Genomic DNA, 144,179 nt, shown 5'->3' on the forward strand with positions numbered 1-144,179 from the left:
CACTACACACCCTCTTGCCCAGCGGTTCCATCCGTGTCAGACACTGCTGCGGAGCCTATAACGTCATGTATGATCTGTGACTATCATACACACTACACACCCTCCTGCCCAGCGGCTCCATCCGTGTCAGACACTGCTGCGGAGCCTATGACGTCATGTATGATCTGTGACTATCATACACACTACACACCCTCCTGCCAAGCGGTTCCATCCGTGTCAGACACTGCTGCGGAGCCTATGATGTCATGTATGATCTGTGACTGTCTATCATACACACTACACACCCTCCTGCCCAGCGGTTCCATCCGTGTCAGACACTGCTGCGGAGCCTATGATGTCATGTATGATCTGTGACTATCATACACACTACACACCCTCCTGCCCAGCGGTTCTATCCGTGTCAGACACTGCTGCGGAGCCTATGATGTCATGTATGATCTGTGACTATCATACACACTACACACCCTCCTGCCCAGCCGCTCCATCCGTGTCAGACACTGCTGCGGAGCCTATGACGTCATGTATGATCTGTGACTATCATACGCACTACACACCCTCCTGCCCAGCGGTTCCATCCGTGTCAGACACTGCTGCGGAGCCTATGATGTCATGTATGATCTGTGACTGTCTATCATACACACTACACACCCTCCTGCCCAGCGGTTCCATCCGTGTCAGACACTGCGGCGGAGCCTATGATGTCATTTATGATCTGTGACTATCATACACACTACACACCCTCTCCTGCCCAGCGGTTCCATCAGTGTCAGACACTCCTGCGGAGCCTATGATGTCATGTATGATCTGTGACTTTCATACACACTACACACCCTCCTGCCCAGCGGTTACATCCGTGTCAGACACTGCTGCGGAGCCTATGACATCATGTATGATCTGTGACTATCATTCATACACACTACACACCCTCCTGCCCAGCTGTTCCATCCGTGTCAGACACTGCTGCGGAGCCTATGATGTCATGTATGATCTGTGACTATCATACACACTACACACCCTCCTGCCCAGCGGTTCCATCCGTGTCAGACACTGCTGCGGAGCCTATGATGTCATGTATGATCTGTGACTATCATACACACTACACACCCTCCTGCCCAGCGGTTCCATCCGTGTCAGACACTGCTGCGGAGCCTATGACTTCATGTATGATCTGTGACTATCATACACACTACACACCCTCCTCCCCAGCGGTTCCATCCGTGTCAGACACTGCTGCGGAGCCTATGATGTCATGTATGATCTGTGACTATCATACACACTACACACCCTCCTGCCCAGCGGCTCCATCCGTGTCAGACACTGCTGCGGAGCCTATGATGTCATGTATGATCTGTGACTATCATACACACTACACACCCTCCTCCCCAGCGGCTCCATCCGTGTCAGACACTGCTGCGGAGCCTATGATGTCATGTATGATCTGTGACTATCATACACACTACACACCCTCCTGCCCAGCGGTTCCATCCGTGTCAGACACTGCTGCGGAGCCTATGATGTCATGTATGATCTGTGACTATCATACACACTACACACCCTCCTGCCCAGCGGTTTCATCCATGTCAGACACTGCTGCGGAGCCTATGATGTCATGTATGATCTGTGACTATCATACACACTACACACTCTCCTCCCCAGCGGTTCCATCCGTGTCAGACACTGTTGCGGAGCCTATGATGTCATGTATGATCTGTGACTATCATACACACTACACACCCTCCTGCCCAGCGGTTCCATCCATGTCAGACACTGCTGCGGAGCCTATGATGTCATGTATGATCTGTGACTATCATACACACTACACACCCTCCTCCCCAGCGGTTCCATCCGTGTCAGACACTGTTGCGGAGCCTATGATGTCATGTATGATCTGTGACTATCATACACACTACACACCCTCCTGCCCAGCGGTTCCATCCATTTCAGACACTGCTGCGGAGCCTATGATGTCATGTATGATCTGTGACTATCATACACACTACACACTCTCCTCCCCAGCGGTTCCATCCGTGTCAGACACTGCTGCGGAGCCTATGATGTCATGTATGATCTGTGACTATCATACACACTACACACCCTCCTGCCCAGCGGCTCCATCCGTGTCAGACACTGCTGCGGAGCCTATGATGTCATGTATGATCTGTGACTATCATACACACTACACACCCTCCTGCCCAGCGGCTCCATCCGTGTCAGACACTGCTGCGGAGCCTATGATGTCATGTATGATCTGTGACTATCATACACACTACACACCCTCCTCCCCAGCGGTTCCATCCGTGTCAGACACTGCTGCGGAGCCTATGATGTCATGTATGATCTGTGACTATCCTACACACTACACACCCTCCTGCCCAGCGGTTCCATCCGTGTCAGACACTGCTGCGGATCCTGTGATGTCATGTATGATCTGTGACTATAATACACACTACACACCCTCCTCCACAGCGGTTCCATCCGTGTCAGACACTGCTGTGGAGCCTATGATGTCATGTATGATCTGTGACTATCATACACACTACACACCCTCCTGCCCAGCGGCTCCATCCGTGTCAGACACTGCTTCGGAGCCTATGATGTCATGTATGATCTGTGACTATCATACACACTACACACCCTCCTGCCCAGCGGCTCCATCCGTGTCAGACACTGCTGCGGAGCCTATGATGTCATGTATGATCTGTGACTATCATACACACTACACACCCTCCTGCCCAGCGGTTCCATCCGTGTCAGACACTGCTGCGGAGCCTATGATGTCATGTATGATCTGTGACTATCATACACACTACACACCCTCTCCTGCCCAGCGGTTCCATCAGTGTCAGACACTCCTGCGGAGCCTATGATGTCATGTATGATCTGTGACTTTCATACACACTACACACCCTCCTGCCCAGCGGTTACATCCGTGTCAGACACTGCTGCGGAGCCTATGACATCATGTATGATCTGTGACTATCATTCATACACACTACACACCCTCCTGCCCAGCTGTTCCATCCGTGTCAGACACTGCTGCGGAGCCTATGATGTCATGTATGATCTGTGACTATCATACACACTACACACCCTCCTGCCCAGCGGTTCCATCCGTGTCAGACACTGCTGCGGAGCCTATGATGTCATGTATGATCTGTGACTATCATACACACTACACACCCTCCTGCCCAGCGGCTCCATCCGTGTCAGACACTGCTGCGGAGCCTATGACTTCATGTATGATCTGTGACTATCATACACACTACACACGCTCCTCCCCAGCGGTTCCATCCGTGTCAGACACTGCTGCGGAGCCTATGATGTCATGTATGATCTGTGACTATCATACACACTACACACCCTCCTGCCCAGAGGCTCCATCCGTGTCAGACACTGCTGCGGAGCCTATGATGTCATGTATGATCTGTGACTATCATACACACTACACACCCTCCTCCCCAGCGGCTCCATCCGTGTCAGACACTGCTGCGGAGCCTATGATGTCATGTATGATCTGTGACTATCATACACACTACACACCCTCCTGCCCAGCGGTTCCATCCGTGTCAGACACTGCTGCGGAGCCTATGATGTCATGTATGATCTGTGACTATCATACACACTACACACCCTCCTGCCCAGCGGTTCCATCCATGTCAGACACTGCTGCGGAGCCTATGATGTCATGTATGATCTGTGACTATCATACACACTACACACTCTCCTCCCCAGCGGTTCCATCCGTGTCAGACACTGTTGCGGAGCCTATGATGTCATGTATGATCTGTGACTATCATACACACTACACACCCTCCTGCCCAGCGGTTCCATCCATGTCAGACACTGCTGCGGAGCCTATGATGTCATGTATGATCTGTGACTATCATACACACTACACACCCTCCTCCCCAGCGGTTCCATCGGTGTCAGACACTGTTGCGGAGCCTATGATGTCATGTATGATCTGTGACTATCATACACACTACACACCCTCCTGCCCAGCGGTTCCATCCATTTCAGACACTGCTGCGGAGCCTATGATGTCATGTATGATCTGTGACTATCATACACACTACACACTCTCCTCCCCAGCGGTTCCATCCGTGTCAGACACTGCTGCGGAGCCTATGATGTCATGTATGATCTGTGACTATCATACACACTACACACCCTCCTGCCCAGCGGCTCCATCCGTGTCAGACACTGCTGCGGAGCCTATGATGTCATGTATGATCTGTGACTATCATACACACTACACACCCTCCTGCCCAGCGGCTCCATCCGTGTCAGACACTGCTGCGGAGCCTATGATGTCATGTATGATCTGTGACTATCATACACACTACACACCCTCCTCCCCAGCGGTTCCATCCGTGTCAGACACTGCTGCGGAGCCTATGATGTCATGTATGATCTGTGACTATCCTACACACTACACACCCTCCTGCCCAGCGGTTCCATCCGTGTCAGACACTGCTGCGGATCCTGTGATGTCATGTATGATCTGTGACTATCATACACACTACACACCCTCCTCCACAGCGGTTCCATCCGTGTCAGACACTGCTGTGGAGCCTATGATGTCATGTATGATCTGTGACTATCATACACACTACACACCCTCCTGCCCAGCGGCTCCATCCGTGTCAGACACTGCTTCGGAGCCTATGATGTCATGTATGATCTGTGACTATCATACACACTACACACCCTCCTGCCCAGCGGCTCCATCCGTGTCAGACACTGCTGCGGAGCCCATGATGTCATGTATGATCTGTGACTATCATACACACTACACACCCTCCTGCCCAGCGGCTCCATCCGTGTCAGACACTGCTGCGGAGCCTAAGATGTCATGTATGATCTGTGACTATCATACACACTACACACCCTCCTGCCCAGCGGTTCCATCCGTGTCAGACACTGCTGCGGAGCCTATGATGTCATGTATGATCTGTGACTATCATACACACTACACACCCTCCTGCCCAGCGGTTCCATCCGTGTCAGACACTGCTGCGGAGCCTATGACGTCATGTATGATCTGTGACTATCATACACACTACACACCCTCCTGCCCAGCGGCTCCATCCGTGTCAGACACTGCTGCGGAGCCTATGACGTCATGTATGATCTGTGACTATCATACACACTACACACCCTCCTGCCCAGCGGTTCCATCCGTGTCAGACACTGCTGCGGAGCCTATGATGTCATGTATGATCTGTGACTGTCTATCATACACACTACACACCCTCCTGCCCAGCGGTTCCATCCGTGTCAGACACTGCGGCGGAGCCTATGATGTCATGTATGATCTGTGACTGTCTATCATACACACTACACACCCTCCTGCCCAGCGGTTCCATCCGTGTCAGACACTGCTGCGGAGCCTATGATGTCATGTATGATCTGTGACTGTCTATCATACACACTACACACCCTCCTGCCCAGCGGTTCCATCCGTGTCAGACACTGCGGCGGAGCCTATGATGTCATGTATGATCTGTGACTGTCTATCATACACACTACACACCCTCCTGCCCAGCGGTTCCATCCGTGTCAGACACTGCTGCGGAGCCTATGATGTCATGTATGATCTGTGAATATCATACACACTACACACCCTCCTGCCCAGCGGTTCCATCCGTGTCAGACACTGCTGCGGAGCCTATGATGTCATGTATGATCTGTGACTATCATACACACTACACACCCTCCTGCCCAGCGGCTCCATCCGTGTCAGACACTGCTGCGAAGCCTATGATGTCATGTATGATCTGTGACTATCATACACACTACGTACCCTCCTGCCCAGCGGTTCCATCCGTGTCAGACACTGCTGCGGAGCCTATGATGTCATGTATGATCTGTGACTATCATACACACTACGTACCCTCCTCCCCAGCGGTTCCATCCGTGTCAGACACTGCTGCGGAGCCTATGATGTCATGTATGATCTGTGACTATCATACACACTACACAACCTCCTGCCCAGCGGTTCCATCCGTGTCAGACACTGCTGCGGAGCCTATGATGTCATGTATGATCTGTGACTATCATACACACTACACACCCTCCTGCCCAGCGGCTCCATCCGTGTCAGACACTGCTGCGGAGCCTATGACATCATGTATGATCTGTGACTATCATACACACTACACACCCTCCTGCGCAGCGGTTCCATCCGTGTCAGACACTGCTGCGGAGCCTATGACGTCATGTATGATCTGTGACTATCATACACACTACACACCCTCCTGCCCAGCGGTTCCATCCGTGTCAGACACTGCTGCGGAGCCTATGATGTCATGTATGATCTGTGACAATCATACACACTACACACCCTCCTGCCCAGCGGTTCCATCCGTGTCAGACACTGCTGCGGAGCCTATGATGTCATGTATGATCTGTGACTATCATACACACTACACACCCTCCTGCCCAGCGGTTCCATCCGTGTCAGACACTGCTGCGGAGCCTATGACGTCATGTATGATCTGTGACTATCATACACACTACACACCCTCCTGCCCAGCGGCTCCATCCGTGTCAGACACTGCTGCGGAGCCTATGACGTCATGTATGATCTGTGACTATCATACACACTACACACCCTCCTGCCCAGCGGTTCCATCCGTGTCAGACACTGCTGCGGAGCCTATGATGTCATGTATGATCTGTGACTGTCTATCATACACACTACACACCCTCCTGCCCAGCGGTTCCATCCGTGTCAGACACTGCGGCGGAGCCTATGATGTCATGTATGATCTGTGACTGTCTATCATACACACTACACACCCTCCTGCCCAGCGGTTCCATCCGTGTCAGACACTGCTGCGGAGCCTATGATGTCATGTATGATCTGTGACTATCATACACACTACACACCCTCCTGCCCAGCGGTTCCATCCATTTCAGACACTGCTGCGGAGCCTATGATGTCATGTATGATCTGTGACTATCATACACACTACACACTCTCCTCCCCAGCGGTTCCATCCGTGTCAGACACTGCTGCGGAGCCTATGATGTCATGTATGATCTGTGACTATCATACACACTACACACCCTCCTGCCCAGCGGCTCCATCCGTGTCAGACACTGCTGCGGAGCCTATGATGTCATGTATGATCTGTGACTATCATACACACTACACACCCTCCTGCCCAGCGGTTCCATCCGTGTCAGACACTGCTGCGGAGCCTAAGATGTCATGTATGATCTGTGACTATCATACACACTACACACCCTCCTGCCCAGCGGCTCCATCCGTGTCAGACACTGCTGCGGAGCCTAAGATGTCATGTATGATCTGTGACTATCATACACACTACACACCCTCCTGCCCAGCGGTTCCATCCGTGTCAGACACTGCTGCGGAGCCTATGATGTCATGTATGATCTGTGACTATCATACACACTACACACCCTCCTGCCCAGCGGTTCCATCCGTGTCAGACACTGCTGCGGAGCCTATGACGTCATGTATGATCTGTGACTATCATACACACTACACACCCTCCTGCCCAGCAGCTCCATCCGTGTCAGACACTGCTGCGGAGCCTATGACGTCATGTATGATCTGTGACTATCATACACACTACACACCCTCCTGCCCAGCGGTTCCATCCGTGTCAGACACTGCTGCGGAGCCTATGATGTCATGTATGATCTGTGACTGTCTATCATACACACTACACACCCTCCTGCCCAGCGGTTCCATCCGTGTCAGACACTGCGGCGGAGCCTATGATGTCATGTATGATCTGTGACTGTCTATCATACACACTACACACCCTCCTGCCCAGCGGTTCCATCCGTGTCAGACACTGCTGCGGAGCCTATAATGTCATGTATGATCTGTGACTGTCTATCATACACACTACACACCCTCCTGCCCAGCGGTTCCATCCGTGTCAGACACTGCGGCGGAGCCTATGATGTCATGTATGATCTGTGACTGTCTATCATACACACTACACACCCTCCTGCCCAGCGGTTCCATCCGTGTCAGACACTGCTGCGGAGCCTATGATGTCATGTATGATCTGTGAATATCATACACACTACACACCCTCCTGCCCAGCGGTTCCATCCGTGTCAGACACTGCTGCGGAGACTATGATGTCATGTATGATCTGTGACTATCATACACACTACACACCCTCCTGCCCAGCGGCTCCATCCGTGTCAGACACTGCTGCGAAGCCTATGATGTCATGTATGATCTGTGACTATCATACACACTACGTACCCTCCTGCCCAGCGGTTCCATCCGTGTCAGACACTGCTGCGGAGCCTATGATGTCATGTATGATCTGTGACTATCATACACACTACGTACCCTCATCCCCAGCGGTTCCATCCGTGTCAGACACTGCTGCGGAGCCTATGATGTCATGTATGATCTGTGACTATCATACACACTACACACCCTCCTGCCCAGCGGTTCCATCCGTGTCAGACACTGCTGCGGAGCCTATGATGTCATGTATGATCTGTGACTATCATACACACTACACACCCTCCTGCCCAGCGGCTCCATCCGTGTCAGACACTGCTGCGGAGCCTATGACATCATGTATGATCTGTGACTATCATACACACTACACACCCTCCTGCGCAGCGGTTCCATCCGTGTCAGACACTGCTGCGGAGCCTATGACGTCATGTATGATCTGTGACTATCATACACACTACACACCCTCCTGCCCAGCGGTTCCATCCGTGTCAGACACTGCTGCGGAGCCTATGATGTCATGTATGATCTGTGACAATCATACACACTACACACCCTCCTGCCCAGCGGTTCCATCCGTGTCAGACACTGCTGCGGAGCCTATGATGTCATGTATGATCTGTGACTATCATACACACTACACACCCTCCTGCCCAGCGGTTCCATCCGTGTCAGACACTGCTGCGGAGCCTATGACGTCATGTATGATCTGTGACTATCATACACACTACACACCCTCCTGCCCAGCGGCTCCATCCGTGTCAGACACTGCTGCGGAGCCTATGACGTCATGTATGATCTGTGACTATCATACACACTACACACCCTCCTGCCCAGCGGTTCCATCCGTGTCAGACACTGCTGCGGAGCCTATGATGTCATGTATGATCTGTGACTGTCTATCATACACACTACACACCCTCCTGCCCAGCGGTTCCATCCGTGTCAGACACTGCGGCGGAGCCTATGATGTCATGTATGATCTGTGACTGTCTATCATACACACTACACACCCTCCTGCCCAGCGGTTCCATCCGTGTCAGACACTGCTGCGGAGCCTATGATGTCATGTATGATCTGTGACTATCATACACACTACACACCCTCCTGCCCAGCGGTTCCATCCATTTCAGACACTGCTGCGGAGCCTATGATGTCATGTATGATCTGTGACTATCATACACACTACACACTCTCCTCCCCAGCGGTTCCATCCGTGTCAGACACTGCTGCGGAGCCTATGATGTCATGTATGATCTGTGACTATCATACACACTACACACCCTCCTGCCCAGCGGCTCCATCCGTGTCAGACACTGCTGCGGAGCCTATGATGTCATGTATGATCTGTGACTATCATACACACTACACACCCTCCTGGCCAGCGGCTCCATCCGTGTCAGACACTGCTGCGGAGCCTATGATGTCATGTATGATCTGTGACTATCATACACACTACACACCCTCCTCCCCAGCGGTTCCATCCGTGTCAGACACTGCTGCGGAGCCTATGATGTCATGTATGATCTGTGACTATCATACACACTACACACCCTCCTGCCCAGCGGTTCGATCCGTGTCAGACACTGCTGCGGATCCTGTGATGTCATGTATGATCTGTGACTATCATACACACTACACACCCTCCTCCACAGCGGTTCCATCCGTGTCAGACACTGCTGCGGAGCCTATGATGTCATGTATGATCTGTGACTATCATACACACTACACACCCTCCTGCCCAGCGGCTCCATCCGTGTCAGACACTGCTGCGGAGCCTATGATGTCATGTATGATCTGTGACTATCATACACACTACACACCCTCCTGCCCAGCGGCTCCATCCGTGTCAGACACTGCTGCGGAGCCTATGATGTCATGTATGATCTGTGACTATCATACACACTACACACCCTCCTGCCCAGCGGCTCCATCCGTGTCAGACACTGCTGCGGAGCCTATGATGTCATGTATGATCTGTGACTATCATACACACTACACACCCTCCTGCCCAGCGGTTCCATCCATGTCAGACACTGCTGCGGAGCCTATGATGTCATGTATGATCTGTGACTATCATACACACTACACACCCTCCTGCCCAGCGGTTCTATCCGTGTCAGACACTGCTGCGGAGCCTATGATGTCATGTATGATCCTAGACTATCATACACACTACACACCCTCCTGCCCAGCGGTTCCATCCGTGTCAGACACTGCTGCGGAGCCTATGACGTCATGTATGATCTGTGACTATCATACACACTACACACCCTCCTGCCCAGCGGCTCCATCTGTGTCAGACACTGCTGCGGAGCCTATGATGTCATGTATGATCTGTGACTATCATACACACTACACACCCTCTTGCCCAGCGGTTCCATCCGTGTCAGACACTGCTGCGGAGCCTATGACGTCATGTATGATCTGTGACTATCATACACACTACACACCCTCCTGCCCAGCGGCTCCATCCGTGTCAGACACTGCTGCGGAGCCTATGACGTCATGTATGATCTGTGAATATCATACACACTACACACCCTCCTGCCAAGCGGTTCCATCCGTGTCAGACACTGCTGCGGAGCCTATGATGTCATGTATGATCTGTGACTGTCTATCATACACACTACACACCCTCCTGCCCAGCGGTTCCATCCGTGTCAGACACTGCTGCGGAGCCTATGATGTCATGTATGATCTGTGACTATCATACACACTACACACCCTCCTGCCCAGCGGTTCTATCCGTGTCAGACACTGCTGCGGAGCCTATGATGTCATGTATGATCTGTGACTATCATACACACTACACACCCTCCTGCCCAGCGGATCCATCCGTGTCAGACACTGCTGCGGAGCCTATGACGTCATGTATGATCTGTGACTATCATACGCACTACACACCCTCCTGCCCAGCGGTTCCATCCGTGTCAGACACTGCTGCGGAGCCTATGATGTCATGTATGATCTGTGACTGTCTATCATACACACTACACACCCTCCTGCCCAGCGGTTCCATCCGTGTCAGACACTGCGGCGGAGCCTATGATGTCATTTATGATCTGTGACTATCATACACACTACACACCCTCTCCTGCCCAGCGGTTCCATCAGTGTCAGACACTCCTGCGGAGCCTATGATGTCATGTATGATCTGTGACTTTCATACACACTACACACCCTCCTGCCCAGCGGTTACATCCGTGTCAGACACTGCTGCGGAGCCTATGACATCATGTATGATCTGTGACTATCATTCATACACACTACACACCCTCCTGCCCAGCTGTTCCATCCGTGTCAGACACTGCTGCGGAGCCTATGATGTCATGTATGATCTGTGACTATCATACACACTACACACCCTCCTGCCCAGCGGTTCCATCCGTGTCAGACACTGCTGCGGAGCCTATGATGTCATGTATGATCTGTGACTATCATACACACTACACACCCTCCTGCCCAGCGGTTCCATCCGTGTCAGACACTGCTGCGGAGCCTATGACTTCATGTATGATCTGTGACTATCATACACACTACACACCCTCCTCCCCAGCGGTTCCATCCGTGTCAGACACTGCTGCGGAGCCTATGATGTCATGTATGATCTGTGACTATCATACACACTACACACCCTCCTGCCCAGCGGCTCCATCCGTGTCAGACACTGCTGCGGAGCCTATGATGTCATGTATGATCTGTGACTATCATACACACTACACACCCTCCTCCCCAGCGGCTCCATCCGTGTCAGACACTGCTGCGGAGCCTATGATGTCATGTATGATCTGTGACTATCATACACACTACACACCCTCCTGCCCAGCGGTTCCATCCGTGTCAGACACTGCTGCGGAGCCTATGATGTCATGTATGATCTGTGACTATCATACACACTACACACCCTCCTGCCCAGCGGTTTCATCCATGTCAGACACTGCTGCGGAGCCTATGATGTCATGTATGATCTGTGACTATCATACACACTACACACTCTCCTCCCCAGCGGTTCCATCCGTGTCAGACACTGTTGCGGAGCCTATGATGTCATGTATGATCTGTGACTATCATACACACTACACACCCTCCTGCCCAGCGGTTCCATCCATGTCAGACACTGCTGCGGAGCCTATGATGTCATGTATGATCTGTGACTATCATACACACTACACACCCTCCTCCCCAGCGGTTCCATCCGTGTCAGACACTGTTGCGGAGCCTATGATGTCATGTATGATCTGTGACTATCATACACACTACACACCCTCCTGCCCAGCGGTTCCATCCATTTCAGACACTGCTGCGGAGCCTATGATGTCATGTATGATCTGTGACTATCATACACACTACACACTCTCCTCCCCAGCGGTTCCATCCGTGTCAGACACTGCTGCGGAGCCTATGATGTCATGTATGATCTGTGACTATCATACACACTACACACCCTCCTGCCCAGCGGCTCCATCCGTGTCAGACACTGCTGCGGAGCCTATGATGTCATGTATGATCTGTGACTATCATACACACTACACACCCTCCTGCCCAGCGGCTCCATCCGTGTCAGACACTGCTGCGGAGCCTATGATGTCATGTATGATCTGTGACTATCATACACACTACACACCCTCCTCCCCAGCGGTTCCATCCGTGTCAGACACTGCTGCGGAGCCTATAATGTCATGTATGATCTGTGACTATCCTACACACTACACACCCTCCTGCCCAGCGGTTCCATCCGTGTCAGACACTGCTGCGGATCCTGTGATGTCATGTATGATCTGTGACTATAATACACACTACACACCCTCCTCCACAGCGGTTCCATCCGTGTCAGACACTGCTGTGGAGCCTATGATGTCATGTATGATCTGTGACTATCATACACACTACACACCCTCCTGCCCAGCGGCTCCATCCGTGTCAGACACTGCTTCGGAGCCTATGATGTCATGTATGATCTGTGACTATCATACACACTACACACCCTCCTGCCCAGCGGCTCCATCCGTGTCAGACACTGCTGCGGAGCCTATGATGTCATGTATGATCTGTGACTATCATACACACTACACACCCTCCTGCCCAGCGGTTCCATCCGTGTCAGACACTGCTGCGGAGCCTATGATGTCATGTATGATCTGTGACTATCATACACACTACACACCCTCTCCTGCCCAGCGGTTCCATCAGTGTCAGACACTCCTGCGGAGCCTATGATGTCATGTATGATCTGTGACTTTCATACACACTACACACCCTCCTGCCCAGCGGTTACATCCGTGTCAGACACTGCTGCGGAGCCTATGACATCATGTATGATCTGTGACTATCATTCATACACACTACACACCCTCCTGCCCAGCTGTTCCATCCGTGTCAGACACTGCTGCGGAGCCTATGATGTCATGTATGATCTGTGACTATCATACACACTACACACCCTCCTGCCCAGCGGTTCCATCCGTGTCAGACACTGCTGCGGAGCCTATGATGTCATGTATGATCTGTGACTATCATACACACTACACACCCTCCTGCCCAGCGGCTCCATCCGTGTCAGACACTGCTGCGGAGCCTATGACTTCATGTATGATCTGTGACTATCACACACACTACACACCCTCCTCCCCAGCGGTTCCATCCGTGTCAGACACTGCTGCGGAGCCTATGATGTCATGTATGATCTGTGACTATCATACACACTACACACCCTCCTGCCCAGAGGCTCCATCCGTGTCAGACACTGCTGCGGAGCCTATGATGTCATGTATGATCTGTGACTATCATACACACTACACACCCTCCTCCCCAGCGGCTCCATCCGTGTCAGACACTGCTGCGGAGCCTATGATGTCATGTATGATCTGTGACTATCATACACACTACACACCCTCCTGCCCAGCGGTTCCATCCGTGTCAGACACTGCTGCGGAGCCTATGATGTCATGTATGATCTGTGACTATCATACACACTACACACCCTCCTGCCCAGCGGTTCCATCCATGTCAGACACTGCTGCGGAGCCTATGATGTCATGTATGATCTGTGACTATCATACACACTACACACTCTCCTCCCCAGCGGTTCCATCCGTGTCAGACACTGTTGCGGAGCCTATGATGTCATGTATGATCTGTGACTATCATACACACTACACACCCTCCTGCCCAGCGGTTCCATCCATGTCAGACACTGCTGCGGAGCCTATGATGTCATGTATGATCTGTGACTATCATACACACTACACACCCTCCTCCTCAGCGGTTCCATCGGTGTCAGACACTGTTGCGGAGCCTATGATGTCATGTATGATCTGTGACTATCATACACACTACACACCCTCCTGCCCAGCGGTTCCATCCATTTCAGACACTGCTGCGGAGCCTATGATGTCATGTATGATCTGTGACTATCATACACACTACACACTCTCCTCCCCAGCGGTTCCATCCGTGTCAGACACTGCTGCGGAGCCTATGATGTCATGTATGATCTGTGACTATCATACACACTACACACCCTCCTGCCCAGCGGCTCCATCCGTGTCAGACACTGCTGCGGAGCCTATGATGTCATGTATGATCTGTGACTATCATACACACTACACACCCTCCTGCCCAGCGGCTCCATCCGTGTCAGACACTGCTGCGGAGCCTATGATGTCATGTATGATCTGTGACTATCATACACACTACACACCCTCCTCCCCAGCGGTTCCATCCGTGTCAGACACTGCTGCGGAGCCTATGATGTCATGTATGATCTGTGACTATCCTACACACTACACACCCTCCTGCCCAGCGGTTCCATCCGTGTCAGACACTGCTGCGGATCCTGTGATGTCATGTATGATCTGTGACTATCATACACACTACACACCCTCCTCCACAGCGGTTCCATCCGTGTCAGACACTGCTGTGGAGCCTATGATGTCATGTATGATCTGTGACTATCATACACACTACACACCCTCCTGCCCAGCGGCTCCATCCGTGTCAGACACTGCTTCGGAGCCTATGATGTCATGTATGATCTGTGACTATCATACACACTACACACCCTCCTGCCCAGCGGCTCCATCCGTGTCAGACACTGCTGCGGAGCCTATGATGTCATGTATGATCTGTGACTATCATACACACTACACACCCTCCTGCCCAGCGGCTCCATCCGTGTCAGACACTGCTGCGGAGCCTAAGATGTCATGTATGATCTGTGGCTATCATACACACTACACACCCTCCTGCCCAGCGGTTCCATCCGTGTCAGACACTGCTGCGGAGCCTATGATGTCATGTATGATCTGTGACTATCATACACACTACACACCCTCCTGCCCAGCGGTTCCATCCGTGTCAGACACTGCTGCGGAGCCTATGACGTCATGTATGATCTGTGACTATCATACACACTACACACCCTCCTGCCCAGCGGCTCCATCCGTGTCAGACACTGCTGCGGAGCCTATGACGTCATGTATGATCTGTGACTATCATACACACTACACACCCTCCTGCCCAGCGGTTCCATCCGTGTCAGACACTGCTGCGGAGCCTATGATGTCATGTATGATCTGTGACTGTCTATCATACACACTACACACCCTCCTGCCCAGCGGTTCCATCCGTGTCAGACACTGCGGCGGAGCCTATGATGTCATGTATGATCTGTGACTGTCTATCATACACACTACACACCCTCCTGCCCAGCGGTTCCATCCGTGTCAGACACTGCTGCGGAGCCTATGATGTCATGTATGATCTGTGACTGTCTATCATACACACTACACACCCTCCTGCCCAGCGGTTCCATCCGTGTCAGACACTGCGGCGGAGCCTATGATGTCATGTATGATCTGTGACTGTCTATCATACACACTACACACCCTCCTGCCCAGCGGTTCCATCCGTGTCAGACACTGCTGCGGAGCCTATGATGTCATGTATGATCTGTGAATATCATACACACTACACACCCTCCTGCCCAGCGGTTCCATCCGTGTCAGACACTGCTGCGGAGCCTATGATGTCATGTATGATCTGTGACTATCATACACACTACACACCCTCCTGCCCAGCGGCTCCATCCGTGTCAGACACTGCTGCGAAGCCTATGATGTCATGTATGATCTGTGACTATCATACACACTACGTACCCTCCTGCCCAGCGGTTCCATCCGTGTCAGACACTGCTGCGGAGCCTATGATGTCATGTATGATCTGTGACTATCATACACACTACGTACCCTCCTCCCCAGCGGTTCCATCCGTGTCAGACACTGCTGCGGAGCCTATGATGTCATGTATGATCTGTGACTATCATACACACTACACACCCTCCTGCCCAGCGGTTCCATCCGTGTCAGACACTGCTGCGGAGCCTATGATGTCATGTATGATCTGTGACTATCATACACACTACACACCCTCCTGCCCAGCGGCTCCATCCGTGTCAGACACTGCTGCGGAGCCTATGACATCATGTATGATCTGTGACTATCATACACACTACACACCCTCCTGCGCAGCGGTTCCATCCGTGTCAGACACTGCTGCGGAGCCTATGACGTCATGTATGATCTGTGACTATCATACACACTACACACCCTCCTGCCCAGCGGTTCCATCCGTGTCAGACACTGCTGCGGAGCCTATGATGTCATGTATGATCTGTGACAATCATACACACTACACACCCTCCTGCCCAGCGGTTCCATCCGTGTCAGACACTGCTGCGGAGCCTATGATGTCATGTATGATCTGTGACTATCATACACACTACACACCCTCCTGCCCAGCGGTTCCATCCGTGTCAGACACTGCTGCGGAGCCTATGACGTCATGTATGATCTGTGACTATCATACACACTACACACCCTCCTGCCCAGCGGCTCCATCCGTGTCAGACACTGCTGCGGAGCCTATGACGTCATGTATGATCTGTGACTATCATACACACTACACACCCTCCTGCCCAGCGGTTCCATCCGTGTCAAACACTGCTGCGGAGCCTATGATGTCATGTATGATCTGTGACTGTCTATCATACACACTACACACCCTCCTGCCCAGCGGTTCCATCCGTGTCAGACACTGCGGCGGAGCCTATGATGTCATGTATGATCTGTGACTGTCTATCATACACACTACACACCCTCCTGCCCAGCGGTTCCATCCGTGTCAGACACTGCTGCGGAGCCTATGATGTCATGTATGATCTGTGACTATCATACACACTACACACCCTCCTGCCCAGCGGTTCCATCCGTGTCAGACACTGCTGCGGAGCCTATGACGTCATGTATGATCTGTGACTATCATACACACTACACACCCTCCTGCCCAGCGGCTCCATCCGTGTCAGACACTGCTGCGGAGCCTATGATGTCATGTATGATCTGTGACTATCATACACACTACGTACCCTCCTGCCCAGCGGTTCCATCCGTGTCAGACACTGCTGCGGAGCCTATGATGTCATGTATGATCTGTGACTATCATACACACTACGTACCCTCCTCCCCAGCGGTTCCATCCGTGTCAGACACTGCTGCGGAGCCTATGATGTCATGTATGATCTGTGACTATCATACACACTACACACCCTCCTGCCCAGCGGTTCCATCCGTGTCAGACACTGCTGCGGAGCCTATGATGTCATGTATGATCTGTGACTATCATACACACTACACACCCTCCTGCCCAGCGGCTCCATCCGTGTCAGACACTGCTGCGGAGCCTATGACGTCATGTATGATCTGTGACTATCATACACACTACACACCCTCCTGCCCAGCGGTTCCATCCGTGTCAGACACTGCTGCGGAGCCTATGATGTCATGTATGATCTGTGACTGTCTATCATACACACTACACACCCTCCTGCCCAGCGGTTCCATCCGTGTCAGACACTGCGGCGGAGCCTATGATGTCATGTATGATCTGTGACTGTCTATCATACACACTACACACCCTCCTGCCCAGCGGTTCCATCCGTGTCAGACACTGCTGCGGAGCCTATGATGTCATGTATGATCTGTGACTATCATACACACTATACACCCTCTTGCCCAGCGGTTCCATCCGTGTCAGACACTGCTGCGGAGCCTATGACGTCATGTATGATCTGTGACTATCATACACACTACACACCCTCCTGCCCAGCGGCTCCATCCGTGTCAGACACTGCTGCGGAGCCTATGATGTCATGTATGATCTGTGACTATCATACACACTACGTACCCTCCTGCCCAGCGGTTCCATCCGTGTCAGACACTGCTGCGGAGCCTATGATGTCATGTATGATCTGTGACTATCATACACACTACGTACCCTCCTCCCCAGCGGTTCCATCCGTGTCAGACACTGCTGCGGAGCCTATGATGTCATGTATGATCTGTGACTATCATACACACTACACACCCTCCTGCCCAGCGGTTCCATCCGTGTCAGACACTGCTGCGGAGCCTATGATGTCATGTATGATCTGTGACTATCATACACACTACACACCCTCCTGCCCAGCGGCTCCATCCGTGTCAGACACTGCTGCGGAGCCTATGACATCATGTATGATCTGTGACTATCATACACACTACACACCCTCCTGCCCAGCGGTTCCATCCGTGTCAGACACTGCTGCGGAGCCTATGATGTCATGTATGATCTGTGACTATCATACACACTACACACCCTCCTGCCCAGCGGTTCCATCCGTGTCAGACACTGCTGCGGAGCCTATGATGTCATGTATGATCTGTGACAATCATACACACTACACACCCTCCTGCCCAGCGGCTCCATCCGTGTCAGACACTGCTGCGGAGCCTATGATGTCATGTATGATCTGTGACTATCATACACACTACACACCCTCCTGCCCAGCGGTTCATAGAAACATAGAATTTGTCGGCAGATAAGAACCACTTGGCCCATCTAGTCTGCCCCCTTTTTTTTTTTTACATTATTTTTTATCTCTAACCTTATTTGATCCTTATTTCTTTGTAAGGATATCCTTATGTCTATCCCATGCATATTTAAATTGCTCTACTGTCTTAGCCTCTACCACCTCTGATGGGAGGCTATTCCACTTGTCCACTACCCTTTCTGTGAAGTAATTTTTCCGCAAATTTCCCCTGAACCTCCCCCCCCTCCAGTCTCAGTGCATGTCCTCGTGTCCTATTGCTTCTCTTCATTTGGAGAATGTTTCCCTCCTGGACTTTGTTAAAACCCTTGATATATTTGAAAGTTTCTATCATGTCCCCCCTTTCCCTTCTCTGCTCCAAACTATACATATTGAGATTTCTTAGTCTTTCTGGGTATGTTGTATGATGTAGGCCATGCACCATTTTAGTTTCCCTTCTTTGTACAGTCTCTAATGTATTAATATCCTTCTGAAGTTATGGCCTCCAGAACTGGACACAGTATTCTAGATGAGGCCGTACCAATGACCTATACAGTGGCATTATTACTTCTTTCTTTCTGCTGCTGATTCCTCTCCCAATGCACCAAGCATCTGACTAGCCTTCCTCATTGCCTTGTTACATTGCTTACCTGCCTTTATGTCACCTGAGATAGTGAATCCTAGATCCCTTTCCTCCTCAGTAGTTTCCAGTATAGTGCCATTAATACTATATTTATCCTTTATGTCACCTGAAATATTGACTCCTAGGTCCCTTTCCTCCTCAGTAGTTTCCAGTATAGTGCCATTAATACTATATTTATCCTTTATGTCACCTGAAATAGTGACTCCTAGATCCCTTTCCTCCTCAGTAGTTTCCAGTATAGTGCCATTAATACTATATTTATCCTTTATGTCACCTGAAATAGTGACTTCTAGATCCCTTTCCTCCTCAGTAGTTTCCAGTATAGTGCCATTAATACTATATTTATCCTTTATGTCACCTGAAATAGTGACTCCTAGATCCCTTTCCTCCTCAGTAGATTCCAGTATAGTGCCATTAATACTATATTTAGCCTTTGGATTTTTGAGACCCAAGTGCATGATTTTGCATTTTTTGGCATTAAACTGTAATTGCCAGACTCTTGACCATTCCTCTAGTCTACCTAGATCCTCAATCATTTGTTTTACCCCACCTGGTGTGTCTACCCTGTTGCATACCTTTGTGTCATCTGCAAAAAGGCATACTTTCCCTTTAATGCCATTTGCAATGTCACCAATAAAGATATTAAAAAGCACTGGTCCAAGTACAGATCCCTGGGGTACTCCACTGGTAACATTTCCCTCCTGTGAATGCACTCCATTTACCACAACTCTCTGTTTTCTATCCTTCAACCAAGATCTTATCCATTCAATAATCCTAATATCCAATCCCAAACTTTCAAGTTTATTTAGCAGTCTGCGATGTGGAACTGTGTCAAAAGCCTTACTAAAGTCTAGATAAGCTATATCCATGGCTCCACCTTTATCAATCACTTTAGTCACACAGTCAAAAAAGTCAATAAGATTTGTTTGACATGATCTCCCCCCAGTGAATCCATGCTATTTGGGATCCTGTAAATTGCCGGATTTAAGATAATCTACAACTCTTTCTTTTAAGAGTGTTTCCATCAATTTCCCTACTACTGATGTAAGACTCACTGGTCTGTAGTTGTTTGCCTCTTCCTTGCTTCCACTTTTGTGCAGTGGGACTACGTTTGCTCTTTTCCAGTCCTCTGGAATTACTCCTGTAGCTAATGACTGGTTTAATAATTCTGTCAATGGTGCTACCAGCACCTCTTTAAGTTCTTTTAGTATCCTTGGATGTATCCCATCTGGCCCCATAGATTTGTCCACTTTCAGCTTTGAGAGTTCTGTTAGGACCTTCTCCTGTGTAAATGTACTTGTTTTATTTTCCTGAATATCCCTGCAACTTAACTGTGGCCCCTTCCCCTCTCTTTCAGTAGTAAATACTGAGCAAAAAGAATTATTAAGATGATCTGCTATTAAATTGTCTCCCTCAACAAGACTCCCAGTGTCTGTCTTTAGTTTTATTATTCCGCCTTTTGTTTTTCTCCTTTCGCTTATATACCTAAAAAAAGTTTTGCCTCCTTTACCCACTGACTGGGCCATTTTCTCCTCAGCTTGTGCCTTTGCACATCTGATTACCTTCTTTGTCTCCTTCTGTCTAACAAGATATATCTTTTTGTCTTCATTATTTTGTGTCTGTTTATATTTCCTAAAAGCCATCTTTTTTGCTTTCACAATATTTGCTACTTCTTTCGCAAACCACACTGGCTTCCTTTTCCTTGTGTTTTTCCTAACACTTTTGATACAAAGGTCTGTTGCCTCCGGTTCCATCCGTGTCAGACACTGCTGCGGAGCCTATGATGTCATGTATGATCTGTGACTATCATACACACTACACACCCTCCTGCCCAGCGGTTCCATCCGTGTCAGACACTGCTGCGGAGCCTATGACGTCATGTATGATCTGTGACTATCATACACACTACACACCCTCCTGCCCAGCGGCTCCATCCGTGTCAGACACTGCTGCGGAGCCTATGACGTCATGTATGATCTGTGACTATCATACACACTACACACCCTCCTGCCCAGCGGTTCCATCCGTGTCAGACACTGCTGCGGAGCCTATGATGTCATGTATGATCTGTGACTGTCTATCATACACACTACACACCCTCCTGCCCAGCGGTTCCATCCGTGTCAGACACTGCTGCGGAGCCTATGACGTCATGTATGATCTGTGACTATCATACACACTACACACCCTCCTCCCCAGCGGTTCCATCTGTGTCAGACACTGCTGCGGAGCCTATGATGTCATGTATGATCTGTGACTATCATACACACTACACACCCTCCTGCACAGCGGTTCCATCCGTGTCAGACACTGCTGCGGAGCCTATGATGTCATGTATGATCTGTGACTATCATACACACTACACACCCTCCTCCCCAGCGGTTCCATCCGTGTCAGACACTGCTGCGGAGCCTATGATGTCATGTATGATCTGTGACTATCATACACACTACACACCCTCCTCCCCAGCGGTTCCATCCGTGTCAGACACTGCTGCGGAGCCTATGATGTCATGTATGATCTGTGACTATCATACACACTACACACCCTCTCCTGCCCAGCGGCTCCATCCGTGTCAGACACTGCTGCGGAGCCTATGACGTCATGTATGATCTGTGACTATCATACACACTACACACCCTCCTGCACAGCGGTTCCATCCGTGTCAGACACTGCTGCGGAGCCTATGATGTCATGTATGATCTGTGACTATCATACACACTACACACCCTCCTGCCCAGCGGTTCCATCCGTGTCAGACACTGCTGCGGAGCCTATGATGTCATGTATGATCTGTGACTATCATACACACTACATACCCTCCTGCCCAGCGGCTCCATCCGTGTCAGACACTGCTGCAGAGCCTATGATGTCATGTATGATCTGTGACTATCATACACACTACATACCTTCCTGCCCAGCGGTTCCATCCGTGTCATACACTGCTGCGGAGCCTATGATGTCATGTATGATCTGTGACTATCATACACACTACACACCCTCCTGCCCAGCGGTTCCATCCGTGTCAGACACTGCTGCGGAGCCTATGACGTCATGTATGATCTGTGACTATCATACACACTACACACCCTCCTGCCCAGCGGTTCCATCCATGTCAGACACTGCTGCGGAGCCTATGATGTCATGTATGATCTGTGACTATCATACACACTACACACCCTCCTGCCCAGCGGTTCCATCCGTGTCAGACACTGCTGCGGAGCCTATGATGTCATGTATGATCTGTGACTATCATACACACTACACACCCTCCTGCCCAGCGGTTCCATCCGTGTCATACACTGCTGCAGAGCCTATGATGTCATGTATGATCTGTGACTATCATACACACTACACACCCTCCTGCCCAGCGGTTCCATCCGTGTCAGACAATGCTGCGGAGCCTATGACGTCATGTATGATCTGTGACTATCATACACACTACACACCCTCCTGCCCAGCGGTTCCATCCATGTCAGACACTGCTGCGGAGCCTATGATGTCATGTATGATCTGTGACTATCATACACACTACACACCCTCCTGCCCAGCGGTTCCATCCGTGTCAGACACTGCTGCGGAGCCTATGATGTCATGTATGATCTGTGACTATCATACATACTACATACTCTCCTCCCCAGCGGTTCCATCCGTGTCAGACACTGCTGCGGAGCCTATGACGTAATGTATGATCTGTGACTATCATACACACTACACACCCTCCTGCCCAGCGGTTCCATCCGTGTCAGACACTGCTGCGGAGCCTATGATGTCATGTATGATCTGTGACTATCATACACACTACACACCCTCCTGCCCAGCGGTTCCATCCGTGTCATACACTGCTGCAGAGCCTATGATGTCATGTATGATCTGTGACTATCATACACACTACACACCCTCCTGCCCAGCGGTTCCATCCGTGTCAGACACTGCTGCGGAGCCTATGACGTCATGTATGATCTGTGACTATCATACACACTACACACCCTCCTGCCCAGCGGTTCCATCCATGTCAGACACTGCTGCGGAGCCTATGATGTCATGTATGATCTGTGACTATCATACACACTACACACCCTCCTGCCCAGCGGTTCCATCCGTGTCAGACACTGCTGCGGAGCCTATGATGTCATGTATGATCTGTGACTATCATACACACTACATACCCTCCTGCCCAGCGGCTCTATCCGTGTCAGACACTGCTGCGGAGCCTATGATGTCATGTATGATCTGTGACTATCATACACACTACATACCCTCCTGCCCAGCGGCTGCATCTGTGTCAGACACTGCTGCGGAGCCTATGATGTCATGTATGATCTGTGACTATCATACACACTACACACCCTCCTGCCCAGCGGCTCCATCCGTGTCCGACACTGCTGCGGAGCCTATGATGTCATGTATGTGACTAAGGGGCACATTTATCACATTATGGGGGTAATTCCGAGTTGATCGCAGCATCAAATTTGTTAGCAGTTGGGTAAAACCATGTGCACTGCAGGTGGGGCAGATGTAACATGTGCAGAGAGAGTTAGATTTGGGTGGGTTATTTTGTTTCTGTGCAGGGTAAATACTGGCTGCTTTATTTTTACACTGCAATTTAGATTTCAGTTTGAACACACCACACCCAAATCTAACTCTCTCTGCACATGTTACATCTGCCCCACCTGCAGTGCACATGGTTTTGCCCAACTGCTAACAAATTTGATGCTGCGATCAACTCGGAATTACCCCCAATATTCTCAGGTTATTCAGAGAAGACATCCGTCTGCGCAGAACCTCCAATATCTGCTGCGGTCCCTCAATTTCCAACAGCAAGCACAGCCCCCGACCACCATTCTAGCTACTAGTTTGTGGATATCCCACTAATATCTGGTTATAAATCGATCCTCGTGAGCTGACGTCTTTTCATCCAGCAATCTCTGAGATGTCCAGCTAGTGCGTCAGTAAGGAGCTGAGCTTCGGGGCCCTCACCTTCCCCAGGTGCCTGTGAGCTTACATTCTGCACACAGGCGGCTCTCACCCTCATGTCATTATCTCAGCCAGCAATGGGGGTCATTCAGATCTGATCGTAGATGTGCTAAATTTAGCACATCTACGATCAGTTTCTCTGACATGCGGGGGGACGCCCAGCACAGGGCTAGTCCGCCCCGCATGTCTCGCTCCCCCCCCCCCCCCGCGCACGGGTGCTAAAGCATTGCACGGCGGCAATGCTTTTGCACCCGGCGAGTAGCTTCCTATGCGTGCAGGAGCTGCACTGGCAGGCAGCTCCCCACCGCGTCCCGGGTTGCAGTGGGGAGTGTGATGTCATGCAGCCACCACGGCCCGCAAAGGCGTGTCCGGACTGCACCCCCCCCCCCCAATGGTGTTTTAACGCCGTGGACATGTCCCCTCCTGTCCCGCGTCCAGGCGATCGCAGCCCAGGGCTGGTCTTGTTCTGCACAAAATGCGTCTGCAGGCGCTCTGCTGCACAGGCGATCGCACTCCTGCAAAGTGAAAACCCACTCCCCCGTGGGCGGTGACAATGCGTTTGCACGGCTGCTAAAAGTAGCTAGCGAGGGATCAACTCGGAATGAGGGCCTATGAGAGGCCCCCAGTCCCTCTGTCTCCCGTCATTAGACGTTGTGCACACGCAGAACAGCAGGTGACAGGGGACCTCCCAACTGCCCCCCACCCCCATCACCACGGGACACTGCGGCCCACAGCTGGGACAGCGGGACAGTCCCAAAATATGGGAGTCCTGCAAGACTTGTGACAGTTGGGAGGCGTGCATGTAGTGTCCCCCTGAGTGTATGCGGCAGATATCTCCTCCATTCCCATCACGAGGTTTCTAGGCGGGGATGTGATGCCACCAGATTTACCAATTTCCAGAATGCAAAACATTCCCGATATTGGCCATCCCCCTATAGAAACCCGATGCACGCTCCCGCCATCGCCAGCGAGCGCCATGCTGCCAAATGCCCCCTCCTCCCCCCGGGCATCACTCATCGGTAACTGTGTATGCACTTGCCGATGCCGGCCCCGCCACCGGGTCCCGTCGCTGACGATATCACGCTGGATACACGTTTCCTGTTCCTGTGTTCCCTGCTGATGGCAGACAGTATAGAAGTCACTGTACAATGCAATGGTATGTGCAGGCGCTATATACATGTGTGCTGAGGTGAGTATGTTTGGGAAGCACCCACACAGGGCAGCAGGGAACGGCAGTAATCCCATAGATACACACTGCTCCCACGGCCCCAGCACAGCAGAATGCAGAAGCTGGCAGTGTCTAGGACCCAGAGGCTGGCAGAGAGAGGGGTGTGAGCGGTGAGGGGGGGGGGGGGGGGGGGGGCACTGTGTATACAGAGCTATGTCTCACAGGCTGCAGCAGCAGCACAGGACCTGCTCCCTGCTCAGCACTCTCTCTGGTATCAGGGCTGCACCTGTCTGGCTGGTAGAACCGGATCCGCTGCCCAGGGCTGGCTCAGAGCGTTGCTGACATATGGACAGGCTGCTGGGGAGGAGAGTGTGAGAGAAGAGCCAGACCTGTCTGCCAGGGGCCCCTCAGAGCCTCCTCTGCTCCATCATGTCCAGGGACAGCGTCCAAATCCCAGATGACCGGGACTTCCAGAACTTCAGGAGCGAGTGTCACTCGGAATCCGGCTGGACTCTGACTTATAACAAGTCTGGGATCACGGTGTGGGTGCAGATCCTGGAGGAGGAGAGGGCACTGCACAAGATCAAGGTGAGGACAAGACCCACTTGTTACCCTGTATCTGCTACTGTCCAGCTGGGGGGTCCCACTGGTCACATTGTATCTATTACTGGCCGGCTGTAGAATCCCACTGATCACACTGTATCTATTACTGGCCGGCTGTGGGATCCCACTGGTTACATTGTATCTATTACTGGCCGGCTGTGGGATCCCACTGGTTACATTGTATCTATTACTGGCCGGCTGTGGGGTCCCACTGGTTACATTGTATCTATTACTGGCCGGCTGTGGGATCCCACTGGTTACATTGTATCTATTACTGGCCGGCTGTGGGGTCCCACTGGTTACATTGTATCTATTACTGGCCGGCTGGGGGATCCCACTGGTTACATTGTATCTATTACTGGCCGGCTGTGGGATCCCACTGGTTAAATTGTATCTATTACTGGCCGGCTGTGGGATCCCACTGGTTACACAGTATCTATTACTGGCCGGCTGTGGGATCCCACTGGTCACATTGTATCTATTACTGGCCGGCTGTGGGATCCCACTGGTTACATTGTATCTATTACTGGCCGGCTGTGGGATCCCACTGGTCACATTGTATCTATTACTGGCCGGCTGTGGGATCCCACTGGTTACATTGTATCTATTACTGGCCGGCTGTGGGATCCCACTGGTTACATTGTATCTATTACTGGCCGGCTGTGGGATCCCACTGGTTACATTGTATCTATTACTGGCCGGCTGTGGGATCCCACTGGTTACATTGTATCTATTACTGGCCGGCTGTGGGATCCCACTGGTTACATTGTATCTATTACTGGCCGGCTGTGGGATCCCACTGGTTACATTGTATCTATTACTGGCCGGCTGTGGGATCCCACTGGTCACATTGTATCTATTACTGGCCGGCTGTGGGATCCCACTGGTCACATTGTATCTATTACTGGCCGGCTGTGGGATCCCACTGGTTACATTGTATCTATTACTGGCCGGCTGTGGGATCCCACTGGTCACATTGTATCTATTACTGGCCGGCTGTGGGATCCCACTGGTTACATTGTATCTATTATTGGCCGGCTGTGGGATCCCACTGGTTACATTGTATCTATTACTGGCCGGCTGTGGGATCCCACTGGTCACATTGTATCTATTACTGGCCGGCTGTGGGATCCCACTGGTCACATTGTATCTATTACTGGCCGGCTGTGGGATCCCACTGGTTACATTGTATCTATTACTGGCCGGCTGTGGGATCCCACTGGTTACATTGTATCTATTACTGGCCGGCTGTGGGATCCCACTGGTTACATTGTATCTATTACTGGCCGGCTGTGGGATCCCACTGGTCACATTGTATCTATTACTGGCCGGCTGTGGGATCCCACTGGTCACATTGTATCTATTACTGGCCGGCTGTGGGATCCCACTGGTTACATTGTATCTATTACTGGCCGGCTGTGGGATCCCACTGGTCACATTGTATCTATTACTGGCCGGCTGTGGGATCCCACTGGTTACATTGTATCTATTATTGGCCGGCTGTGGGATCCCACTGGTTACATTGTATCTATTACTGGCCGGCTGTGGGATCCCACTGGTCACATTGTATCTATTACTGGTCGGCTGTGGGATCCCACTGGTTACATTGTATCTATTACTGGCTGGCTGGGGGGTCCCACTGGTCACATTGTATCTATTACTGGCCGGCTGTGGGATCCCACTGGTCACATTGTATCTATTACTGGCCGGCTGTGGGATCCCACTGGTTACATTGTATCTATTATTGGCCGGCTGTGGGATCCCACTGGTTACATTGTATCTATTACTGGCCGGCTGTGGGATCCCACTGGTCACATTGTATCTATTACTGGTCGGCTGTGGGATCCCACTGGTTACATTGTATCTATTACTGGCCGGCTGGGGGGTCCCACTGGTTACATTGTATCTATTACTGGTCGGCTGTGGGATCCCACTGGTTACATTGTATCTATTACTGGCTGGCTGGGGGGTCCCACTGGTCACATTGTATCTATTACTGGCCGGCTGTGGGATCCCACTGGTCACATTGTATCTATTACTGGCCGGCTGTGGGATCCCACTGGTCACATTGTATCTACTCCTGCCCCCTGTGAGGTCAATCTTATTACAATGTTTCCATGAATGCCTGGCAGGTGAGGTCACACCCGTTACAATGAATCTACTATTATCTGGTCAGTGAGATTCCACCTGTTACAATGTATATATTACTACTGTACCTCGCTTGTTACAATGTACTGTACCAATTCATACCTGGCAGGTGAGACCCCACTTGTTACTACATTGTAATCCGTACCTGGCAGGTAATGGCAGCGTGTCCTACCTTTCACCTCTTCTTCATCACGCGTTTACTCGCAGGTAACCCTGGTGAAATATGGGGGAAGGAAAAGGGAATTTCGGGTTTTGTGTGATGAAGAAATTATTCCATTCATCAGAAAACTAATTTACCTGTGACCCAATACTGTGTTCTGTACCCATATCATCCAGTAACTGCAGACAGGCTAACAGACATGTATGTATGTATGTATGTATGTATGTATGTATGTATGTGTATGTACCTATGCAGACGTGGTAACAGACATGTATGTATGTATGTATGTATGTATGTATGTGTATGTACCTATGCAGACGTGGTAACAGACATGTATGTATGTATGTATGTATGTATGTATGTATGTATGTGTATGTACCTATGCAGATGTGGTAACAGACATGTATGTATGTATGTATGTATGTATGTGTATGTACCTATGCAGACGTGGTAACAGACATGTATGTATGTATGTATGTGTATGTACCTATGCAGACGTGGTAACAGACATGTATGTATGTATGTATGTATGCATGTATGTGTATGTACCTATGCAGACGTGGTAACAGACATGTATGTATGTATGTATGTATGTATGTATGTATGTGTATGTACCTATGCAGACGTGGTAACAGACATGTATGTATGCATGTATGTATGTATGTATGTATGTATGTATGTGTATGTACCTATGCAGACGTGGTAACAGACATGTATGTATGTATGTATGTATGTATGTGTATGTACCTATGCAGACGTGGTAACAGACATGTATGTATGTATGTATGTATGTATGTATGTGTATGTACCTATGCAGACGTGGTAACAGACATGTATGTATGTATGTATGTATGTATGTATATGTACCTGTGTGTGTAGTGTATGTACTTGTGTGTAACATGTGACTCGCTTATTTATGTTGTATCACTTTGACGGGGCTGTTTAACCTTCCCCATGTCTACTTAATAAAGATCCTGGTGGTGCGTATATCCCTCATCTCCGGATGGTGATAATAGGAAATATACATTGAGAAAAAAAGATTTTTTTTATTACATTAATTCCTTTTTCTCCATATGGGAATAGCTGAAAAAGATATACATATATATTTATTTTATGTTATCATCAATACAATTGTAATGTCAAGTAAGGGCCTCCAACTTGGCTGCATATGTGTAATCCGGAACACACGTTATCCAGAACACGCGTGATCTAACACACTGGGTGATACATGAGCAGATGCCACAGGACTGGCTGATAGGGAGCCAGGAGGTAAGGGGTCTATGTACTAAGTACCAGCCAATCAGCTCCTGCCGTTTTTCAGACACAGCCTGTAACATGACAGGAGGAGCTGATTGGCTGGTTCACTTTATCTCTCTCCAGGGCTTAGTAAATAGACCCCCTTTTCTCCCTAACCCCTGCTGCCCTGGCTGGTGTGATCGAAATAATTTACTTTGACAGCAGATTTTGGGGGAGATGTACTAAGCCTTGGAGAGAGTTAAAGCGGAGAGAGATAAAGTGTCAGCCAATCAGCTCCCAGCTGCCGTGTTATAGGCTGTGTTTGAAAAATGAGTTAGGGGCTGATTGGTTGGCAGTTTATCTCTCTCCAGTCTCCACTTTGTCACTCTCCAAAGCTTAGTACATCTGTGCGGGGGAATATGTGCTACCCCTGCTTAGCAGTGCACAGGCCCTTACATGTGTCATGTGTGTGCGGGAGGGCAGATATTACAGCCGTGTGCTATGATAGTACATGTAACTAGTTGTGTACTGGGATAAAATGTCCTGTATTATAACTGTGCAGTCCTGTCCTGCTGTTATCATGGTCAATGGGAGACGGAGCTGAGGGTTATTATAGGAAATACAGACGCTATAATAAGCCCCATCCTGGCAGCTCTGCCATTATTACATCCTGTATCCGGCTGTATAGGGATCCTGCCGCTTGGGAAACCGGCAGTCAGAATACCGACACGGCAGCGGCATCCCAACGCTCAGGATCCCGACACCTACTAGGTAAGTATGCTATCCCTAATTCCCAACCCCCCCTAACCCTAACCTTCCCTACCCGCAGCCTAACCCTGACCCCCGCAGTCTAATTCCCAACCCCCCCTAACCTTAACCTTCCCTACCCGCAGCCTAACCCTGACCCTCACCAGTGGTGTCTAACCGTAACCCTCCAATGTATATTGTACAGCTGCTGCAGAACCTCACTAGGGAGCAGAACTGTCAGTAAGAGAATACGGCGTGTAGCATTATCCTGCCCTAGCTTGGGGCAGTTCTCTGTGTGAGCCTCACTGACGCCCTGAGAGAGCATCCGCAGCAGCCCTGGTGCATTTAGCTGCGGGTCACATAAAGGTCTGCGCTGATTACAAGTTCAGCTGAGGATCATTCCTCCATTATAAGAAACCATTTACAGCCCAGGCAGACTTTCATTCGCTGCAAGACAAATGCAGCCAGAATGAGCCTTTGTGGGAGACAGAACTGTAATCAGCCTCTACCCCAAGCTCGGGTCACCCGTGGCTTCACAGCCGTTGCACTGTCAGTCCCAGCATTCTCTGTCAGTCACAACAGCAGATAGGAGCTAACAAGTGATGGGCATGGTGGCAGTGTGGTTAGCATTGCTGCCCCTGTGTGTAGTGTTTATGCACCATTTACTCCTATATGCCCTATTCCCTATGCAATCTTCATGCGATTATAATGTGCTTTACTAAGCACATTATAAAGTGATTGGGTACTCGTTATGTCACATACAAGACTGGGTGACGTGTTTTATTATAATGAGCACTGTACATCATTATAATAAAATGGGTGTTGGCTCCATGATACCAATTATTATTCCTTCAGCGTTTGCAGACGGCACCTCTGTTATACCTGTATGACTGTAGTACTGGGAACATGTGGATTTCATACTCTGGCCATGAAAGGGTTACATTCATAGGGTCACCTGGAAATGTCTTCCTGGTATATTTTCCACCTGACTCCGCACTTAGTCATCGCCCGTGGGGATTGGAGAAAGTGTTCTGTCATTGACTCATGTGTGCTTTGGCTGAACAGGATTACACAGAAGTGGAACGGGTTCTTCAGCTTTTTCAAATAGTTCCTCAAACACTTTCCTGAAACGTTGGCACTGGAGGCCAATTACAGCACCTGTGATGAGCTCCCCATAACTCATATTCCAAACCATTGTCTATCATGGGTGCAATATGTGCTGTGCACACGGGCCCCGGGATCCAGGGAGGCCCACACCGCACACACTGCACCCATCTTGTTTAAATACTTACCTTTCCGGAGTCCCGCGACTGGTGCTGCATCCGCAGCAAAAATCTAACCAAAAATGGCCGCCCGTGCATGTGCAGTTCGAAATATGTCTCCTGACCACGGTGGGTACCATGTTTCCGGAGACCTGAGCATGCGCAGTAGACTCCGGCACAATGTCGGAGGCTATGGCGCTGTGGAGAGGAGGGGGCCCACCCGGAGTCTACACATGGGTCCCCTCCTCTCTTAAAAACCCTCTGTCAGTAATGTACTTATACCAAGAGCGGTACATGAGCCATCTCGTAGGTCAGGGCCAAGGGTGGTACAGGAGCCATCTCCTAGGTCAGGGCCAAGAGCAGCACAGAAACCATCTCCTAGTCCAGGGGCTAGAGCGGTACAGGAGCCATCTCCTAGGTCAGGGCCAAGAGCAGCACAGAAACCATCTCCCAGTCCAGGGGCTAGAGCGGTACAGGAGCCATCTCCTAGGCCAGGGCCAAGAGCGGTACAAGAAATATCTCCCAAGTCAGGGCCAAGGGCGGTACAGGAGCCATCTCCTAGGTCAGGGCCAAGGGCGGTACAGGAGCCATCTCCTAGGCCAGGGCCAAGGGCGGTACAGGAGCCATCTCCTAGGCCAGGGCCAAGAGCGGTACAAGAAATATCTCCCAAGTCAGGGCCAAGGGTGGTACAGGAGCCATCTCCTAGGCCAGGGCCATGAGCATTACAGGAGCCATCTCCTAGGCCTGGGCCAAGTGCGGTACAGGAGCCATCTCCTAGGCCAGGGCCAAGGGCGGTACAGGAGCCATCTCCTAGGTCAGGGCCAAGGGCGGTACAGGAACCATCTCCTAGGTCAGGGCCAAGTGCGGTACAGGAGCCATCTCCTAGGTCAGGGCCAAGGACGGTACAGGACCCATCTCCTAGGTCAGGGCCAAGTGCGGTACAGGAGCCATCTCCTAGGTCAGGGCCAAGTGCGGTACAGGAGCCATCTACTAGGTCAGGGCCAAGGGCGGTACAGGAGCCATCTCCTAGGCCAGGGCCAAGGGCGGTACAGGAGCCATCTCCTAGGTCAGGGCCAAGTGCGGTACAGGAGCCATCTCCTAGGTCAGGGCCAAGTGCGGTACAGGAGCCATCTACTAGGTCAGGGCCAAGGGCGGTACAGGAGCCATCTCCTAGGCCAGGGCCAAGAGCGATACAGGAGCCATCACTTAAGGCTCCTATACATCAGCAATCACAAAAAAAAATTACTATTTGCAGATTCTTTGATTTTTTTTTGCCAGATTTAGAGATCCACCAATCCCCCAATCTGCGCTCATACATTACAAATATCATTAGTGATGTGCGGATCATTTTCAGCAAATACAGATCTGACAATCCTGAAAGACTCATCAGTTTAGTAGGAACGGTCTGCAGGTCTGCAGATCTGCAGATTGTTACCATACACTATCAATCTACAGTCTCCAATTCATCTGTGAAATCCAACACGTTGGACAACCTGATTTACCAATCCCAAATGATTTTTGGTCTGAATCTGCGTTCTGTGGACCCCATACAGTGCAGATTTATTTGCACAATCATCTGCAAAATGCCAAATTGCCCCTACTGATTGCTGATGTATAGGCAGGGGCAATTTAAGAGAGGAGGGGGCCCGTGTGCAGACTCCAGGTGGGCCCCCTCCTCTCCACAGCGCCGTAGGTTCTGGCATTGCGCCTGCCGTGGTTAGGAGACAATTTCGAACTACGCATGCACGGCGGCTATTTTTGTTTGGATTTTTGCTGCGGATGCAGCGGCTGTGGCGCCAGTCGCGGGACTCCGGAAAGGTAAGTATTTAAACAACATGGGTGCAGTGTGTGCAGTGTCGCCCCCCCCCCCCCCCCCCCTCCTCGGACCCAAGGGCCCGTGTTTACTGCACACACTGCACCCATGAGAGAAGCGCCAGTGATCACCGATATATCTGTCGTGTTCATTAGTTCTTTATGTGGAAGGTGAAAGGGTCTATTTAACAAGCTCTGACTGAACATATATCCTAACCAAGCTGGAGAGGGATTGCCTGGACACTCCTTGCCCACCCTCTGTGTAGAGTTTATATGTACATTTGCATATCCTGCGCAGTGCATGCACTTCCGACCGAAAAGTAGCCCTCATAGGTTTCTATTGCGGCTGCTATGTTGTTGGCCCTACCCAGGGCTGCCATCAGAAATTATGGGGCCCGGGAATGACAAAATAGACAGGGCCCCTCCCTCCCCCAAAAAATTCTGCCGCACTGCTTCAACGCTATGTGATGTCATACATTGTGATGTTACATATAGGTGGAGTGTTGCGGACCTACAGGAATGGTTCACAGAGAGCTGATGCACAGATAAGGCTGTTTTATGAAGTCCTCTCATAAGATGAGATGGGGCTGAATGCCACAGGTCTCTTTCCCTGACACCTCCAGCCACGGCCGCTAGATACGCCCAGGGGGTCCGCTACACATAAAGCTTTGCGTGCCATTTCCCCTTTAAGCCTGATGTATCAGGCTGAAGATGAGACAGGAGAGGACAGGCAGGGTGAGATCTCCATGTCTCCTGTATATCTGTTTCTATGGTTGCATTCTCCCCGATGAGCGCATTTGGCGGCACTATACCTCCTGTCCTCTCCAGCTCTCAGCAGGTTACAGCTCCCGGCGGTAGCAGCTGCCAGGGATAACGTTATACCAGATTGAGGAATATTTGCGGATGGAGAGAAACCTGCGTGGGCGGATATTCTTGAAATGTTTGGAAAATAACAATCTGTGATGATGGAGACTTGGCCTCGTGGAGAGGCTGAGAGATGGAGGCTAGGAAGGGGGGTACACGGGGGGGGGGGGGGTATAAACATGGAGGGTCCAGGTGAGAGGCCTGTAACCTGTGCCTCGCTGTAGTAAGCCCCGTCAGCTGAGACTTGTAGTTCCACAGCAGGTGCCAGGCCTGGTTTACGCCGCCGCTGCTGATTAATACAGACCGGGACTTACAGTATTATAGAGTAATATACCCCAGAACGTGACTGGTTTCATGTTATAACTCTATCTTGTACAGAGTGTTCAATGTTTATCTTCACCTCATCTTAAAGCTGCACTGACGCTGGTCACATGACCGTCTAATATCACCCCCCCCACCCACCTGGGTCCCAGGGGGCGTCTTCCTGCCGCCTTGTTTCCCAAGGCTTCTCTGGTTCTGTAACGCAGGCAGATCTGCTTCATTGTACAACCCAATGCCACCCAGCGCTAATACAAATGTGACACCAATGTGAAATTCAAAACTCAACGATTAGAATAAATACACAAATGTAATACTCATGATCATGACAGGAATTCATATGGAATAAATACATGAGATAATAGTAAATTAACATAAAAAATCAGATGAAAACTTCAGCCCTTTATAAATATGGTCTCGGGATTGGGGAATACATTCCGGTGCCGGATAAAGTCCAAATAACTCAACTGGCATTGAAGGTGCAATATTCTTTAAAATGCTGTATAAATCTGTAGAACTACAAGTCCTATATACAGTATATATATATATATATTTTGCACTGCATGTGCTCACAATTAGCAAAGAAATCCAGCACAGTCACTAGTTGAACTTGATGTGCTTTAGAATCACTGCATGCTCTGTGGAACTACAAGTCCCATGTGTACACTGCACTTTGCATGTTCTCAATAAGCAGTAGGGATCCAATAAGGAAAGCAGTCCTGCAATATACAATACCTGCTGCTCCCACTGCGGCTGTGTTCTTCCTCTGGACTCAGTGAATGGAGAACCACTGCTGCAGGTACCTGGTTACCCCCCTATAGTGCTCCCCTGTACCGCTCCACGGGGGTCATTCAGATTTGATCACTGCTGTGCGTTTTCGCACAGCGGGCAATCAGGTACTAAATGCACATGCATATGCACCGCAATACGCAGAGCGTCAGACAGCAACAACGGGGATCGCTGGTCAGTGACGGGATGATGCAAAAAATCTGTTTGCACCGGCGTTCACAAGGTGATTGACAGGAAGAGGCCATTTGTGCGTGGTAACTGACCGCTTACTGGGAGTGTTCGGAGAAACGCAGGCGTGTCTAAGCGTTGTCAGGACGGGTGTGTGACGTCAGCTCCGGCCCCGATCAGCCTGGTCTCATCGCACAGTTAGGAGTAAGTCCTGGGCTGCGCACACACTGCACACAGTGGATTTTAGCAGCTCGGCGTACACATAGCATCGCACACTTGCACGGAAATATACACTCCCCCTGTAGGTGCGACTATCTGATCACAGGACAGCAAAATTCGCAGCCCAGCATCAGATCTGAATGACCCCCCCACTTGCGGAGTCATTCCGTCTTTACCACTGCGGCCGCAATGAATGGTTATTAGCTGACCTGGGTATGATGGGTAGACATCTTTAGGGAATTCCGGTCCAATGTACTGAAATAGGGACCGCAATGTAAAGACAAGTCTGACGCGTTTCGCCCACTCAAAAGGGGGACTTTTTCAAAGAGAGCGCACCCAGTCATCATCAGCGGTCATTTATTGATTTACCTGACCAGACTGCTTACCTTATTGGATCCCTATTGCTTATTGAGAACTTGCAAATTGCAATATACATATGGGACTTGTAGTTCCACAGAGTGTGCAGTGATTCTAAAGCACATCAAGTTCCACTAGATATAGGACTTGTAGTTCTACAGATTTATACCGCATTTTACAGAATATTGCACCTTTAATGTCAGTTGAGTTAACAGGACTTTATCCGGCACCTGAATATATTCCCCAGATCTGAGACCATATTTATATAGGGCTGAAGTTTCTTAGGATTTTTTATGTTATGTAAATTTATTATTATCTCATGTATTTATTCCATATGAATTCACGTAATCATCATGAGTATTACATTTGTGTATTTATTATAATCGTTGAGTCTTGAATCTTATTCAGTCACACTGGTGTCTTATATTGGCGCTGGTTTGGTTGTGTAATATTGTTTCTTTGCGGTGGATTTTTTGTGCCCCTGTTCACACATAGATTTCAGCTGCTTTGGATTAATTATTAACACTTTTGAATAATGAAGGATTATTTGTACATATAGTACATAGGGGGTAATTCCAAATTGATCACAGCAGGAATTTTGTTAGCAGTTGGGCAAAACCATGTGCACTGCAGGGGGGGCAGATATAACATGTGCAGAGAGAGTTAGATTTGGGTGTGGTAAGTTCAATCTGCAATCTAAATCGCAGTGTAAAAATAAAGCAGCCAGTATTTACCCTGCACAGAAACAATATAACCCACCCAAATCTAACTCTCTCTGCACGTGTTACATCTGCCCCCCCTGCAGTGCACATGGTTTTGCCCAATTGCCAACAAACTTGCTGCTGCAATCAACTCAGAATTACCCCCATAGTGCGGGATTGTTTCTTCATGTGTGCGTGTGCTTGCGTGTGCGTCGGCCATGTATAGACGCATACACACACATGTAAAATACATACACATATATTAAACCTGCTTCATTCCCCATCTATGCCAGTGTAGGAAAATGTCCTGCCCAGCGCGATCTGCTCATACGTTGGATATAATACTATTAATAACCCCAGACCGTCGTTACATTTCAGGATCGATTCTGCAATATTACATTTTAGCGGCCTATTGGGGTAATTCTGAGTTGATCGCAGCAGCAAGTTTGTTAGCAATTGGGAAAAACCATGTGCACTGCAGTGGGGGCAGATATAACATTTGCAGAGAGAGTTAGATCTGGTGGGTTATTTTGTTTCTGTGCAGGGTAAATACTGACTGCTTTATTTTTACACTGCAATTTAGATTTCAGTTTGAACACACCCCACCCAAATCTAACTCTCTCTGCACATGTTACATCTGCCCCCCCCTGCAGTGCACATGGTTTTGCCCAACTGCTAACAAATTTGATGCTGCGATCAACTCAGAATTAGGCCCTATGTATTGATAGTCTGTACGGCGATGGACTTTCTTTATTATTTCTAACAAAACTATCCCCTGTATGTACTAATATGATCTTGCTCTGACAGCGGTTGCGAGTTTCACCCCAGCCATTGTCAGTCTTCACATTTTCAGAAGTCTCCTCCTAAGAATCTGACCATGCGCAGTCGCACGTGAGGCCTGATTTAGACGCAGTCGCAACTTTGATGGTGTCACAACTGAGTGATTATCGCAGACAGCGCATACGTCACGGCCGCAGTGCGTACGCATCAAGGGGGTCATTCCGAGTTGATCGCTAGCTGCTTTCGGTCGCTCTGCAGCGATGAGACAAAAAAAGGCACTTTTGCGCATGCGTATGCAGAGCAATGCGCACGCGCGTCGTACTATTGCAATGAACGATGTAGTTTCACACAGGGTCTAGCGAAGCTTTTCAGTCGCACTGCTGGCCGCAGAGTGATTGATATGAAGTGGGCGTTTCTGGGTGTCAACTGACCATTTTCAGGGAGTGATCGAAAAAACACAGGTGTGCCTGTGCCAGGCATAGCTGGGCGAACGCAGGGCGTGTTTGTGACGTCAAAACAGGAACTGAACAGTCTGAAGTCATCGCAAGCGCTGAGTAGGTATTGAGCTACTCTAAAACTGCACCCAAAAAATTTGCCGCCGCTCTGCGATCCTTTCGTTCGCACTTCTGCTAAGCTAAAATACACTCCCAGTGGGAGGCGGCATAGCGTTTGCACGGCTGCTAAAAACTGCTAGCGAGCGAACAACTCGGAATGACCACCCAAGGTTGCTTTGCATTGGCGCTCACAGTGAGTCAGTCGCAGAATGATTAGCAGGAAGAGACCGTTTGGGGGAAGTAACGGGAAGTGCATGCAAAAACACAGGTTTCGATGTTCCTTGCATTTGCGTTGCGGTTGCGACAGAGTGCGCAGTTGCTGAACATGTTGCAATGGCTTCAGTGGTTGTCCCTGTGCACTTGTGGGCACCTGCTACACTTGCGTCACCTCGCACTTCTGTCGCTGAAAAGAATTGCTGCTGCTGCGTCGACATCAGGCCCAGTGTCAGTTTCCAGAACCGGCCGCAGGCTGCGGGAGATGGATCCCTCCTGCGAGAATGCCTCTATAGGTACAAAGCAGTTTTGTCGTTTGGTATATAGGGATCAGACCGCAGTCTCCCTTGAGATATCTCTGTGAAATCTCAATATTAGTGCATAGCCGGGATCCATGACGTTATACAGAAACTGTAGCCTCTGCATAATTATATGAAACGCGGGCCTGGTCCGGAAACGGGCTGTTTAGTGTTTGATGACCTGGGGATCCTGTTCTTGTAATTATCCGGTGACCGTAGCCCCACTTCCACTGGTAACAGGAATAACGAGGCTATCAGACAAGACTGACCGGTTCCAACACATACTGATAGAACATGTAATCCCACCCCACCCCAACCGTGTCCATTCCAAGCATTACTAGCATCCACAGTAAGAACGTGCTACTCGTCAGTCTCCAGGACAAGAGAAGTCATACTGAGCATTCAGCCAATATTACAATATTCTACCTATCCAGGGCAGTAGCCAGAACTTTCTGGGCCCCATAGCAACATTCTCAAGTGCCGCTACCTCCTTCTAGAGACCTGTCTGCGTAGCAGTTGTTCTTTTTATGCCCCACGGTGGTGCCTTAGTTCATTTTATGCCCCATGGTAGTGCCCTAGTTCATTTTATGCCCCATGGTAGTGCCCTAGTTCATTTTATGCCCTATGGTGGTGCCCTAGTTCATTTTATGAACCATGGTGGTGGCCTAGTTCATTGTATGCCCCATGGTAGTGCCCTAGTTCATTTTATGCCCCATGGTAGTGCCCTAGTTCATTTTATGAACCATGGTGGTGCCCTAGTTCATTTTATGCCCCATGGTGGTGCCCTAGTTCATTTTATGCCCCATGGTAGTGCCCTAGTTCATTTTATGCCCCATGGTGGTGCCCTAGTTAATTTTATGCCCCATGGTAGTGCCCTAGTTCATTTTATGCCCCATGGTAGTTCCCTAGTTCATTTTATGCCCCATGGTAGTGCCCTAGTTCATTTTATGAACCATGGTGGTGCCCTAGTTCATTTTATGCCCCATGGTGGTGCCCTAGTTCATTTTATGCCCCATGGTAGTGCCCTAGTTCATTTTATGCCCCATGGTGGTGCCCTAGTTAATTTTATGCCCCATGGTAGTGCCCTAGTTCATTTTATGAACCATGGTGGTGCCCTATTTCATTTTATGCCCCATGGTAGTGCCCTAGTTCATTTTATGCCCCATAGTAGTGCCCTAGTTCTTTTTATGCCCCATGGTAGTGCCCTATTTAATTTTATACCCCGTGGTAGTTCCCTAGTTCATTTTATGCCCCATGGTGGTGCCCTAGTTCATTTTATGCCCCATGGTAGTGCCCTAGTTCATTTTATGCCCCATGGTGGTGCCCTAGTTCATTTTATGTCCCATGGTAGTGCCCTAGTTCATTTTATGCCCCATGGTGGTGCCCTAGTTCATTTTATGCCCCATAGTAGTGCCCTAGTTAATTTTATGCCCCATGGTGGTGCCCTAGTTCATTTTATGAACCATGGTGGTGGCCTAGTTCATTTTATGCCCCATGGTGGTGCCCTAGTTCATTTTATGCCCCATGGTTGTGCCCTGTTTCATTTTATGCCCCATGGTGGTGCCCTAGTTCATTTTATTCCCCATGGTGGTGCCCTAGTTCATTTTACGCCCCATGGTGGTGCTCTAGTTCATTTTATGCCCCATGGTAGTGCCCTGGTTAATTATATGCCCCATGGTGGTGCCCTATCTCACTTTATGCCCCATGGTGGTGCCCTAGTTCACATTTTAAAACACATTCAAAGTTCACATTATGTCACATTGTATTGCCCCAAATTAACAATTTAACAATACGCCACATTGTACTGCTGCCGGTACACGTGTCACACAGTGCCCTAGCACCGCACATCAATCCCTGCTCTAGGGGAGCTGACAATCTTTTGTATTCTCTACCAGATGTACACACGCACACACATGTACAATAGGGTTCATTTTGTTGTCAGGAGCCAATTAACCCACCAGTATATTTTTGGATTGTTGGAGGAAACCCACACAAGCACATGGAGATTGGAGAACATACAAACTCCACACAACAGGGCTGTTAGTCAGGAATTCTAGCCATTACAGCAAGCATGCATACACTATATATCACCACGCAATCTCTATTGCTGCATTTAAGTGCATCCCGTGCTAATTCAGATGCGGTCGCACAGCGGCTATTGTACACAAATCAGTCGATGTTTTCTTACTGCTCATGCACAGCGAGTGAATTGTGATGGTGGCCGCACTGAGGGATTAGTGAGTGAGTGACCGGTAGACAGCGTCTGGGGGTGGTAACAGGGAGTGGTCAGGTTAGCTTCTGCACATATGAGCATATAATCACAATTGTGGACGGCAAAAGATAGCGTCAGCAAGAACAGCCGCGTCTGAATTAGCCCCCTCCCCCCCCCCTTGTTTTCCTCTCACGATGAGACCCAGAGGTTGTGTGTAATAGACGGAGCGCAAGGAATGACAAGCGACGCTCTGATTGCCTGTAAGCACACACCATCACACTGTCCTTAATCTGAGGAAATGGGATTCAATTATCCTGTGGTTACAGCGGGTGAGTGTATAGGAGAGAGCCAGCCACGGATTACCCCTCTGCGCTGCAGATGATTCACCCACGGCATTACATGTGAGAGGCCCAATTACTGCAGGCGGGATGGAAAACAGGCTTATACAGATGCTAACAAGCTAATCATTATCCTGCGTGTGAGCCGGGGCTTTCCCACTATGGTGCAATGTCCAGGCTGTGAGGGAACCTGGGTGATGTCCGACAAATGGGACATAGAGAAGCAGAATGCCCCCAATTTACTGATAAAATCGCTCCCTCAACTCTGTGTCTGGGATGCGTTTCATTTATCGGCGTTCAGGATACTGACGCTGGAATCCTGACAGCTGACAATGCCGCCAGCCAGAATCCCGGGGCTATTCCAAAATCATGGGCAATGCACTGCCGACGTCACCTGTAGGAGGTGGTCATAATCATGTGACTCCACCGTGTATAATAAGAGAATGTCCGTTCGGTATAAATTGTGTTCAAACCGTTAGTGGTTTTTATAACTGTATTGCAAGAAACATGTGAGAACGGTGCACTGGAGTTAGGTGGTACTCCTGTTATATACTCCTATTATATACAGTATGTGGCTTCACAGTTTCAAATCAAAGAATAAAAGTTTTGTTTTTTTATTAAACAAAATGCGGTATAAACCAAAATGTAAAAATAAAATTGAGATATGGCCGGGGCAATGTTTTTAAGATGCAAAAATAGAGCATAAAATGAAGAAAAAAAAAGTCTTACGATAAGTCAACCTGCAACGCGTTTTGAAGAGAAGTCAACTTCTCCAGATGCGCATCTGCTTCATCAGGCGGACACTTTGGCGAAACGCATTGCAAAATGACCAGTTGCAGAGCAGGTGCTGAATGTTATTGGATGTTGCATATACATCGGAAGCACTTGCAGGGAATGTATTTTACAGCAGCTTGGTGAGGGTACAAGTGCCGCTCAATAACAAGGCCTTGGCCTATTTTTACTAACCCGCGATTTGTCAGAGCTGGCGATGATTGGCAGCTATGACAGATGGACTTAAAATGCCAACAGAAGTAGATGCTAAAGCCGGCTGGTCTATCATTTATTTCTCTTGTCGTTTTACAAACCATGGGGTAGTAAATCTATCTCTTTGTCTCTTCTTTCAATTTAAGAGATTAACACTGGAGAAACTAGAGCGACCTACTTTGCCCCATTTACTGAGGGGTGGGGGGGGCTGATTTAATTTATTAAACACTACCAGTGTTCGATGTAGCTGGCAATAGGCCAAACAAAGCCAATGGGGCTTCATTACATCCAGAGGTGTAGCTAGGCACCATGGTGCCCGGAGCAAGGGTATGTTTTGGCGCCCCCTCCCCTGTACTGAATTGGTGCCTAGACAACATGTGGTGGCGTGTTACATTTTAAAATAAACAATATTTAAAAATCCAAAATTGGTGACAGGGCCGGTTCTAGAACTTGTGGAGCTCAGGGCAAAAGTTTCCTTTGGATGCCCCCCATGGTTAAAATAGGTTCTGTGGATGCTAAAGGCTTGCAACAACAATATAGGGGAATGGCAGCATGGATGGTGTAATGGTTAGCATTATTGGCTCACAGCACGGAGGTCATGGGTTCGATTCCCACCATGGCACAGTAGAGTCCGTTATTCACATTACACCACACAGTAGTACCCTTTATACACATTATGCCATTCAGTAGAGCCTCTTATAGACGTTACACCACACAGTAGTACCCCTTATACACATTATGCCATGCAGTAGAGCCTCTTATAGACATTACACCACACAGTAGTACACATTATGCCATGCAGTAGAGCCTCTTATAGACGTTACACCACACAGTAGTACCCCTTATACACATTATGCCATGCAGTAGAGCCTCTTATAGACGTTACACCACACAGTAGTGCCCCTTATACACATTATGCCATGCAGTAGAGCCTCTTATAGACGTTACGACACACAGTAGAGCCCCTTATACACATTACACTATGGTTGAGCCCCTTATACACATTACACCATTGTAGAGCCACTATGGAAGTAGCTGTATTTAAAAATGTACTTGTTTATTACAAATAAATGAAAAACACTAAATATGCCCCGACTGACCTGACCTCACAATCCCCCAATTCCTCAATGAAAATAAAGCCCCAAATGTGACCCCCCCACAGACCTGATAACCCATCCAATATCTGAATGAAAATAATGCCCCAAAACTTTTTTGGTGCCCGGAGCTCGTGCTCCACTGGAGCCAACCTCGCTACACCCCTGATTATATCCCCCTTTAGGATCGAATCTTCAGGAAGTGGAAAGAGCCAGTTCTGCAGCACTTTGGTTTGACCCATAACTGTGTTTCCCTTGCAAAAGAATGGCCCATAAACCTTTCTTTGAGAGACGGCACAAAACACGTTCACTTTCGGAGACTCACGCTCATACTCTGCAGTTTCCTGTGGATTCTCTAATCCCCATATGCACACATTGGCCCTCATTCCGAGTTCATCGCTCGCTAGCTGCTTTTAGCAGCCGTGCAAACGCTATGCCGCCGCCCTCTGGGAGTGTATCTTAGCTTAGCAGAAGTGCGAACGAAAGGATCGCAGCGCGGCTACAAAAAAAGATTGTGCAATTTCAGAGTAGCTCCAGACCTACTCAGCGCTAGCGATCACTTCAGACTATTCAGTTCCTGTTTTGACGTCACGAACACGCCCTGCGTTCAGCCAGCCACTCCCCCGTTTCCCCAGCCACTCCTGCGTTTTTATCCAGGCACGCCTGCGTTTTTACACACACTCCCCGAAAACGGTCAGTTACTAACCAGAAACACCCACTTCCTATCAATCACTCTGCGGCCAGCAGTGCGACTGAAAACATTGCTAGAGCTTGTGTAAACCTACTTCGGTTGTTGCGCGTGCGCATTGCGGTGCTTACGCATGTGCAGAAGTGCCGCTTTTTTGACTAAACGCTCCGCAACGAACGAAAACAGCTAGCGAACAACTCGGAATGACCACCATTGTGACGGTTAACTGCTTGGACGAAACGTTGCTTCATCACTAAGTAGTCATGTTCCTGTAACATTGCATCACTAAATTCTACACGCTTTCCATTGTCACCTGCACGAAGAGCCTGTGCCAGCTGCAACCGGTGTGGCCTCATCATTTCTCCGGCGACTGGTACGCACGCGGCTTGTGTGATGTAATCTCAAAGGCTTGCAATCTAATCTATTCAGTTATCAAGTAGAAGTGGCTGCTTATATATTCCACTGTTTCCAGTAAAAATTCCGGTTCACCAGATCTTCCCCTCCGGATACAGTGCACTATAATATAATAATATTGTGCCATGGACAGTCTGCCATACACGGTGTATTTCCGGATGGTTCATACTTGGAATCCCTTCCAGGATGGTGTCCCATTGTTGGTGGTCACACTGGGGGTGTTGGTGCGTTTTTCCTTTGGTTGGTGTCTATGTTCCCATCTGAGCTGTGCGTGCTCCGGGATGTGGGGGTTTTTACACACTGAGCTGGATTTTTGTTCATTTAGGGTCATATTGATTTAACAAATTTTGCGGGAAATCCTCCAAAAATGAACTTGCACGATGTAAAGTATCACATGGAGAAGTAGTTTTGTATTGTGTACTAGCAACTGGAAATATGTTATATATTGTATGGTAACCACTGAGAACGTATTATTTTTTATTGTTTAGTAGCTTTTAGTATGGGGTTTCATATTGTATACTAGCCACCGAAAAGGTCTTTGTATTGTATACAGGCCACTAGGAAAAGGTTTTTGCATTGTATACTAGCCACTATAAAAGGGTGTTGTTTTGTATACCAGACAGTGGAAGGGGCTTGGAATTGTATAATAGCCACCAAAAAGGGCTTTGTATTGTATACTAGCCAATGGGAAGAGGTTTGTATCATATACTAGTCATCAGAAAGGGCTGATGTGTTGTACGCTAGTCAATGGGAAGTTTTTGTATTGTGTACTAGCCAATGGGAAGAGGTTTTGTATTGTATACTAGCCATCAAAAAGGGGTGGTGTGTTGTATACTAGCCAATGGGAAGAGGTTTGTATTGTATACTAGCCAATGGGACGAGGTTTGTGTTGTATACAAGTCAATGGGAAGAGGTTTTGTATTGTATACTAGCCAATGGGAAGAAGTTTTTGCATTGTATACTAGCCACTAGAAAAGGGTGTTGTATTGTATACCAGACAGTGGAAGGGGCTTGGAATTGTATACTAGCCACTGAAAAGGGCTTTGTATTTTATACTAGCCAAATGGGAAGAGGTTTGTATTGTTTACTAGCCAATGGGAAGAGGTTTGTATTGTATACTAGCCAATGGGAAGAGTTTTTGTATTGTATACTAGCCAATGAGAAGAGGTCTGTATTGCATACTAGCCATCAGAAAAGGGTGTTGTGTTGTACACTAGCCACCATGGATTTACATTTCAGTTGCAGAGTCATGTACATGTGGAATACATTTTCTCTACGTTTCCTTCATTAGATTACTATTATCAGGCGTATAACGCAGGATTTTCTGGGTTCAGTAGTGGCTGGTGTGCAGGGTCCTGCCACTATTCTTACTCCGAACTGGGTGTCACCAACCTCTGCGGCCCCAGAGACAGTCTCCTGTCTCCCGGTGATGTCTGTGACACTCTCTGTAAGAGATTCCTTATGTCACATTCCCAGCACGTCACCTCTCACAGGGCTAGTGTCACTCTCCGATGCCTGCTGATGAGAGAGTGACACTTGCCCTTAGTATAAATGCCCCTCTCGGCTTTCCCCAAATCCCTGTATTTGTCTTTCCTTCGATACTGTCCCTCCTTTCTAGCTCCCAGCGTTTCACATTCATCTCCTGCTGAGCCGGAGCCCCACACACCCCATCCTGACATGTCTCTAGGACTCTTATATTACTTTGTCATTTTGGGGTATTTTGACCGCAACTCTTTAATAATTATTACCCGATAAAGACCAGAGAGTAACAATAGATAGCAATAATTGCATTAACTACACAGAATAACAATTACTGTGTGCAGTACAATAGGGACATACTCAAGGACAGAACCTGGGACTGGAAATTACTCAGTACCAAGAAACTCCAGCCATAGGAGTACCTATAGCTGGCCCTATGGAATATAATGTGCCCTGGCATCACAAGGGTCCCTGCTCCAGAGGACATGTAGAAACGTACTAAGTAATTGCATTAAAGGGGGGATTTGGCTGATTATATTAATTTGTATCCAGAACTCTGACAGACGTTTTCTTCTGCATAAGGCTGTAGGCACAACTGGCACTTATTCCTATTGTCTATTAAGTACTGTACTACTCTCTGGACGGATAACTGTATGAATTCCCCTTCAGACTGGGATATGTAGGGGTCACTGTGTTCTTCATTGATAAGCCAACTGCTTATAAAAACGCGCCCATCTTTCTGCTGACGCGTTTCACCCAGACAACGCGTTTCACCCAGCCAAAACTTATACATGGGAATGTAATGGATCCAGTACATTCAGTCCTGGTTTCACTTTGGATGCACAGAGGGGTCATTCCGAGTTGATCGCTAGCTGCATTCGTTCCCTGTGCAGCGATGAGGCAAAAAACTGGCAGTTCTGCGCATGAGTATGCGGCGCAATGCGCACGCGCGTCGTACTTTTACAACAGCTGATGTAGTTTCACACAGGGTCTAGCGAAGTATTTCAGTCGCACTGCTGACCGCAGAGTGATTGACATGAAGTGGGCATTTCTGCGTGTCAACTGACTGTTTTCAGGGAGTGTTCGGAAAAACGCAGGCGTGCCAGGAAAAACGCAGACGTGGCTGGGCGAACGCAGGGTGTGTTTTCATGACGTCAAAACAGGAACTGAACAGTCTGAAGTGATCGCAAGCGCTGAGTAGGTCTGAAGCTACTCTAAAACTGCACAAAAAAACTTTGCCGCCGCTCTGCGATCCTTTCGTTCGCACTTCTGCTAAGCTAATATACACTCCCAGTGGGAGGCGGCATAGCATTTGCACGGCTGCTAAAAACTGCTAGCGAGCGAACAACTCGGTATGACCACCAGAGTCTAATGAGGGGCAGGTGTTTTCCTGGGGCCGACGCTAGGAGGTATCGTCTGACACCATACAGCTTGCAGCTATCTGAGTAGCAATCGTAACTGCCAGGAATGGGTTAGTAGTGGACACTGGTATGATCTATGGTGATGAGGCATGACAATGCTAAATTCCTTTGTCGTATAATCAACCCTTATGAAGCTAAGAACACTGTACGCTGCTTACTTAAGAAATACCGTAATGATACGCTATTTGCGTAACGATCGCTCAGCCGTAGGCGAGACGCTCAAGCGTCACGTTCGCTCACGGCCCAGTGATCACAAGACACGTTATTGGTTATGTCTAGGGGAAAGATTCGCTGTAACGTAGCATACGCTAGAGACCACGAGGAGGTCACCAGCGGTGCAGACGCTCACAACACTATACCTTGATATTAAACCTTATACCGATGAAACACACAGAATACCTTAATGTGAGTACAGGGTGTAAATGCAACCTTGTGTAACCTGACTATCTACAAAGCTGTTTGAGCGTCACCGACGCTCAAATGAACACTTATCACTATAGGAAATACACAGATACTGGTTTAGGTTTCCAAGGCCTATTAACTGTATTATGTCTAATATACTTGTGAAAGGGGATAACAGTACATATGATACACTACCATATAACAGAGACTTCCTAACCACAGAACTAAACTATAAATACAAAAAGACAATACTACACTGACCTAAATGCAATACGATACAATACTATAATACTATAAGGTATTTAAGAGAAAAAGAGGAGAGAGAGAGATAGAGAGAGAGAGAGAGAGAGAGAGAGAGAGAGAGAGATTGGCTCGCAGAAAGACAATGATTATGGAGAGAACTTACGCACAAAGGGTATGATCGCCAGCGCCTCGATATCCAGCTCCCGATTATCAGCAGATAACCGTTGATGAGAGAGTGAGAGCTGGATGTGGTCGGCCTGCCTATTTATGCCCCACACACAATGCAATCTCCTGGTCCTACAATCCCATTGTCCATTGGCCGCAGGAATTCGGCCCTGTATCATAACAAAAGGTCATAGGGTGATTCATACAGGTGGGCTGTGCTGATTTCCAACAGCTCAGGTGGGTGGGGAACTGGGTTTCCCGCCGCATACCTGAGTATGTGTAAATCATAGAAATGGACATAAACTTCTTATGTCCATAACTATTCGCACGAGCGATTAATACGCTCCAAACCAACACCGGAATATTGCTAATTAAATACTCTTCCGATGGGTACCAAACACTGCAGTATGATTCCTGTTAAACCCTTCGTACGATGCAAAGAGGGATTCCTCAGCTCTGGGACATTATACTTTAACCAAACTTACAGAAACTATCAAAGGGATCATGATCTATAAACTACATTAATTGTGAACATTTGTAACTAATGAGTCGCACGCTACGATCACATAAACTCTACCGTAAATGCGCATACTGCGCGTGCGAGTGCACGCTATTGCGGGTATGCGCTTCCACGGGAGAGCGTACGCATGCGCAGCACGGACCAGTGTGCGGTGCAAATATGGCAACGTGCATTGAGACATTTTTCTGACTTTGACAGTCCACCCTTTGGCAGTCAATAATAACTGCCACAAAACATTTAAGGAGAAAAATGTAAGTCAGGGGTTAATTGATTTCCATGGTTGGGTAGGGGAGGAGAGAGGAGAAGGTGTGAAGAGGGTATGACCTAGTGAGAAAGCAGGAGCATGTGTGTATGAGTCCATGTTTGGAGGGTCATGTATCATCGTGCCGTACGTGTGGTAGATCAAGCTTCGAGGTATTGCGAAGTATACATTTGAATTCCTTCTTATCCTGTGGTACAGGTCTGTGGATGGGCTGTCAAACTCTACCGAGCTCATTTCGGCTGTGGTTGTAACACAATGGGGATGCACATTTTAGTTGATGATACATGAATTGGGGGGGGGGGTATGTGGTTGCTGCTATCTGTGCCTGTATTCCCTGTCGACTATGTGTGTTATTGCCTGAGGGTTGCAGAGATGAAGATAAAGAACACTTACGAAAAATGCAATGATATTCTATGTCAGGGTAATGTACGTTCGTCGATTGAGGTCTTGATTGGTGTCGGTTGATCGGAGTCTTCTTCTTTGTGCTTTTGCTCATAAATCGTGAGTAAAGCAAACAACGTCCATGGATTTACAAAAAATGTTGGGCTATCGTGATTTTAAAGTTCCTAGGGAAACTGGGGTACCCATGGCATTGTCCATCAAAATCTTGTATATCAGGTCGACTGCTCTTCTTCTTTCCATCTTTCCGTTGTCGGCCCCTTGGCTCATCAAATCCTTCGTCTACATGGGTCTTTGTACCTCGGAGGAAAACATAGAAATGGGTGAAAGACGGACCGTATACTCATTACATCATTACGTCATGGTTTCTAGCATTGGGTCATAAATCAAATCCAGGTTAATTACAGTTTCCTCACTCCTTAAGCTCATCACTTTCGTACTTTGCTTGCACCTCATCAAAGCCTGCCCGCATCTAAATATCAATCCAATAGATATAACGACACCCAAAATACATAGGAGAAACTTTCCAACATCCATTATGACTCCTTGAGCCCAGTCTCCTAAACCGGAGAACCAATTTCGCGGGTTCAACCATGACACCCAACCAGTCAGCTCATTACCTACAGCAGCAAGGGTGAGATTGTGTTTTCGACGAAATTCCCACTTTAATTGCAGAATATCGTCCATCTTTTGGTCTATGACCTCTACCGGATCCTCGGTGCTATTTGTGATATACGTGCAACACTTTATGCCGTACTGTGTTGCCAATGTAACACAATATCCGCCTGTTACTGCTGTAAGATAATTAAGAACCATCCTATGCTGAACTAGTTCTGTTTTGTAAGCTTGAAGTTCTCTTCCAGTGTATCTAAACGTGTCATCATACATTTCAGTGATATTATCTAACAAATTGGCGAGTGCGGAAATGTATCTATAATTCATCACACCTCGAGCGGTGCGAGTGAAATCTAACGCTACCAGAACCTGAATCCCGGTGGATTCATGGATAAGATCAGAGGCCGGATGCTCTAACCTTTCTGACAGTTGTCTTTTAACAAGGTGCTCGTAGTGAGTGTGAGTATAAGGAGTTTGGGCACCACGGTGTATGTCCTTCATTTTGTCATGTGTAACAGTCATTACTTCAGGCAATACTTTTCCAATATAACACAATCCTTCAGAGTTTGGGGCAAGCCACTTGTACGCCTTTCTCCCGCATATGAAATATGCATCATCGGGGAGAACATAAGGGACGGAGAAGGACATGACCATGTTACAAACCTTCCAGGTGAAATCTCCTGACCCTAATTCTTCCATCTGTCTAATGCACGTATCAGTTTGTACGATATGTGCACAGTATCCTGGTGATACCTCTCCAACTTTAGTAATCCTATTTCCTAAGGTATATCGATACCGGAATGATTTTCCTCTACTGGCTATGTGGCGTACGAGCTCTGTATCTGTAGGCATTCTATCTGCTCTGTGTGAAAAGGTCATGGTAAGGTTGCTCCATGACACTTCCCAATTTCCCGGTTTTCTAGGATTGGAGATGTTAAAGCATATGAGGGACCTATCCACATGGTATTGGTGGAGCTTCAAACTAGGAGGGCTGGAGATGTTAAACCTCCGGTCCACCGGTCTCCCACCACTTAGCTCAAGTACCTCCCCTAACGTTAAAGGAAATGGTACTAGCCCTGATTTACTGTGACCCTGAGGTACTTGAGAGCATACCCAACAATCTGTTTGGTTTAACACGTTACCCACTAAGGAGTGATAGTCACTCAATGGATGCCGGTCTATATGGATATTAAAACTAGATTGACATTTCTTTATGCATCCATCTTCAACCAGATTATCACAGAGCCTACAGATACAATTTTCCTCAGCTAACAATCCATCACAATTTCTTCTATCGGATCGTTTTCTGATACTCGCCTTTGCTTGTTGGCTTGGTTGATCTTGGAAAACTACGCCTCCATCATCATAATCGGAACCCATTCCAGAACCTCTTTCGACCTCTATGGTACTCTCGCCGGAACAGACTGCTCTGGTCAACATCATGGTTAACATCAAAATCCGGACCACAGTCTCTTGGGGCAAGTCCATCTTTGAGGAGGAAATAGAGAAGAATGAGAAGGGGGAAAAAGAAATTTTAAAGGAGAGGGGATGGGAAGTGGAGAAAACAATAAAGGGAGAGGGGAGTCGACAGCTGCTTTCGGTCTTCAAGGCTCAGGTGCCGCCTCAGTCCTCCTGGAACAGACACTCTAGTGATACAACCTCTACCGTCTGTTCCTTATCACGGGACTTCTCTGGATCAGCAACCTTCTTGCAGTGGGATGAATGGACCCAAGTCTCTCTCTCAGCAACCTTCAATGCTGTGGTGCTAGTCAATAAGACCTGGTATGGTCCTTCCCATCTATCAATAAGACAACCTGAGCGTAGAAAATTTCGTATCATTACATAATCCCCAGGTTCAATGTCATGACAATTACTATCTGGTAAATCAGGAATCACCAACTTCAGATTATCATTTTGATTCCTCAACTGTTTACTCATGTTAATCAAGTACTTTACAGTTACTTCATTGTTACATTTCAAATCATCCTGAGGGTTAATCATGACATGCGGTTGTCGACCAAACAGAATTTCAAAAGGAGACAGATTAAGAGGGGACCTGGGAGTGGTTCTGATACTATACAAAACAATGGGTAAAGCTTCTGGCCACGTCAATCCTGTCTCTGCCATTACTTTACTCAATTTATTTTTAATAGTGCTGTTCACTCTTTCGACCTTCGCGCTCGCCTGTGGACGGTACGGAGTGTGCAGCTTACTATCAATTCCCATCAACTTACACATTCCTTGAAAGACATCACCTGTAAAATGGGTACCCCTATCACTTTCAATGATTCTAGGGATACCATATCTACATACAAATTCCTGCACAATTTTCTTAGCTGTAAACATAGCGGTATTTGTAGCTGCTGGAAAAGCCTCGACCCAATTCGAGAAAACATCTATACAAACAAGTACATATTTCAAATTTCTACATGGGGGTAATTGAATGAAGTCAATTTGTATTACTTGGAAAGGGCCGCCGGCAGGTGGGATATGGGATGGTTCTGTTGGTATTGCTTTTCCAATATTCTTTCTCAGACAGGTAAGGCATGACATTGCTCTTTTACTAGCATGAGAGGAGAATCCTGGGGCGCACCAGTATGCTCTTACCAATTTGCACATCCCCTCCTTGCCTAGATGAGTCAGCCCGTGAGCTGCCTCAGCCAGACACGGAAGGTATGCCCTGGGGGCCACTGGTTTACCATGTCCATCCGTCCAGAGCCCTGAGGACTCCTGGCCATATCCCTTTGCCTTCCAGACTGCTCTCTCCTGAGTGGAACACAAATTCTGCATTTCACACAACTTTTGTGTGTTGATGGTATTAAATACCATCAGTTGTGTGGTGTCTGTCCGTATGGGGGTAGCAGCTGCAAGCTTTGCAGCTTCGTCTGCTCGGCTGTTACCAAGGGATACTGGGTCTTGACTATATGTATGTGCTTTACATTTGATAACAGCCACTCTGTCGGGTTCCTGTATCGCTGTTAGAAGCCTTTTTATGTGAGCTGCATGCGCTATCGGTGTACCAGCTGCCGTCATGAAATTTCTGAGACGCCATAGCGCTCCGAAATCATGGACTACCCCGAACGCGTATCTAGAATCGGTGTAGATATTGGCAGACTTACCCTTAGCCAATTCACATGCTCTGGTTAGGGCGACCAGTTCAGCAACCTGGGCTGAGTGAGGTGGGCCTAGCGGTTCCGCTTCTATGGTGTCTTGGTCATCTACGACTGCGTATCCAGTACACAAGTCTCCCGAGTCTGACTGTCTGTGACAACTACCGTCCGTGTAGAACGTGAGTTCTGCATCTTCTAGTGGATTGTCACTGATGTCAGGCCTTGCGGTAAAATTTTGGGTCAAATATTCCATACAATCATGTGTATCTTCCTTTGCATTAAATCCTCCTTCCCCATCACTCTCACCTCCCACCCTTTGTGCCTGTCCAGGCACACCTGGGAGAAATGTTGCAGGGTTTAATGCGCTGCATCTCCTTATGGTGATATTTACTGGGGCCATTAGTGCCAATTCCCATCTCGTAAACCTTGCTGATGAGACATGTCTGGTTTGGGCAGAATTCAATAAGGCCGATACCGCATGTGGTGTATGGATTGTGAGGTTGTGGCCTAGCACGACATCTTCGCTTTTCGTCACTAGCAATGCTATCGCCGCAACGCTACGCAAGCATGTGGGGAGGGATCGCGCTACCGTGTCTAGCTGAGCGCTGTAGTATGCAATTGGCCTGCTGGCATCACCGTGTTTTTGTGTTAGTACACCTGCTGCGCACCCAGCACTTTCTGTTCCGTATAGTTCAAAGGGTTTCCCATAGTCTGGCATACCTAATGCTGGTGCCTGCGTTAGGCACTGTTTGAGTCTCTCAAATGCTGTTTCGGATTCGTCTGTATGCGAAATCCGATCAGGTTTGTTTGAAGAGACCATTTCCTGCAAAGGTAGCGCCAATATGGAAAACCCTGGGATCCAATTACGGCAATACCCACACATTCCTAAAAACGTCCTTATCTGTTGCTGGGTTTGTGGCAGTGTCATGTCTCTAATGGCTTGGATTCTATCAGCGGTCAGGTGTCTCAGTCCTTGTGTTAGACAGTGTCCCAAATATTTTACCTTAGTCTGGCATAATTGCAACTTGTCTTTGGAAACCTTGTGACCTGTGTCTGAAAGATGAAACAGGAGCTGTTTCGTATCCTTCAGGGAAGCTTCCAGTGAATCCGAACACAGCAGTAAATCATCCACATACTGTATTAATACTGATCCACTTTCCGGTTGGAAAGACTGTAAACAATCATGCAAAGCCTGAGAAAATATACTTGGACTATCTATGAAACCTTGGGGTAACCGAGTCCACGTGTATTGGACTCCTCTGTATGTGAATGCAAACAAATATTGGCTGTCAGGGTGCAGAGGTACCGAAAAGAAAGCGGAGCAGAGGTCAATAACAGTGAAAAATTTGGCAGTGGGAGGAATTTGCATTAGGATGACAGCTGGATTAGGCACTACGGGGAACTGACTCTCGACTATTTTGTTAATCCCCCTTAGATCCTGCACTAGCCTGTAACCCCTCCCCCCACTCTTTTTAACAGGGAAGATGGGACTATTTGCTGTGCTGGACGTTCTTACTAGAATGCCCTGTTGTAGCAAGCGCTCTATTACGGGAAAAACTCCTAACTCCACCTCTGGCTTCAGAGGATACTGTGGGATTTTTGGAGCTATCCTACCTTCTTTTACTTGTACTACTACTGGAGCTACGTTTGCCATTAATCCAGTGTCCTGTCCATCTTTTGTCCAAAGTGACTCTGGTATCTGAGATGTCATCTCTTCTACCTGGGATGGATTCCTATTTGTCATAATGGAATGTGACATTAATTTTGATGGGGAGTCTAACATGTCTCGTACTTCCTGAGCGTGATTCTCAGGGATGTCCAAGAATACACCTTCAGGAGTACAATAAATGACGCAACCCATTTTACATAGTAAGTCTCTACCCAGGAGATTGGTTGGTGCAGATGCAGCCAGCAAAAAGGAATGCTTGGTGTGCAAAGGCCCTATTGTAATCTCGGCTGGTTTGCTAACAGGGTAGTGCTGGACTACTCCTGTTACTCCTATGGCTGGAACTGTCCTACCAGTGGTTCTCATGCCCACTGTCGAATTGATCACTGACTTGGCCGCCCCTGTGTCTACAAGAAAGTTTAAAGTTTTACCGGCTACATTGATTGCAATCTCTGGTTCGCTTCCAAGACTGGCAATCAATTTAACTGGTTGCAGATTACAGGTATGGCCACACCCCTATTGGGTATGCTGACCTCCCTGAATCCCGCTGGCAGCAACTACTTGTGAGGGAGTTAGCTGGGAACTACCAGAGGCATGCCAATCTCTGTTTGGGGGATATCTTTTTGTTTCCCCTGTATGTGGCTCAAAACTCCGCCTCTGTGGACCCTGCTCCCAATGTCGTGTGTGGTGTTGTTGTCTAGGGGGTTGAAAAGATCTTTGTACATTTCTTACTCTACAGTCTCGTGCAAAATGTCCTGGTTTGTTACAAGAAAAACATGTTATTACACTTGCCTTACCCACAGGATTCGGTGGTACATACGCAGGCTGCCTTGTGGTCAGCGCCTGTATACTTACGGACATCAACTTATCACTTTGCGACTCCCTGTGCCTAGTGATATTTCTGTCGTGATCAATAGCAGCCTCTCTCAAGGTGGACACTGACAGACCTCGCCAACATGGCTGCGTGGTCTGTACCCTAGCTTTTAATGTTTCTTTCAAACCATCCATCAGTACAGATACTGCTACTTCTCGATGGTTTGGGTTGGTCTTTATGTCTTCTATACCAGTGTACTTTGCCATTTCTAATAGTGCCCGGTGAAAATATTCTATTGCCGTTTCGGACTCCTTTTGCTTAATGGAAAATATTTTATTCCATTTAACAACGGCTGGGAAATACTCTTTTAGCTGTAAATTTATCCTTTTTACATTATCCTTATTGTACACGTCTGTAAGCGGTACATCTTTATCCAATGCACAATCAGCTAAAAACTGAGTTGCATCGACATTGGAAGGTAAACAAGCTCTTAGCAGTATCTGCCAATCCTTGTTGTTGGGTTCTACCGTGTTACCTAAATCCCTGATATATTTTTGGCTAGCAACTAAATCCTTCCTGGGGTCAGGAAATTCGGACACTATTGTTCTTAATTCCATTCTGGAAAATGGAGTGTACATGGCAATGTTCCTTATGGGAGTGGCTCCAGACACATCTGTTTTTCCATTGGGAACTGCTATTACCCTTACAGGAGCAATTCTAACGGCCTCTTCCTGTGTAGATTCTACAGCTTGTTGTGGTACAATTGTTTCAGTGTAGTGCATGGTGCCGTACTTACCCGTTGACACGACCTCACCTATCCCTCCGCTAGGGGCTTTCACTAATCTCGTGGGTGTCGCTGTGCCTACTGTGGTCTCTGCTATGGTGGCTGCAAGAGAGAGAGCTGAAATTGTTGCTGAATCGTCTTCTTGATCACACTCCTGAGGAAGGTTCAAAACAGGGTACATCTTGCACGGGTTAATACTTGCATGAGTTATTTGGTTAACATCATTAACATTTACAGTGTTACTAAGAGTTTGTGTTTTACAACCCAGTGCGTTTCTCTCCGCAATCAACTTCTCTCCTGCAATGTATGGTGGGGGAGGAGCTGTGGCAATCAACTTCCTGACTGCCCCAGATCCCGCCGCCAGAGCCAAACCTCTCTGTATCTCACCTTCCTGGTGCCATAACTGTAAATAATCATGATGCTGAATTCGTCTCTTTGCTGATTTTACGAGACATATCCTCCTCCTTAAATTTTGTAACACCTCTGGACTGAAGCTACCTATTCTTGGGAACTTGTCCCTGTCTTGTACAGTCATTCTCTCCCATTCATCACATAAAGATTCGGTGTGAATTCCATATTTTTCACACATTACATATCGTGCCGACCCAACTGGTCGGTTCACAGAATCAACCTGAACCAGGGTTGATCGCCCCCTACCTGAGCAACTGGCCCCCATAGTCTGTAGGTGTTGCTTAGTCCTCCTTGGATTTTCTGTATCAAGGTTTTCAGCAAGCCTTTACAGACAACCAAATTACTCCACAGTAGGCCGGCGGTGGCGGTTTACCGAGTACCCCACTCACTCGCCCACCTCGACCAATACGACCTGTAAACACCGTTATGATGCCAGCGTACTCGATACAGGGCCCCTATGGAACCTTCAGTTTACTGGAACATATGAGGGTTACCCGCAGGACACTTACTCTTTCCAGTAAAGTTGGGGTTGTTAGATAGTTCCTGAGTGACCAGCGAACTTCCCTTCCAAAAATAAAAAATTACACAAATCACGTCAGAGTGTACAAATAGCGTTTGTGACCACTTTACTCTAATGGTATTTAGGTCAGATTACTAACTACTGCACACAATTACGTGTGGTCCAATCGTTCAGTACACGAGCACTATTTGTCATGTACTGAAAGATCAATGGAATCGATGTTTCCGGCCGCGATTCCTTCAGCAAGAGCTTATGGCCTATATGGGTTCTGCACCAACACCCCAGGCGTTGTGCCACTGGACTTTTATAGCGGACCTTTTACCTTACGACCTCCTGGTCTTGTTCCTTATGACCTCCTGGTCTTGTTACCTTATGGTCCGCTATACTCTAATGCTCAAATATTATTTAACCAGAGATGCCTCCCTGGCCACCGTATATGTCACTTACACGTATGTTCCTTAACGAGTACCCGACTTTCCTTTTGGTTCCACCTTTAAAATTGTATAAACTTTTATATACAAAACACACTCACTCAACACATGTACACTTTGTTTCTATATCTATTTCTGCGCAGAAATTGTCTTCAGGCCAAAAGTGTTACCAATTAGGAGCAGGATCTGTTAAACTAAATTTCAGATTTTCTAAAAACAGATTTGCGTTATTTACCGCTTCGCGTTATCTACCGCTGTGCGTTACTTATCGCTTTTGCGCTAATTATCGCTTTGCGCTAATTATCGCTTTTCGTGACTTGGGCTACGTGGGCGTAACCAGACGCTACGTTGCGTAATGAACGCTGCGTGCGTCTGCCTTTTGGATTGCGTACGCTAGTCTTTGTTAGCGACACGTGTACGCAATGCAAAGGATCCACCGTAACACAATATATTTATTTATCAATGTAGATGATCCCTGATCATCTACCGCAATCCACACTGACTGCCTTGTATCTCAGACAAACCGTGTGTTTGTTCTATACTTTAACTATTACCTCTACTTTTAAATAACAGCAAATCTCTTTTTAGCACTTTCTATCAACTATAAAAAAAAAATTGGCAAACAGGAATAGTGATATACGAAAATGAAATACACAAGTGAAAAGAAATGCAGGTATGTATGCGTACGCAAGACAAAAGAAAAATAAACAGTTTTAAAAAGACACAAGCGTTTTGTTCTTACTTCCGGTTACCGGATTCCTTCAGCACTCTTTACCTAAGCGAAGCAGACGCTTATCCCGTCAGCAACTGCGAGACAACCTCCCACCCTTTTGCTGGGGGATAACGTCTGCTGATCTACCTAGTGCAGATGTGAAAAGGACCGGACGAGCCCGCAATTGACAATGCTAAATTCCTTTGTCGTATAATCAACCCTTATGAAGCTAAGAACACTGTACGCTGCTTACTTAAGAAATACCGTAATGATACGCTATTTGCGTAACGATCGCTCAGCCGTAGGCGAGACGCTCAAGCGTCACGTTCGCTCACGGCCCAGTGATCACAAGACACGTTATTGGTTATGTCTAGGGGAAAGATTCGCTGTAACGTAGCATACGCTAGAGACCACGAGGAGGTCACCAGCGGTGCAGACGCTCACAACACTATACCTTGATATTAAACCTTATACCGATGAAACACACAGAATACCTTAATGTGAGTACAGGGTGTAAATGCAACCTTGTGTAACCTGACTATCTACAAAGCTGTTTGAGCGTCACCGACGCTCAAATGAACACTTATCACTATAGGAAATACACAGATACTGGTTTAGGTTTCCAAGGCCTATTAACTGTATTATGTCTAATATACTTGTGAAAGGGGATAACAGTACATATGATACACTACCATATAACAGAGACTTCCTAACCACAGAACTAAACTATAAATACAAAAAGACAATACTACACTGACCTAAATGCAATACGATACAATACTATAATACTATAAGGTATTTAAGAGAAAAAGAGGAGAGAGAGAGATAGAGAGAGAGAGAGAGAGAGAGAGAGAGAGAGAGAGAGAGAGATTGGCTCGCAGAAAGACAATGATTATGGAGAGAACTTACGCACAAAGGGTATGATCGCCAGCGCCTCGATATCCAGCTCCCGATTATCAGCAGATAACCGTTGATGAGAGAGTGAGAGCTGGATGTGGTCGGCCTGCCTATTTATGCCCCACACACAATGCAATCTCCTGGTCCTACAATCCCATTGTCCATTGGCCGCAGGAATTCGGCCCTGTATCATAACAAAAGGTCATAGGGTGATTCATACAGGTGGGCTGTGCTGATTTCCAACAGCTCAGGTGGGTGGGGAACTGGGTTTCCCGCCGCATACCTGAGTATGTGTAAATCATAGAAATGGACATAAACTTCTTATGTCCATAACTATTCGCACGAGCGATTAATACGCTCCAAACCAACACCGGAATATTGCTAATTAAATACTCTTCCGATGGGTACCAAACACTGCAGTATGATTCCTGTTAAACCCTTCGTACGATGCAAAGAGGGATTCCTCAGCTCTGGGACATTATACTTTAACCAAACTTACAGAAACTATCAAAGGGATCATGATCTATAAACTACATTAATTGTGAACATTTGTAACTAATGAGTCGCACGCTACGATCACATAAACTCTACCGTAAATGCGCATACTGCGCGTGCGAGTGCACGCTATTGCGGGTATGCGCTTCCACGGGAGAGCGTACGCATGCGCAGCACGGACCAGTGTGCGGTGCAAATATGGCAACGTGCATTGAGACATTTTTCTGACTTTGACAGGCATGAGGCACAGGTGCTCCAAAGACTGGTTTCCACCGGTGGTAGGGAGGCACGAGGTACAGGCAGAGAAGGACAGGAGTAGCCGTGAAATGGATGACTCTAAACCCGCTATTAAGAAACAGAGTATAGATTCTGAGTACAGGGAAGGAGCCAAACAAGATCCAAGCTGCAACGCTGCTGGGGTGGTGGCACGACTAAGCTTCATCATGGAGCAGAGAGGGGCGAGGTTGTGGCATCATTGGGTCATAGTTACACCTAGTCTGCACTTTTGGGTACCTAGAGAGGCCCAGATACCTTGTACCCATCTCAGCGCCCCTGCTTGGAGCACCCGGCCCAGAGACGTTGCAGCGGATTGCCCGGGCTGAGGGAATACCCTGCATGCTTCCTGCACTAGAACATCTGGAATTATCAGATGTGAGAATTGCATCCAGTATACAGTAGACCCGTACTGTGCAGGGGGTCAGTGATGAACAATAGGAACATAATCAGGGATATATGTAACACCAGTGATCATCCTGGAACATCTGCAGGCAGTTAGACTTTGTGGCCTGGCCTGATAGGACGAGTAGATGTGTTTCCTGCCAGGCAGCAGCGATGAAGGGGTTAAGCACCAGTCGTTTATCTCTGTTTGCTCAAGGTTGAAACTTGAAAGAGGATGTGTGCAGAATAAAGCACGTGCAGACGTATAATAGCCACACGGGACACGTGACGCAGCCGTGACATCAAGGACAAAACGCAGGCCACAGAGAGCTCCAAGCATGGCCAGACTCTCCCATACAGTGTGTACCTCCTACTGGCCCTGACCGCCACCTCTAGGCTCTGCCACCGCCACACAGTCTGGGTGGGAAGGGGTTAATCCCTGCTGTATCTACCTATGGAGACCTGGGCCAAAACAGGACAGGGTGCCCGCCATCACTTTATGTCTTTCAGGGTCATGGCATTGTAGCCCGGGACGGAGGGGCTGTGTCAAACCAGCGTATGTATGCCCATTTGTTGCATCGGGCACATGGATGCCTGCGACTCTGCGCCAGTAGTGTATGCGCCAGGGTTAGGTGGCTCATGCTCACAGGGCCGTAACTAGGGGTGTGCAAACATTGGCGCAGCCCTGGGCGCGAGAGCGAGGGGGAGACACCATCGCTGCCCCCGGGCTTGCAAGGTGCCCGGAATAGTAGCCTGCAGATCCTCCTGAGTGCAGCCCTCTGTGTCCTTCCTGGTCGCTGCAGCTGCTTGTGACGCCATGATGTCACTTTATGCGGTGGGCAGTGCCGGCCTAGGGAGCATTATCACTCTACTATCGCACTGGGAACATGCCCCCATCCAGGCCATGAGGACAAGAGAACTTTCAGAACACGTTTTATGTGCATAGCATCTAATCAGTCTGGGGGCAACCCAGCATCTCGCGCAATCAGCCAATCAGAAGTCCTGTCAGCAGTGGCACCTACCTGGGAGGAGGAGGGGGGTTGCCGCTGGCCTGCTGCCCGGTCCCTGTCACCTTGTCCCGGCACCTGTACGATGTAGTTGACAGACGTTGGGAGCAGCGCATGTGCACCCCCAGCCAGACAGTAACGAGTACACCTGTGCACCAACTAGGAGATCTGGAAAACATGCACTGTCAGGTTTCCCTGAGGACTGGATTTGGGAAACACTGGTTACGCCATCTACAGATGGTGTTTGCTGAATCCCTGGTCGATGGAAGCGCAATGCGCATGAGCGGTGGGTCACCACGCGTTACTCAGCCGTCGATGGCAGCGTTAGACTACAGAATAGGATGGTTAGTTAGTATATGCCGGAGCCCCTGCTGTGGCGCTATGACCAGGCTCTTCTGCCGCTGGTTTATTGCCCCGTGTTGGGATTCCCCCCGTGCCTCTCGTGGAATAGACACAGCTGCAGCACAGGCAGGGTTAAGTGCTTCTCTGTTGTTGGCATCACCGTTGCTTAGTTACCCGGAGCATCGTTCTCCCGGCCTGGCAACATCTCCTCCACGGGGACGGAACAAGTGCCGTGGGATCCCTGCAACAGCAACATGGCGCCGGGCACTGCACCAGTGCAGGTGACTGAGCTACGGGCACCATTTTCCAATGTTATCTATTGCCAGCGGCACATGGTGTTTAGCAACACAGTGATACTAACGAATATGCCGCTGGTATATAACATGGCTCACCTGTCCAAAATAGACTGTACCACTGTCTGCGCCAAAGTGAACGGAGTATTAAAGGGGTTATGGCTTGTTCTTGTCATGTTAATAAGAACACGTGCAGGGTGGATACAGGAAACAGGTAGTTCTGGCCTTAGTCGCAGGGTACTGACCTGGGTGTACTAACCTGTATCATGGCAGTTCTCACGCGTTTCGCACAGGAGCAGATTATCAGGAGTTCATTCCTGCACTGCTGCATAAATAGGTCCCTCAATCCGGCTCCAGACCGGATCCCGTGGGTCTGCTCTGTACCAAATACAAATAGTAACAGAACATACTGGGAGCAGGGATAGTTTATAAGTGAGGAAAGTGAAACTAGGCCTAGGACAGGGCCCCGCTGTATATCTAATAGGACAGGGCCCCGCTGTATATCCAATAGGACAGGGTCCCGCTGTATATCTAATAGGACAGGGCCCCGCTGTATATCCAATAGGACAGGGCCCCGCTGTATATCCAATAGGACAGGGCCCCGCTGTATATCCAATAGGACAGGGCCCCGCTGTATATGTAATAGGACAAGGCCCCGCTGTATATGTAATAGGACAGGGTCCCGCTGTATATCTAATAGGACAGGGCCCCGCTGTATATCTAATAGGACAGGGTCCCGCTGTATATCTATTAGGACAGGGCCCCGCTGTATATGTAATAGGACAGGGCCCCACTGTATATCTAATAGGACAGGGCCCCGCTGTATATCCTATAGGACAGGACCCCGCTGTATATCCAATAGGACAGGGCCCCGCTGTATATCTAATAGGACAGGGCCCCGCTGTATATCTAATAGGACAGGGTCCCGCTGTATATCTAATAGAGATGAGCGGGTTCGGTTCCTCTGAATCCGAACCCGCCCGAACTTCAGGTTTTTTACACGGGTCCGAGCAGGCTCGGATCTTCCCGCCTTGCTCGGCTAACCCGAGCGCGCCCGAACGTCATCATCACGCTGTCGGATTCTCGCGAGGCTCGGATTCTATCGCGAGACTCGGATTCTATATAAGGAGCCTCGCGTCGCCGCCATTTTCACACGTGCATTGAGAGTCATAGGGAGAGGACGTGGCTGGCGTCCTCTCCGTTTAGAGAAGAGAGAGACACAGTATTTTCGGGGAGCATTATTAGGAGGAGTACTACTATACTGTATACAACTATACTACTTGCTGAAGTGATATTTATAGATTAGATAGTGTGACTGTTAGTGTATTATCTGACTTGTGGGGGAGACACTGACAGTGGGGAGCAGTTAGAGTCTGAGAGCAGGACTCAGGAGTACATATAACGTACAGTGCACACTTTTGCTGCCAGAGTCAGTGCCACACTGCCATTGTTGTGACCACACTGACCACCAGTATAATAATATATTTTGTGATTGTCTGCTTAGGCCTCGGAGTACTAGTTGCAAGTTGCAACGTGACCTGAAGTGACCACCAGTTTAATAATCAATCACCACCAGTTTAATATATATATATATATATATATATATAATTGTATATAATATATATATATATATATATATATATAATATTGTATACCACCTACCCGTGGTTTTTTTTTTTTCATTCTTCTTTATACATACTACTATAGTAGCTTACTGTAGCAGTCTGCGGTGCTGTGCTGACCTGACAGTGTCCAGCAGGTCCGTCATCAGTCATTACATAATAAATATATATAGTACCTGTCCGGCTGCAGTACTAGTGATATTATATTGATTTCATCTCATTATCAATAATTTATCATCCAGTCTAGACTCTATATTAGCAGCAGACACAGTACGTTAGTCCACGGCTGTAGCTACCTCTGTGTCGGCACTCGGCAGTCCATCCATAATTGTATACCACCTACCCGTGGTTTTTTTTTATTCGTTCTTCTTTGTACATACTACTATAGAGTATAGTAGCTTACTGTAGCAGTCTGCGGTGCTGCTGAGCTGACAGTGTCCAGCAGGTCCGTCATCAGTTATCATTACCTAATAAATATATTATCTACCTGTCCGGCTGCAGTACTAGTGATATTATATATACATACATATATATATTGATTTCATCTCATTATCAATCATCCAGTCTATATTAGCAGCAGACACAGTACGTTAGTCCACGGCTGTAGCTACCTCTGTGTCGGCACTCGGCAGTCCATCCATAATTGTATACCACCTACCCGTGTTTTTTTTTTTTCTTTCTTCTTTGTACATACTACTATAGAGTATAGTAGCTTACTGTAGCAGTCTGCGGTGCTGCTGAGCTGACAGTGTCCAGCAGATCCGTCATCAGTCATCATTACCTAATAAATATATTATCTACCTGTCCGGCTGCAGTACTAGTGATATTATATATACATACATATATATATTGATTTCATCTCATTATCAATCATCCAGTCTATATTAGCAGCAGACACAGTACGTTAGTCCACGGCTGTAGCTACCTCTGTGTCGGCACTCGGCAGTCCATCCATAATTGTATACCACCTACCCGTGGTTTTTTTTTTTCTTTCTTCTTTGTACATACTACTATAGTATAGTAGCTTACTGTAGCAGTCTGCGGTGCTGCTGAGCTGACAGTGTCCAGCAGGTCCGTCATCAGTCATCATTACCTAATAAATATATTATCTACCTGTCCGGCTGCAGTACTAGTGATATTATATATACATACATATATATATTGATTTCATCTCATTATCAATCATCCAGTCTATATTAGCAGCAGACACAGTACGTTAGTCCACGGCTGTAGCTACCTCTGTGTCGGCACTCGGCAGTCCATCCATAAGTATACTAGTATCCATCCATCTCCATTGTTTACCTGAGGTGCCTTTTAGTTGTGCCTATTAAAATATGGAGAACGAAAATGTTGAGGTTCCAAAATTAGGGAAAGATCAAGATCCACTTCCACCTCGTGTTGAAGCTGCTGCCACTAGTCATGGCCGAGACGATGAAATGCCAGCAACGTCGTCTGCCAAGGCCGATGCCCAATGTCATAGTACAGAGCATGTCAAATCCAAAACACCAAATATCAGTAAAAAAAGGACTCCAAAACCTAAAATAAAATTGTCGTCGGAGAAGCGTAAACTTGCCAATATGCCATTTACCACACGGAGTGGCAAGGAACGGCTGAGGCCCTGGCCTATGTTCATGGCTAGTGGTTCAGCTTCACATGAGGATGGAAGCACTCAGCCTCTCGCTAGAAAACTGAAAAGACTCAAGCTGGCAAAAGCACCGCAAAGAACTGTGCGTTCTTCGAAATCCCAAATCCACAAGGAGAGTCCAATTGTGTCGGTTGCGATGCCTGACCTTCCCAACACTGGACGTGAAGAGCATGCGCCTTCCACCATTTGCACGCCCCCTGCAAGTGCTGGAAGGAGCACCCGCAGTCCAGTTCCTGATAGTCAGATTGAAGATGTCAGTGTTGAAGTACACCAGGGTGAGGAGGATATGGGTGTTGCTGGCGCTGGGGAGGAAATTGACCAGGAGGATTCTGATGGTGAGGTGGTTTGTTTAAGTCAGGCACCCGGGGAGACACCTGTTGTCCGTGGGAGGAATATGGCCGTTGACATTCCTGGTGAAAATACCAAAAAAATCAGCTCTTCAGTGTGGAGGTATTTCAACAGAAAAGCGGACAACAGGTGTCAAGCCGTGTGTTGCCTTTGTCAAGCTGTAATAAGTAGGGGTAAGGACGTTAACCACCTCGGAACATCCTCCCTTATACGTCACCTGCAGCGCATTCATAATAAGTCAGTGACAAGTTCAAAAACTTTGGGTGACAGCGGAAGCAGTCCACTGACCAGTAAATCCCTTCCTCTTGTAACCAAGCTCACGCAAACCACCCCACCACCAACTCCCTCAGTGTCAATTTCCTCCTTCCCCAGGAATGCCAATAGTCCTGCAGGCCATGTCACTGGCAATTCTGACGAGTCCTCTCCTGCCTGGGATTCCTCCGATGCATCCTTGCGTGTAACGCCTACTGCTGCTGGCGCTGCTGTTGTTGCTGCTGGGAGTCGATGGTCATCCCAGAGGGGAAGTCGGAAGACCACTTGTACTACTTCCAGTAAGCAATTGACTTTCCAACAGTCCTTTGCGAGGAAGATGAAATATCACAGCAGTCATCCTGCTGCAAAGCGGATAACTGAGGCCTTGGCATCCTGGGTGGTGAGAAACGTGGTTCCAGTATCCATCATTACTGCAGAGCCAACTAGAGACTTGTTGGAGGTACTGTGTCCCCGGTACCAAATACCAACTAGGTTCCATTTCTCTAGGCAGGCGATACCGAAAATGTACACAGACCTCAGAAAAAGAGTCACCAGTGTCCTAAAAAATGCAGCTGTACCCAATGTCCACTTAACCACGGACATGTGGACAAGTGGAGCAGGGCAGGGTCAGGACTATATGACTGTGACAGCCCACTGGGTAGATGTATGGACTCCCGCCGCAAGAACAGCAGCGGCGGCACCAGTAGCAGCATCTCGCAAACGACAACTCTTTCCTAGGCAGGCTACGCTTTGTATCACCGGTTTCCAGAATACGCACACAGCTGAAAACCTCTTACGGCAACTGAGGAAGATCATCGCGGAATGGCTTACCCCAATTGGACTCTCCTGTGGATTTGTGGCATCGAACAACGCCAGCAATATTGTGTGTGCATTAAATATGGGCAAATTCCAGCACGTCCCATGTTTTGCACATACCTTGAATTTGGTGGTGCAGATTTTTTTTTAAAACGACAGGGGCGTGCAAGAGATGCTGTCGGTGGCCAGAAGAATTGCGGGACACTTTCGGCGTACAGGCACCACGTACAGAAGACTGGAGCACCACCAAAAACTACTGAACCTGCCCTGCCATCATCTGAAGCAAGAAGTGGTAACGAAGTGGAATTCAACCCTCTATATGCTTCAGAGGTTGGAGGAGCAGCAAAAGGCCATTCAAGCCTATACAATTGAGCACGATATAGGAGGTGGAATGCACCTGTCTCAAGTGCAGTGGAGAATGATTTTAACGTTGTGCAAGGTTCTGATGCCCTTTGAACTTGCCACACGTGAAGTCAGTTCAGACACTGCCAGCCTGAGTCAGGTCATTCCCCTCATCAGGCTTTTGCAGAAGAAGCTGGAGACATTGAAGGAGGAGCTAACACGGAGCGATTCCGCTAGGCATGTGGGACTTGTGGATGGAGCCCTTAATTCGCTTAACAAGGATTCACGGGTGGTCAATCTGTTGAAATCAGAGCACTACATTTTGGCCACCGTGCTCGATCCTAGATTTAAAGCCTACCTTGGATCTCTCTTTCCGGCAGACACAAGTCTGCTGGGGTTGAAAGACCTGCTGGTGAGAAAATTGTCAAGTCAAGCGGAACGCGACCTGTCAACATCTCCTCCTTCACATTCTCCCGCAACTGGGGGTGCGAGGAAAAGGCTCAGAATTCCGAGCCCAACCGCTGGCGGTGATGCAGGGCAGTCTGGAGCGACTGCTGATGCTGACATCTGGTCCGGACTGAAGGACCTGACAACGATTACGGACATGTTGTCTACTGTCACTGCATATGATTCTCTCAACATTGAAAGAATGGTGGAGGATTATATGAGTGACCGCATCCAAGTAGGCACGTCACACAGTCCGTACTTATAAACATCCTAGTGACATTTGGTGGACCCGTTCATTCCAAGTAAAGCATTCGTTACCTCTAAACCCAATAAATAAAGACACGGAGACTTGAATTTGGCAGAAAAATTGCTAGCTATTTATTTGACCCTAACCATAGCAAACCTGTAAATGAAAACTTTGTTAAGATGCCGATACAGCCGGCATATGGTGGCAGCAAAAAGAACGGCTCTACTAACCTAAATTAACCGTAAAATACTAAAAATTCGAAACCATCCTAATTGTACTACAACTATCAAAAACCGGTAATAGGTGACAACTCCACCCCCACAGTGACTACCCACCGCTCCTGGGTGCCCTGCCGCTGCCTTCCCGGACGGGTGGTCAAGCGGCCAATAAGTCGATGGAGGTGAGTGCACCTAAACCAAATCAAACTGTAAATCACTACAGCTTACCATACAACCACCAACTGCCGTTCTTTTCCGCCAATAAATAGCCAACGATAAAACCAGCCAACAATTCAATGCCAAGGCACTCCGTGCCAGAAACCTTTACCAACAGGGCGGGAGGGCGGGAAGGCAATTTCACCAACAAGAGAGAGACAAGATGTCTGTCCTTCCCTATATATACTAACCCTCCCCTTTTCCCAAAGGGCTGTACTTTCCTTCCAGCTAGGTCCACCCCTCACAAGATGTTTAACTCATTCCTTTCCTATGCTGTCAATTCTCTCTCCTAAACATCCTAGTGACATTTGGTGGACCCGTTCATTCCAAGTAAAGCATTCGTTACCTCTAAACCCAATAAATAAAGACACGGAGACTTGAATTTGGCAGAAAAATTGCTAGCTATTTATTTGACCCTAACCATAGCAAACCTGTAAATGAAAACTTTGTTAAGATGCCGATACAGCCGGCATATGGTGGCAGCAAAAAGAACGGCTCTACTAACCTAAATTAACCGTAAAATACTAAAAATTCGAAACCATCCTAATTGTACTACAACTATCAAAAACCGGTAATAGGTGACAACTCCACCCCCACAGTGACTACCCACCGCTCCTGGGTGCCCTGCCGCTGCCTTCCCGGACGGGTGGTCAAGCGGCCAATAAGTCGATGGAGGTGAGTGCACCTAAACCAAATCAAACTGTAAATCACTACAGCTTACCATACAACCACCAACTGCCGTTCTTTTCCGCCAACAGCGAAAGACTCCTTCCCAGAGTCTTCGCACCGCCACCATAACCTCACCCTAACTCCAGCAACACTAGGAACAGATCCTCCAGGAAAAAACATCATCCCCTCATTGGATAGATGCACACCATCAGGCCGAAAAAGGTGACTTTGTCTCCGAACCGCATCCTAGGGTGGCGAACCACTTGGCCTCCGTGGGACAACCCACTTCGCCACCGCCCCATTCACCTTCTGCCTGGCCTCCTCAATTTCGCGACCGTCCGTCACACCTTGCCAAGTCAACCTTGGCACCATCAAGAAGAACACCGATATATACAAGTGGTCCATTCCCCTTCTGCGTGGCCTCCTCAATTCCGCGACCGTCCGCCACACCTTGCCAACTCAACCTTGGCACCATCAAGGAGAACACCAATATACAACTGGTCCACTGCTGCGGCCAAAATTGCCAGATCCTGTATCATGGCCCACCGCATCTCCAAAGAAGTCCTCTTCCCCAGGTCGTTGCCACCTAAATGGACAACCAACACCCTAGGGCTAACATGCTTGCTGGCCTGACTCACTAGTCTACTTCTCCACTCCGTCCACATCATCCCTTGCCAACCAAGCCAACTAACTTCTCGAGCCCTAGGAAACATCTGTGCCCCTTGCGAGGCCAAAACTGGGCGGCCCAATACACATAAGAGTGGCCAACCACCAAAATAGGCAAGTCATCTTCCAACCAACCTGAAGAGGAGGAAAAGGGGGTAAAAGTGGTTACTAATCATCTATACCATTGTTTAATTTACTGTATTAACCTGAAGGATCTGCCAAAAAGAAAAATTTTGCTGTCGTAAATTGCAGCAGTCTCGGCCTAGCCGATCTGCATGAGCAATCAGACAATTTGAAGCCTAACATGAACACACAAATGGGAAAGATGAAAATAACAAACAAAAATGGGGGGGGGGGAAGGGGTAACACATGTAATAACTCAGCTGGAGGTGAAAGCATAAAGACCTGCTGAGGGACTCTGATTAAAACAGATTAGCCGAATTGTGGATTAGAATTCAGTCCGTCAAGTCAGGCAAAAAATTGCAAAATAACTCCAGACCCCCGCTGCCGGCTCATGCCAGCAACGGCGAGTAGCTAATCCCTGAGTAGGATAAAAGGGGGAAGACAAACAAACGCACAACACCATAACGTACTGAACTGTAATAACATGATTAAACGACTGGAATTGACACACAAGTACGCGCGAGCTAACATCTCATGCAACGGGGCGCATATACCGTCTGTAACTTGACGACTTCCATCGCCCCACCGCCTGGATCTCAGCCATGTAAAATCCCGTCGCCGCAGCCGACGTCGCAGCCCCTATGCGGAAGGAATGCGTCCCGAACGCAGCGGGTGGAAGGCCCAAGCTCGCAAGACAGCGACCCATCATCCCATGAAATAGATACTTCGTCACCGGCAGCCCGTATAGTGCAGCGGCTATGACCCCCGACCGTCGGGTCGTACTGCCTCATATTGCACTGCCAACCTCACTGGGCAAATGCTCTCCTCAAGAGCCGGAACCCAGGTGACCCATTGACCTCTCCCCACTTGGTCCGTCTTAGAGCGCCGCAATCTGCAAAGCAAGGACTTCTCACCCACCACCACGTCCCCGACCAGCATGCGCGAATCCTCTCGCTTAGAAGGCGCTACCAGTTCCGAAACCCTAAAAGCCCCGTGGTAAGCCATTGAGCACGCCAAAATGAAGAACAACCGTAATTCGAAACATGGATGACGCGACACCTGTAACCGCCCTGAATGACATCCAGCAACAAAGCCGCCTCAATGGGCATCCTCCTGTCAGCCGGCGTCTGCGCGACTCGCCAACCATCCTTTCATCGCCTTCAACAGAAATCCGGTCTTAGCCACGTCGGGGACGCCCTTTATTCTGCTGAAAACGAAATCCTGGCTAAGTACCGGGATACCACCGCTCTGGACCTACCCGAAGCATACAGCTGACAAATAAAAGAAAACATCCTCCGATGCCCGCTCTTACCTTGCTGAATTCGTCCTTAAACAAACTCCACCTACTCGCTCCAAGCTAGCGGCTTAAGCGTGGCTGGCGCGACTGACCGCAACGCAAGACCCTCCAATCCGTCCCGATCACCTCCCAACATAACCGGGAAACTGAACACCATGTTCGTCGGCCTCCGGTGCCTACAAACAAATACTTTCCCACTGCCCTCGTGACAGAGCGTTGGAAATTCCGTTATCCAGCCCAGGCACATGCTGTGCGCGGAACCACACGTTCCGACGTAGGCCTGCCAACGGCAAATGCCCCAGCACCCACAGAAACTACCAGCGACTTCGCCTCTGATTAATTATCGCATGCGCCACTGCAGGATTGTCACATCTAACCAAGATGCTGCGATGGGCCAGCCGATCGCCCCATACCTCCAGCGCCACGATAATGTGGAAAAGCTCCAGCAGCAAAGGTCCTTCGTTAAACCTTCTCGATGCCATTCCGCCGGACACGGAGGCCGCGCACCAAAATCCCTCCAGATAGCAATCGAAACCAGAGGCACACGTTGCATTGGTGAACAGCTGCAACCTAGCGCTGCCTACTATAGGGGCCTGCCATATACCCGCCCCGTTGAAGTCCTCCAGGAACGAGGCCCATACGGCCAAATCCCTCTCAATCTCTGAGTACAATTGCACGAAACGGGTGGTCTGGCACACCCCGCAGTAGCCTTTTCTAACTTCCGGCAGAAAACCCTCGCCCATCGGGATTACGCGACAAGCAAAGTTCACCATGCCCAGCAAGGACTGCGCCTGCCACAGTGTGACCTAACGCGACCCCTCAAACCAGCAACTAGCGTCGCGGAGCTTCACCCCTTGCTCCGAGGCTGCCGACACGATCCTGCCACTGTGTCAATCTCCATCTCCAAAAAAGGACAAACAGGAGGCCGGGCCCTCTGTTTTATCCTCGGCCACAGGAACGCCGAAGTTGAAAAACCGCGCTCGGATGCTGAAGAGCAAGTCACCGCACTGTAAGGAATATGCCGGACCCTTGCACCGTAAGTCATAGAGGTAATGGGCAACCCCCTGACCCACCGACGACGACTGCACGCACCAATGTACAACGTACTAAACCGCTCGAAAATTGAGCATGAAACGAAACAACCATCGGCAGACCTTTGCCAATGAAATACTCCGCCCCTATCCGGCAACCCATAAAACGGAGGTTCCACTGGGCCCGCACCGCACCTCGCTCGCAACAGGCAAGCGAAACCAAACGAACACCGGAAACAAAAATCTTGTATCCGCCCTATTTGGATACCAATCCAACCACCGGCCCATCGCCTCCAAATTAATTTGCGTTGGAGCTCTGCGGAGCGCTCCCGCCCTAGGCCTGTCTCGGGTAAGTTTGCTTACCCCAGGCCCCCTGACGCCTGCCCTTGAAACCAGAGGAGGCTGGGTGGGATCCGCCACATTGCAAGCACGAGTGGCGAAAAATGGCGCTGCTTGCCGAAGGAATAGGCCGCGTTGTTAAACGCGAAACATTTCCTTGATGCGCGTCTTGCCCCCCTGCACGGCGGCCGACCTACCTGGCTTGGCCGAACCGCCGTCTGCGCCGGACCCCAGGGCAGGCGACCCTGCGCGGTGCCCGTCCGCCTCCGCGTTCCGTGGCTCCTTAGCCTGTTGCGAAGCCCGAGTGACCTTGAGCCTCTTCCCCACAGACTTCCACGTCCTTACACCCAAAGTCCATGACTTGCAACCCGTCCTGCTTCTCCCTGAATTCCTGGACATATCGACGCCACTCGGAGCCCGAAGATGTGCGTTGCATGCCGTGTATGAGATGCAGGTACCGAACTATGTTCATGCACTCGTCCGGTCTATACCCCAGGTAACAAGCCGCGAAGACCCCGCTGCCCGTCTTTGCTGCCGCCGCCCTATACTCCCTCTTCGCATCCTTTGCCAAAACAAACACAAAACAAAATCCCCGTAAATCTACCTACGGCAGCTATCCTTCAGCCCACGCATAACTGCCGTGTAGTCGCAGTGAACCCCCGGGGAAATCACGGCGTTTCTTAGCCCTGCGAGCTTCCTCGCTCAGCCGTCTGCGCATCCTCCGCCTCTTCTGCCGTCCCGCCGGCCGCTTGGCGAATTTCGTCGCCCGCTTCTTCGCCCCAGTCGTAATACTAACGTCAGACGCCGGCGACGACAGAGAAGCCGAAGAGGAGGAAGAAGCAGAACTACGAGGACTAGAGCTCGTGTAGGAGTCCGATACCGACCGTACCACCTCACCTGATATCGCCGACTGCCCCGACACGGTAACCTTCGGCGTGGCAAAACCGACGTCGTCTTCTTCGGACTCCGCCATCTCCATTTCACCGCGATCCCCTGCAGCAGAGAAAGGAGCGAAGGACCCAGAAGGCACTCACGGTGTATGCCGAGCAACTCGTGAGGAGGGCGTATCTGCCGCGCATCCCTGCCCGACCCGTCCGGGACAATGATCAAGGTCCGCATCGCCCGCCCAGAGCTCCCTGCAGGCGCGGGCAACCCGCTGCGCCGCCCGCACACCGGACGCACCTGCCACTGCCGGCGTGCTAGAGCTTGCAGCTACCCCCGACAAACGGAACCTGGGACCCCGACGCCTGCCGTCCCGTCTTCCTTGGCGGGGAAAAGGGGTGCGCCCCTGAACTATGGCGAACCCATCCCCCCCAAACTTCGCCTCTATCGGAGGGCTGGCAGTAGGTGCCCTCGCTTCCTGAAGCTACGCTCGCCCCCTCCCCCCGCAAACCGGAGCCACTCCGCCCGCTGGGAGGGAGCTGCGGCGAGACCGGTTAGCGGCCGCAGCAGCCCCGCGGCCGCTAACCCATTCCCTGTCCCCCCACGAGCCGCTGGATTCCTGCTCTAGGGGAGTGCCCTGAGGGGACAGAGAGACGTGCGGCGCTGCTGCGCGCGCACGAGCGCGAACGGCGCCACCGTCGTGAGCACGGGCTCGCGCGCACCTCATGTGCGCTCCCCGACTCTTTGCCCCGCTAATTCTCTTTGAAATACTCCGCCCCCCCACTTGTACCTGCTGCCCGCCCACACAGGCCTCTTGGGTACTGCCTCATGCCAACATGCGGGGGGGGGGGGCTGCCTCCCCTCCCTCCCCCGCCCCCCGCCGGACTCCGGCTGCAGGGAAGCGAGTTGGGGAGAAAGGGAGGCTGGCGGCGCCGCTGCGCGCACTCGTGCGCGAACGGTGCCGCCGGAAGCGAGCATGGGTGCGCGCGCCTCTCGTGCGCGCGACCCGCGGCTTGACCGCCCGCGAGCTCCCGGCTGCATGCACTGTTTAACCGCCGCGCGAGGCCCAGTGACAGACCTCGCGCGGCTCTCAGCCGTCTCCTGCCTGGCCCCTCCACACTGCGAGAGGGACATAAAGGAAGCCGAGAGCGGCTACACCGACGGGCGCATGCGCGCCCTCACCTGCCAGCGAACGCCCGACACCCACACCTCATATGCCGCGCTCGGAGGTGAGGGCTGTGCCCTCCCACCTCCGGGCGGCCTGCCCGAACCTCCGGCCTACCACCCGAGCCTGTGGAGGCCCCAGGGGACGGGGCCCCGTCCCCCAGGCCATCCACCCCTTCCCCGGGCCCAGCCCCACCGCCAGGTGCGCGGTGCCGGGCTGGGATACCGGCGGAACGACGAGGGCGGGCACAAGAGAAGGCTGAGGTGATCTAAAGTAGAATCACCTTGCAATGCAGGGGAGAGCTCGCAGTCTAAATTAAATGGGAAACAACAATTACAATTGGGAAGCCTGCTATGCAGCACTCACCCCACTCAATAAGGCAATTTCACCAACAAGAGAGAGACAAGATGTCTGTCCTTCCCTATATATACTAACCCTCCCCTTTTCCCAAAGGGCTGTACTTTCCTTCCAGCTAGGTCCACCCCTCACAAGATGTTTAACTCATTCCTTTCCTATGCTGTCAATTCTCTCTCCTACTGGCAGGAAAAAGAGGCAATTTGGAGGCCCTTGCACAAACTGGCTTTATTCTACCTAAGTTGCCCTCCCACAAGTGTGTACTCCGAAAGAGTGTTTAGTGCCGCCGCTCACCTTGTCAGCAATCGGCGTACGAGGTTACATCCAGAAAAAGTGGAGAAGATGATGTTCATTAAAATGAATTATAATCAATTCCTTCGTGGAGACATTGACCAGCAGCAATTGCCTCCACAAAGTACACAGGGAGCTGAGATGGTGGATTCCAGTGGGGACGAATTGATAATCTGTGAGGAGGGGGATGTACACGGTGATATATCGGAGGATGATGATGAGGTGGACATCTTGCCTCTGTAGAGCCAGTTTGTGCAAGGAGAGATTAATTGCTTCTTTTTTGGTGGGGGTCCAAACCAACCCGTCATATCAGTCACAGTCGTGTGGCAGACCCTGTCACTGAAATGATGGGTTGGTTAAAGTGTGCATGTCCTGTTTATACAACATAAGGGTGGGTGGGAGGGCCCAAGGACAATTCCATCTTGCACCTCTTTTTTCTTTAATTTTTCTTTGCGTCATGTGCTGTTTGGGGAGGGTTTTTTGGAAGGGACATCCTGCGTGACACTGCAGTGCCACTCCTAGATGGGCCCGGTGTTTGTGTCGGCCACTAGGGTCGCTTATCTTACTCACACAGCTACCTCATTGCGCCTCTTTTTTTCTTTGCGTCATGTGCTGTTTGGGGAGGGTTTTTTGGAAGGGACATCCTGCGTGACACTGCAGTGCCACTCCTAGATGGGCCCGGTGTTTGTGTCGGCCACTAGGGTCGCTTATCTTACTCACACAGCTACCTCATTGCGCCTCTTTTTTTCTTTGCGTCATGTGCTGTTTGGGGAGGGTTTTTTGGAAGGGACATCCTGCGTGACACTGCAGTGCCACTCCTAGATGGGCCCGGTGTTTGTGTCGGCCACTAGGGTCGCTTATCTTACTCACACAGCTACCTCATTGCGCCTCTTTTTTTCTTTGCGTCATGTGCTGTTTGGGGAGGGTTTTTTGGAAGGGACATCCTGCGTGACACTGCAGTGACACTCCTAGATGGGCCCGGTGTTTGTGTCGGCCACTAGGGTCGCTTATCTTACTCACACAGCTACCTCATTGCGCCTCTTTTTTTCTTTGCGTCATGTGCTGTTTGGGGAGGGTTTTTTGGAAGGGACATCCTGCGTGACACTGCAGTGACACTCCTAGATGGGCCCGGTGTTTGTGTCGGCCACTAGGGTCGCTTATCTTACTCACACAGCTACCTCATTGCGCCTCTTTTTCTTTGCGTCATGTGCTGTTTGGGGAGGGTTTTTTGGAAGGGACATCCTGCGTGACACTGCAGTGACACTCCTAGATGGGCCCTGTGTTTGTGTCGGCCACTAGGGTCGCTTAGCTTAGTCATCCAGCGACCTAGGTGCAAATTTTAGGACTAAAAATAATATTGTGAGGTGTGAGGTATTCAGAATAGACTGAAAATGAGTGTAAATTATGGTTTTTGAGGTTAATAATACTTTGGGATCAAAATGACCCCCAAATTCTATGATTTAAGCTGTTTTTCAGTGTTTTTTGAAAAAAACACCCGAATCCAAAACACACCCGAATCCGACAAAAAAAAATTCGGTGAGGTTTTGCCAAAACGCGGTCGAACCCAAAACACGGCCGCGGAACCGAACACAAAACCAAAACACAAAACCCGAAAAATTTCCGGCCCTCATCTCTAATATCTAGTAGGACAGGGCCCCGCTGTATATCTAATAGGACAGGGCCCCGCTGTATATCTAATAGGACAGGGCCCTGCTGTATATCCTATAGGACAGGGCCCTGCTGTATATCCTATAGGACAGGGCCCCGCTGTATATCTAATAGGACAGGGCCACGCTGTATATCTAATAGGACAGGGCCCCACTGTAATAGGACAGGGCCCCGCTGTATATCTAATAGGACAGGGCCCCGCTGTATATGTAATAGGACAGGGCCCCGCTGTATATCTAATAGGACAGGGCCCCGCTGTATATCTAATAGGACAGGGCCCCGCTGTATATCTAATAGGACAGGGCCCCGCTGTATATCTAATAGGACAGGGCCCCGCTGTATATCCAATAGGACAGGACCCCGCTGTATGTCCAATAGGACAGGGCCCCGCTGTATGTCCAATAGGACAGGGCCCCGCTGTATATCCAATAGGACAGGGGCCCGCTGTATATCTAATAGGACAGGGCCCCGCTGTATATCTAATAGGACAGGGCCCCGCTGTATATCCAATAGGACAGGGCCCCGCTGTATATCCAGTAGGACAGGGCCCCGCTGTATATCTAGTAGGACAGGGCCCCGCTGTATATCTAATAGGACAGGGCCCCGCTGTATATCTAGTAGGACAGGGTCCCGCTGTATATCTAATAGGACAGGGCCCCGCTGTATATCTAGTAGGACAGGGCCCCGCTGTATATCTAATAGGACAGGGCCCCGCTGTATATCTAATAGGACAGGGCCCCGCTGTATATCTAATAGGACAGGGCCCCGCTGTATATCTAATAGGACAGGGCCCCACTGTAATAGGACAGGGCCCCGCTGTATATCTAATAGGACAGGGCCCCGCTGTATATGTAATAGGACAGGGCCCCGCTGTATATCTAATAGGACAGGGCCCCGCTGTATATCTAATAGGACAGGGCCCCGCTGTATATCTAATAGGACAGGGCCCCGCTGTATATCTAATAGGACAGGGCCCCGCTGTATATCCAATAGGACAGGACCCCGCTGTATGTCCAATAGGACAGGGCCCCGCTGTATGTCCAATAGGACAGGGCCCCGCTGTATATCCAATAGGACAGGGGCCCGCTGTATATCTAATAGGACAGGGCCCCGCTGTATATCTAATAGGACAGGGCCCCGCTGTATATCCAATAGGACAGGGCCCCGCTGTATATCCAGTAGGACAGGGCCCCGCTGTATATCTAGTAGGACAGGGCCCCGCTGTATATCTAATAGGACAGGGCCCCGCTGTATATCTAGTAGGACAGGGTCCCGCTGTATATCTAATAGGACAGGGCCCCGCTGTATATCTAGTAGGACAGGGCCCCGCTGTATATCTAATAGGACAGGGCCCCGCTGTATATCTAATAGGACAGGGCCCCGCTGTATATCTAATAGGACAGGGCCCCGCTGTATATCTAATAGGACAGGGCCCCGCTGTATATCCAATAGGACAGGGCCCCGCTGTATATCTAATAGCAGGCATGGCATAGATTCTGTATTTGTCTGTATAGCGCGGCATCGCCCTGTATACACTTCTGGAGGGGTCCCTGGTAGAAAATGGGGTTTCCAGGGAAATACAAATGGTCTCTGGCGTCCTCCTTTCAGACACATAACACGAGGGGTTACCATGGCAACGGTCGGGCAGTTACACTGATTTATGATTGGTAATATGTGTCCGGTACTGATCAATACCCGGCTGCGTCCCTCAGTGACCGTTCTCAGGTGATTTGTGTGTGGGCAGGAGGACGCCCCTATACAATTATAAGGGGAGATACTGAGAACGCCAGCCAGCAGTAGAATAAGAGAGGCGGTACTGTGCTGTTGTGCATGAGATCATATAGTAGGAATTACACTCAGTATATGCCATAAGGCTGCGGCTGCCCATACACACAGCAGAATAATGGATACATATGGGTACATTTACTAAAGCTTCTAAAACAGAGAACTGGGGATGTTGTCCATAGCAACCAATCAGATGATGTCTATCATTTTCTAAAAGGCAATAGAGAAATTATAGACAGCATATGATTGGTTGCTATGGGCAACATCACAATTCTCTGTTTTATAAGTTTTTAGTAAATTTACTCCATAGTGTTACACTTGGCATAGAGAAACAGAGAAGTTGTACTGTGTATGTGCTCAACTATGGGGAATAAGATCAGGACAAGGGAAGTAGTACTGTGCAAGTATCCATACATAGGGTAGATGCTGAATAATAATTCTTCATACAGGGCATGAGAAGTAGTACTGTGGAGTTCTGCAGACACAGAGAGCAAGGGCAGATGAAGTAGTACAGTACATGAGAAGTAGTAATGTGCGGTTCTGCAGACACAGAGAGCAAGGGCAGATGATTAATATTAATTATTTATACAGGGCATGAGAAGTAGTAATGTGCGGTTCTGCAGACACACAGAGTAAGTGCAGATGATGAATATTAACTCTTCATACAGGGCATGAGAAGTAGTACTGAGCAGTTCTGCATACACAGAGAGTAAGTGCAGATGCTGGTTATTAATTATTCATACAGGGCATGAGAAGTAGTAATGTGCAGTTCTGCAGACACAGTGAGCAAGTGCAGATGCTAATTATTAAATCTTCATGCATGGCATAAGAAGTAGTACTGTGTAGTTCAGCATACACAGAGAACAAGGATATATGCTGAGAACTATCCCTTCATGCAGGGCATGAGAAGTAGTACTGTGCAGTTATCCATACACAGAGAACGAGGACAGATGCTGAGTACTAGCTCTTCATACATAACAAGATAGGTAGTACTGTGCAGTTATCCATACACAGAGAATGAAGGTAGATGCTGAGTACTATCCCTTAATACAGAACATGAGAAGTAGTCCTGTGCAGTAATACATATATAGAGAAGGAGGACAGATGTTGAGTACTAGCCCTTCATACAGAACATGAGAAGTAGTACTGTGCAGTTATCCATACATAGAGAAGGAGGACAGATGCTGAGTACTACGAACCCTTCATACAGAACATGAGAAGTAGTACTGTGCAGTTATCCATACATAGAGAATGAAGGTAGATGCTGAGTTCTAACTCTTCATACAGAACATGAGAAGTAGTACTGTGCAGTTATCCATACACGGATAACAAGAATATATGCTGAGAACTATCCCTTCATATAGAACATGAGAAGTAGTGCTGTGCAGTTTTCCATACACGCAGAACAAGGATATATGCTGAGAACTATCCCTTCATACAGAACATGAGAAGTAGTACTGTGCAGTTATCCATACATAGAAAATGAGGGCAGATGCTGAGTACTACTAACCCTTCATACAGAACATGAGAAGTAGTACTGTGCAGTTATCCATACATAGAGAATGAAGGTAGATGCTGAGTTCTAACTCTTCATACAGAACATGAGAAGTAGTACTGTGCAGTCATCCATACACGTGTAACAAGGATATATGCTGAGAACTATCCCTTCATACAGAACATGAGAGGTAGTACTGTGCAGTTATCCATACACGGAGAACAAGGATATATGCTGAGAACTATCCCTTCATACAGAACATGAGCGGTAGTACTGTGCAGTTATCCATACACGGAGAACAAGGATATATGCTGAGAACTATCCCTTCATACAGAACATGAGAAGTAGTGCTGTGCAGTTATCCATACACAGAGAACAAGGATATATGCTGAGAACTATCCCTTCATACAGAACATGAGAGGTAGTACTGTGCAGTTATCCATACACAGAGAACAATGATATATGTTGAGAACTATCCCTTCATACAGAACATGAGAGGTAGTGCTGTGCAGTTATCCATACACGGAGAACAAGGATATATGCTGAGAACTATCCCTTCATACAGAACATGAGAAGTAGTACTGTGCAGTTATCCATACACGGAGAACAAGGATATATGCTGAGAACTATCCCTTCATATAGAACATGAGGTAGTGCTGTGCAGTTATCCATACACGGAGAACAAGGATATATGCTGAGAACTATCCCTTCATGCAGAACATGAGAAGTAGTGCTGTGCAGTTATCCATACATGGAGAACAAGGATATATGCTGAGAACTATCCCTTCATATAGAACATGAGAAGTAGTGCTGTGCAGTTATCCATACACGGAGAACAAGGATATATGCTGAGAACTATCCCTTCATACAGAACATGAGAGGTAGTGCTGTGCAGTTATCCATACACGGAGAACAAGGATATATACTGAGAACTATCCCTTCATACAGAACATGAGAGGTAGTACTGTGCAGTTATCCATACACGGAGAACAAGGATATATGCTGAGAACTATCCCTTCATACAGAACATGAGAGGTAGTACTGTGCAGTTATCCATACACAGAGAACAAGGATATATGCTGAGAACTATCCCTTCATACAGAACATGAGAAGTAGTACTGTGCAGTTATCCATACACGGAGAACAAGGATATATGCTGAGAACTATCCCTTCATATAGAACATGAGAGGTAGTACTGTGCAGTTATCCATACACAGAGAACAAGGATATATGCTGAGAACTATCCCTTCATATAGAACATGAGAGGTAGTACTGTGCAGTTATCCATACACAGAGAACAAGGATATATGCTGAGAACTATCCCTTCATATAGAACATGAGAGGTAGTACTGTGCAGTTATCCATACACGGAGAACAGGGATATATGCTGAGAACTATCCCTTCATACAGAACATGAGAAGTAGTACTGTGCAGTTATCCATACACGGAGAACAAGGATATATGCTGAGAACTATCCCTTCATACAGAACATGAGAAGTAGTACTGTGCAGTTATCCATACACGGAGAACAAGGATATATGCTGAGAACTATCCCTTCATATAGAACATGAGAAGTAGTACTGTGCAGTTATCCATATACGTGTAACAAGGATATATGCTGAGAACTATTCCTTCATACAGAACATGAGAGGTAGTACTGTGCAGTTATCCATACATAGAAAATGAGGGCAGATGCTGAGTACTACTAACCCTTCATACAGAACATGAGAAGTAGTACTGTACAGTTATCCATACATAGAGAATGAAGGTAGATGCTGAGTTCTAACTCTTCATACAGAACATGAGAAGTAGTGCTGTGCAGTTATCCATACACGTGTAACAAGGATATATGCTGAGAACTATTACTTCATATAGAACATGAGAAGTAGTGCTGTGCAGTTATCCATACACGGAGAACAAGGATATATGCTGAGAACTATCCCTTCATACAGAACATGAGAAGTAGTGCTGTGCAGTTATCCATACACGGAGAACAAGGATATATGCTGAGAACTATCCCTTCATACAGAACATGAGAGGTAGTACTGTGCAGTTATCCATACACGGAGAGCAAGGATATATGCTGAGAACTATCCCTTCATACAGAACATGAGAAGTAGTGCTGTGCAGTTATCCATACACGGAGAACAAGGATATATGCTGAGAACTATCCCTTCATACAGAACATGAGAAGTAGTACTGTGCAGTTATCCATACACGGAGAACAAGGATATATGCTGAGAACTATCCCTTCATACAGAACATGAGAAGTAGTGCTGTGCAGTTATCCATACACAGAGAACAGAGAGGAGCTGGTAGTGGGTGGTCCGGCTAATGCCCTCTGCTCGCTGTCACACAGTATAGGGAGCAGCCTCACCCTATATTCTGTGCGTGGAACCCGTTTACGCATGTCTGTGGACCTACTGTACGCAGTGTATAGTGTTGTCCCTGAGCCTGTAACCTATATACATACACCTATATACTGTAAGGGCAGTGTCTGAGTTTGTTACCTGCTGTATACCCATCTATATAGTAATAATGCTAATTTTCTTGGTGCAAACAGAAAATGAGAGATTTACCTTTCTGACAGATCTGGCAAAACGTAATTATGGTGCACAGAGCGGCAGAGCCCGTAACTAGATTTAATTAGACGTCATGAACCCCATATCCCGCGCATTACTGAGCTACGGTGTGCTCCCAGGTGTGTAGGCCACGCATCTGCCACCATAAGTGGTTGTGTGTTTGTGCACGGTGGACATCTGCAGGAGCGGCTCAGTGCAGTGCCGGTGTAATCCCGGGATTAGTGCTACCATATCACTGTAGGACTGCAGCGATAATCTCTCTATATCTGTATAACGCTCTCGCCTAATCCTGTCTGCTACTGGACTGCGAGAGAGACAGTCACATGATAAGCTGGACCTGCGGGGGCTCTATACACTCATACACGGCTTCATGCAGGAACATACTCTGAGTGTCACAGCGTTACGCGTTTCTGCGGATCTGCAGCCAGACATTTCCTTATACCTCAGATCATGCAGCAATCCCCCATGTTGCTGACACATCTCTGGAATGCTTGGAACATGCGGCTTTAAAGCAGCCCCCACAGAAACCTCTGTGGGATCAATATACCCCGTAACAAATACAATGTATTCTGGGGGCTATTTATTGTTAAGTGCAAAATTGCCCATAAAGCCAAAAATTTCTTATTGCTGTGATCCAGCCGGACAGCGCTAGTGACGAGCGGTGGTCCTGGCGGTACCCGTAACAAGCCTTGTTGTCTTTTGCAGCTGTGAGAGACTTGTGGGTCTATGTACTAAAGCCTTTGGGAGAGATAAAGTGGAGAGAGACAAAGAAGTGGCCAATCAGCTCCTATCGGTCATTTTCAAACACCGCCTGTAACATGGCAGGAGCTGATTGGCTGCCACTTTATCTCTCTCAACTTTCGCTCTCTCCCCAAGGCTTAGGACATTACCCCCATGTTCTACAATGGCGTTCTCTGCACATGCGCTGATTAAATATCGGACACGGACAGTGAGTTGTATAACGTGGCACTAAACAAAGTGCGGTTTATGGGGGTTACTCAGATTTGTTAGCAAACCAAAAAGCACACTAATGGGCAGAACCAAGTGCACTGCAGGTGGGGCAGATGTAACATGTGCAGAGAGAGTTAGAGTTGGGTGGGTTATATTGTTTCTGTGCAGGGTAAATACTGGCTGCTTTATTTTTACACTGCAATTTAGATTTCAGTTTGAACACACCCCACCCAAATCTCACTCTCTCTGCACATGTTACATCTGCCCCCCCCCCCCTGCACTGCAGCATGGTGTTACCCATTAGTGTGCTTTTTTGGCTTGCTAACAACCCTGAATAACCCCCAGTGTTCTCTATCAGCGATACAGTTGTTCTGATTAAAGTCTTATTTTATCCCCGACTACTTGCATCCGCATTACTCTACTCGTGGGAACCCTCCGATGCTTCTAGTACTTATAGGGGGTATCTGGGGCCATTCAGTCACTTTAATGAGAAAATTCACTTTCATTAAAAGCCGGAAAACACAGCAGCAAATTCAATAAGAGACGCGCATTGTATGTATATTATTCACTCTCTGGAGGGACTGATGAATTAAATATGACGGCTAAATGAGAAAAAAAAAATCTACAAAGTTTTGAAGAAGATTATGAAAAGAAATGTTTAATCTTTAAATATAAAACGTCTGGGTTTTGTGTCGCTGGAGGTGGAGTTATGAGACAGCAAAGGTCCCGCTCCCGCGCATTGATGGCAAAGGTTCCGTCTAACACTGTCTGGCGATGGCGTTTGATGTAGCGATATACTGGATGCGTTTCAGATACACTTCCCAGCTTCCATATTATGCTCTCTCGGCAGTGTCACGCGATGTGCCATGATTATTATTCCTCACACGCATCAACACCGGAACCGTGTAACTGGCTAATATTATATATCACTTTTAAAAATATCGATTTTTTTTCTTTCTTTCTTTTAAAGAACATCAGTAACCGATATATCAGTCTACTGATGATCGGTCCATCGCAACTTTTCCCGTGTCCAGCCTATACTGTGATTATATATAACGGGTTGTATGTCCGGCCTATACTGTGATTATATATGACAGGACATGTGTCCAGCCTGTACTGTGATTATATATAACGGGATGTATGTCCGGCCTATACTGTGATTATATATAACGGGATGTATGTCCGGCCTATACTGTGATTATATATAACGGGACGTATGTCCGGCCTATACTGTGATTATATATAACGGGATGTATGTCCGGCCTATACTGTGATTATATATAACGGGACGTGTGTCCGGCCTATACTGTGATTATATATAACGGTATGTATGTCCAGTCTGTACTGTGATTATATATAACGGGACGTGTGTCCAGCCTATACTGTGATTATATATAACGGGATGTATGTCCGGCCTATACTGTGATTATATATAACGGGATGTATGTCCGGCCTATACTGTGATTATATATAACGGGACGTGTGTCCGGCCTATACTGTGATTATATATAACGGGATGTATGTCCGGCCTATACTGTGATTATATATGACAGGATGTGTGTCCGGCCTGTACTGTGATTATATATAGCAGGATGTGTGTCCGGCCTGTACTGTGATTATATATGACAGGACATGTGTCCATCCTATACTGTGATTATATATAGCAGGACGTGTGTCCGGCCTGTACTGTGATTATATATAACGGGACGTGTGTCCAGCCTATACTGTGATTATATATGACAGGACATGTGTCCAGCCTGTACTGTGATTATATATAACGGGACGTGTGTCCAGCCTGTACTGTGATTATATATGACAGGACATGTGTCCAGCCTGTACTGTGATTATATATAACGGGACGTGTGTCCAGCCTATACTGTGATTATATATAACGGGACGTGTGTCCAGCCTATACTGTGATTATATATGACAGGACATGTGTCCAGCCTGTACTGTGATTATATATAACGGGACGTGTGTCCAGCCTGTACTGTGATTATATATGACAGGACGTGTGTCCAGCCTATACTGTGATTATATATAACGGGATGTATGTATGTCCGGCCTGTACTGTGATTATATATGACAGGATGTGTGTCCGGCCTGTACTGTGATTATATATAACGGGACGTGTGTCCAGCCTATACTGTGATTATATATGACGGGATGTATGTCCGGCCTATACTGTGATTATATATAACGGGACGTGTGTCCAGCCTATACTGTGATTATATATAACGGGATGTATATCCGGCCTATACTGTGATTATATATAACGGGACGTGTGTCCGGCCTATACTGTGATTATATATAACGGGATGTATATCCGGCCTGTACTGTGATTATATATAACGGGATGTATGTCCGGCCTATACTGTGATTATAAATAACGGGACGTGTGTCCAGCCTATACTGTGATTATATATAACGGGATGTATGTCCGGCCTATACTGTGATTATATATAAAACGGGACGTGTGTCCAGCCTATACTGTGATTATATATAACGGGATGTGTGTCCGGCCTGTACTGTGATTATATATAGCAGGACGTGTGTCCAGCCTGTACTGTGATTATATATAACGGGACGTGTGTCCAGCCTGTACTGTGATTATATATGACAGGACATGTGTCCAGCCTGTACTGTGATTATATATAACGGGACGTGTGTCCAGCCTGTACTGTGATTATATATGACAGGACATATGTCCAGCCTGTACTGTGATTATATATAACAGGACGTGTGTCCAGCCTATACTGTGATTATATATGACAGGACATGTGTCCAGCCTGTACTGTGATTATATATAACGGGACGTGTGTCCAGCCTGTACTGTGATTATATATGACAGGACGTGTGTCCAGCCTATACTGTGATTATATATAACGGGATGTATGTCCGGCCTGTACTGTGATTATATATGACAGGACGTGTGTCCAGCCTGTACTGTGATTATATATGACAGGACGTGTGTCCAGCCTATACTGTGATTATATATAACGGGACGTGTGTCCAGCCTATACTGTGATTATATATAACGGGACGCGTGTCCAACCTATACTGTGATTATATATAACGGGACGTGTGTCCAGCCTATACTGTGATTATATATGACAGGACATGTGTCCAGCCTGTATTGTGATTATATATGACAGGACATGTGTCCAGCCTGTATTGTGATTATATATGGCAGGATGTGTGTCCAGCCTGTACTGTGATTATATATAACGGGAGGTGTGTCCAGCCTGTACTGTGATTATATATGACGGGACGTGTGTCCAGCCTGTACTGTGGTTATATATAACGGGATGTATGTCCGGCCTATACTGTGATTATATATAACGGGATGTGTGTCCAGCCTGTTACTGTGATTATATATAACGGGATGTATGTCCAGCCTGTACTGTGATTATATATAACGGGACGTGTGTCCAGCCTATACTGTGATTATATATAACGGGACGTGTGTCCGGCCTATACTGTGATTATATATAACGGGACGTGTGTCCAGCCTATACTGTGATTATATATAACGGGACCTGTGTCCAGCCTGTACTGTGATTATATATAACGGGATGTATGTCTGGCCTATACTGTGATTATATATAACGGGATGTATGTCCAGCCTGTACTGTGATTATATATAACGGGATGTATGTCTGGCCTATACTGTGATTATATATAACGGGACGTGTGTCCTGCCTATACTGTGATTATATATAACGGGATGTATGTCCGGCCTATACTGTGATTATATATAACGGGACGTGTGTCCAGCCTGTTACTGTGATTATATATAACAGGATGTATGTCCAGCCTGTACTGTGATTATATATAACGGGACGTGTGTCCAGCCTATACTGTGATTATATATAACGGGACGTGTGTCCAGCCTATATTGTGATTATATATAACGGGACGTGTGTCCAGCCTATACTGTGATTATATATAACGGGACGTGTGTCCAGCCTATACTGTGATTATATATAACGGGACGTGTGTCCGACCTGTATTGTAATTATATATAACGAGACGTGTGTCCAGCCTATACTGTGATGATATATAACGGGACGTGTGTCCAGCCTGTACTGTGATTATATATAACGGGACGTGTGTCCAGCCTGTACTGTGATTATATATGACGGGATGTATGTCCGGCCTATACTGTGATTATATATAACGGGACGTGTGTCCAGCCTGTTACTGTGATTATATATAACGGGATGTATGTCCAGCCTGTACTGTGATTATATATAACGGGACGTGTGTCCAGCTATACTGTGATTATATATAACGGGACGTGTGTCCAGCCTATACTGTGATGATATATAACGGGACGTGTGTCCAGCCTATACTGTGATTATATATAACGGGACGTGTGTCCAGCCTGTACTGTGATTATATATAACGGGATGTATGTCTAGCCTATACTGTGATTATATATAACGGGATGTATGTCCAGCCTGTACTGTGATTATATATAACGGGATGTATGTCCGGCCTATACTGTGATTATATATAATGGGACGTGTGTCCAGCCTATACTGTGATTATATATAACGGGATGTATGTCCGGCCTATACTGTGATTATATATAACGGGACGTGTGTCCAGCCTGTTACTGTGATTATATATAACGGGATGTATGTCCAGCCTGTACTGTGATTATATATAACGGGACGTGTGTCCAGCCTATACTGTGACTATATATAACGGGACGTGTGTCCAGCCTATACTGTGATTATATATAACGGGACGTGTGTCCAGCCTATACTGTGATTATATATAACGGGACGTGTGTCCAGCCTATACTGTGATTATATATAACGGGACGTGTGTCCGGCCTGTATTGTGATTATATATAACGGGACGTGTGTCCAGCCTATACTGTGATGATATATAACGAGACGTGTGTCCAGCCTATACTGTGATTATATATAACGGGACGTGTGTCCAGCCTATACTGTGATTATATATAACGGGACGTGTGTCCGGCCTATACTGTGATTATATATAACGGGACGTGTGTCCAGCCTGTACTGTGATTATATATAACGGGATGTATGTCTGGCCTATACTGTGATTATATATAACGGGACGTGTGTCCAGCCTATACTGTGATTATATATAACGGGACGTATGTCCGGCCTATACTGTGATTATATATAACGGGACGTGTGTCCAGCCTGTTACTGTGATTATATATAACGGGATGTATGTACAGCCTGTACTGTGATTATATATAATGGGACGTGTGTCCAGCCTATACTGTGATTATATATAACGGGACGTGTGTCCAGCTTATGCTGTGATTATATATAACGGGACGTGTGTCCAGCCTATACTGTGATTATATATAACGGGACGTGTGTCCAGCCTATACTGTGATTATATATAACGGGACATGTGTCCAGCCTATACTGTGATTATATATAACGGGACGTGTGTCCAGCTTATACTGTGATTATATATAACGGGACGTGTGTCCAGCCTATACTGTGATTATATATAACGGGACGTGTGTCCAGCCTATACTGTGATTATATATAACGGGACATGTGTCCAGCCTGTACTGTGATTATATATGACGGGACGTGTGTCCAGCCTGTACTGTGGTTATATATAACGGGATGTATGTCCGGCCTATACTGTGATTATATATAACGGGACGTGTGTCCAGCCTGTTGCTGTGATTATATATAATGGGATGTATGTCCAGCCTGTACTGTGATTATATATAACGGGACGTGTGTCCAGCCTATACTGTGATTATATATAACGGGACGTGTGTCCAGCCTATACTGTGATTATATATAACGGGACGTGTGTCCAGCCTATACTGTGATTATATATAACGGGACGTGTGTCCGGCCTGTATTGTGATTATATATAACGGGATGTGTGTCCAGCCTATACTGTGATGATATATAACGGGACGTGTGTCCAGCCTATACTGTGATTATATATAACGGGACGTGTGTCCAGCCTATACTGTGATTATATATAACGGGACGTGTGTCCGGCCTATACTGTGATTATATATAACGGGACGTGTGTCCAGCCTGTACTGTGATTATATATAACGGGATGTATGTCTGGCCTATACTGTGATTATATATAACGGGATGTATGTCCAGCCTGTACTGTGATTATATATAACGGGATGTATGTCTGGCCTATACTGTGATTATCATTATATATAACGGGATGTATGTCTGGCCTATACTGTGATTATATATAACGGGACGTGTGTCCAGCCTATATACTGTGATTATATATAACGGGACGTGTGTCCGGCCTATACTGTGATTATATATATCGGGACGTGTGTCCAGCCTATACTGTGATTATATATAACGGGACGTGTGTCCAGCCTATACTGTGATTATATATAACGGGATGTATGTCTGGCCTATACTGTGATAGTCACCACACTCTCCCTTTTCTGATCTCTGCAGTGCCGGATGGAATGTAAAGACGTATCGGCTGAAGTTCTCTATGACGTTCTACACGATGTGGAATATCGCAAGAAGTGGGACACAAACGTCATTGAAACGTTTGACATTGGAAAGCTGACAGTAAACGCTGACATTGGATACTACGCATGTAAGTGACATTAGTGTTTCTCCAGGTATATTAGGGGATTACAGTGTCGTTATATGGGGGTCATTCCGAGTTGATCGCTCGCTAGCTATTTTTTGCGGCGCTGCGGTCAGATAGTCGCCGCCTATGGGGGAATGTATTTTCGCTTTGCAAGTGTGCGATCGCATGTGCAGCCGAGCGGTACAAAAAAGTTTTGTGCAGTTTCTGAGTAGCTCAGAACTTACTCAGCCGCTGCGATCACATCAGCCTGTTCTTGTTCGGAATTGACATCAGACACCCGCCCTGCAAACGCTTGGACACGCCTGCGTTTTTCCAAACACTCCCAGAAAACGGTCAGTTGTCACCCACAAACGCCCTCTTCCTGTCAGTCTCCTTGCATTCGGCTGTGCAAATGGATTCTTCGTAAAATCCTTCGCTCAGCAACGATCCACTTTGTACCCGTAAGACGCGCCAGCGCATTGCGGTGCATACGCATGCGCAGTTCTGACCTGATCGCAGCGCAGTGAAAATTCTAGCGTGCGATCAGGTCGGAATGACCCCTTGTGTCCCAGTCTGTCCAACCCAATCTCACATGTTGCTGCTGAAAGTCCTACCTGCTTTCCCAGACCTGTCATCAGCAAAGTCTCTCACCACAGAGTATTATATATTTATAACTCACGGACGCTGTCCTATAAGGCTTACAATCTAATGAGTGTTACAGGTGAGTCACATTAATCCCTTGTTTAAAACAATAATTTCTCTAGCGGCATTATAAACAAATTGATATTATCCTTTATTTATATGGAGCCACAAGGGTTCCACAGCGCCTAACACGGTACATAAACAGATGAGCAAAACAAGAAAACAGCGGCTCACAGTACAGGACATTGCAGGACAAGAACATGGTATATAGACATGGCTGCATCAGGGGACTCAGATAAGCAGCCAGGTGGCAGAAACAGGGGGCCAAGTGCTGTTGTAGGGACTATAGAATAGAAGATAGTCTAGCCAGGTAAGAGAAGGAAAAGCACATGAGGGAAGAGGGCCCTGCTCGTGAGAGCTTACATTCAGAAGGGGAGGGGTAGACAGACAGGGGTGACACAGATGGGGTACATAGAGAGCGTGGAACAGAGGGTTAGGATGAGATTTGGCTGGGTTTGGTGAAGAAGTGGGTCTTGAGAGCCCGTCTGAAGTTCTGTAGCGAGGTGGAGAGTCTGAGGGAGAGAGGTAGGGAATTCCAGAGAAGTGGTGCAGCACGTGAGAAATCTTGGAGGTAGGAGTGGGAGGAAGTAATCAGAAGACAGGAGAGTCAGCGTGCATTAGCAGAGTGAAGAGGACGGGTGGGAGAGTAAAGGGAGATAAGGTCAGAGATGTAGATGGGAGAGGAGTGGGTGAGGGCTTTGTAAGCGAGTGTGAGAAGCTTGAAATGGATTCTGAAGGGAAAGAGAAGCCAGTGAAGGGATTGTAGGAGAGGAGAGGTGGATGTAGTGCGTTTGGTGAGGAAAATGAGCCGGACAGCAGCATTGAGGATAGATTGGAGTGGAGAGAGGTATGTGTCAGGAATGCCAGTCAGGAGGAGATTACAGTAATCCAGTCTGGAGATGACCAGTGAGTGGATAAGAGTCTTAGTAGCATCCTGGGTCAGTAAGGGTCTGATCCTGTAAATGTTTCTGAGATGAATGCAGGACTGTGAGAGGTGCTGAATGTGTGGTGTGAAGGAGAGGGAGGAGTCAGGATTACTCCAAGACATTGCACTTGGGGGCTAGAGGAGACAGTAGTGCCATCTATAGATAATGAGAGTGTGGGAGGTGAGGTTATGCGGGAGGGAGGGAAGATGATCAGCTCGGTCTTAGACATGTTAAGTTTAGGAAAGTGCCGGGACTTCCAGGAAAAAAATCTATATAATTATTTGTCCAGCTGTGGTTCTGTATGCTGTGTGACGTGCCCGCTACAAGCACCAGTTACGCAGAGAGCACCACCATTGTTCAGTATAGACCCCAATGTGTGCGTTACAAATCCCCGCTCCCACCTGTCTGCCCCCCTCCCCTAAAAATAAGACATTTTGTGAACACAACACATATAACTAAGGAAATCATTTGCCCTTTGTGTCCCTGTATATTTGTTTTTTTCCGTAAATCACTATGAATCCGTATCAGTAGATGCGATGATCAAATAATGGAATGTTGCAGGCTAAACCTAAAACCGCCCGGTTATTACTATACCTGCTATTTTCATGCATCACTGCAAGTACAATCTGATGAAACTGGTAAATCCTTTAATATCACTGAGGGCCTGACTTGGAAGTAAAGCAAAAAAAGCAAGCAAATGTGCACCTTAGAAAAACTATGGGCCTAATTCAGATCTATTTGCTCGATAGCTACTTTTTTGCAGCGCTACGATCAGATAGTCGCCGCCTATAGGGGAGTGTATTTTAGCTTTGCAAGTGTGAGATCGCATGTGCAGCCGAGCGGTACAAAAACATTTTGTGCAGTTTCTGAGTAGGTCTGACCTTACTCAGCCGCTGCGATCACTTCAGCCTGTCTGGGCCCGGAATTGACGTCAGACACCCGCCCTGCAAATGCTGGGACACGCCTGCGTTTTTCCAAACACTCCCAGAAAACGGTCAGTTGCCGCCCACAAACGCCCTCTTCCTGTAAATCTCCTTGCAATTTAAATTGCAGTGTATGAATAAAGCAGCCAGTATTTATCCTGCACAGAAACAAGATACAGGAATGTTTTTTTTCCAGATACAAACGGGTATATTTACTAAAGTGTGTGTTTATAGAAGTGTTAACCAAAGTTGCCTGCTTTTTTTTTGTGTTTTACTTCCAAATCAGAACCAGGCCCTGTGTACACTAAGAGCAGAGGGCGGTTTATTAATAATGCGAGTGCTGTTATGTGATTGGACAGTCTCATGCAATCCCGCAGTCAGTGCTGCGGAGGGTGACGCTTCTCTATCTCGCATCACTTTCATGTCTCCACCCATTCTACATTGCTGTATGTTTTGCATATTGAAGTGTGAGTTAATTACAATGTGTGCCCCACGGCTGCGGTTCCTGCGGGGCCCTTTATTCCCCTGTCTGACACGTGAAGTTACTGAGCAGGATGAAAAGATGAATAATCTCGTTTCCCCATCTCTCCTCAGGGAAGTGTCCTAAGCCACTGAAGAACCGTGATGTCATCACGCTGCGCTCCTGGCTGCCAATGGGAAGCGATTACATAATCATGAACTACTCCGTGAAACATGCGGTGAGTGCGTTTCCTGGTGCACGCAATGGCTCCGCAGAGCTGCGCGGGGTACAGAAGTGTGCCGGAGGGTCTCATTATATCACAGCGTCAGTGTTACAGTACCGCGGTCTGTCGTGCTGAAGGGAGGATAGTATGGGGCTCTGCTTGCAGGGTCGGACTGGCCCACAGGGGTACCAGGGAAAACCTCCAGTGAGCCACACTGCCTGGGGACTCACCCCCCTCCCCTAGTGGTCAGGTTCCAGACTGTGCACATGAATCATACATTATACACGTTATATTATATTGCACACAGGACTATGGTGTATTCTCTACAGTGCATTGCAGTAATCTGCTACATTATCATGCATCCACTAGCTATTTACTAAGGGGCCCAGACCATGCACTAATGGTTAGCCGAGCCTCTAAGCATGGGCCCCTACCAGTGCATTTCCCCGCTGGGCCCTTCGGTCACCCTGCGGCTGCTGAGCCTGGTCACGGCACAGTCTGTCTCTGTAACGGGTGGGCTCAGCGTTCTGTGGTCACAGACAAATGCAGGGACACCCAGATGTACGGCTTATTGCAGAGCGCCCGGCGTGTCCTGTGCACGATCTTATCTCATTTGCATGTGCTCAGATAATACCCGCTCTGTGCTCCCTCCATGAAACTAGGTCACTTTCCTCTGCCGCCTGGCACAAAAATATTAACGCAAATGATATATCTAAGCCGGGAATACATGAAAGTGCCGCTACAAAGTTCTGGGGATAATAGCTGAGATATTATGCCTCTAATGTGGACAGCCAGCCTGGCTTAGTGGGTAAGTGCACCGACCGTATAACAGTGGCTCTGAGATTATATATCTTACATCCAGTGTGTAACTGCACCATGCTAGATTTAGTGCAAACACGCACAAGTTCTAGATGAATACAGGAGCTGGATTTCCATATATGAAAAAAGCTCTGATTGGACTGACAGCTACAACCTCACCCCCTAGAGGGCGCCCAACCCCCAGCTGTGTGCTTCTCCGGGATCCAGTGAGGAACCCTGACGTACAAGTAATGAATAAAACATTGGGGGTAATTCTGAGTTGATCGCAGCAGGAACTTTGTTAGCAATTGGGCAAAACCATGTGCAGTGCAGGTGGGGCAGATGTAACATGTGCAGAGAGAGTTAGATTTGGGTGGGGTGTGTTCAATCTGAAATCTAAATTGCAGTGTAAAAATAAAGCAGCCAGTATTTACCCTGCACAGAAACAAAATAACCCACCCAAATCTAACTCTCTCTGCACATGTTATATCTGCCTCCCCTGCAGTGCACATGGTTTTACCCAACTGCTAACAAAAATCCTGCTGCGATCAACTCAGAATTACCCCCATTATTATTATTATTATTATTATTATTATTATTTTTAAGATGATTGGATGATAAATAATGGGATACCTGGGTCCAAATGTAATGGAGTGAGAGATTTGGTAAGTTTTTGCAGTTTTGGTTTTTTTAAAGTAGCAATCATTTACACAGCAAGAACAACCTGGTTTTGTAGTGTAAATGATTGCCACTTAAAAAAAAAAAAAGAAAAACTTTATAAAGTCTCTCACTTTCTGAAACTCTCTATTACATTTGGCCCCTTGAATAGATTTGCACACGCCAGTAATTTAGATAGGGGGATACACAATAGTTTATCCATAATACAAAATAACACATTTGTTACAGTTATCACAGTCACTTTCCATGGGGAATAGCATTCTGGGATGTAGTTTACCCCGGAGGCTTCTTTCACACCCTGCTGGGGCTTATCCTTAGTAATACAGGTATATGTGGTGCATGAGTCCCACTCGTACTTAGCACTGAAGGGGTTATTGGCGTTGGGACACATTTGCAAAATTACCCTGATTGCATCTATAGGTCAAAGGAAAACTTAAGCCTTTAGCTGGCTGATATGGGGGCTTTTTGCCCTTTCATCGTTAGTGCCTTTTAGTCTTTCACACTCCATACAGCAAGACCCCAGCCCAGTACACAGTATGTAACCAGCAAATGCACATTGCAGAGAAATCTACTATTATTAATGTGTGGATACACAACGCTTTTCTAACCATGAAATGTAAGTGAAATATTTGTGTCCCAAAGAGCTCACAGTGAAATGTAGTTTAGTACGACAGGTGTCTCAGCGTGGTGGATTTCCCAGCTCGGATTGTGACATTTATCGTCAGATGCTAATTTCTGTTTCTCGTATTGCTGTCCTTACAGAAATATCCCCCCAAGAAGGACCTGGTGAGAGCAGTGTCTATACAGACGGGGTACCTCATACAGGGCGGCGGCACAAACGGCTCCACCCTCATCTACCTGGCACAGGTGGATCCGCGAGGTAAGTGGCACATACTGCCAGGGACGCATGTTATTCTTATTTATTAATCATGGCATCTCCCCCCCACCTCACTTACAAATGGTTAATAATTACTGACGATTATTTGGTAGCCAGAGAAGAATGGGGTCACATTTTTAGTGCGAGTGTTAGCTCCTAGGTTTACCACGCAGCGCGCACATTGCAGCGCCCCCTATTCTGCCATCTTTTGTGACAGTAATGATCATTGGCAGAGCCGGACTGTCCATCCGCCACTTCTGGCATTTTCCTGATGGGCCGGTCCGGGATAACCGACTGGTCAAGCAGCTCCGCCTCCCGGCACTCTGCTCGGCTGCCTAACATACAGAAAGACAGGACGAGCCTTTCTATATGTAACACCCTAACACCATCCAAGCCCTATCACCCCTAGTATTGCCTGAGTAATAGCATTATGTGCATATTATACAGTCTCTGCAATAACTCCTGATACCTGAAATAGCACTTCTGCCTCAAACCTCAAGTTGAAAACTCAGAAACACACTATGATTGTGTCAGGAATCTGCATTCTCCGTCGCATCACTACTGTGGAACTACAGGTTCCAGCAGTTCAGTTCTGTTCCAGTTCCAGTTTTCAGTCTACTGCAGCCTGGAGTACACAGTGCTTCAGCTAACCCACAGCTGATCTGAACACCCAATCCAGCGGGGTGTGTCCTCACAGATGCAACATCCAATCATCACAGACCAAGGGGTATAAACTCCAGTTCCTGGCTCAGTCTCATCGCCTTGGACAATGCGTCACATCCTTTGAACAGGCTGCTCCTGTCTTCAGTCCTCTGTCTGCAGAGATTCCCCAGTGTATCGGACCTGTGGAACTACAGGTTCCAGCAGTTCCATTCCAGTTCCGTTTCCAGTTCCAGTCTGCAATCCTCTGTTTCCAGCGATCTCCTATTTCTGGCATTTCCAAATTGTTTCCCTGTTCCAGTGTTCCTGTGGAACTACAAACTCCAGCCACAGCCTGCCACAGTTCATCAGCAGTAAGAGACTCTCCTGAGGTGTTATTCATCATTGCCCAACTTGTGCACCTTATTACCAACATTCCATAAACCCCACACGTCAGATGCATTCGCACGCCACTCAAGCACACTTATCTTAATAAATAAAGACACAACCATAATTGGCGTGAAAGGGGTCAGCTTTTTATTTTGACTGAGAGGAAGGCCTATTAATACTAAAACTAAAAATGCAGACTTCCCTCTCTAACTAAGGTGGCGGGGAGAAGAACGGTTAAGCATAATAAAGAACTTAATAAGGGTGATCCAAAATTATATGACAAAATAGAGCAATAAACATATGTGTGAGGGGGCCTTCTGCCCCCGATGTTCCGGGATCGGCCTCCTGCCTCCATCCCGAGCAATAAAAAACATTTGTGTGAGGGGGCCTTCTGCCCCCGATGTTCCGGGATCGGCCTCCTGCCTCCATCCCAGACATCGGAAATCCAAAATCCAAGGACAGGGGTCGACCTTCTGCCACTACCCCTGCCCACCGACAGTATGTAGGGACGGAGGTACGCTCCGCCCCTCCGGGGTAAAAATTGGGCCTCCGGCCCCGATATCCACATATGTTTATGATCTATCATATGGGCCCCACCAGGTAGGGTTGTGCCCATAAATTACTAATAAGACTATAAAAATACCTAAAAGTTCACCCGAACTTACTAACAATAAACTCCTTAAGTTAAACTAAAATAACCGTTCAGAAACCGGCCACCAAACGCCGACACAAGTAACCACATTAGAGCAACAAAAATTCAACTCCCCAGGGTGGGCGGGTGGGTCACGGAAAAACTGTAAGAGGCAGGATGTCCTGGGTCTGAAGACTATATGTATGTCAGACCAGCATACCGGTGCCGGGAGCCCGACCGCCGGCTTACCGACAGTGTGGCGAGCGCAAATGAGCCCCTTGTGGGCTCGCCACGGGCACGGTGGCGCGCTACGTGCGCCACGCTATTTTATTCTCCCGCCAGGGGGGTCGTGGACCCCCACGAGGGAGAATAAGTGTCGGTATGCCGGCTGTTGGAATCCTGGTTCCGGTATACTGTGCGCCGGGATCCCGTCAGTCGGCATACTGAAGACCACCCATATTTGTGTTGCCAGAGACTTTTTATTAAGACCTTGGATTCGGTTACCGTTTATCATTTCAGTTCTGCTACTACCAATGCTACGTACCATTTATTATTATATCATTGTTCTGTGACCTTTGTGTTTATTAAACATCAGCGCATATGCGCAGGACTTTATTCTGTCTCCATGCTTTATACGTCATTCCAACACTGACCCACTAGTGCCCCCTCCGGGAACAGACAAAATCAGAATCCTGACAGATTGATGAAAACTTACCATCCTTAATATCTGTAACCGTGTCAGTGACGAGGGCAATCCACAGGTGACATAGTATCTTGCTAAAGAAAGACTGGGGGTGGTGACAGTATCCCACCAGCTCCTGGCAGCTGTTAGGGACTTGCCATTTGCTGTCGTAGCTTACAGGTAGGCATGGTGTGTCTACAGCGCTCATGGTCGGGCAGTCAGGTCCTCTTTGGGCATCAGTGCTATTTGTTTATAGCGAACATGGCCAGGAAGTCAGGTCCTCTTTGGGCCCTGGTGCTATGTGTCTATAGGAAACACGGCCGGGAAGTCAGGTCCTCTTTGGGCCTCGGTGTTATGTGTCTATAGCAAACGTGGCCAGGAAGTCAGGTCCTCTTTCGGTATTATTGGTGCTATTTGTCTATAGCAAATGTGGCCGGGAAGTCAGTTCCTCTTTGGGAATTGGTGCTATGTGTCTATAGGAAACATGGCCAGGAAGTTAGGTCCTCCTTGGGCATTGGTGCTATGTGACTTTAGCGCCCATGGTAGGGCAGTCAGGTCCGCTTTGGGACTCGGTACTATGTGTCTATAGCAAACATGGCCAGGAAGTCAGGTCCTCTTTGGGCATCGATGCTTTTTGTCTATAGAGAACATGGCCAGGAAGTCAGGTCCTCTTTGGGCCTCGGTGCTATGTGTCTATAGGAAACATGGCCGGGAAGTCAGGTCCTCTTTTGGCCTCGGTGCTATTTGTCTATAGGAAACTTGTCGGGAAGTCAGGTCCTCTTTGGGCCTCGGTGCTATGTGTCTATAGCAAACGTGGCCAGGAAGTCAGGTCCTTTTTGGGTATTAATAGTGCTATGTGTCTATAGGAAACATGGCCAGGAAGTCCGGTCCTCTTTGGGCCTCGGTGCTATGTGTCTATAGGAAACATGGCCGGGAAGTAGTGATGTGCACCGGACATTTTTCGGGTTTTGTGTTTTGGTTTTGGATTCTGTTCCGCTACCGTGTTTTGGATTCGGACGCGTTTTGGCAAAACTTCCCTGAAAATTTTTTGTCGGATTCGGTTGTGTTTTGGGTTCGTTTTTTTTTTTTTTTACAAAAACCAATCAAAAACAGCTTAAATCATAGAATTTGGGGGTCATTTTGATCCCATAGTATTATTAACCTCAATAACCATAATTTTCAGTCTATTCTTCACACCTCACAATATTATTTTTAGTCCTAAAATTTGCATCGAGGTCGCTGGATGACTAAGCTAAGCGACACAAGTGGCCGACACAAACACCTGGCCCATCTAGGAGTGGCACTGCAGTGTCGGGCAGGATGGCACTTCAAAAAAATAGTCCCCAAACAGCACATGATGCAAAGAAAAATGAAAGAAAAAAGAGATGCAAGATGGAATTGTCCTTGGGCCCTCCCACCCACCCTTTTGTTGTATAAACAGGACATGCACACTTTAACAAACCCATCATTTCAGCCACAGGGTCTGCCACACGACTGTGACTGAAATGACTGGTTGGTTTGGGACCCCACCAAAAAAGAAGCAATCTCTCCTTGCACAAACTGGCTCTACAGAGGCAAGATGTCCACCTCCTCCTCATCATCCGATTCCTCACCCCTTTCACTGTGTACATCCCCCTCCTCACAGATTATTAATTCGCCCCCACTGGAATCCACCATCTCAGGTCCCTGTGTACTTTCTGGAGGCAATTGCTGGTGAATGTCTCCACGGAGGAATTGATTATAATTCATTTTGATGAACATCATCTTCTCCACATTTTCTGGAATTAACCTCGTACGCCGATTGCTGACAAGGTGAGCGGCTGCACTAAACACTCTTTCGGAGTACACACTGGAGGGAGGGCAACTTAGGTAGAATAAAGCCAGTTTGTGCAAGGGCCTCCAAATTGCCTCTTTTTCCTGCCAGTATACGTACGGACTGTCTGACGTGCCTACTTGGATGCGGTCACTCATATAATCCTCCACCATTCTTTCAATGGTGACAGAATCATATGCAGTGACGGTAGACGACATGTCGGTAATCGTTGGCAGGTCCTTCAGTCCGGACCAGATGTCAGCACTCTCTCCAGACTGCCCTGCATCACCGCCAGCGGGTGGGCTCGGAATTCTTAGCCTTTTCCTCGCACCCCCAGTTGCGGGAGAATGTGAAGGAGGAGCTGATGACGGGTCACGTTCCGCTTGACTTGACAATTTTCTCACCAGCAGGTCTTTGAACCTCTGCAGACTTGTGTCTGCCGGAAAAGAGAGATACAACGTAGGTTTTAAATCTAGGATCGAGCACGGTTGCCAAAATGTAGTGCTCTGATTTCAACAGATTGACCACCCGTGAATCCTGGTTAAGCGAATTAAGGGCTCCATCCACAAGTCCCACATGCCTAGCGGAATCGCTCTGTTTTAGCTCCTCCTTCATTGTCTCCAGCTTCTTCTGCAAAAGCCTGATGATGGGAATAACCTGACTCAGGCTGGCAGTGTCTGAACTGACTTCACTTTTGGCAAGTTCAAAGGGTTGCAGAACCTTGCACAACGTTGAAATCATTCTCCTTGAGTCAGGTGCATTCCCCCTCCTTTGCCTATATCGTAGGCAGATGTATAGGCTTGAATGGCCTTTTGCTGCTCCTCCATCCTCTGAAGCATATAGAGGGTTGAATTCCACCTCGTTACCACCTCTTGCTTCAGATGATGGCAGGGCAGGTTCAGGACTGTTAGCTGGTGCTCCAGTCTTCGGCACGCGGTGGCTGAATGCCAAAAGTGGCCCGCAATTCTTCGGGCCACCAACAGCATCTCTTGCACGCCCCTGTCGTTTTTTAAATAATTCTGCACCACCAAATTCAATGTATGTGCAAAACATGGGACGTGCTGGAATTTGCTCAGATGTAATGCACGCACAATATTGCTGGCATTGTCCGATGTCACAAATCCCAGGAGAGTCCAATTGGGGTAAGCCATTCTGCGATGATGTTCCTCATTTTCCGTAAGAGGTTGTCAGCTGTGTGCCGCTTCTGGAAAGTGGTGATACAAAGCGTAGCCTGCCTAGGAACGAGTTGGCGTTTGCGATATGCTGCTACTGGTGCCGCCGCTGCTGTTCTTGCTGTGGGAGGCAATACATCTACCCAGTGGGCTTTCACAGTCATATAGTCCTGAGTCTGCCCTGCTCCACTTGTCCACATGTCCGTGGTTAAGTGGACATTGTGTACAACTGCATTTTTTAGGACACTGGTGACTCTTTTTCTGACGTCTGTGTACATTTTCGGTATCGCCTGCCTAGAGAAATGGAACCTAGATGGTATTTGGTACCGGGGACACAGTACCTCAATCAAGTCTGTAGTTGCCTGTGAATTAACGGTGGATACCGGACACACGTTTCTCACCGCTCAGGCTGCCAAGGCCTGAGTTATCCGTTTTGCAGCAGGATGACTGCTGTGATATTTCATCTTCCTCGCAAAGGACTGTTGGACAGTCAATTGCTTACTGGAAGTAGTACAAGTGGTCTTCCGACTTCCCCTCTGGGATGACGATCGACTCCCAGCAGCAACAACAGCAGCGCCAGCAGCAGTAGGCGTTACACTCAAGGATGCATCGGATGAATCCTAGGCAGGAGAGGACTCGTCAGACTTGACAGTGACATGGCCTGCAGGACTATTGGCTTTCCTGTGTAAGGAGGAAATTGACACTGAGGGAGTTGGTGGTGTGGTTTGCAGGAGCTTGGTTACAAGAGGAAAGGATTTAGTGGTCAGTGGACTGCTTCCGCTGTCACCCAAAGTTTTTGAACTTGTCATTGACTTCTGATGAATGCGGTCCAGGTGACGTATAAGGGAGGATGTTCCTAGGTGGTTAACGTCCTTACCCCTACTTATTACAGCTTGATAAAGGCAACACACGGCTTGACACCAGTTGTCCGCATTTCTGTTGAAATAATTCCACACCGAAGAGGTGATTTTTTTTGTATTTTGACCAGGCATGTCAATGGCCATATTCGTCCCACGGACAACAGGTTTCTCCCCGAGTGCCTGACTTAAACAAACCACCTCACCATCAGAATCCTCCTTGTCAATTTCCTCCCCAGCGCCAGCAACACCCATATCCTCATCCTGGTGTACTTCAACAGTGACATCTTCAATTTGACTATCAGGAACTGGACTGCGGGTGCTCCTTCCAGCAATTGCAGGGGACGTGCAAATGGTGGAAGGCGCAACCTCTTCCCGTCCAGTGTTGGGAAGGTCAGGCATCGCAACCGACACAATTGGACTCTCCTTGGGGATTTGTGATTTAGAAGAACGCACAGTTCTTTGCTGTGCTTTTACCATCTTAACTCTTTTAAGTTTTCTAGCAGGGGGATGACTGCTTCCATCCTCAGGTGAAGCTGAACCACTAGCCTTGAACATAGGCCAGGGCCTCAGCCGTTCCTTGCCACTCCGTGTCGTAAATGGCTCATTGGCAAGTTTACGCTTCTCCTCAGACGATTTTGATTTAGATTTTTGGGTCATTTTACTGAGCTTTATTTTTTTGGATTTTACATGCTCTCTACTATGACATTGTGCATCGGCCTTGGCAGACGATGGCATTTCATCGTCTCGGCCATGACTAGTGGCAGCAGCTTCAGCACGAGGTGGAAGTGGATCTTGATCTTTCCCTATTTTACCCTCCACATTTTTGTTCTCCATTTTTTAATGTGTGGAATTATATGCCAGTAATAGATCAACGTATAATACTGGTGGTCACTGGTCAGCAAAACCCTGCACTGTACTCCTCCTATATAATATACTGGTGGTCCCCAGTCCCCACAATAAAGCAGTGTGAGGCGAGCACAGATATATGCAGCACACTGAGCACAGATATGGAGCGTTTTTCAGGCAGAGAACGTATAATACTTGTGGTCACTGGTCAGCAAAACTCTGCACTGTACTCCTCCTATATAATATACTGCTGGTCCCCAGTCCCCACAATAAAGCAGTGTGAGCACAGATATATGCAGCACACTGAGCACAGATATGGAGCGTTTTTCAGGCAGAGAACGTATAATACTGGTGGTCACTGGTCAGCAAAACTCTGCACTGTACTCCTCCTATAATACTGCTGGTCCCCAGTCCCCACAATAAAGCAGTGTGAGCACAGATATATGCAGCACACTGAGCACAGATATGGAGCGTTTTTCAGGCAGAGAACATATAATACTGGTGGTCACTGGCACTGTACTCCTCCTATAATACTGCTGGTCCCCAGAATAAAGATATTTGCAGCCCCCTGAAACAAAGTGAGAGGACGCCAGCCACGTCCTCTCACTATCATTTCCAATGCACGAGTGAAAAATGGCGGCGACGCGCGGCTCCTTATATAGAATCCGAATCTCGCGAGAATCTGACAGCGGGATGATGACGTTCGGGCGCGCTCGGGTTAACCGAGCAAGGCGGGAAGGTTCGAATCTGCCTTGGACCCGTGTAAAAAGGGTGAAGTTCGGGGGGGTTCGGATTCCGAGGATCCGAACCCGCTCATCACTACCGGGAAGTCAGGTCCTCTTTGGGCCTCGGTGCTATGTGTCTATAGCAAACGTGGCCAGGAAGTCAGGTCCTCTTTGGGTATTATTGGTGCTATGTGTCTATAGGAAATATGGCCAGGAAGCCGGGTCCTCTTTGGGCCTCGGTGCTATGTGTCTATAGCAAACGTGGCCAGGAAGTCAGGTCCCCTTTGGGTATTATTGGTGCTATGTGTCTATAGGAAATATGGCCGGGAAGTCAGGTCCTCTTTGGGCCTCGGTGCTATATGTCTATAGGAAACATGGCCAGGAAGTCAGGTCCTCTTTGGGCCTCGGTGCTATGTGTCTATAGGAAACATGGCCAGGAAGTCAGGTCCTCTTTGGGCCTCGGTGTTATGTGTCTATAGGAAACATGGCCAGGAAGTCAGGTCCTCTTTGGGCCTCGGTGCTATGTGTCTATAGGAAACATGGCCGGGAAGTCAGGTCCTCTTTGGGCCTCGATGCTATGTGTCTATAGCAAACGTGGCCAGGAAGTCAGGTCCTCTTTGGGTATTATTGGTGCTATTTGTCTATAGGAAACATGGCAGGGAACTCAGGTCCTCTTTGGGCATCGGTGCTATGTGTCTATAGCGAACATGGCCGGGAAGTCAGGTCCTTGTTAGGCACTGGTGCTATGTGTCTATAATGCCTATGGTCAAGCAGTCAGGTCCTTTTATGTGCACTGTTGCTAGGAGAAGAAGATGGAAATGGTATATAAACTATAGTATTAATCTTTCTTCTCCTGTTTCCTGTAGGTTCCTTGCCCAAGTGGGTTGTGAACAAGTCCTCGCAGTTTCTGGCCCCAAAAGTAAGTGACAAATTATTGCTCATTATGGGATCTGTTGGAAATGTATCCCTTGGTTTTAGGAGCTTTAGGGGTCATTTGATCAGGTCCATTAGGTAGTAACTGACCAGTGGGCAGAATTGCAGATCCTGTGGAACAATCCAGCCATATTTAGGATAGGACAGGTGGAACCTCATATTCATTCACAGACCCAATAAATTGTGGCCACATCTGGCGTAGCCACCAGAAAGTTCTTTAACATTTAAGGAGTTGAAGATGTTCCTCCAGACGAGAGTTGTAGAACATTCTTGTACCTTGCATGCGATCATAGAATCAGAGCTGAGAGGTGATTGACCAGAAACCGGACGAGCATGTTGTAGTTTCACCAAAACCTTCATGATTTATCAGCCTATGGACTTTGTGTCCACCCATCAGTGTCTGGTCTCTTAGTCGGTCACCTCTCATCGCCTCAGTGGTCTTCTGCTCCCAGTTCTGCCTGGGTTGAGATGACACCTAAATCTGCTGACAAGAAGTAATGTGATAGCTCCCTGGATCTCTGGCACAGTGTCTACTACTCCTTAAATGTGACATCACCTTATAGCTTGTACAAATGTCCCCAGTTCCTTTATCCTAAAAATGCGAACCACAATTATCAATTGGTGGGAAACAACTCTTGAGATTCTCAACTAATGAGCAAATATAGATACAGATGTAATACATACAGGTAAACTGGGAAACACAAATGATTGGGGAGCGACATCGGGAAGGGATAGGGGCAATTTTATCAGATCGCAGCTAAAGTTTCTTTTCCGTTGTCTCCAGGCCATGAAGAAGATGTACAAGGCCTGCTTGAAGTACCCAGACTGGAAGAAAAAACACAACCCCCAGAACAAGCCCTGGCTTTATCCAGAGCAGAGCAGCCTGCCCACCATCCTTCTCTCGGAGGTGTCCGTCCAGCACGCCGACTCGCTGGAAAATATCGATGAGAGCTGCATGGCAGAGACTAAGGATGACCGGGGAGAGGCCAGCGATGACGACAGCGTCAACTGAGAGCCGGCAGCCTCCACCAGAGCCTAACGACCACGGCGGGTGGCCAAGGGTGGTCCTGTCACTATGGATGGAGAGTTGGTGGAGAAGAACAGTGGGGGCTAGTGGGTTTTAGATTGGGAACAGTTAATTTTTATACAAACCCCCTCCAAGGGTGTTGGGCATTTCTATGTTGGTCCTGTGTCTGTAAAATCTTCACCGGCAGAGAACATGTTAATGATCATAATGTGTATCCGCTTTGGAACTGGTCACCTCCTCATCCCGTCAAGGCTGTAGGACAACCGGAGGGGACCCTTTAGGATTAGCACTAGAAATGGGTCCATAAAGTCATATTTTATCTATATCTATTTTCATAAATTGAGAAGCGAAAACATCACAGAATAAATGTTACAGTGATTTCCTATGTGATAGTGGCTTCCTGCGGTTACCTCACCCTGTATATGTCCTTCATGTAGACGGGGGCGTGGCATGTGACTCCATGATAGATCGGCAGCCAATCACCACAGGGACATCCCAGAAATATTACAAGGGTTCTCTTTTCTGCGCTATGCATTTAGTTGTTCCTGGTTTTAAAGCACCAGCCACCCCAAAAAAATTTGCAACCCCAACGTATGAGGCCACCATAATCTTTAACGGATGAAATGAGAGATAAGGTGAGAGTCTGCGTCATTTATGGGGTGTGGGAGGAGCAGGGGATATTTCCTGTGCACAACTGCCATAGTAACACACCGTGCACAGAATACGCCCTAAAAGTGACCTGCACAGATACGTTGATGATGTCACAGAAGAGGACAACGCGGCATTTGTGTGGCCATAGCTTTGCACATTTGTAAATGACCCTTATGAAGCTGAGAACAGGAAGTCACAATGTCACAATTTTGGGAACATGTAGAACGCTGCTGAAATTGTCTACCTCTCGTGCATAGAATGATAATCGCACTAGTGAAACGCTGCCAGTAAGAGGGGAAGGGAACATTTTATAGGATAATTCCATCTCTACATAATGTCTGTAATAAAGAGAATATTTGCCCATGAAACGCGCCGGCTCTCTGTGTTATTGTTGTCACACCAGAAACACCCGTTGTTAGTGTCTGAGAACCCCGGTAGCAGATTCTGCACTAGTGGGCGAAGGGCCGCTGCAGTGATATTACAGCACCATGTGTATAATGTCTGTGGTGGCGAACTACAACTCCCATCATCCATTGCAGGCATGCATCCCGGAGTCGCTCTGAACAGTGCTGTTCTCTCTGCTGTGAGATGTATCAAACCTTCTAAAGAGTATCCTGAGAGGTAACACCTGCAGAGAAGGTAACACAAAATGGACTTGGTGGAAAGAGACAGAGACTAATGCACTGTGGGGGCAAGACCAAAAATAACACCTACATACTAAATGGGGTAATATTAGGGGATTCTGTACTGGAAAAGGACTTAGGTGTCCTCATAGATAGCAAGCTAAGCAGTAGTACCCAAAGTAGGAGTGCAGCAAAGAAGGCTAATAAGATATTAGCATGCATAAAACGGGGAATGGATGCTAGGGACGAGAGTATTATACTCCGATTATATAAATCACTAGTGAGGCCACATCTTGAATACTGTGTACTATTTTGGGCACCAATTTACAAAAAGGATATCCTGGAGGTAGAAAAGGTTCAGAGGTGGGCGACCAAACTTATCAAGGGCATGGAGACCCTGGAATACGAGGAAAGGCTTGCAAGGCTAGGCATGTTTACATTGGAAAAGAGGAGACTAAGAGGGGACATGATCAACATCTACAAATATATAAGGGGTCAATACGCAGAGCTTGGGAGGGACCTGTTTTCTATAAGATCAGCACAGAGGACACGTGGTCACTCGCTTCAGTTAGAGGAGAGGAGTTTCCGCACATTGAGGTGAAAAGGTTTTTTCACAGTAAGGACAATACGTGTTTGGAATTCCCTGCCTGAGAGAGTAGTAACGGCGGACTCAGTCAACACCTTTAAGAATGGGTTAGATAAATTCCTATTGGATAAAGATATTCAGGGTTATGGTGCGTAGGCACGCATTATAGCTAATATAACTAGTCCTAACATAAAAATAACTAGTCCTATAATAAGACTGCATAGGAGACCACAAATAGGTTGAACTCGATGGACAATTGTCTTTTTTCAACCTTAGTTACTATGTTACTATGTTACTTGGCGAAAGTATAATACTGCTGTGTAGTTTGGGATGGGGTTCAACTTCTACAGGAGACATAGCATCCTACTAATCTTTGTTGCATCACTTCTTGTGGCTGTAGTTCTTGTGGCTGTAGTAGAGTAACTGGGTGCTTGTGCCTATGAGCTGTTGTTTCACACATTTACACAACTGGTGCACAAAGGTGCTGTAACCCATAGTAACCAAGCTTTGGTTGGCATTCTAAACCGTGCTTGCATAAATGACATGTAGAACTTGAATGGCTGAGTGGGTCCCGCAGCTTTTTCTCAAGCCATGGCTTCCAGATGCCATTATTGTAGATATTTTAGTTCTGGCTTTCGTCTGTGCTTTTCAGCCAAGTATTAATATCAGCCACAGTTTATGCCCCTTGCCCCGTGAAACAACCTGAAGTGGCTTTGTGGATAGAGTCATATCTCAGGGACAAATGTATGAGCAGCTCCACCTGATGATATATAGACTTGGCTGAAAAGGGCAGGAAAAATACACTGCTCAAAAAAATAAAGGGAACAGCCTAGATCTGAATGAATGAAATATTCTTATCAAATACTTTGTTCTTTACATAGTTGAATGTACTGACAACAAAATCACACAAAAATTATCAATGGAAATCAAATTTATTAACCCATGGAGGTCTGGATTTGGAGTCACACTCAAAATTAAAGTGGAATAACACACTACAGGCTGATCCAACTTTGATGTAATGTCCTTAAAACAAGTCAAAATGAGGCTCAGTAGTGTGTGTGGCCTCCACGTGCCTGTATGACCTCCCTGCAGTGCCTGGGCATGCTCCTGATGAGGTGGCGGATGGTCTCCTGAGGGATCTCCTCCCAGACCTGGACTAAAGCATCCGCCAGCTCCTGGACAGTCTGTGGTGCAACGTGGCGTTGGTGGATGGAGCGAGACATGATGTCCCAGATGTGCTCAATTGGATTCAGGTCTGGGGAACGGGCGGGCCAGTCCATAGCATCAATGCCTTCGTCTTGCAGGAACTGCTGACACACTCCAGCCACATGAGGTCTAGCATTGTCTTGCATTAGGAGGAACCCAGGGCCAACCGCACCAGCATATGGTCTCACAAGGGGTCTGAGGATCTCATCTCGGTACCTAATGGCAGTCAGGCTACCTCTGGCGAGCACATGGAGGGCTCTGCGGCCCCCCAAAGAAATGCCACCCCACACCATTACTGACCCACTGCCAAACCGGTCATGCTGGAGGATGTTGCAGGCAACAGAACGTTCTCCTTGGCGTCTCGAGACTCTGTCACGTCTGTCACATGTGCTCAGTGAGAACCTGCTTTCATCTGTGAAGAGCACAGGGCGCCAGTGGCGAATTTGCTAATCTTGGTGTTCTCTGGCAAATGCCAAATGTGCTGCACGGTGTTGGGCTGTAAGCACAACCCCCACCTGTGGACGTCGGGCCCTCATACCACCCTCATGGAGTCTGTTTCTGATCGTTTGAGTAGACACATGCACATTTGTGGCTTGCTTGAGGTCATTTTGCAGGGCTCTGGCAGTGTTCCTCCTGTTCCTCCTTGCACAAAGGCGGAGGTAGCGGTCCTGCTGCTGGGTTGTTGCCCTCCTACGGCCTCCTCCACGTCTCCTGATGTACTGGCCTGTCTCCTGGTAGCGCCTCCATGCTCTGGACACTACGCTGACAGACACGGCAAACCTTCTTGCCACAGCTCGCATTGATGTGCCATCCTGGATGAGCTGCACTACCTGAGCCACTTGTGTGGGTTGTAGACTCCGTCTCATGCTACCACTAGAGTGAAAGCACCGCCAGCTTTCAAAAGTGACCAAAACATCAGCCAGAAAGCATAGGAGCTGACAAGTGGTCTGTGGTCACCACCTGCAGAACAACTCCTTTATTGGGGGTGTCTTGCTAATTGCCTATAATTTCCACCTGTTGTCTATTCCATTTGCACAACAGCATGTGAAATTGATTGTCAGTCAGTGTTGCTTCCTAAGTGGACAGTTTGATTTCCCAGAAGTGTGATTGACTTGGAGTTACATTGTGTTGTTTAAGTGTTCTCTTTATTGTTTTGAGCAGTGTATTTGGAGATGCATTTAGTAGAATTTGTAGGAGGCCAGAAATAAAAGTCAGCTACTGGCAGAAGGGATCCTCTGGCTGGTTAACCCTGACTGATCACTTGCTCCGCCCAGGCTACGAGCACAGTAGCGGCTGCCATAGACCTCACCTGTCCACAGGTAGAATTCAGGCAGCAGTCCCAGCGGAATGTGCATCCTGTCCTAGTATTCATATTAACTTTTGTTATAGCGTCAGCGTATTCCGTTGCGTTCTACAATTGGGAACGCAGTAATAAAACAGTACCGGCTGTTGACAGACAGCAAGGTCAGACTACGCCACATGAAATGCGTCAGTTGGCAATTACATGGCGCGTGTCGCCAGCGAAAGTTAATAACAGACAAGCCCAGTCCTGGCAGTGGACGCAGCCGGCGTCTCCCTGTGGCCGGGAAGCAGTTAATAGATGTGTCACGGGCAGAAAGTGACCTTGAGGATTAAGGCATTTCTCGTTATCCGGAACACTGTCAAAGCAGTTTCCATGACAACCCCTGGAGAATTCCTCGCTGACTCTTGTCAGCGGGGTAACGTCTGATGATTCCATCAATTGTCTGACGGACGTGCTGCGTAGCCCACCAGGAACAGCGCCACTAGCCCTCAGCACGCTGCAGATCGGGGCGGCAGCCGATAAAGCAACCATCGACCCAACATCTGAAGAGATAGACGCGGATATAAAGCGAGGAGGAAATGTCTGCACATGGCGCCATTTGGTTGCAGCACACTGGGCCTAATTCAGACCTGATCGCAGCAGCAAATTTGTTAGCAGTTGGGCAAAACCATGGGGGTCATTCCGAGTTGTTCGCTCGCTAGCTGCTTTTAGCAGCTTTGCACACGCTAAGCCGCCGCCTAGTGGGAGTGAATCTTAGCTTATCAAAATTGCGAACGAAAGATTAGCAGAATTGCGAATAGACACTTCTTAGCAGTTTCTGAGTAGCTCCAGACTTACTCGGCATCTGCGATCAGTTCAGTCAGTTTCGTTGCTGGTTTGACGTCACAAACACACCCAGCGTTCGTCCAGACACTCCTCCGTTTCTCCAGCCACTCCCGCGTTTTTCCCAGAAACTGTAGCGTTTTTTCACACACTCCCATAAAACGGCCAGTTTCCGCCCAGAAACACCCACTTCCTGTCAATCACACTACGATCACCAGAACGAAGAAAAAACCTCGTAATGCCGTGAGTAAAATACCTAACTGCATAGCAAATTTACTTGGCGCAGTCGCACTGCGGACATTGCGCATGCGCATTAGCGACTAATCGCTCCGTTGCGAAAAAAAATAACGAGCGAACAACTCGGAATGACCCCCCATGTGCACTGCAGGTGGGGCAGATGTAACATGTGCAGAGAGAGTTAGATTTGGGTGTGGCGTGTTCAAACTGGAATCTAAACTGTAGTGTAAAAATAAAGCAGCCAGTATTTAAACTGCACAGAAACAATAGAACCCACCCAAATCTAACTCTCTCTGCACATGTTACATCTGCCCCACCTGCAGTGCAAATTTGCTGCTGTGATCAGGTCTGAATTAGGCCCACAGTACGCAGCTTCTGCCACACATACACATGGGGGTTATTCAGGTTTGTTAGCAAACCAAAACAGCACACTAATGTGCAGAACCATGTTGTACTGCAGGTGGGGCCGATGTAACATGTGCAGAGAGAGATTTGGGTGGGTCATATTGTTTCTGTGCAAGGTAAATACTCTCTGCACGTTACATCTGTCCCACCTGCACTGCACATGGTTTTGCCCATCAGTGTGTCTTTTTGGTTTGTTAACAAACCTGAATAAGACCCACAGTGTGTAACGTTAAGTTGTGGAACTGAGAAGCAGCCGCAGGAGTTACATTAGCGGAGAGAGGACGGGGGGGGGTGGGGGGGGGATGGGTGTAGAGTCGGTACATTAGCGGAGAGAGGACTGGGGAGTGTAGAGTCGGTACATTAGCGGAGAGAGGACTGGGGGTGTAGAGTCGGTACATTAGCGGAGAGAGGACTGGGAGGTGTAGAGTCGGTACATTAGCGGAGAGAGGACTGGGGGGTGTAGAGTTGGTACATTAGCAGAGAGAGGACTGGGGGGTGTAGAGTCGGTACATTAGCGGAGAGAGGACTGAAGGGTGTAGAGTCGGTACATTAGCGGAGCGAGGACTGGGGGGTGTAGAGCCGGTACATTAGCGGAGAGAGGACTGGGGGGTGTAGAGTTGGTACATTAGCGGAGAAAGGACTGGGGGGTGTAGAGTCGGTACATTAGCGGAGAGAGGACTGGAGGTGTAGAGCCGGTACATTAGCGGAGAGAGGACTGGGGGGTGTAGAGCCGGTACATTAGCAGAGAGAGGACTGGGGGGTGTAGAGTCGGTACATTAGCGGAGAGAGGACTGGGGGGTGTAGAGCCGGTACATTAGCGGAGAGAGGACTGGGGGGTGTAGAGTCGGTACATTAGCGGAGCGAGGACTGGGGGGTGTAGAGCCGGTACATTAGCGGAGAGAGGACTGGGGGGTGTAGAGTTGGTACATTAGCGGAGAAAGGACTGGGGGGTGTAGAGTCGGTACATTAGCGGAGAGAGGACTGGAGGTGTAGAGCCGGTACATTAGCGGAGAGAGGACTGGGGGGTGTAGAGCCGGTACATTAGCAGAGAGAGGACTGGGGGGTGTAGAGCCGGTACATTAGCGGAGAGAGGACTGGGGGGTGTAGAGCCGGTACATTAGCGGAGAGAGGACTGGGGGGTGTAGAGTCGGTACATTAGCGGAGAGAGGACTGGGGGGTGTAGAGTCGATACATTAGCGGAGAAAGGACTGGGGGGTGTAGAGCCGATACATTAGCGGAGAGAGGACTGGGGGGTGTAGAGTCGGTACATTAGCGGAGAGAGGACTGGGGGGTGTAGAGTCGGTACATTAGCGGAGAAAGGACTGGGGGGTGTAGAGCCGATACATTAGCGGAGAGAGGACTGGGGGGTGTAGAGCCGATACATTAGCGGAGAGAGGACTGGGGGGTGTAGAGCCGGTACATTAGCGGAGAGAGGACTGGGGGGTGTAGAGTCGGTACATTAGCGGAGAAAGGACTGGGGGGTGTAGAGCCGATACATTAGCGGAGAGAGGACTGGGGGGTGTAGAGTTGGTACATTAGCGGAGAGAGGACTGGGGGGTGTAGAGTCGGTACATTAGCGGAGAGAGGACTGGGGGGTGTAGAGTCGGTACATTAGCGGAGAGAGGACTGGGGGGTGTAGAGTCGGTACATTAGCGGAGAGAGGACTGGGGGGTGTAGAGCCGATACATTAGCGGAGAGAGGACTGGGGGGTGTAGAGTTGGTACATTAGCGGAGAGAGGACTGGGGGGTGTAGAGTCGGTACATTAGCGGAGAGAGGACTGGGGGGTGTAGAGTCGGTACATTAGCGGAGAAAGGACTGGGGGGTGTAGAGCCGGTACATTAGCGGAGAGAGGACTGGGGGGTGTAGAGTCGATACATTAGCGGAGAGAGGACTGGGGGGTGTAGAGTCGGTACATTAGCGGAGAGAGGACTGGGGGGTGTAGAGTCGGTACATTAGCGGAGAAAGGACTGGGGGGTGTAGAGCCGGTACATTAGCGGAGAGAGGACTGGGGGGTGTAGAGTCGGTACATTAGCGGAGAGAGGACTGGGGGGTGTAGAGTCGGTACATTAGCGGAGAAAGGACTGGGGGGTGTAGAGCCGGTACATTAGCGGAGAGAGGACTGGGGGTGTAGAGTCGGTACATTAGCGGAGAGAGGACTGGGGGGTGTAGAGTCGATACATTAGCGGAGAGAGGACTGGGGGGTGTAGAGTCGGTACATTAGCGGAGAGAGGACTGGGGGGTGTAGAGTCGGTACATTAGCAGAGAGAGGACTGGGGGGTGTAGAGTCGGTACATTAGCGGAGAGAGGACTGGGGGGTGTAGAGTCGGTACATTAGCGGAGAGAGGACTGGGGGTGTAGAGCCGGGTTTCAACACAATTTTACGTCTTTTTGTTTCACCTACAAAATAAAACAGCTCATTTTTAGTTTTCAGTGTCTAAACCCGGCCCATTTTGAGTCATTTAGGCTTTTATGTCGATAAAATCTATAAAACGCCATTGTTTGATGACACACCCACACACCACCTTGGTGTCATTGTATTAACCTTCCTCTTATCACTGCGCTAGAGGAGTTTTCCTGAGAGGAGGTAACAAAATCTCAGCGGGCGCCCGGCAAATGTAGAAGGCATCAGCGGTGCCTCTCCAGCCCGGCACCTCCCTGCATTGCAGGCTTACCGCACCGCGCCGGTCACGTCAGCCTAATGCATCCATTACGGCTTTAGGGCGGCCATGCTGGGCTTGCGCTAGATCGGGAAACCCGGCAAGATTTCAGTCCTAATTAACTGCGCTTGTGCGAGGTTCGTCCGTAGCTGTTAGACACAGCGCCATCCTTAGATACTAAGGCGCCGCTGGAGACATCGGATTTCTCCAGTGACTTTTTAATACATTTTATATTTCAGCATATTCCCTGAAAACACATATTTAGTACCACAACGTATGAAGGAGCGGCTGCAGCAGATATCTCCAACAGCAGCCGCAGCCCCCATAAGAGATATAGCAGAGAGAGATAAAGTGCCAGCAAATCAGCTCCTAACTGTCATTGTTCAAACACAGCCTGTAACATGACAGTTAGGAGCTGATTGGCTGGCACTTTATCTCTCCAAGCTTTGCTTAATCTCCACCAAAGAATTCGCCCAGGTCTTGGCCGATGCAGAATGGTCACATGACTGCGGAGCGGATGTCAGATTGTCACCAATATAAATGGACAGAAATTGCCCTTAAAAGTGTCTGACGCGCTTTGATGTTCTGGGCGTTGTTATGGAAACGCTGAGTTATATTACACCGAGCCAATGCCTGACGCAGCGAGCGCTATTATCATCTGCGTATGTGTTTATTTCACACCGCGCATATGTCCGGATAGCGTGCCCACAGGCGCATGGCAGGTCACATATAGACTGTACATCAGGGAATGGCTCTGTAGCGACATCTTCATAAAGTATTAGACAAGCATCCGCCGACAGACGCATACACAGGTCCTGAGGCCTCACAATGTCACCTGTTACTGCGTTTCACTGTGATTGGCTGGGAGCTGAGGCTGGCAAAATCCCCACCCATGTGTTATTCCCCCCCCCCCCACATTACACAAAAAACAAACCACTTCCCGCTGTCTCCACTTGCAGAACAAATGAACGTATTCCCCTTTACGCAGCGCAGTGTGCGGCTCAGCAAATGCTGTGCGACTCCCTCACCGAAAACCGCGCTCTGGGGATCATTCCGAATTGATCGCACGTGGCTGTCGCTGGGCAATGACGCACATGCGCATTGCGGGTGCCGCGCAGGCGCGGTCCCAACCCGTTCGCACCGCTGCGACAACCAGCAGCGTGCGAACAGGTCGGAATGACCCCCTTTGTTCTTCCACGGAATCTCTTGGGGAGCAACCGGCTCTGGATGAGAATAACTGAGGACGAGGTGGGAATTGCATGCACTTGGGGGGTCATTCCGAGTTGTTCGCTCGCAAGCTGTTTTTAGCATCTTTACACACGCTAAGCCGCCGCCTACTGGGAGTGAATCTTAGCATCTTAAAATTGCGAACGAAAGATTCTCAAAATTGCGATTACACACCTCTTAGCAGTTTCTGAGTAGCTTCAACCTTACTCGGCATCTGCGATCAGTTCAGTGCTTGTCGTTCCTGGGTTGACGTCACAAACACACCCAGCGTTCGCCCAGACACTCCTCCGTTTCTCCAGCCACTCCCGCGTTTTTCCCAGAAACGGTAGCGTTTTTCCGCACACACCCATAAAACGCCCAGTTTCCGCCCAGTAACACTCACTTCCTGTCAATCACACTACGATCACCAGAACGAAGAAAAAGCCGTGAGTAAAATTCCTAACTGCATAGCAAATTTACTTGGCGCAGTCACACTGCGGACATTGCGCATGCGCACTAAGCGGAAAATCGCTGCGATGCGAAAAAAATTACCGAGCGAACAACTCGGAATGACCCCCTTAGTATAATGACAGCATCACACGGATACTGCAATCCTGACACAGAGTAACTGGGCAGGAAGAACAGAAGTCAGACACTTCCAAAGAAGCTCTATGCAAAAATAGGTTTCACCATTCACTGCAAACATTAATGATATTTCTAAAAGTGCAACCGTCACCAACCACATACAGCGTGGGATCCGGTCTGAAGATCGACAGTGTCTAGGTCGACAATGTTTAGGTCGACCACTATAGGTCGACAGTCATTAGGTCGACATGGATGGAAGGTCGACAGGGTTTCTAGGTCGACATGTGCTAGGTCGACAGGTCTAAAGGTTGACATGAGTTTTTCACATTTTTTTTTTCTTTTTTTGAATTTTTTCATACTTAACGATCCACGTGGACTAAGATTGGAACGGTAATCTGTGCCGAGCGAAGCGGTAGCGGAGCGAAGGCACCATGCCCGAAGCATGACGAGCGAAGCGAGCCATGCGAGGGGACGCGGTGCACTAATTTGGGATCCCGGTCAATCTACGAAGAAAACGACAAAAAAAAAAAAAAAATCCTCATGTCGACCTTTAGACCTGTCGACCTAGCACATGTCGACCTAGAAACCCTGTCGACCTTCCATCCATGTCGACCTAGTGACTGTTGACCTATAGTGGTCGACCTAAACATTGTCGACCTAGACACTGTCGATTTGATGAACCACACCCGTACAGCGTACAGCTACAGACCCCTCTTCAAACATAGAAATTATACAACAGATGTGTGGGTGTGAGACTGGTGCTGATTGTGGAGAGACAGTGTGCAAAACAACTGTGTTTATATATATATATATATATATATATGAAAGAGTGGTAGAACCCGGCGCCTTCTGTGTTGTGTGGTTTCCAAGTGAAGCTAGAATAATACTAAGCGTACCGCATCTCAAGTGTGTTCAAGCCTGTAGAATGGATGTAACTTCTCCTGGTCGCGATCTTCTAACTTCCCCGGTTACTCCGTGGGTGGACCGTGAGGAGATTCAAAAACCACAATAGTGTAATATTGCAAAACAACAATAACAGGTGTGCTGGTATAAAAAACATTTTTCAAATATGATGAATAGGAAAGAATAATTCACCCAGTGTCAATTTCATAAACACGGTGGTGTATCCGCAACCTAAGGTAGTTTAAAAATAAGTACCATCAGGACTTGTAGATCTTGCATATGGTATGTTCCTTTATGGTGTTCCTCTCCCGTGGTGTGGAGTTCAGGGCTCCTTTTAAAGCATGAAGACTCGCCGTTGGGAGTTGCAGAGGAGATCGGGGTGGGAACGACGTTAATTCAACCGGACTTTGGAAATAGAGTCCACACAAGAGAACCTGCCTAGCAGCCCCCCAGGATTAAGGGATGTGTTTTTGAACTTTGAACGGGATTTATCATTATACTTACCTACAATAGTCTTGTTTTATTGGTAGCAGCGCTATTTGCACCACTGTTCACATATATATATATATATATATATATATATATAAAATGAGTCAACAAATACCCTTATCTCGCGCTGTAATCAAATTAGGCAGCACCTCATGAAAAAATCTCCCTGCTAGTAGGAGATAAACATAGGTTATAGACAGTGGCGGATTTAGGGGGGGGGCACCAAGGCACGTGCCCCCCCTGTCATTTTTAGTGCAGACTGACATGCGGACGAGTGTCCGCATGTCAGTCTGCGGTCTCGTTTCGTCCCCTGCTGTTAGGATGGACACGGAGGGCACAGTGCGCGCCTCTCCTGTGTCCCTCCTGTGTCTCCGGCGGCCGCTGGTCTCATAAAGGAAGTGCCGTTCGTGAGCACTTCCTTTATTACAGTGACCCGCGGCCGCCGGAGACCCAGGAGGGACACAGGGAGGCGTGCACTGTGCCCTCCGTGTCCCTCCTAACAGCAGGGGAGCGGGGGGAGCAGCGGCGGCGGAGGAAGGGGGGGGACGGGGGACGCACTGGGGGGGAATATCTGGCACTGGGGGCATATTTGCAGGGAGGGGGGGGGGCGAATATCTGGCACTGGGGACATATATGGCACTGGGGGGAATATCTGGCACTGGGGGCATATCTGGCACTGGGGGGGGGGATATCTGGCACTGGGGGCATATGTGGCACTGGGGGGGGGATATCTGGCACTGGGGGGAATAACTGGCAGGGAAGGGATATCTGGCACTGGGGCATTGTCTGGCACTGGGGGCATATGTGGCACTGGGGGGGGGAATATCTGGCACTGGGGCATATGTGGCAATGGGGGCATATATAGCTCTGGGGGCATATGTGGCACTGTCGGGGAATATCTGGCACTGGGGGTATATGTGTACCTGGCACATGGGGGGGGGGCTATATTTGGCACTGGGGGCATGTGAGTACCTGGCACCGTGGGGGAATATCTGGCACTGGGGACATATGTGGCACTGGGAGCACAGCCCTAGCAACAAGGACTACCTCCTAGCAACGAGCATGACACCCAGTGCATGAAACCCCTGGCAACGAGCATGACACCCAGTGCATGAAACCCCTGGCAACAAGCATGACACCCAGTGCATGAAACCCCTGGCAACGAGCATGACACCCTGAGCATGAAAACCCCTGGCACCGTGCATGGAACCAAGAGCATGAAACCCCTGGCAACGAGCATGACACCCAGTGCATGAAACCCCTGACAACGAGCAGGTATTTGAAAAGTAATTAGAAGCCTTACTGTAGGACTTAATGTGTAATGGGCATTACGGTGTGTGGCATAATGTATCACGGACATTGCGGTGTGTGTCATAATGTGTCGCAGGCATTACGGTGTATGGTATACTCTATCGCTGGCATTGTGATATGTGGTATAATGTCTCAGGGTCATTGCAGTGTGTGGCATAATGTATCACGGACATTGCGGTGTGTGCCATAATGTGTCAGGCATTACGGTGTGTGGTATACTATATCACGGGCATTGTGGTATGTGGTATAATGTCTCAGGGTTATTACAGTGTGGCATAATATATAACGGGCATTGCGGTGTGTGGCATAGGGTATAACGGGCATTGCGGTATGTGTCACAGGCATTACGGTGTATGGTATACTATATCACGGGCATTGTGGTATAATGTCTCAAGGTCATTGCAGTGTGTGGCATAATGTGTCCCAGACATTGTATGTGCTATAATGTATCAGGGGCAGTGCAGTGTGTAGCATAATGTATAACGGGCATTGCGATTCCTGTCATAATGTGTCACAGGCATTACGGTGTGTGGCATAATGTGTCTGGGGCATTACAGTGTGTGCATATTGTGTCATGTGCATTATTGTGTGTGGAATAATGTCTAAGGGCCATTGCAGTATGTGGAATAATGTATACTGGGCATTACTATAAGGAGGAAAAATGACAAATAATGTAAGGGGCATGAATCAGGATTATTTTTCTTTTCTGTGGTGGCCAACGTCTGGGCGTGCAGGTTGCAAAACTGGGGTATAAGGTAGTCTTTTCCTGCAATACCACGCCCATTCCAACGAAGCCACGCCCATTCCAACGAAGCCACGTCCCTTATGGTGCCCCCCCTGTAATTTTTTTCTGGATCCGCCCCTGGTTATAGATACAATATTGAGTGCGCACAACTATTAACTCAATGTATTAAAAACCAGCGTGATCCAAAGAACAATGATTTTAATAAAACAATAAATTAAAATCATACAATTCTACAATAATTTATAAGTACATTGTTTGTTTGTACAGAACAAACAATGTACTTTTAAATTATTGTGCAGCACTGGATGAAAGATGCAAGGGTCTTTCAGGAGTCCAGAAACTCACTGACCTTTTATACACACACACACTGATTACAAGCAAACAGATCACAGGTGAGGATGGTTACCTTTAGTAGCCATTCAAACCCGTTTGTGTCAACTTGTGTGCATGTTATCAGGCCAAAATCTCCAGGGTATGTAAACTTTTGTTCAGGGTCATTTGGGTAGTTTCTGTTGTCATTATGATTTAAAAAGAGTAAACACAGTTGTTTGACAATAAATGGCTTCACCCAACCACTGACCATGAGTGAAAGAAAAGTTTGTGAGTTATCATTCATATTCTCTGACAAATGGCCAGAAAATCACAAATTCTGCTAGGGTATGTAAACTTATGAGCACAACTGTATGTATATATATATATATATATATATATATATAAATAGAAATACGGAAAATCCCGGCACTCCTCTTATATTCTGTTAATAATGCTGCGGTGCCCTCCCAGAGGCGAAGTCCTCAATAAATATAGTGGCGAATAAGGGTGGCACTCAAGCAGACTGTTGCAAGTGTAGATGATCAGTTTTTATTGAACCGACATGTTTCGGGGACTAGCCCCGTCCTCAGGGCCTTAACAACCCAAACTGAGCAGAAACCAAACATTTAAACCCAACCCCAGACATACAATCATGTGAAAATGTCACTCACCTGCTCCACGCAGCCGTGCGGACTTCCAGACGCCGAACAGCTCATTCACGTCGCTCAACCCTGACGACATCCAGCGGCGCCGCGTCTCCATCTCCTAGGCAACCAGACGCTACGCACGCTGGGCGCCTGGGTATACTCTGCTACTCTGTGCTGACGACCCGTGATGTCATCTTACGGCGTCCGTGGTGCGGTTACTGTGACAACCAGAATAATTCTAAAAAACATACAAACATTAATGCATAATAATAAAAAATGACACTGGTGGTATACAATGCATTACTCACCTACCTACTAGCTGATAATAGGTTAAAGACACAAAACGCCATGTTATGGAAGCTATAGATAGCTTAAAGTACATTGCATTATAGTGCATTACAGATTTTAGGATTTTAGGATGCTGCCCCACAGAGCGGGACTGATAAGACTAAGCCACTATCTTACAAGTTTAGTGCTAAAAAACAGGTGATTTATAACTCAGAATAAAGTGGTTATATAAAACCCTCATGCTAGGTGATGATAGATACAGGTTTAAAGACCTCATAGAAAACTCTGGAGGCCAAGGTTCTCATTCAAGCCCCTAGGTGATAGGGTACCCAATTTATAGATCCATCTAGATTCATGCTGTAATAGGGCTCGATCCCTATCACCCCCTCTAAGTGTCTTGGGAACATGGTCTATTAAAATAGCCCTAATGCTAGCCACTCCATGTTTAAATTCTAAGCAGTGTCGAGCGAAGGGTTGATCACTCTGACCCTTCTCTAGTGCTTTTTTAATTCCACTCCTATGTAAAGCCATGCGCTCTCGAAACTGGCGTATGGTCTTACCCACATAGGCTAAACCACAGGGGCAGATCAAAAGGTACACCACATGAGTGGATGTACACGTGAGACGGTGTTTGATGGAAATTTTATTACCTGTTAAGGGGTGATTAAAACTGTTACCCGTCATAAGGGTGTTACAGGTGGCGCAACCCAAGCATCTAAAGCACCCTAATTTGGTTCTCAAAAAATGGGTTTCTTGTGCACTGGTGAGTTTAGTGACATCAAGTTTAACTATATGGTCAGCAATGTTGCGACCTCTGGTATAACTGGGTAACAGTGCGGTATGGGCCAATGATGACAAGGCACCATCCGTCTGGATAATCGGCCATAGTGATTTGGCCTTTTTGATTTTTCTGTTTGTCGCCGTGGTAAATTTAGTGACCCAAGGGAGTTTGCATGTCTTCTTAATAGTAGATTTAATAACAGGACATAATGCTTGTTCCCGAGAGACACTGAGGGCTTTGGTTTTAGCTTTTTCTAATTCTCCTAGGGGGTAGCCACGTTGTGCAAACTTAAGTAACATGTTATCCATGGCTATCACAGTATCACCTGGGTCTGACGTAATACGTCTTACCCTCATGAATTGAGAAAAGGGTAAACCCCTTTTCAATGAACCAGGGTGAAAGCTACGGAAATCTAGTAACATGTTCCTATCAGTGGTCTTAACAAATAGAGAAGTCGACAACTTGTTCTGATTAATAGTAATGGTCACATCTAAATAATTGACCATGGTATCGTCAATGTTAAATGTGTATTGTACAGGATGCAGAGTTGCATTGTGGGTCTCCCACAGATTATTCAACTCCTCTCTAGACCCCTGCCAAATTACTATCAAGTCATCAATATACCTCCTAAAATATATACACTTAGACTCAATGATAGGGTCCAGGTAAAACATCTTAGTTTCAACCTGATGCATGAATGCGTTTGCGTACGAAGGGGCCACTGCGGACCCCATCGCACACCCAGCAAGTTGCAAGAAAAAACGACCATTGAAGACAAAGTAATTCCTTCTTAAAACCTTGTCTAACAATGTTAAGAAAAAAGACACATCTGGACCTTGATAGATTGCATTATCTTGGATGAGGAGCCTCACAGCTTCTATACCGGCCTCATGCGGTATGCATGTATAGAGGCTTGTAACATCCGAGCTGCAGAGCAACGCCCCCTCAGGTAAATCACCAAGGGCTTGTAGCTGTAGCAGGAGGGATGTAGTATCTTTCAAATAAGAGCGGAGTGATTGGATACATGGGTTCAGAAAGGCATCTAAGTATACTGAAATGGGGTGATATAATGACCCTCTGGCAGACACTATAGGCCTACCCGGTGGGTCCACCAGCGTTTTGTGAACCTTAGGGACCGTATAGAACAATGGGGCCTTAGGGTGATCAATAGTAAGAGCCTTGCATGTGTCTGCTGAAATAAGGCCCTGGTCCTTAGATATTAACAAAAGAGCATCCAATTCCCCTTTATAATCTTTGGTAGGGTCCATCATGAGTCTCTTGTATATCCTAATATCTTGCAGTTGACGCTCACATTCCTTGATATAGGTATCTAAGTTTAGAATCACGATCGACCCTCCCTTATCGGCCTTCCGAACCACTATGTCCGTCCGAAGGGACAAATCTCGCAGGGTAGACATTTCAGATCTGGTAAGGTTAGGATAAGCCAAATCCAACTCTGGACTAGTGTCCTCAGTCTCCATCATCCGCAAGAATGTCCTAATTGAAGGGTTCAAGCTGGGGGGGTCAAAGTTGGATCGCGGGGCTATCCGACGTAGCTGTATAGGAATTTCGGTCTCTGAGTGCTGACCTGGACGGGCATTAAAGAATTCCTGCCGCCTCAAAGTTCTTCCAAGTCTGTGTAATTCCACTTTTTGTTCCAAGGGATCCGGAAAAACGGTTGGCACAAAGGATAGTCCTTTTGCTAGTAAATGATATTCTTGGTCTGTTAGTGGTACTGTAGATAAGTTAAAGACCAGTTCTTTTAGGCTCTCGGCGGTTTTTGAACGAATGATCCTTTGATTTTGTTTCGCCCTCCGCGTCCTCTCCCTCTTCCTGGTTGGGGGGTGAGGTTGGATCGGGTGCGGATTCCCTGTGCTCCATGGCCTAAAGGGAGAACTCCTTCAGATTGAGACGTATTACCAGAGGGTCCTTCAGAGTCGCTTGCAGAGGTACTAGCCCCCGTGCGTTGTTCCCTTCGCCAACGTGAATTAGATCGCCAGTTGGATTGTTTGTGATCGTATGATTGTCGGGTACCTCCCAGCCAGGGATAAACTTGCCTTTGTTGGTAATCCCTCTGTACTGTAACAAGCTTGTCCTTTTTAAAACGTACTAGGTCTTGTCGGTATTGTTCAATTTGCGTGCCTAGCTTAGAAACCCAGTCAGTCTGGGTATCCAGTTGCAGTGCAGGCTTGTGTTCACTCTCAAATTGCACCAGTTGTTCTTTTACTAGATTGAGCTCTCTGGTGGACTCCTCCACCACCAACAGTAGGAGATCCATGGAGCATTTGTTCAGGATCGCAACCCACCGCCTGCAGAAGGCTGTGTTGTAACGCCCTATGGTGGGTGAGTTGCGAATCCTGAACCCGCGTGGAATGAGGTTTTTGCGGTAATAGTCGGATAAGGAAATTCCGTGGTACAGGAAGTCCACTTCCCTCTGCTTTAACCTTAACCATTTCTTATATAGTTCATCACAAGTGCTCTTAACCGGTTCATCATCAAGCCGTCTCTCTACTAGTATAGCACTAGCCTCGATATCAGAGAAACTTAGTCGTTCACTGGCATCCTTATGTATAAGTTCCAAAGTGGATTCTATTTCCACATTAGTATCCATATTAACTCACTTAGATTTGTGTCAACCAATTACCTTACACTGCGGTAAGGACGTATGCAGATGTAGACACACCACGTGACTTTAAAATCAAGAAATCAAGAAACTTGACATGAAAATAAGTCCTGAGCAGAGCCAGAAATAATATAGAAGGTGCCTTGGCCAGGGAGAATGTCCTCAATAGATGTAGTATCCAGCGGGCAATCATCCAATGATAGAAATACGGAAAATCCCGGCACTCCTCTTATATTCTGTTAATAATGCTGCGGTGCCCTCCCAGAGGCGAAGTCCTCAATAAATATAGTGGCGAATAAGGGTGGCACTCAAGCAGACTGTTGCAAGTGTAGATGATCAGTTTTTATTGAACCGACATGTTTCGGGGACTAGCCCCGTCCTCAGGGCCTTAACAACCCAAACTGAGCAGAAACCAAACATTTAAACCCAACCCCAGACATACAATCATGTGAAAATGTCACTCACCTGCTCCACGCAGCCGTGCGGACTTCCAGACGCCGAACAGCTCATTCACGTCGCTCAACCCTGACGACATCCAGCGGCGCCGCGTCTCCATCTCCTAGGCAACCAGACGCTACGCACGCTGGGCGCCTGGGTATACTCTGCTACTCTGTGCTGACGACCCGTGATGTCATCTTACGGCGTCCGTGGTGCGGTTACTGTGACAACCAGAATAATTCTAAAAAACATACAAACATTAATGCATAATAATAAAAAATGACACTGGTGGTATACAATGCATTACTCACCTACCTACTAGCTGATAATAGGTTAAAGACACAACACGCCATGTTATGGAAGCTATAGATAGCTTAAAGTACATTGCATTATAGTGCATTACAGATTTTAGGATTTTAGGATGCTGCCCCACAGAGCGGGACTGATAAGACTAAGCCACTATCTTACAAGTTTAGTGCTAAAAAACAGGTGATTTATAACTCAGAATAAAGTGGTTATATAAAACCCTCATGCTAGGTGATGATAGATACAGGTTTAAAGACCTCATAGAAAACTCTGGAGGCCAAGGTTCTCATTCAAGCCCCTAGGTGATAGGGTACCCAATTTATAGATCCATCTAGATTCATCCTATAGTGTCTGCCAGAGGGTCATTATATCACCCCATTTCAGTATACTTAGATGCCTTTCTGAACCCATGTATCCAATCACTCCGCTCTTATTTGAAAGATACTACATCCCTCCTGCTACAGCTACAAGCCCTTGGTGATTTACCTGAGGGGGCGTTGCTCTGCAGCTCGGATGTTACAAGCCTCTATACATGCATACCGCATGAGGCCGGTATAGAAGCTGTGAGGCTCCTCATCCAAGATAATGCAATCTATCAAGGTCCAGATGTGTCTTTTTTCTTAACATTGTTAGACAAGGTTTTAAGAAGGAATTACTTTGTCTTCAATGGTCGTTTTTTCTTGCAACTTGCTGGGTGTGCGATGGGGTCCGCAGTGGCCCCTTCGTACGCAAACGCATTCATGCATCAGGTTGAAACTAAGATGTTTTACCTGGACCCTATCATTGAGTCTAAGTGTATATATTTTAGGAGGTATATTGATGACTTGATAGTAATTTGGCAGGGGTCTAGAGAGGAGTTGAATAATCTGTGGGAGACCCACAATGCAACTCTGCATCCTGTACAATACACATTTAACATTGACGATACCATGGTCAATTATTTAGATGTGACCATTACTATTAATCAGAACAAGTTGTCGACTTCTCTATTTGTTAAGACCACTGATAGGAACATGTTACTAGATTTCCGTAGCTTTCACCCTGGTTCATTGAAAAGGGGTTTACCCTTTTCTCAATTCATGAGGGTAAGACGTATTACGTCAGACCCAGGTGATACTGTGATAGCCATGGATAACATGTTACTTAAGTTTGCACAACGTGGCTACCCCCTAGGAGAATTAGAAAAAGCTAAAACCAAAGCCCTCAGTGTCTCTCGGGAACAAGCATTATGTCCTGTTATTAAATCTACTATTAAGAAGACATGCAAACTCCCTTGGGTCACTAAATTTACCACGGCGACAAACAGAAAAATCAAAAAGGCCAAATCACTATGGCCGATTATCCAGACGGATGGTGCCTTGTCATCATTGGCCCATACCGCACTGTTACCCAGTTATACCAGAGGTCGCAACATTGCTGACCATATAGTTAAACTTGATGTCACTAAACTCACCAGTGCACAAGAAACCCATTTTTTGAGAACCAAATTAGGGTGCTTTAGATGCTTGGGTTGCGCCACCTGTAACACCCTTATGACGGGTAACAGTTTTAATCACCCCTTAACAGGTAATAAAATTTCCATCAAACACCGTCTCACGTGTACATCCACTCACGTGGTGTACCTTTTGATCTGCCCCTGTGGTTTAGCCTATGTGGGTAAGACCATACGCCAGTTTCGAGAGCGCATGGCTTTACATAGGAGTGGAATTAAAAAAGCACTAGAGAAGGGTCAGAGTGATCAACCCTTCGCTCGACACTGCTTAGAATTTAAACATGGAGTGGCTAGCATTAGGGTTATTTTAATAGACCATGTTCCCAAGACACTTAGAGGGGGTGATAGGGATCGAGCCCTATTACAGCATGAATCTAGATGGATCTATAAATTGGGTACCCTATCACCTAGGGGCTTGAATGAGAACCTTGGCCTCCAGAGTTTTCTATGAGGTCTTTAAACCTGTATCTATCATCACCTAGCATGAGGGTTTTATATAACCACTTTATTCTGAGTTATAAATCACCTGTTTTTTAGCACTAAACTTGTAAGATAGTGGCTTAGTCTTATCAGTCCCGCTCTGTGGGGCAGCATCCTAAAATCCTAAAATCTGTAATGCACTATAATGCAATGTACTTTAAGCTATCTATAGCTTCCATAACATGGCGTTTTGTGTCTTTAACCTATTATCAGCTAGTAGGTAGGTGAGTAATGCATTGTATACCACCAGTGTCATTTTTTATTATTATGCATTAATGTTTGTATGTTTTTTAGAATTATTCTGGTTGTCACAGTAACCGCACCACGGACGCCGTAAGATGACATCACGGGTCGTCAGCACAGAGTAGCAGAGTATACCCAGGCGCCCAGCGTGCGTAGCGTCTGGTTGCCTAGGAGATGGAGACGCGGCGCCGCTGGATGTCGTCAGGGTTGAGCGACGTGAATGAGCTGTTCGGCGTCTGGAAGTCCGCACGGCTGCGTGGAGCAGGTGAGTGACATTTTCACATGATTGTATGTCTGGGGTTGGGTTTAAATGTTTGGTTTCTGCTCAGTTTGGGTTGTTAAGGCCCTGAGGACGGGGCTAGTCCCCGAAACATGTCGGTTCAATAAAAACTGATCATCTACACTTGCAACAGTCTGCTTGAGTGCCACCCTTATTCGCCACTATATTTATTGAGGACTTCGCCTCTGGGAGGGCACCGCAGCATTATTAACAGAATATAAGAGGAGTGCCGGGATTTTCCGTATTTCTATCATTGGATGATTGCCCGCTGGATACTACATCTATTGAGGACATTCTCCCTGGCCAAGGCACCTTCTATATTATTTCTGGCTCTGCTCAGGACTTATTTTCATGTCAAGTTTCTTGATTTCTTGATTTTAAAGTCACGTGGTGTGTCTACATCTGCATACGTCCTTACCGCAGTGTAAGGTAATTGGTTGACACAAATCTAAGTGAGTTAATATGGATACTAATGTGGAAATAGAATCCACTTTGGAACTTATACATAAGGATGCCAGTGAACGACTAAGTTTCTCTGATATCGAGGCTAGTGCTATACTAGTAGAGAGACGGCTTGATGATGAACCGGTTAAGAGCACTTGTGATGAACTATATAAGAAATGGTTAAGGTTAAAGCAGAGGGAAGTGGACTTCCTGTACCACGGAATTTCCTTATCCGACTATTACCGCAAAAACCTCATTCCACGCGGGTTCAGGATTCGCAACTCACCCACCATAGGGCGTTACAACACAGCCTTCTGCAGGCGGTGGGTTGCGATCCTGAACAAATGCTCCATGGATCTCCTACTGTTGGTGGTGGAGGAGTCCACCAGAGAGCTCAATCTAGTAAAAGAACAACTGGTGCAATTTGAGAGTGAACACAAGCCTGCACTGCAACTGGATACCCAGACTGACTGGGTTTCTAAGCTAGGCACGCAAATTGAACAATACCGACAAGACCTAGTACGTTTTAAAAAGGACAAGCTTGTTACAGTACAGAGGGATTACCAACAAAGGCAAGTTTATCCCTGGCTGGGAGGTACCCGACAATCATACGATCACAAACAATCCAACTGGCGATCTAATTCACGTTGGCGAAGGGAACAACGCACGGGGGCTAGTACCTCTGCAAGCGACTCTGAAGGACCCTCTGGTAATACGTCTCAATCTGAAGGAGTTCTCCCTTTAGGCCATGGAGCACAGGGAATCCGCACCCGATCCAACCTCACCCCCCAACCAGGAAGAGGGAGAGGACGCGGAGGGCGAAACAAAATCAAAGGATCATTCGTTCAAAAACCGCCGAGAGCCTAAAAGAACTGGTCTTTAACTTATCTACAGTACCACTAACAGACCAAGAATATCATTTACTAGCAAAAGGACTATCCTTTGTGCCAACCGTTTTTCCGGATCCCTTGGAACAAAAAGTGGAATTACACAGACTTGGAAGAACTTTGAGGCGGCAGGAATTCTTTAATGCCCGTCCAGGTCAGCACTCAGAGACCGAAATTCCTATACAGCTACGTCGGATAGCCCCGCGATCCAACTTTGACCCCCCCAGCTTGAACCCTTCAATTAGGACATTCTTGCGGATGATGGAGACTGAGGACACTAGTCCAGAGTTGGATTTGGCTTATCCTAACCTTACCAGATCTGAAATGTCTACCCTGCGAGATTTGTCCCTTCGGACGGACATAGTGGTTCGGAAGGCCGATAAGGGAGGGTCGATCGTGATTCTAAACTTAGATACCTATATCAAGGAATGTGAGCGTCAACTGCAAGATATTAGGATATACAAGAGACTCACGATGGACCCTACCAAAGATTATAAAGGGGAATTGGATGCTCTTTTGTTAATATCTAAGGACCAGGGCCTTATTTCAGCAGACACATGCAAGGCTCTTACTATTGATCACCCTAAGGCCCCATTGTTCTATACGGTCCCTAAGGTTCACAAAACGCTGGTGGACCCACCGGGTAGGCCTATAGTGTCTGCCAGAGGGTCATTATATCACCCCATTTCAGTATACTTAGATGCCTTTCTGAACCCATGTATCCAATCACTCCGCTCTTATTTGAAAGATACTACATCCCTCCTGCTACAGCTACAAGCCCTTGGTGATTTACCTGAGGGGGCGTTGCTCTGCAGCTCGGATGTTACAAGCCTCTATACATGCATACCGCATGAGGCCGGTATAGAAGCTGTGAGGCTCCTCATCCAAGATAATGCAATCTATCAAGGTCCAGATGTGTCTTTTTTCTTAACATTGTTAGACAAGGTTTTAAGAAGGAATTACTTTGTCTTCAATGGTCGTTTTTTCTTGCAACTTGCTGGGTGTGCGATGGGGTCCGCAGTGGCCCCTTCGTACGCAAACGCATTCATGCATCAGGTTGAAACTAAGATGTTTTACCTGGACCCTATCATTGAGTCTAAGTGTATATATTTTAGGAGGTATATTGATGACTTGATAGTAATTTGGCAGGGGTCTAGAGAGGAGTTGAATAATCTGTGGGAGACCCACAATGCAACTCTGCATCCTGTACAATACACATTTAACATTGACGATACCATGGTCAATTATTTAGATGTGACCATTACTATTAATCAGAACAAGTTGTCGACTTCTCTATTTGTTAAGACCACTGATAGGAACATGTTACTAGATTTCCGTAGCTTTCACCCTGGTTCATTGAAAAGGGGTTTACCCTTTTCTCAATTCATGAGGGTAAGACGTATTACGTCAGACCCAGGTGATACTGTGATAGCCATGGATAACATGTTACTTAAGTTTGCACAACGTGGCTACCCCCTAGGAGAATTAGAAAAAGCTAAAACCAAAGCCCTTAGTGTCTCTCGGGAACAAGCATTATGTCCTGTTATTAAATCTACTATTAAGAAGACATGCAAACTCCCTTGGGTCACTAAATTTACCACGGCGACAAACAGAAAAATCAAAAAGGCCAAATCACTATGGCCGATTATCCAGACGGATGGTGCCTTGTCATCATTGGCCCATACCGCACTGTTACCCAGTTATACCAGAGGTCGCAACATTGCTGACCATATAGTTAAACTTGATGTCACTAAACTCACCAGTGCACAAGAAACCCATTTTTTGAGAACCAAATTAGGGTGCTTTAGATGCTTGGGTTGCGCCACCTGTAACACCCTTATGACGGGTAACAGTTTTAATCACCCCTTAACAGGTAATAAAATTTCCATCAAACACCGTCTCACGTGTACATCCACTCATGTGGTGTACCTTTTGATCTGCCCCTGTGGTTTAGCCTATGTGGGTAAGACCATACGCCAGTTTCGAGAGCGCATGGCTTTACATAGGAGTGGAATTAAAAAAGCACTAGAGAAGGGTCAGAGTGATCAACCCTTCGCTCGACACTGCTTAGAATTTAAACATGGAGTGGCTAGCATTAGGGCTATTTTAATAGACCATGTTCCCAAGACACTTAGAGGGGGTGATAGGGATCGAGCCCTATTACAGCATGAATCTAGATGGATCTATAAATTGGGTACCCTATCACCTAGGGGCTTGAATGAGAACCTTGGCCTCCAGAGTTTTCTATGAGGTCTTTAAACCTGTATCTATCATCACCTAGCATGAGGGTTTTATATAACCACTTTATTCTGAGTTATAAATCACCTGTTTTTTAGCACTAAACTTGTAAGATAGTGGCTTAGTCTTATCAGTCCCGCTCTGTGGGGCAGCATCCTAAAATCCTAAAATCTGTAATGCACTATAATGCAATGTACTTTAAGCTATCTATAGCTTCCATAACATGGCGTTTTGTGTCTTTAACCTATTATCAGCTAGTAGGTAGGTGAGTAATGCATTGTATACCACCAGTGTCATTTTTTATTATTATGCATTAATGTTTGTATGTTTTTTAGAATTATTCTGGTTGTCACAGTAACCGCACCACGGACGCCGTAAGATGACATCACGGGTCGTCAGCACAGAGTAGCAGAGTATACCCAGGCGCCCAGCGTGCGTAGCGTCTGGTTGCCTAGGAGATGGAGACGCGGCGCCGCTGGATGTCGTCAGGGTTGAGCGACGTGAATGAGCTGTTCGGCGTCTGGAAGTCCGCACGGCTGCGTGGAGCAGGTGAGTGACATTTTCACATGATTGTATGTCTGGGGTTGGGTTTAAATGTTTGGTTTCTGCTCAGTTTGGGTTGTTAAGGCCCTGAGGACGGGGCTAGTCCCCGAAACATGTCGGTTCAATAAAAACTGATCATCTACACTTGCAACAGTCTGCTTGAGTGCCACCCTTATTCGCCACTATATATATATATATATATATATATATATATACACACAGTATGGGCAGTGTGCTACAAAGGAGCCATGAGTGTTTATCTGTTAATCCCAGGGAAGCCACGTATTGGAGGATAGAAAATCTGTGTCTTACCTGCTTGATTAATTTCAGTGCAGTTCTCCTCTCCAGCCTGGGGCAGCTGAAAGCATGTAAGTAATCAACCAGAGCAGCTGCAAAGAGCTCCCTTTTAAAGACAAGGTGGGAGTGTCATTTGCCTGTCAGTCTGGGAAGGGGAGGAGGAGTCTAATGTATAAAAGGACTGTTTGGGGGGATTTATGTTGATGACTGATGCCGGGAAAGCTGTCCGGTGACTAGCGAGTAGATCTCTGTTAGACAGCGACAGGGCCAAGAACATTTTACTGTTTAATGGTAATTGATCTGCGGTCATTCTGATGTAATTAGGTAACGCCCTCTTTTCGCATTGTAGCCTATGGGCTACTTTCCACACAGCTTGCACATGCGTGGTCTGATGATCACGCATGCACAGTAGCGTGGCCGACCACTGCACCAGCATGTAAAGTTATTGCATTAGCAATCACTCCCATCAGAGCCTCTGTTCCTGCATGTGAGTATTGGTACATGCTGCTGACACTTAATTTTCTATTGCCTTGATAATAAATATGCCCCCAATTATCTGTTACTTTTATCATGTCTATAACAATGGACACAGGCCCCCATCACACCTGACGTGCAGCTAATAAAGACAATCAGTGGTCTGCTGACGTGGCAGCCTTTCACGTTCCTCCTTTGTGAGCAGGTATTTGCTCAGTCAGGGTCTGTGTGATTGTATGGCTGTATAAAGGTTGTGCTGATGCTGTTATCTCAGAGCAAACCTTCTAGAAAGGCTCCCTCTATTCTCTGCAGCCGCAGGAGATCCCCTACACCTGCTGCCCACGGAGAATAAATCCCCAACCAGTGTTTCCATGACGTAGGTTAGACAAGTAAAAGCTGAAGCAAAGTGGCATTTCTGCGCTGGAAAGTAGACATTTTGTAATTGAATTATCACACTCCAGTAATAGACAGAATTCCGTTCCTCCACGTGCGCACAGGCGTTCCAATTACCTTCATTCGCACAGGCATTGCGTTCCTCCCCGCACACACAGGTGTTCCGTTCCTCCCCATGCTCATACTAGTTGTACCCTTCCATTTCTGTTCAGGCCTTCCATTCCTCCCAGTGCATAAATATCTCTTCCATTCCTTCCCTTGTGTACAGGTGTTCCGTTCCTTCCTGTGTGCACAGGCATTCTCTTCTTCCCCTTGTGTACAGGTGTTCCATTCCTCCCCATGTGCACAGGCATTCCCTTCCTCCCCTTGTGTACAGGTGTTCCGTTCCTCCCCATGTGCACAGGCAGTCCCTTCCTCCCCTTGTGTACAGGTTTTCCGTTCCTCCCCATGTGCACAGGCAGTCCCTTCCTCCCCTTGTGTACAGGTGTTCCGTTCCTCCCCATGTGCACAGGCATTCCCTTCCTTCACTTGTGTACAGGTGTTCCGTTCCTCCCCATGTGCACAGGCAGTCCCTTCCTCCCCTTGTGTTCAGGCCTTCCGTTCCTCCCAGTGTGTATATCTCTTCCCTTCCTTCCCTTGTTTACAGGTGTTCCGTTCCTCTCCATGTGCACAGGCATTCTCTTCTTCCCCTTGTGTACAAGTGATCCGTTCCTACCCATGTGCACAGGCATTCCCTTCCTCCCCTTGTGTACAGGTGTTACATTCCTCCACATGTGCACAGGCATTCCCTTCCTCCCCTTGTGTGCAGGTGTTCCGTTCCTCTCCATGTGCACAGGCATTCCCTTCCTCCCCTTGTGTACAGGTGTTACCTTCCTCCCCATGTGCACAGGCATTCCCTTTCTCCCCTTGTTTACAGGTGTTCCGTTCCTCCCCATGTGCACAGGCATTCCCTTCCTCCTCTTGTGTGCAGGTGTTCCGTTCCTCCCCATGTGCACTGGCATTCCCTTCCTCTCCTTGTGTGCAGGTGTTCTGTTCCTCCCTGTGTGCACAGGCATTCCCTTCCTCCCCTTGTGTGCGGGTGTTCCGTTCCTCACTGTGTGCACAGGCATTCCCTTCCCCCCCTTGTGTGCAGGTGTTCCGTTCCTCCCCATGTGCATTGGCATTCCCTTCCTCCCCTTGTGTGCAGGTGTTCTGTTCCTCCCTGTGTGCACAGGCATTCCCTTCCTCCCCTTGTGTGCGGGTGTTCCGTTCCTCACTGTGTGCACAGGCATTCCCTTCCTCCCCTTGTGTGCAGGTGTCCGTTCCTCATGGTGTGCACAGGCATTCCCTTCCTCCCCTTGTGTACAGGTGTTCCGTTCCTCCCCATGTACACAGGCAATCCCTTCCTTCCCTTGTGTGCAGGTGTTCCTTTCCTCCCCGTGTGCACAGGCATTCCCTTCCTTCCCTTGTGTGCAGGTGTTCCGTACCTCCCCGTGTGCACTGGCATTCCCTTCCACCCCTTGTGTACAGGTGTTCCTTTCCTCCCTTTGTGTACAGGTGTTCCGTTCCTCCGCATGTGCACAGGCATTCCCTTCCAGCCCTTGTGTACACATGTTCCTTTCCTCCCTTTGTGTACAGGTGTTCCTTTCCTCGCTGTGTGTACAGGTGTTCCTTTCCTCCCTTTGTGTACAGGCATTCCCTTCCTGCCCTTGTGTACAGGTGTTCCTTTCCTCCCTTTGTGTGCAGGTGTTCCGTTTCTCCGCATGTGCACAGGCATTCCCTTCCTCCCCTTGTGTACAGGTGTTCTGTTCCTCCCCATGTGTGCAGGTGTTCTTTTCCTCCCTTTGTGTACAGGTGTTCCTTTCCTCCCTGTGTGTACAGGTGTTCCTTTCCTCCCTTTGTATGCAGGTGTTCTGTTGTTCCCCATGTGCACAGGCATTCCCTTCCAGCCCTTGTGTACAGGTGTTCCTTTCCTCCCCCTGTGCACAGGCATTTTCATCCTCACCACGCACACAGGTGTCTGTTCTTCACCATGCAGAGAGGCAATCCTCACCACGCACACAGGTGATCTGTTACGTAAAGTGCACAGAAGTGTTCCCCTCGTCCCCTTGTGTACAAGCGTTCCGTTCCTTAATTGCACGCAGGCATTCCCTTCCTCCCCGGTAGAATCTATACCCCCTTTGCTGAAAGGACACAGACATCAGGTGAGGGTGGAAGTTGTCCTATACCCTTACAGCATTTTAATTTTTTCTCCAACCTAGGTTATTTGTAGGTTATTTTCTTGTATTTAAGCTCCATTGTACCCTCGCGTGCTTGCTTCACTCGCCACAGGTTACTATTCCCAATAGATGGTGACGTTAAACCAGTAAATTATGGGGAAGTTCCTCCCGGCGAAGGGGATCTAGTCCTTACCCTTCCTCCCCACGTGCACTGGCAAATCATTACTGCAAGAACACCTGGCCCTGCAAGTTTAACAAAGGTTTGTGAGGAGATGATCTAGAGAACAGGCCTAGACGATGGAATATTAAATTAGTGGGACTTTCATTAATGGGTTTTCCCTTCCTAACCTCGGAGCTGCTGATATGTACTAATTCAGAAAGGTATCATGTACGCTAGTGGCGGACGGGACCCTGGAGTGATCATCAAACCGGCTTGATTAATTAATACAGACAATTGATTCCATTTCTGCCCAGTTACACTGCCCAGATGCCCGCCTCAGTGCAGGAGAGGACATGCAGAGTCTGTTACAAAATGATGAAGAACCAATTTTAGGCAGTGGAGGGATGGTGATTTCCGATGACATAACCCCCTACCTGTCTCCAGTAATCTCTCATCTGCTTCCCGCAGGTCACATTACAGTGCCTCTCATGTCTGTCTCATGCGCTCTTCTCTGAGCTGTCACACCATCTGCACTTGCAGGGCACGCAGTGGTGCCACACTGGGCCCTGTACCCCGATCCCCGCTCAGCCTCTGTCTGGTGGGTTCCTGCCTCCTGAGACAGTTCTCTCATCCATCTCCCACCGTCCTCTTACAGGATACATGAAATCTGCTAAATCCACAACTGCTTGTGTGTAAGAAATACATAACTAGCACTGGAAAATGATCAGGTCATGTCCTGACACCCCTGTCTCAGGAGGCACCAGAGGCATGCTGCACCACAGGCTTGTATACACCAGTTAGGAGCCCATTGCTCCAAAAATATTTGTGACTATTCACGCATATGTTTCGTTGCATCTGAATGTATGTAGGAGGGACCTCAGCAGATATTTACTAAGCCCTGGATGGAGATTAATGGACTGAGATAAAGTACCAGCCAACCAGCTCCTAACTGTCATTTTTCAAACACAGCCTGTAACATGACAGTTAGGAGCTGATTAGCTGCTACTTTATCTGCGTCCACATTATCTCTATCCAAGGCTTAGTAAATAGAGCCCATAGTATCTCTGATACCTGCTATAGTCCCTCAATGCCCACCGGCAGCCGCATCCCCCATACATTTCTATGGAGAATGCATTGCGGGTAGATTTATCTGAAGATGTGGACTATGGGCTACACATTTGGCATTTGCAGCCGGCAGAGGTTTCCCTCCGGCAAATTAGCTGCATCCCGTGCAGTCAGCTGGAGCCAGGCACGTGCAGAAGCCCTGGCGTCACACTGAGCACAGTGCCAGGATGGGCCCCTTTCGCAGTCCTTGTCCCTGCGGGTGCATATTTATACATCCTACCGATGGGTCCTAATATTGCGCTCAGATCACATTGTAAATGCGGTCAATGATAAATGGGCCCCTTACTGCAAATGCAGATCGTATGCATCTCCGAGGGATCGCCACTAACGTCTGGGCAGGGGTAACTGGGATCGCACATAGTATAAGTGTTCCGTGAGTGTTTCGTGGTGACACAATTCATAGCTGAGCAGAGATCTGCATACCCTCCAACATTTTACACACTCAAACCGGTACAAATTTGAAAAGGGGCGTGGCCACGGGCAAAGGGGCGTGGTCATACCCCTTTTCCTATACTTTCAGTGGAAGCTTGGAGAGTCAAAAATCAGTACAGACCATAAAAATAGGTCCTGTGTCTGCCAAAAAGGTCCAGTTGGAGGGTATGGATCTTAGCAACCTCAGGTGGATCTCCTGCACCAAGGACAAGGCTGGTACGAATGCGCAATCACGTGCAGCACTGATTCAGGCCTGAAACATGGGCCCTCATTCCGACCAGATCGCTAGCAGGCTACTTTTCTCTAACGTCCTAGTGGATGCTGGGAACTCCGTAAGGACCATGGGGAATAGCGGGCTCCGAAGGAGGCTGGGCACTCTAGAAAGATCTTAGACTACCTGGTGTGCACTGGCTCCTCCCACTATGACCCTCCTCCAAGCCTCAGTTAGATTTCGTGCCCGGCCGAGGTTGGATGCACACTAGGGGCTCTCCTGAGCTCTTAGAAAGTTATAGTCTTAGAATTTGTTCTTTTCAGTGAGACCTGCTGGCAACAGGCTCACTGCAGCGAGGGACTAAGGGGAGAAGAAGCGAACTCGCCTGCTTGCAGCCGGATTGGGCTTCTTAGGCTACTGGACACCATTAGCTCCAGAGGGATCGACCGCAGGCCCAGCCTTGATGTTCGGTCCCGGAGCCGCGCCGCCGTCCCCCTTACAGAGCCAGAAGCAAGAAGATGGTCCGGAAAATCGGCGGCATGAAGACTCAGTCTTCACCAAGGTAGCGCACAGCACTGCAGCTGTGCGCCATTGCTCCTCTCACACACTTCATACTCCGGTCACTGAGGGTGCAGGGCGCTGGGGGGGGGGGCGCCCTGAGGCAGCAATAAAAACACCTTGGCTGGCAAAAATACCTCAATATATAGCCCCAGGGGCTATATATGAGGTAAATACCCCTGCCAGAAGTCCATAAAAAATGGGAGAATAGGCCGCGAAAAAGGGGCGGAGCCTATCTCCTCAGCACACTGGCGCCATTTTCCCTCACAGCTCCGTTGGAGGGAAGCTCCCTGGCTCTCCCCTGCAGTCTACAAGGGTTAAAAAAAAGAGAGAGGGGGCACTAAATTTAGGCGCAGTATACATTATATATATAGATATAAAGCTATAGGGGACATAACTCAGTTAGTCCCTGCAGTATATAGCGCTCTGGTGTGTGCTGGCATACTCTCACTCTGTCCCCCCAAAGGGCTTTTGTGGGTCCTGTCCTCGTTTAGAGCATTCCCTGTGTGTCTGCGGTGTGTCGGTACGGCTGTGTCGACATGTTGAATGAGGAGGCTTATATGGTGACGGAACAGAGGCCGATATATGTGATGTCGCCCCCTGTGGGGCCGACACCAGAGTGGATAGAGAGGTAAAAGGTATTAACCGACAGTGTCAACTCCTTACATAAAAGGGTGGATGACGTAACAGCTGTGGGACAGCCGGCTTCGCAGCCCGCGCCTGCCCAGGCGTCTCAAAGGCCATCAGGGGCTCAAAAATGCCCGCTCTCTCAGATGGCAGAAACAGATGTCGACACGGAGTCTGACTCCAGTGTCGACAAGGTGGAGACATATACACAATCCAATCCGTGACTTGATCCCGGCAATAAAAAATGTGTTATACATTTCTGACTTTAACCTCTATAAATGGGTTTTAGGTTTGGGGAGAAAAAACAGGCAGTGTTTTGTTCCCCCATCAGATGAATAAATGAAGTGTGTGAAAAGCGTGGGTTCCCCCGTTAAGAAACTAGTAATTTATAAAAAGTTACTGATGGCGTACCCTTTCCCGCCAAGAGGATAAGTTACGCTGGGAGATATCCCCTAGGGTGGATAAGGCGCTCACACGTTTGTCAAAAAAGGTGGCACTGCCGTCTTAGGATACGGCCACTTTAATAGGTACCTGTTGATAAAAAAAAAAAACAGGAGGCTATCCTGAAGTCTGTATTTACACACTCAGGTACTAGACTGAGACCTGCAGATAGTGCTGCTGCAGCGTGGTTGGTGACCCTGTCAAACAGGGATAATAGTTGGCAAACATAAAAACATATTAAAGACGTTGTCTTATATATGGGGGATGCACAGAGGGATATTTTGCCGGCTGGCATCCAAAATAAATGTAATGTCCATTCTGTCAGGAGGGTATTAGAGACCTGTCACTGGACAGGTGATGCTGACTTAAAAAGCGCATAGAGAGCCTTATAAGAGTGAGGAATTATTTGGGGATGGTCTCTGGGACCTCGTATCCACAGCAACTGCTGGGAAGAAATAATTTTACCTCAGGTTTCCTCACAGAAAAAGGTACAGTCCTTTCGGCTTCAGAAAAGCAAGCGGGTCAAATGGCGCTTCCTTTCTGTACAGAGACAAGGGTAGAGGGAAAAAGCTGCACCAGTCAGCCTGTTCCCAGAATCAAGATTCTTCCCCCGCCTCCTGTGAGTACACACCATGACGCGGGTGCTCCACAGGTGTAGCCAGGTACGGTGGGGGGCCGCCTCAAAAATTTCAGCAATTAGTGGGCTCGCTCACAGGTGGATCCCTGTTTCTTTCAAGTAGTATTTCAGGGGTACAAGCTGGAATTAGAGATGTCTCCCCCCAGCCGTTTCCTAAAATATGCCTTGCTGACAACTCCCTCAAGCAGGGAGGCTCTGCTAGAGGCAATTAATAAGCGGTATTCCCAGCAGGTAATACTCAAGGTGCCCCTACTTCAACAAGGACGGGGTTACTTTTCCACACGGGTTGGGGTACCGAAACCGCATGGTTCGGTGTGACCCATTTTATATTTAAAATCCTTGAACATAAAAAAATTCAAGTTCAAGATGGAATCGCTCAGGGCGGTTATTGCAAGCCTGGACGAGGGGGATTACATGGTATCCCGGGACATCAAGGATGCTTTCCTGCATGTCCCCATTGACAATTCTAAATACTTTTGTCGTATAAACAACCCTTTATGAAGTCTAAGAACACTGTACGCTGTTTGCTTAAGAAGTACCGTAATGGTACGCTAGTTGCGTAACGATCGCTCAGCCGTAGGCGAGACGCTCAAGCGTCACGTTCGCTCACGGCCCAGTGATCACAGGACACGTTATTGGTTATGACTAGAGTAATGATTCGCTATGGCGTAGCATACGCTCGAGACCACGAGGAGGTCACCAGCGGCGCTGACGCTCACAACGCTATACCTTTATGTATAAACCTTATACCAATGAAATACACAGAATAACTTAATGTGAATACAGGGTGTAAGTGCAACCTTGTGTAACCTGACTAACTACAAAGCTGCTTGAGCGTCACCGACGCTCAAGTGAACACTTAACACTATAGAAAATACACAGATACTGGTTTAGGTTCCAAAGCCTATTAACTGTATTATATCTAATATATTTGAAAAAGGGGATAACAGTACAAATGATACACTACAATATAACAGAGACTTCCTAACCACAGAACTAAACAATAAATACAAAAAGACAATACTACACTGACCTAAATGCAATACAATACAATACTATCTAATACAATACAATACTAGCCTAGTCTAGGGGAGATATGAGAGAACAGAACAGAGAGAGAGAGAGAGAGAGAGAGATGAGAGAAATTGGCTCACAGAAAGACAATGATTACGGAGAGAAACTTACGCACAAAGGGTATGATCGCCTGCGCCTCGATATCCAGCTCCCGGCTATCAGCAGATAACCGTTGATGAGAGAGTGAGAGCTGGATGTGGTCGGCCTGCCTATTTATGCCCCACACACAATGCAATCTCATGGTCCTACAATCCCATTGTCCATTGGCCGAAGGAATTCGGCCCTGCATCATAACAAAAGGTCATAGGGTGATTCATACAGGTGGGCTGTGACGATTTCCAACAGCTCAGGTGGGTGGGAAACTGGGTTTCCCGCCGCATACCTGAGTATGTGTAAATATTAGAAATGGACATAAACTTCTTATGTCCATAACTATTCGCACGAGCGATTAATACGCTCCAAACCAACACCGGAATATTACTAATTAAATACTCTTCCGATGGGTACCAAACACTGCTGTATGATTCCTGTCAGACCCTTCGTACAATACAAAGAGGGATTCCTTTAACCAGGGACCTTCTATTTTAACCAAACTTTCAGAATCTATCAAGGGGACCATGATCTACAAACTACATTAATTGTGAACATTTGTAACGAATGAGTCGCACGCTACGACTACATAAACTCTACCGTAAATACGCATACCGCGCCTGCGAGTGCACGCTATCGCGGGTATGCGCCTTCACGGGAGAGCGTACGCATGCGCAGCGCGGACCAGTGTGCGGTGCAAATATGGCAACGTGCATAGAGACATTTTTCTGACTTTGACAGTCCACCCTTTGGCAGTCAATAATAACTGCCACCTTCTAAAATATTTAAGGAGAAAAATGTAAGTCAGGGGTTAATTGATTTCCATGGTTGGGTAGGGGAGAAGAGTGGAGTAGGTGTGAAGAGGGTATGACCTAGTGAGAAAGCAGAAGCATGTGTGTATGAGTCCATGTTTGGAGGGTCATGTATCATCGTGCCGTACGTGTGGTAAATCAAGCTTCGAGGTATTGCGAAGTATACATTTGAATTCCTTCTTATCCTGTGGTACAGGTCTGTGGATGGGCTGTCAAACTCTACCGAGCTCATTTCGGCTGTGGTTGTAACAAAATGGGGATGCACATTTTAGTTGATGATACATGAATGGGGGAGGTATGTGGTTGCTAATATCTGTGCCTGTATTCCCTATCGTCTATGTGTGTCGTTACCTGAGGGTTGTAGAGATGAAGATAAAGAACACTTACGAAAAATGCAATGATATTCTATGTCAGGGAAATGTACATCTGTTGTTGAAGTTGTGTTCGGTATCTGTTGAGAGTCGTCTTCTTTGCGCTGTTTTGCTCCTTAGGCATGAGCAACAAGCTTTGTCAGTGCCATCAGATTTACAAAAATGTTGGGCTAGCGTGAGTTTAAAAATACTAGGGAAACTGGGGATCCATGGCAAAGTTCATCAAGTGTCCATATTTAAAGTTGTCAAATCTTCTTCTTTGGTGCTTGTCTGTTGTCTGTATAGCGTCTCGTCAACTTCCTCGTCCAAGGGGGTCTTTGTATCTTGGGGAAAAGCAGAAAAACAGGTGAAAGAAACGGACCGTATAATCGCATTTTCATCACATTCTGGTTTCTATCATTGGGTCATAAATCAAATCCAGGTTAATTACGGTTTCCTCACTCCTCAAGCTCATCACTTTTGTACTTTGTTTGCACCTCATTAAAGCCTGCCCGCATCTAAATATCAATCCAATCGATATAACAACACCCAAGATACATAGGAGAAACTTTCCAACATCCATTATGACTCCTTGAGCCCAGTCTCCTAAACCGGAGAACCAATTTCGCGGGTTCAACCATGACACCCAACCAGTCAGCTCATTACCTACAGCAGCAAGGGTGAGATTGTGTTTTCGACGAAATTCCCACTTTAATTGCAGAATATCGTCCATCTTTTGGTCTATGACCTCTACCGGGTCCTCGGTGCTATTTGTGATATACGTGCAACACTTTATGCCGTACTGTGTTGCCAATGTAACACAATATCCGCCTGTTACTGCTGTAAGATAATTAAGAACCATCCTATGCTGAACTAGTTCTGTTTTGTAAGCTTGAAGTTCTCTTCCAGTGTATCTAAACGTGTCATCATACATTTCAGTGATATTATCTAACAAATTGGCGAGTGCGGAAATGTATCTATAATTCATCACACCTCGAGCGGTACGAGTGAAATCTAACGCTACCAGAACCTGAATCCCGGTGGATTCATGGATAAGATCAGAGGCCGGATGCTCTAACCTTTCTGACAGTTGTCTTTTAACTCGGTGCTCGTAATGAGTGTGAGTATAAGGAGCTTGGGCACCACGGTGTATGTCCTTCATTTTGTCATGTGTAACAGTCATCACTTCAGGCAATACTTTTCCAATATAACACAATCCTTCAGAGTTTGGGGCAAGCCACTTGTACGCCTTTCTCCCGCATATGAAATATGCGTCATCGGGGAGAACATAAGGGACGGAGAAGGACATGACCATGTTACAAACCTTCCAGGTGAAATCTCCTGACCCTAATTCTTCCATCTGCTTAATGCACGTATCAGTTTGTACGATATGTGCACAGTATCCTGGTGATACCTCTCCAACTCTAGTAATCCTATTTCCTAAGGTATATCGATACCGAAAAGATTTTCCTCTACTGGCTATATGGCGTACGAGCTCTGTATCTGTAGGCATTCTATCTGCTCTGTGTGAAAAGGTCATGGTAAGGTTGCTCCATGACACTTCCCAATTTCCCGGTTTTCTGGGGTTGGAGATGTTAAAACATATGAGGGACCTATCCACATGGTATTGGTGGAGCTTCAAACTAGGAGGGCTGGAGATGTTAAACCTCCGATCCACCGGTCTCCCACCACTTAGCTCAAGTACCTCCCCTAACGTTAAAGGAAATGGTACTAGCCCTGATTTGCTGTGACCCTGAGGTACTTGAGAGCATACCCAACAATCTGTTTGGTTTAACACGTTACCCACTAAGGAGTGATAGTCACTCAATGGATGCCGGTCCATATGGATATTAAAACTGGATTGGCATTTCTTTATGCACCCATCTTCAACCAGATTATCACAGAGCCTACAGATACAATTTTCTTCAGCTAACAATCCATCACAATTTCTTCTATCGGATCGTTTTCTGATACTCGCCTTTGCTTGTTGGTTTGGTTGATCTTGGAAAACTACGCCTCCATCATCATAATCGGAACCCATTCCAGAACCTCTCTCGACCTCTATGGTACTCTCGCCGGAACAGACTGCTCTGGTCAACATCATGGTTAACATCAAAATCCGGATCACAGTCTCTTGGGGCAAGTCCATCTTTGAGGAGGAAATAGAGAAGAATGAGAAGGGGGAAAAAGAAATTTTAAGGGAGAGGGGCTGGGAAGTGGAGAAAAACAATAAAAGGGAGAAGGGAGTCGACAACTGCTTTCGGTCTTCAAGGCTCAGGTGCCGCCTCAGTCCTCCTGGAACAGACACTCTAGTGATACAACCTCTACCGTCTGTTCCTTATCACGGGACTTCTCTGGATCAGCAACCTTTTTGCAGTGGGATGAATGGACCCAAGTCTCTCTCTCAGCAACCTTCAATGCTGTGGTGCTAGTCAATAAGACCTGGTATGGTCCTTCCCATCTATCAATAAGACAACCTGAGCGTAGAAAATTTCGTATCATTACATAATTCCCAGGTTCAATGTCATGACAATTACTATCTGGTAAATCAGGAATCACCAACTTCAGATTATCATTTTGATTCCTCAACTGTTTACTCATGTTAATTAAGTATTTTACAGTTACTTCATTGTTACATTTCAAATCATCCTGAGGGTTAATCATGACATGCGGTTGTCGACCAAAC

General features: G+C 47.9%; 1 protein-coding gene across 1 annotated transcript; it reads left to right on the plus strand.

Moving 5' to 3' along the window:
* The first annotated feature begins 26,145 nt into the window (after positions 1-26,145).
* Positions 26,146-106,901, plus strand: STARD10 (StAR related lipid transfer domain containing 10). The gene is made up of 6 exons (XM_063950903.1): positions 26,146-26,527; positions 90,454-90,601; positions 93,723-93,826; positions 96,050-96,167; positions 104,789-104,841; positions 105,640-106,901. The coding sequence occupies exons 1-6, from the start codon at positions 26,369-26,371 to the stop codon at positions 105,865-105,867; spliced, it is 810 nt and encodes a 269-aa protein (XP_063806973.1). The 5' UTR covers positions 26,146-26,368; the 3' UTR covers positions 105,868-106,901.
* Positions 106,902-144,179: the final 37,278 nt, after the last annotated feature.

The sequence above is a fragment of the Pseudophryne corroboree genome, chromosome 2 (assembly GCF_028390025.1).
Source record: "Pseudophryne corroboree isolate aPseCor3 chromosome 2, aPseCor3.hap2, whole genome shotgun sequence".
Taxonomy (NCBI): Eukaryota; Metazoa; Chordata; class Amphibia; order Anura; family Myobatrachidae; genus Pseudophryne; species Pseudophryne corroboree.

Excerpts from the sequence above, each read along its gene's own strand:
- STARD10 (XM_063950903.1), top strand. The coding sequence starts at position 26,369 with ATGTCCAGGGACAGCGTCCAAATCCCAGATGACCGGGACTTCCAGAAC. Across the intron at positions 26,528-90,453 it reads GGGCACTGCACAAGATCAAG|TGCCGGATGGAATGTAAAGA; the intron begins GTGAGGACAAGA and ends TGATCTCTGCAG. Across the intron at positions 93,827-96,049 it reads ACTACTCCGTGAAACATGCG|AAATATCCCCCCAAGAAGGA; the intron begins GTGAGTGCGTTT and ends CTGTCCTTACAG.